The 119,797-nt window shown below is 33.8% G+C and overlaps 2 protein-coding genes across 6 annotated transcripts; one reads left to right on the top strand and one right to left on the bottom strand.

The window, feature by feature from the left end:
* Positions 1-9,710: 9,710 nt before the first annotated feature.
* SRP54 (signal recognition particle 54) lies at positions 9,711-68,053 on the bottom strand. 5 transcript variants are annotated; one of them, XM_031952931.1, is made up of 17 exons: positions 67,586-67,834; positions 52,468-52,579; positions 46,392-46,483; positions 45,171-45,255; positions 40,413-40,517; positions 38,572-38,638; positions 38,433-38,490; positions 31,249-31,399; positions 30,328-30,476; positions 22,514-22,614; positions 22,106-22,192; positions 18,436-18,509; positions 18,076-18,184; positions 16,927-17,097; positions 16,118-16,213; positions 12,310-12,429; positions 9,711-10,507 (listed from the first exon to the last, which is right to left on the bottom strand). In XM_031952931.1, the coding sequence occupies exons 2-16, from the start codon at positions 52,543-52,545 to the stop codon at positions 12,338-12,340; spliced, it is 1,515 nt and encodes a 504-aa protein (XP_031808791.1). In that variant the 5' UTR covers positions 52,546-52,579; positions 67,586-67,834; the 3' UTR covers positions 9,711-10,507; positions 12,310-12,337. The 5 variants fall into 5 exon arrangements, with proteins under 5 accessions (XP_031808791.1, XP_031808787.1, XP_031808788.1 ...); XM_031952928.1 differs by lacking the exon at positions 9,711-10,507 and adding an exon at positions 67,912-68,000 and having other exon boundaries at positions 12,301-12,429; positions 67,586-67,672; XM_031952927.1 differs by lacking the exon at positions 9,711-10,507 and having other exon boundaries at positions 11,917-12,429.
* Positions 68,054-68,185: 132 nt separating this feature from the next.
* LOC100927648 lies at positions 68,186-112,213 on the top strand. Its single transcript, XM_003758921.4, has 8 exons — positions 68,186-68,373; positions 73,433-73,554; positions 76,281-76,419; positions 81,735-81,856; positions 84,010-84,120; positions 93,258-93,364; positions 109,950-110,040; positions 112,001-112,213. The coding sequence occupies exons 1-8, from the start codon at positions 68,277-68,279 to the stop codon at positions 112,115-112,117; spliced, it is 906 nt and encodes a 301-aa protein (XP_003758969.1). The 5' UTR covers positions 68,186-68,276; the 3' UTR covers positions 112,118-112,213.
* The last annotated feature ends 7,584 nt before the right edge of the window (positions 112,214-119,797 follow it).

The raw sequence follows: 119,797 nt of genomic DNA, 5'->3' as shown, positions 1-119,797 counted from the left end.
CACAAAAGAATTATAAAAAATACAATAAACATGCTTTACAGAAATACAGACCTAAATAATTGGAGAAATATCTATTTATTGGTTGGAAAGAGGCTTTTATATTGTGACTACTGACTACTTGTTCTGATAATAGAAATTTGCTATAAAAGAAAAAAAAAAAAGCAGGGACATGATTATAATAGAATCAAACTGGTTCTTTTGGTTTAAGCCAAAAGGAACATAGTGTTGTTAGGAGGACCCAGGTTCAAATACTACCTCTGACACTTAATAGAGCTTTGATCTAAAGTAAATTACTTAACTTCTATGGAACTCTGTCGCTTCACTCATAAAATAGAGGCTTATATTCTTAACTCTATTTGATTTCAGGTAAACCTGATAACCAATCATGTAATAACAATTCCACCATAGCCAGACTCAGGAATAATCAGGTTGGGAAACACTCCTGGTAAAAGGAACACAATGAGGAAACTGGACCAGAAGAATCCCACCTAAAGCTTAGGCAAAAAGTTGTTTTTCCAGATTTTGTCCAGATATAATTTAGTATCACATCCTTTTGAATAGCTTGTGACATTTCTCTTGAATGGGAGGTTACTAACTTGATGACCCATCAGATAATCATACCTGAATTCAAAACTCAAAACAATATCAGTTACAGTCCTAATCACTGATTAAGACTAGTAAAGTAGAAAAGCACCCCAAATGGGACAGTGAGAAACATAATCTTGAATCTTTGTAATTAGAAGTTTATTACTAGTTCTTCACTCCCTAATGCAGATGGTATGTTTACACCCTCAAATGTGCTGTCCTGAAAAACCTAAGACCTTGACAACTTGATAAACTTAAATACCACTTATTGCTGTCTGGGAATGACACCTTTACAATGATAACTTTTTGCCTGCTGTTTAGAATAGAAATTCCTTTATTATGACAACTGTATCAAGAAACATTTTGATGTCTCTTCTTTCTATAAATATGTGGCCCTGAGACTACTCATTTGCTGACTCCCCTGTTCTGGTGGGGTTCAGTCGCTAGCTAGCAATAAACACTCTTAAATTTTCATTATTTTGGCTGCCTGGGTACTTCATTTGGAGGCCCCAGCAAGATAGTCTTTGGCTCTGTTTCGACAGCCAGTCCCTTCCCTGGAGGGTGAAGGGGGTTACCGTCTCTAGAGGGTGGCCACTGAGAGACGTTCCTCAGCCTCAGACCTCGGTAATCCACTTTTGCAGACCGGAAGAGGAGCCATAAATTTGACTCAATTGGCTTTGAGCATTCTGGGAACCAGTTTAATTCTGGGTGAGTACTCAAGGATAGTAGGTAGCTACATTGGACACAGCAATAGTAATGCCTACCAGCCTCCACAGAACGCTGTCGGAGTGCCCTGGCTGGTTGGTTGTCTGTTGTGTTCTGGAATTGTTTGTATACTGTCTCTTTGTGTTTAAGGGTACTTGTGTCTATCTGGCTCTGTGTGCCTTTTTTTTTCTGAGTGCCTTTTTGCAGTATCTGGTTTTCTGAGCATTCTCTGTAAAGGCAGAAAAATTCACCAAACTGAGGCTCGGAAGCCTAAATACTTCATTTGGATTCTGGGAGGGAAGACTCTTGTGCTATAACAACTTCCCTTGAGGCTATTCTAAGGTTTCTAAATAGCCCCTAGTCTGTATGTTAAATGTTTTGTTTAATGTTGTAATTGTGCCCCTATGTCTGAGTGACTTTTGTTCTGTGTCTGTTGTGTTGATTTAAAGAGCTCTGTTAAGTTTTAAGAACAATGGTTAAGAAATTTGGCAATTGATTATTTCCATGTTGCAACTATGCTTGATATAAAAAATTTTTTGTGTGATTTTAAACTTTTTAACCGTTGTACTAATTTGTAAGTAAAAGAACAACAACAACAAAAAAAAACTCGACTATTTTAAACTGGTGGGGAAGTTTTCCCTGAAAACTCAGGTTTTCAAAACTTGCTAGAGAGGAGTAATGGCAATAAAACCTTATCTGCTTAATGCCACCTAGGAAAAAGAAGTTTATGCTAGTCCCCTTGAAACACTCAGGCAGAAGGAAGAAAAACTTAAAAAAAAAAAAAAACTATTTGGTTTGCTTCTGAAACATTGGGTAATTGGTTAACATTATGGGTTATGTTTGTTGGACATGTGGGTTTTATAGTTATTTAGCTATTTACTGTATTGTGAATCTTAAAACTTCTAAAGGGAAAAGGAAAGAATGATGATGATTTATGAAAAATTGATTTGTAGGAACAGTTTTAAGTTTGAAGGGTTTTAGGAGTGATGAAAGAGAAGAGGTGGGGGTAAGAGAAACGGGAGAGGATCTTTTGTCTTCAAAGGTAAAGAATCAATTCACTCCCCCACTCCCTCCACTGCTTCTGCTACTTTAGCAATGGAGCATCTAGTAGGAGGGTTGTTAAAATGTGTTAATAATATGTAGCTGAGGGAAAGAGAAGAGTTAAGTAGGAAGAGAAAATACTTTGCTGTTTCCAATCTGGTTATACGTAATCATTATATCCTAAATACTTAGGCAAATGAGTGTTTAGCCTGGTCATCTATCTGTTTCTAGACATTTGTGTCTGAAGATGTTCAGGTTTTTAAAGGTTTCTAAATGATGAGAGGACAATTAACAGTGGTCTGTGAAACCTAACTGCTGTTTTTATTGGGACTACAGCTGACAGCCATTTGGCTGTCCTGTGAGACAAGCATGTTTCTTTACATGGGCAGCAGCTGGCTAGTCTATTTTGGCCTCCCCACATCTTGCAGCAGTCCTTGTGGTCAGTCTTTCTATCTCAGACTGTTTTTGCCCCTTATCAGTATGAAGCAATTTTTGATTGAGATGCTTTGCCTCCTGCCCCTGATAGACTGATATGGGGAATTGGAAAATGGTTGCTGAATGACTGTTAAACCCTGAATGGGTTTAACATTTATTACTGTATGTTGAGATTAGGATAGAAATTGTTAAAATTGCGTAACTCCTGCTGTAATGTTTGAATGATTTTTGGGAAACCCTACTGTGATATGCATAGGAATTCACTCTTGGGATTTATATGTGGGATAGTTGTTTGACATTTACTTTTTTTTTTTTTTTTTTTGGATGATTCCATTTGCCTGAGAGAAAAAGGGAGGGAAAAAGAGATAGGAAATTGGGGAAAGAAGAAGAATGGGAACCCCTAGTTTCCTGTTCACTTTGCCCTAGGTAGTTCTGCCCACCCCCATCTCACTAGTTCAGATTGAATTAGAAGTCCTTTAAGCAGTCCTTTTTCGTTTTTACTCCTTGCTTAAACCTACTGGAATGCGACTGCTGGTTATGCTTTAACTTTAAAACCCCTTATTCTGTTGGAGTTGCCTTGGCAGACTCAGTGTTTGCCACTTCCTTTTTTGAAACAACGAGAAATCAGGCACCTTGGGACTTGGCAGTCTCCAGCCCTGTAACCCCAGCTTCTTAACGTATCTCAGCCTTCTCAAAGGACGTTTCAGGCCTCAAAAGTTCAGAGTTTGCCTGCCTTAATGGTGTAACTGTGCATACTCTCATCGCTCTGCTCAGAAATTTGTATCCTGGGTGGGGATAGGTGGAGCTACTCCAGGCCTCATCCTTCTCCCCTGGAGTGGGTTGCCCCTCTGAATGGCAGCAGGACTGTCTTGAGCCCTGCTACTCCCTATACAAGCAGAGGCTGAGTTAAAAGCACAAATGACTGCAGATTACCTATCACAGTGAACTGTCTATCTCAAACTGGATTCTTTGGCTGAGATGGTGCTCCATCTGTCATGCTGCAACAGGGAGCCTTTGTACTACTGTACAAGCTCTATACAACTCTGGGGTTGTCAGGGAGAGACTTGCCCTTGCCGTATATGTCCTTGCATTTTTCTACTTCTATTTTGGTTTATTTGCCTCAAATAGGGTTGGTCAACATTATGGTTCTGGGACCTTCCAGGTATCTGGGGGAAGGTAATTCAATGATTTGAACTGTTGTGCCACAATTCCCTAAATGGCCCCACCTCAGTTTGCCTGAATTCTTCTGCCTCAGTTCCCCTGTTTGCAAACCCTCCTCCTGTTCATTAGGACTGATATAACTTAGGGCTAGTTACTTGTAAAGGTGACAACTCCAGATAAGGGAGAGTTCAACGAAACCTATGGGCAACCAACCCTCCTACGGACCTCAAGATCTTCCTGGCCCAGCTGATGGCCAGGCTGGCAACACCCTTCAGAAGGATGTGTGATTCTTCCAAAAGCCTTGAACTAACCTTTTGTTTCAAAACTGCATTCTCTAACTCACTTGGGGAGGCTCCCTTATAATGACCTGTTTTGCCAATTTCTTTTTCTTGCTTGGAATGGAATCCCCGAGACCGCTGCCTGCCGATGCCTGACCTGTGCCAAGGTGAACCCTGCCCATCCCCCAATATGTCTGCTCTGCGTCCCCAAGGACTCACACCTGGCAAAAAAGGAAGTCGACATGGAAATCTGGGTTCAAGGACATCATTTTCTTTTGCTTTTTGTTGACACCTTTTCAGGTTGGACCAAAGCCTTTCCTGTAAAATCAAATCTGCCAAGAAACTTGTGACTGAAATTATCTACAGTTCGGACTCCCTTTCTCCCTTGGATCTGACAATGGCCGGGCTTTTTTGTTTCTAATGTTGTTTAGTCCCTGGCACAGGCCCTGGGGTTCAAGTGGTGCCTGCCCTGTGCCTATGGACCACAGAGTTCAGGTCACATAGAAGGCATGAACAGGACACTTAAGGAGCACATTTCTAAGCCCCAGTTGGGAACTGTTTGAAACCTGGTAGGAGCATATTTGGTGCTCCACCCCCATTCTTCCCTGCATGGGGCAGGACAGCTCTTATGTTATTAATGATTCCCTTTTTAAGTCCCTACAGGCCTCCAGGACAGTTTGGCAGTAGTCAGAGCTCTGTATCGAGCCTTTGCCCACCCTCTCCCGCCACAGCCTACTGGACTGGACTTCCAATCAGGTTATTGGATCCTGACCAGAAAATTTCTTCATGGCTCTGCATTAGAACCATGCTGGACCAGCCCTCACCAAGTCATCTCTCCAATCCCTCAGCAGTCAAGAGTGGCCCACCGTAAGGCTTGGATCCATCATTCACATGTGAAGCCTTGCCCCGCTCCCAATGAGCCTGCAGGAACTGACTCAGGAAGATGTTGTTTTCATATCTTATTCCCTTTTATGACCTGATCCTCCTGCTTCCCCCATCCTCCTGGGGAAGCCCAGCCACTATTCTCCCCATAGATATGTGTGAACCTTAATAAGAACTACTGGGGGGAGGTGGAGGCCCAAAATGAGACTTATGGGAAGCCATGGTTCTATTTGGTCCTATGCCATCTCTTGGGAAGGAGCTGGGGTATCAGGTTTATGCAGCAGGAAGAGATTTGGGAGCCCTGCTCACAATCCAAAAGAGCCTCCTGAGGGAACACATCCCCATAGGCCCTAATGCAGTTATTAATCCCCTTCATTTACCCCTGAGACCAACCATGACATCTCATCTGGAGGGGAAAACCACGACAGCCTCCACTTCCTGGAGAACTGCTGTCTCCCTATAAGATCTTTATGTCAGCCCTTGATGGGATACATCTGCTGATAAACCTGACCAGCTCTACCCTTACCATAAGCTGTTGGCTCTGCCTGGACCGGCCCCCCCTACTTTGTGGGCATAGGCACCACCTGGGGGCAGAGCCCCACTCCATCCAGAATCTTTCACTCTGGGCCAAGAACCTGCCCCCAGAGTGCACGAAGAGGTGTAGGGTGAGGCACGGTGTATCAAATTGGAAGGTTATAATATGGAGTGCTCCCCATACAAAAAGCACTGTGGTTCCGAGGGTCCCCCATACAAAAATACCGTAAACTCCCTAATATGGACCCCAACAGGATCCTATCTTTGCATGGACCATGGGATTAACCCCTTGTATCAGTGCATTCGCTTTGGCCTTGGAAGAATCCCCCAACCTTTGTTTACTTGTGTACATGCTCCCTCAGGTCTCTCTGCATTCTGAAGAAAGGGCCGAAGGACATTTTGGTCTGTTAGATAGGGCAAGGAGGGCTGCTCCTACTCTTGTGCCTCTTCTAGTGGGACTAGAAATAGCAGGCTCCATGACTGTGGGGACCACTGCCCTAATCCATGGTGACAGCCAGCTGTTAGCCCTGGGTTCCCAGGTATACCAGGATTTAAAGGACCGGGAAAATTGAATATCCTTCTTGGAGAACTCCCTAAACTCCTTGGCAGAGGTGGTCCTACAGAATCACCAGCGCCTAGATTTACTCTATCTTAAGCAAGGAGGAGTACGTATGGCCCCTGGGGTTAGACAGAGGATCAGGGCCCAGAGAAGGCTCAACACCAATGAATGTCTTGGTCCCAGTCACTTTTCAATTGCTCCCCCTGGGTAATCTCTCGTGACCTCCCTGATAGACCCCCTTATACTATTTCTGCTGGATCTACTGATTGTCCCTTGTTTGATTGTTTAACCACATATATCAAGAAGAGGATCCAGGCAGTTGTTTGTTGCCAGGGTCACTTACTCTCCTTTGGCCTCTGATGAGTCCAGTCTCAAGAAAATAGTGAAGTGGAAAAGCACCCCAAATGGGACTGTGAGAAACATAATCTTGAATCTTTGTAGTTAGAAGTTTATTTAAAAAAAAAAAAAAAAAGTTTATTACTAGTTCTTTACTCCCTAATGCAGATGGTATTTTTACACCCCTATGTACTGTCCTGAAAAACCTAACACCTTGACAGACAACTTAGAAATACTGTTTATTGCTGTCTGGGAATGACACCCTTAGAGTGATAACTTTTTGCCTCCTGTTTAGAATAGAAATTCCTTTATTATGACAAATGTATCAAGAAACATTTTGATGTCTCTCTCTTCTTTCTATAAATATGTGGCCCTGAGACCACTCATTCGCTGATTCCCCTGTTCTGGTAGGCTTTAGTCGCTAGCTAGCAATAAATGTTCTTAAATTTTCATTATTTTGGCTGCCCTATGTTTTATCTCGCCTGGGTACTTCACCAGATATAGCATTTTTTATTCTTATGGAATTGCAAAAAGCAATAAAAAGTTACCAGGACTCAAACTAAGAGATTTACTTACACTTAACACCTTTCACTTGTTTTTTCTTTTCCTCTTCTCCTTGAGTTTAAAAACTCATCCTGGTGTAAAAACCAATAATTAGAAAGCATTTCTATATAATTACTAACTTGTAGATTCTCAGTAAACCCATTTCTTACTTTAGAAACCATGTAATCCTAATAAACTCTTCTCCTAGGGCCGATGACTTTGCCCACACTGAAAAAAAAGAAAGCTAGTAAGCTTACAAATAATTGAGGCAAATCTACAGGGACTCCAAAAGAGCTGTCTCTGCCTACCTGATCTTCTCTATCCTTACGACACCTGTGGCCTCTGCTTTCTGACATCCATCCACCCCTATTTTGTGAGGGGTGAGGGAGAGGGCAGATATAGACCAACCCTGATATATATCCTCATACATCAAGGAGGATTGCTCTGAATAAACAGCTATTACAAAAATGAATAGAAGTCTCCTATAATTTATAATTGTTTCCAATTTTAACAGACACATCAATTTAAAGTTACATTAAAATTAACCAGTACTTAACTTTATTTTGTAAGACTCCCTAAGTTCTAACTAGATTATCTAATCAAACAACTGCTTTTTGGTTGTTTTTGATTTATACAATTTGCACAGATCAGGTTTTCTTCCTGACAGTTCCAGCCAGCATCAGAGACAGGGACTGCAATTGCCTGCTAATTTGGGAGGTCTCAGCCAATTTGTCTTCAAATTTCTGGGCAAGGTCTCAAATTCTTTTTTCAAGATGTAAAAATGGTGTTATAATTAAGAGAACCATTGCTTCCTTAATCACTGATTTAGCTTTACTTCAGTCAAATTGAGAAATGTCAAAGACCTTACTTTAAAAAGGCCAAGGTTTCCCATTGCATCCAGAGCTATCTCCAGTTATTCTGATCTATTTATTGCCACTGGACCCCAGTGGCTTCAGAGGATCAAGTAAGGCCAGTGACTGTGCACAGCCCTGCCTCTCTTAAATCTAATTCACTTGCATTTTATTGCATGTTATCATCTCCCTGATGTTACGGTCCTCTGTGAGAAGGAAGGACAAATAAAAATTCAAATCATAAACTGGAAGAGCAAAGAAGAAATTACCTTTTATCTATAGAAAGGGAAATAATTGGTGACTAAACAATAGAAACACATAAGAAAAACAATTCTGATCATACACAATTTTAAAGTTTTTGAATACCTTCAATGTTCATAGAGAAGATGTGTTAGTATTCAGAAAATTAACTAGCCCACAGCCATGCAAGTTATGTTTAAGAAGCATGACTAGACCTTGTATTCTTGATCCCAGTGTTGTCCCTCTACTTTCCTATGCTGTGTCTCTTTATTATTTCATTATAATTTTCAGTTTTCAAAAATGCTCTGATTTTCAAAAACGGGAAAAGAACATAATCTTTGAAAAGTCTAGAAAAAAAATTACAATAATGTAACAAGTTTCACAGCATAATGTTTAAATCAACAGCTGTGATTTGGCTCCAATTTTCACCAAAAAACCCAATATCAATTAGTCATCATCACATATAATAAGATTTTTACTGACAATATATTACTGACAGAATTTCTGTATAATATCAGATTTAACTCATTAATTTCTTTCCAGGAAAAAACTAGAAATATCAGTACTATGTTTAATTCTGATTTTTGGCCCAATTAGAAACTTTTAAATTAAGCAGGTTGAAAGCTAAGGAATAAAATATTTTAAAGATACTAAAGATAAAGATTTTAAAGTCAAAAGAAAATTTACTTAAATATTTACAAAGTACTTAATAATTTTATAGCACTTTCTACTTTCAAATGGCATTTATAGAAGTCAGATTAGATATTTGTAGAAGTCAGATTAACATTGGTTAAAAAATAAAAATAAAAGCCTCTCAAAGGAACATCAGAGACTTTTGCATTAATGAGACTTTTGAAATTAATTCCCAAACTTTCAATTAATTTCCCAACCTTTTCTGGTCCCTATACCTGTACCTATATGAATATAGTATCTATACCTATATGAATATAGTGGGTGCTTTCTTATACTTTTATTCAACATGGAAGGAAATGTATTTAGACATTAGCATGAGAAATATTTTTAAAAGATTTTCATAAAAAGAAACTTTTATTGAATACATATTTCAGTAGCATAAAGTTGTCAATGTTTATAAGAACAGCCTAATTGGTGAAATGCTTATTTCTTGTCAATCAAAATTTTTATTCTCTGTGGAGACACATATAGAAACATCACTTTCAGCCTCCAATTTGTTTCTTGCTTTAGAACTTACTGAGTATGAGAACTCTGGGAGATGACTAAAAACCATTACATTGAATTCCCAATCCCTATATTTATGCACACCTGCATTTTTGATTTCCTTCACAAGCTAATTGTACAATATTTCAGAGTCTGATTCTTTTTCTACAGCAAAATAACGTTTTGGTCAGGTATACTTATTGTGTATCTAATTTATATTTGAATATATTTAACATCTACTGGTCATCCTGCCATCTAGGGAGGGGGGGGGGGTAAGAGGTGAAAAATTGGAACAAGAGGTTTGGCAATTGTTAATGCTGTAAAGTTACCCATGTTTATATCCTGTAAATAAAAGGCTATTAAATTTAAATTTAAAAAAAAAAAAAAAAAAAAAAAGAACTTAGTGAGTATGGGGCTGAGAATTCTACTTCACAGATATTAATGGTTTAGGAAGAATGGGATATACTTGTCCAAAAATGTTGCAGTTTCACTAAATGAAAATTAATTTGGGGTTCAGTTATTCTCTTATTGGATTATTGTTCTTAATACAAAAAGGAATTCAAATCCCAAAACTCATTCATTTAGTTTGTCAGAATTATACTCATTGCTACAATTGTCTCTTTTCAAATTTTTCAGAGATAATGTAAGGCTTCCTTTATCAGTTCACCCATTTACTGTACTTTCTTCAATCTATAAATTTTTCTTCACTAACAATACTACATTTGGAATATTACAATACAATAATATAGTTTTATTGAAATCCCATCTCTAACATAGTGTTATGTGATCTCAGGCATATGACAAACTCTCTTCAGACTATAATTTGCAGAGAATGTACCAACATGGGCAAATTTTCTTATCTAGGAATACTTTTGCCAAGGAAATCACAGGTTTGGTTTCTTGCCCATACCTCTCTCTCCTTGATAATTTTCATATACCCCATGGAGGGATGGGTAACTCAGATGAGGAACACTTGTCTATCCAGTTCAACTCTGTCATTTTACAAAAATTATGAAAAACAAGGCCCATAAGTTATATAAAAACTTCACAGAAATGCATATAAGAAAGGACACACCTTAAATGCATTTTCTTGAACTAGTTCCTTTCAACTTATTGTTGATCCTCAGTACATGCATTCTCTTCTTAAAAATACATTTAACATATATTGGATTACTTGTCACCTAGGAGAAGGGGTGGGGGGAAAAGAAGGAAAAAATTTTGAACACAAGGTTTTTCAAGGGTAAATAATGAAAATTATGCATATATTTTGAAAATAAAAAGCTTAGGAACAGGTAGGTGGTACAGTGGATAGAGTCCAGCCCTGGACTCAGACATTTAACATTTTCTAACTGTGTGACCCTGGTCAAGTCACTTAATCCCAACTATCTCAGCAAAAGAAAAAAGAAAGAAAAAAAGAAAATTAAAAGCTTAAAAAAATAAAAATTAAAAAAAAATACATTATAAAGGGTAGACTAACTTTTGAAAGAAATTTAATCTTTACTGATACTACAAAAGATGAATTAGCCAAAAATGTATTTCCTTCCTATTCAATAACAAATTGAGTCTTTGTTGAGGCTTATTAGCTTGTCCTAGTTTGTAGATCACTAACAAATGTAACATATGTTCAAGGTCTCCATGCTATCAATAATAAATAAGTAGAAAATAATTATAGTGATATAAAGTAAAAATTTTTAAATTTTTAAAAAGTATTTTAAGAATGAATTGTATTTTTAAAATATACAGAAGAGAACAGAGGAAAGTTTAGAAAAGGACACAGACAAGCAGTATACTTTTGGGATATTTTAATATATATACCTACAAGAAAAATTAAGCTGTATGTAAGAGATTCATGGTTTCATATACAATCCTCTTTCTGTTCTTTATAAATGGAAATCTTCATGTTAAGTTCATGATAATTTAAAAAAAAATAATTAATAGCCAAGGCAGCTAAGGAATTTGTCTTCATAACTGAATAAACCTCAACTGCCATGCAGGAATTCTACTATGGTTACCAAAGAACCAGTCAACTAACTGTATTGAATTCTGATCAATATTTTGGGTATATATGTACATTTTCAACTTGACATTTTATAAAGATTTCTACACTGTAAAAGTATGTGTTTTAGTTATTTATCAACAGCTTTTTTTTAGTTATTGTAGTTTAAAAAAGAAACTATGGTTTAAAGCTTAAAAGTTAGAAAAACAACCTAGTTGTTTTTTGGTACTATCTTCTATCTAATCTGATAACTGCTCATCTAGTCATCTTTAAAAAAAATTTTTTTTACATCAGAGCTGGCCCTAAAAAGTTAACACAGCAAACATTTATGTATATTTCTTTACAGTTTCATAAAAATCAACACCTCATTCACACTGTGAAGCAATTAACCAGATACAGCTCTGATTTTCTCTGGTAAAATATCTTAATAATACTGTATTACATGCAACTTTTAGAAATTTATGGTTAAGGCACTAACCGTATTTTCCACAAAAAAAACTGTACTTTTGAGGAATGGTATTAGCTCTACATTTGCCTTTCTTCATCCTTTTTGAAAATTATTATTTTAAACTACAAAGAAAATTAACAAACCCCTTTGATTATAACCACTTTAAAGTTTATTTACAGGATTTTTTTGTGACATCATGTAACAACTGACTTAGACAGTTTACAAATATAATGGTTACCTTTTGAGACAAATAATTAAAAACTAAGTACTAAATTTTACATCATGATTTGTTCCACTTAACAAGTGAAATTTGAGACAGAAATTAATGAGATCTGTTCTCTTAAGCAAAAATATGTGATTTCCAGAAAACCCCAGAAACTCAGAAGTCTGAAAAGAAGTCTGAAGAGATCAAACTCCCAAATATCCCTCAAACCCCTCAAAAAAAGTAGGGGAAAGAAAAGAGAAGGGAGAATATATCTCTTTGGCCTTACAAAAAGGAGAGGGAGGAAAAAATCTGAAATCTCAGCAAAGAGTATTACCAACTGAGCTTATATTAAGGAATCTTCTTTACATATTATTGAATCCCATCATGCCTTTCATATTTCCAGCAGCTCCTTGTTGAAACTGCCTCATCATTGACTGCAGTCCTGCCATACCTCCTAAAAACAAAGAGAAAGAGATCAGTAAAGACAAGCTGAAACAGAAACCAGAGCAAGTACTTTTTGTTTTGTTTTGTTTTTTGTTTTACGCTGAGGCAATTGGAATTAAGTGACTTGTCCAGAGTTGCGGGCCTGTGTGCACGCACATTCCTCCCCCGCCACATATACAGAGTTAAGTATCTGAGACCACATTTGAACTCAGGTTCTCCTAATTTCAGGGCTGATGCTCTATCCACAGCGCCACCTAGCTGCCCCTAGAGCCAGTACTTTTAAGTTAAATACTTAAGGAATATATAAAGGGAACAAATGCTAGTTTTTCATAAATGCACATTTTAAATAAAAAATTATACTTATAACTATCTGTAGATATTTGTGAAAAGTCAAGTCATGTAATTAAATGATGATTTAAAAATTTGGGCATACAGTAAAGCATAGAAATATAACACTGAAAAGTTGTCTGGTATACAAAAATATATTTATTTTGCTCTGCTAGGAATTCATTTATTAGCAATTATTTAGGTACTTAAGAAATTCTTAGAATAAGAAGGGGGTCCTTTTGAAGATGCAGAATTTAAAGTTTCTTCCTCTGTCTCACTTCTCCTAAACTAAATCTTTATTCTCATAACCTTTACTCCTTTCACTGATTCTACTTCATCAATTGTGCCCTGGTTTTGCTTCTTTTATATATTGTCCTCTATCCTTGAATCTCTTGTCTACCAATATCATCACCAACAAGACATAAAGCATTTATTTAATGCCCACTATGTGCCATGCACTGACTTAAGTACGGGAGATACAAAGAACAGCCAAAAACAATTTCTGTTCTCAAAACACTTATAGTAAGTATTAAAGGTTCTAATTCTCTGTTCACGAATTCGAAACCTCATATTTGAGAACAAATTCTTTATTATTTTCAACCTCTAACTTATAACACTTAAGCCTGTTTTTCACCCTCACCACAATCTCTACACTTCCCTCACCTGAAAGTTCTTTCACAAGCCATAAACCTTCTACTGCTCTCTTTCATGTCTATCTTCCCCATAAAATAATTTCAAATTAATATTATACTCTATCTCTTGTCCCATTACTCTATTACTAATCATGCCTTGCCAACCCCAATCTTCAATTATTCCCATTAGTCACTGCCTTAATTTATATTTGTGTGTTACTGAACAAAACTAGAGGAAATCACAAAACAGCATATAGTATATATATATATATGTATGTTCCCAAAGGCATCTCAAAGCTAAAAATCCAAAACAGAATTCCTCCACTAAATCTATGCTATCTCAAATTACCCTATTTTTATTGAGGATAATGATTATTACAAATTCATATTACATAATCTCAACTGGGCCCTCACTTTAGCAAGGAAATCTTTTGATATATTCCTAATAAATTTGCTTTTCTACTCACCACAGAAGTTATTCAAAACTCTTTTTATTCATTCTCAAATTTCCTATGGCACCCTTGGTCCCAATCCATCCCATCTTCATCAGTAAATTTATTGGATCCTTCCTTTCTGACTACTTTGAATATATCTCCTTCATCCTTAAGAAATCCTTATCATTTGATCCTACCATCCATACTGACCATCATTTATGTATCTCTTCTCTCCATCATAGCTAAACTCTTCAAAAAAGTCTTCTGCACTCACTGCCTCCACTCCCTATCCTTTCACTGGCTTCTAATCTTTCTTGCTCAGTCACTATCTTAATGTGGACCTCATTACCTCTCCCCTGAATTACAGTAACAGATTGCTTTCCTTTCAGTCTTTCTTCCTTCCAAGCCATGCTCTATATGGTTGCCAAAATAATCTTCTTAAGGCACATGTCAGACTACGTTACTTTATTCAAAAACCTTTTCTCAACTGTCTCAAGGATAAAACACAAAACACCTTTCAATTTGGCATTTAAAGGCATAGACAAGTCTAATCCTAACCTAAACCTAACCTAAGACTGATTTATGTCTTGTTTTTTCAACCACAGACAACTCTTGAGAATTCCTCTCACACTCCTCTAACTCTCACAAACCTATTTTTAAAAAACAAACAAAACCAATATTATGACTAAATTTGAATAAACAGAATACACAGTTACCCACTTTACTATGGAAAGGAGGGATGGTTACTTTTGTCTTCTGGAACCAAATAATAAGTACAATAATTAAGTATAAATGTCTATTTTTAATTATAATAGCCATTGTATATATTATTCTACTGGTTCTACTTTCTTTGCTCTATATCAATTCATGCAAATCTTTCTAGACTTCTGAATTCCTTATATGCAACATTTCTCAGAGTATATTATTCCAAAATATTTATGAACCACAATTGAATCAATCATCCTCAATCAATGGACATCTATTTTCTTTCATAGCTTTGCTTCTATAAAAGAATGCTTGGTATTATATTTTGGAATATAAAGGATCTGCTTCACTTTGTGACTTCTTTGATGTATATACCCAGTAACAGGAATTGCTAGGTCAGAAGATTTGAACAGTGTTTTTTCCATATAGTTCTAATTTGTTTTCCAGAATGGCTTCAACAATAAACAATATATTAATCTCATAGCAGTTGCTGGAATTACTTTTCATTACTCTCCTTCATTGTATTCTACCATTAGTTAAAATAGACTACCTGATAGTTTATAAAATCATCATTCCATCTACCACTTCCCATGCCTAGAATGCACTACTTCCTCACGTCTAAAAGAATTCTAGCTGCCTTCAAAACATAAATAACACTTCATATACAATGTCTTAATACTTAACCTTCAATTATTAGGATTCTTTCCCTCTTGAAATAACTTGGTATTACTTTGTACATACTTTATATTTATTAATTTGTATTTCTCCTTACTAAAAATCTAGAAGACAGTAAATGAGATAGAAAGATGAAGCTTTCTCAAAAAGTCTGAGACTAGGTTTGGGTCACGTGATTCCTATTCCCAGAGCAGGAAGATCAGGCCTTCCGTCCCAGGTTGCAGGAAGTTACATGATCTCAAGGCCTAGAGATCTCTAAAGGTCAGATCCTAAGTCAGTGACTGGAAGTTTTAGGAAGTGACATGATCCACAAGAAGCAGACAACATTAGTGACCATTGGTCAATGATTGTTACTTCCTTTTAGTCTATCCAATGAAAAGGCTTGGGTCTTTTGCTATTTCACCAGCTAATACTTCCTGCTGAGCAGGTCTACTAGTACATGTTAGGAGCTTATCCCTGCAGGGACTAAATAAATGATTTCTCTTTTTACATGAAGATGTCTCTAGTTAATTTGGGAAGCGAGGTTTTGCACCTATCCCACACAACAGGAATTGTTTTAACTTTTGACTTTTTATCTCTACCATTTGGCAAAGTATTTTGCACATAGTAGCTACTTAATTAATATGCATTAAGTTGAATAATGTATTTTGGCCATCTCCCAATTTTTCAGATTAGGAAGTTGAATTCATAAGAGGTTAATGCCCATTATAAAACTGGGTAGTAGCAGAATCTTGGTAAGAAATAAAGCCTTCTTAAAAAAAAAAAAAAAAAAAAAGTCTTCTAATTAAAATTTAGCATTCTTTCTACTTACCAAATGCCACTTTTCTGATTAGTGAAGTTCTATTAGTTTAAAAATGTATAGTTCAAAATGTGTCACCAATATCAACACTTTTAACTTCATATTGGAAACAGACTTAAAAATTACCCATATGATGAAGAACTCTGGGATCCATCATTTTAGCCATTTGTTGGTTCAATTTCGCCATCTGGGACTGGCTTACATTTTTTGACATGTCACCTCCTTAAAAACAGTACAAATATTAAGTGTCTGTTAGTATGTTCTATTTCTTTTTAGGTTAGACAAATTTAGAATTCATGTATATTATGATTCTAAATAATTTCTAATAACTTTTTGCTTGACTGCTTCAGTTAGTATTCCAATTTTTATACTGTTGATCTTAATTCTGTCCTCAGAGGGACAAAAATATACAGTAGTGGTCCTCCTGTAAATGAACTGGTGTCATTCTAAAAAAATTAATACTAACAAAACTGAGTATCTGCTTCACTACAAAAATTTAGGAGAGGAAAACAATAGGAAGAAAGAAAGAAAAAAGGAAGGGGATTTAAGAGGAAGACAAAGCAAGCAAGATGATCATGGAAAGAACATTTGTATATGAGAGAGATATGTGTCAACTTTTAAATTTCTGAAAATGTATGTAAAATGGTTTTGTTTGTTTTCATGAATAAAGATACTCTTTTCATCCATCACGATTTTTTAAAATAACAAATTAATTTCATAACTGCTTCCCATTAACTCGAACTGGAAATCAGACTGTCCTCATAAATTACAATATGTACTCTTGGATTTCTAATGAATATAACTAAAAACTTAATTTTTCCATGTTCAAGGCCCACTCCTGAATTTTAACTTTTAATTTTCTTTCCCTTTTCTACACTGCTTCTTTAAACTGATGATTAAAAATTTTTTTAAATTAATTATGTTATTTTTCTTACCTTTGAAAAGTCCTTTGATACCACCCATTTTTTTCACCATCTGGGCAAACTTAGTATATTGTGTCAAAAGCTCCTGAACATCTCTTGTTGAAACACCTGATCCTCTTGCTACTCTTTGGATTCTTCCTGGTTGCTTACTGAAAACCTTTGCACCATCAGTACTGTCAAGTTCTACAGAAGAGAGTCAAATCATTCCACTATATTTCCATATGTATAAACATGTCATCCAGAAAGGTTATATTTTTCTGAATATATATTCTGAATATATATATTTCTGAAAATGTTAAAATTATCTTTCTAAATGGCATTACTTGCCCTACCCCATAATTTATTTCTTATTCATTTATTTTGTCTACATAGCCAAAAGGAAAGAGGCAGGTCTTATTATATATTATATATGACTAGAGTGATACTAATCAAGTCATTACTATTAAAATAGCATTTATCATGATGCTATAAGTATATGCATGCTAAAAAAATCAGAACCATCTCTCAACTATCTGCCTCTGTTTTGATTACTCTGTAATTCTTAGAAAGAGCCTAAGGAAAATGTTAAATCTTATCTTTTTTTCAGCTATTGAATCAACAACGATTTTATTAAGCACATACAACACACAAGGTATTATACTAAGCATTAGGAACATAAAGGAAGAATCTTGCTCTCAAAGATCTTATATCCTAATGGGGAAAGCCACATGTAAATAAACAGGCACCTACAAGATACATGAAGAGTAGATGGTAATCTCAGAAGGAAAGGCTCTAGTTCTTGAGGCAATCGGGTAAAGCATCTGGAAGAAGGTGCAATTTAAGCCTAGTGTTGAAGGAAGTCAAAGATTCTAAGAGATGGAGGTGGGGAGGGAAAGCATTCTAGATATGGAGGACAGTCAGTGCAAAGACATAGACAGAGGAGATGAAGTATAATGGGAATGGGATAGCAACTATCCTAGTATGACTGAATTATACTGTGGAAGAAAACTGTAAAGACAGAAGGGGACAAGCTGTGAAAAGCTTCAAATGCCAATGAAAACATTTCATACTGACCTGAGAGATGAGGCAACAACTAGAGTCTATTCAATAATAGGGATGATGCTGTCAGACCTATAATTTCTCAAAGTGAAAATGTGTACTGTCTATAAATAACTATCTTACCTTGATCATTCATACTGTCCATTATTGTCATTAGTTTTTTTAGCCTTGCCATTGACTCTTGTTCATTGCCTTTGCTCATAAAATCTGTGCCAAAACCAGGAATCATACCCTAAAATCAAAATAACAATTTCTTTATTCTCATGTGACATAAAACAGAATATAACATTTAAACATACTAAAAATATATTAATATTACCACATTTGTCTAGCTAAGGATGTTAGCTTTTATTTTGATTTTAAAATAAAATGTCTAACATCCTCTTACAGCTGTCAAAAGTAGTTACAACAAAGAAGAACAGAATTTAAAATGTTTCCACAGATCTCAAATACACCAAGGTAAATAATTTTAAGATAACTAACCAATATTTGACTGAATGGGCCCATTTTCATGATGTTTTGGAATTGTTCATACATATCTCTCAAAGTAAACTGACCTGAAATAAAATAAAAACAAGTCAGATCTAACAGAAATATTTGATAAAAAAATCTAAACCATAAATATGGATTCTTCTTAAGGAGAACTCAAGCTCAGAACGATGCATCCGTTTGAATAATATTAGACACTTATGTGCAAGGCACTGTATTAGATGCCATAGGAAATATAACAATGAGAAAAAGTTTTCTACATTATATAAGCCTACAGGAGATGAAGTAAATAAAAAACTATGTGACAAATAAAACTATGCCATGGGAGAAGATGACACCATGATGATCAAAGGAGGTATTATATGAGAGAAGCAGAGTAGAATGGCACCTTGGCCTGTGGGAATCTTGAAATAACAGAAATGAAAGACACCAAAAAATCAGAAGGAAGAGGGCCAGCCCATGTATTTTGTTTTCTCCACTGACCGAAATGAGCAAGCACCAGGCATGAAAAATTTCATCTAAGGAGCAAAGAAACCAACTGCTTACTAGACTATCCTACTCCAACCCTTGACAAATTCCCTCACTTGTCCAGCATACCCTGAAATCCTTTTAACAGGATAGACTTTCTTTCCATAAACAAACATAAAAGAACTTATAAGCTAGCTTCATTTATTGCTTCCTAACTATGAACAAAAAGAAGATATGCAAAAATCATTTCATATCCTACTGTAGCCAGGCCTAGCTATACCTTAGCAGAATTTCTGGTTAGAAAGGATTCAAGATTATTTATTATGTGAGATGTATCAAGTATACAAGTACATTTTTGGAAACATCCCTTTTTTTGTTGTTATTGTTATTGAGGCAATTTGGAGTTAAGTGACTTGCCCAGGGTCACACAGCTAGGACGTAAAAGTGTCTGAGGCCACATTTGAATTTAGGTCCTCCTGACTTCAGGGCTGATGCTCTATCCACTGAGCCACCTAGCTGCTCCTAGATTTTTGATAGATAAATATCATGACAGTACCATTTAAGGTAGAGAAGAGAAAAAGAACAAAAACAGAGGCATTAAATGTCCAAGGATAATGACTAAACCAGTTTGGCCAATGATAAAAAGTTCATATAAGAATAAGGCTATGTGGCTGGAAAAAGAAGTAGAGACCTGACTACCAGATTATTTTACAGACCACCCAAATATTAAAAAAAACTGTTAGGTAAGAAAGAAATATGGTCAACAACCTCTTTTGGAATGATTCATGTGACAGGGACACAGAAAAAAGTGAAATGGAGCAGATGCTGTTGCAAGGGTATCCCATGAAGGACTAAGAGTCTAAAAGAAATAACCAAATATGAAGCCAAAGCTTTATGGCTGGGGGTAATCTGAAGAAGAGAAGGACTAATGAGAGAAATAAGGTAATCAAGAAGAACAGGCTTTAAGAAGGGGAAACAAGAAGTTCAATCTTAGACAATACATTCCATTTGGGATGGCCGTATGTCTTCCAAATGAAAATATTGACTGGAAATTGGAAGCTGTAGCTCAAGGTTGGAGAAAAAAAATTCTACAATACATATATACAAAAACTAGAAACTTAGGGGAAATAATGAAAAAGAGAAGGCATGAAAGGGAAAGACAATACAATGATTCAAATTATTTTATAAAACAATCATCAAAACTAGAACTGATTAAAGAATAGAAAAGCAGATCAGTAGAACAGTTTTAGTTTTTTCATTTTTAAAAAATAGACACAATCAAGTGCAGTACTCTAGTTTGAAACATAAACTATTTCCGTACTCTAGTTTAAAAACCTTGAAACATCAACTATTTCCTTATTGAGCAATACCTGCTAGAAAAAGTGAAAAGTAATTTAGTTTAAAAAAAAAAAAGGTTTAAACTATCTTATAATAAATGTCACAATAAGATCCAAAAAGAATAACTGATACAAAATAGTCTTATCATTAAAAAATAGAGGAAAACAAGTGGTAGGTAATATCTTTAACAACTATGACAACAGGGAAAATTCTTATCAAACAAGGGATAAAAGTAATCATAAAACCTCAAATGATAATTTGATTAAATAAAATGGAAAAGCTTTTGCACAAACAAAATTAATACATCTACAATAAGAAAGTGTTAAGGAACATGCCTAAGTGAAGGGGCAGGTCAATTCTCCAAGAGCCTCCGCAGCTGTGAATCATAACATCTGAAGGAGCTGCAAAGCAGCCTTTACTGATACAGGTATTGCTTGTGGACTGGGAATGAAATAAATTGGAGGCAGAGGGAAGAAAAGAGGTCAGACAACACAACTGCCTCTTAGTAGAGAGGGCAGAGTACAGCAACTGCTTTTCAGTCTCCTAGAATGATGATAACATCATTCTCTCACACTAAGAGATCCATTCTACAGGTTTGAGTTAGACCACCACCAGCCACTGGTAGGTGGCTCCCGTATCACAACAATAAAGGCAATATTTGATTCAATTGGCAGTTTCCTTTATTATTGAAGAAAGTATCTCCAGTGTATCTTTCAGTGTATCTCATCTGGTAGGCAAAATCCACTGGAAAATGACACAAATATATAATACCAAGAGTCAATAAATAAGTGGCCAAAAGATGAGAACAGTTCTGAAAAGATGATATGCAAACCACTAACAACCCTATGAAATATTACACTAACTTGTTAATCAGAAAAATTCACATTAAAACAACTCTCATGTCATATCACATACCCCTCAAATTGGCAAAGATCTCAAAAGATGGAAACTGTGATGGAAAAGCTGGGGAAAGGCAAAGATACTACTATACTATTGGTGGAAATGCGAAACAATCCAACCATCCTGGAAAACAATTTGAAATTATGTGAAAAAAATGATTAAACAGTAAATATCCTGTGATCCAAAGATCCCACTGCTATGATCACATCACAAAAGAAGTTCAATACAAAATAGAAAAGTCTTATATTAATCCACATGTGCTCTAATAAAGGAACACTTTTTACAGTAGACAAAAAAATAGCAAAAAAACAAACGGTTCATATTGGGAAATGGCCTGACATATAATAGAATATTATTGATTCACATGTAAGAAATAAAGAATTTAAGTAACTCACAGAAACATGGGAAAACATATGTGAACTGATTCAAAATAAATAATGTATCAGAAAAAATGTATTCAATGATTATAATGAGGTGAAGAACCAAAACAATGAAGTCAAATGTCATGGAAGATGAGGAAATAAAAACACTATTGTACTTTCATTGTAGAAGTCAAAATACATGTGGAATGTCTTACATATTGTCAAACTCAATACCACTGCTGATTGGTTTTACTTAATTGGGGACAGGAAGAAACTAACTGGGAATGGCTATTATAAAAACAAAAGACATTAACAAAACTTTTAAAAAGAGGGAGAAAAATACTTAGTTATTTTAAGAAATTCAAGGGAAAATTAAACTTTATACTTTTATCTTGAGGAAAATCAATTGCAAATAATTTTTTTAGTTGCAGGAAGAAAAACAATTTATAATTCCAAACTGCCAAAAATTTAAGAATACAAATAACTATAAAAAACCATAAAATGTTATTTAATATTAATTTTTCTTAATAGTAAATGGTTCAGTGAAACATTCAATAATCTAGCTAAATGTCAAACTAATTTTGAAACCAGCATACCATGTTTCAGCTTTTCTATAAGTGCTTCATTGTCATCCAACTTCAATTCATTGACTTTATCTATTAGTCCTTCGATATCACCCATACCTAGAAAAACCAAAAACTGCATTTAATTCAGTAAGACCATGTTTATTTATTTTCCATAGCATAGAAAGCATTTTTTTCTACTAACAAAAGGACTTTAAACCTTCAAAATGCTTTCATATCACACTTTATTATGATAATGTTGAGAAGTAGCTCAAGTGGCTATTATTACTCTTTCTTTTATAGAAAAAATAACCAAAGCAAAGAAATTAAACAACTTGTTTGAGATCACATATTTAAGTTGGAATGAGAACCCAGGCCTCCTAACTTCCAGTTATATGCTATTTCCATTTTGCTAGCACCCCTTTCCCTCATTGATCATACCAAGAAGTTTGCTGATGAAAGGCTGTGTTTTAAAAGGTTCAAAGTCATCTATATGTTCACCAGTCCCAATGAAAATTATTGGACTTTTTGTGGCAGCAACTCTGCAAAGAAATACAAAACATAAAAACAACTTCAAATAAGGGAAAGAGTTATCAGAAATAAACAGTAATCTCTACTATACTTCTCCCCCTAAAACAAGAAAACAGTTTATTTATAAATTAAGATGTATTTTTTAAAAAGTACATGCCTGGATAAACCATCATTTATATTCTAGCTCAAATATTTCAGTATTTTGACTGAAGGAAAATGTAGTCCAGGTAGAATGCAGATTTCACCTAACATGTAAAAAATAGTGTTCTCCTGAAGACTACAGAAAATTGGAACAGGCCACTTCAAATCAATATTCCAACTAGAAGACTGAGGATGCTCCCATATATAAAGTGTGTAGTCTATATGTCAATCACATCTCAAAATACTAGATAAATAGCATAGCGAAATCTTGTAAAAACCTAGTCAATTATAAAAACTCAATTTTAGTCCAAATAACAAGTTAAAAGTTAATTATGTTCTCATCAATAAGGGAATAAAAATTCTTTTATTTATGAAGATCATATTTTAGTACCTATCAAACCTTCCTATTTTCTGCAAAAATCTAATCATCATAACTATCATGTTCATTTAATAAAACATGTGGATTACTAAATATTAACTAAGAGTAGCAAACTAATACAACATGTTGATGAACTTTTAATATACTTAATAGAATACTATCTTTTCTTGGTTATTAAAAAGAGAGTTTAAGAAATTTATGAGGAATAATGTTGGAGCCCAGAGGGCCTGGGCAAGAAGTTTGTACTGACACAGGGCTCAGGGATCATGGGCCCAGGCAGGAAATCTGTGCTGGCTTGGAGATAAGGAAGTATTACATTGTACTTCCCATGACAAACATGAGGCCCGGAACTTGCAAAGGTTGCTGACAATAACTCAGGTCAAAGAGCAAGTCACAGTGACCCAAAAACAAAAAGAAGTGCTTTGTCATCAGGATGTGAGTATTGAGACTTTCCTGACTCAGCCATGTCAGTATAAGCTTACTTCCTTGAGGTTGATGTGGAAAGGGGGATATAAGGAGGAACCAAAGACTGTAAAGGAGGCAGAAGGTGGCAGAGGAAGGCAGAGGAAAGAGCTTCTAAGAAAGAGCATCTTGATTTCATCTCTTCTGGCTTGTGACTCTCTTTGGTGAACACAGCTGGCTTGTGTACATAGGCACACTGAAGCTCGAGAAAAGATGAGACCCAGCTGCCCACAGGTATAGCACCTGGTAAGTGGTACCCGAACAGGGACACACAGGTTAGGCCACATACGTGAGGGCAGGAAAGGACCGGGACCCTGCAGGAAGTGCAGGAAGGAAGAGAGTTTCTCGCTGAGTTGCTAGGCAAGAAGATGGGGGAACTCAATACCCTTGATCAAGCCAGAGGAAAATGAGATATGGGCTAAGCAATAATATAAAGCCATTAAGAAACAAGGATTCACTTTGCCTCTAAAAGATATAAGGGCATTTATTGTTAAAATTTATGTTGTATCCCCATGGCTCACTGACTCAGGATTAGATAAGGCAAAATGGAAAGTTATAGGAAAACAAATGACTAGCTATGAAAAAGACACCCCTGGGTTGTTGGAAGATAAGGATTGTATAATATTTAGCCTGGTCAGAGCTGCATTTGAAGGGGCTAGCCATCCACAATGCAGCTTTGCCACAAAGAGCCAAATTGAAAGTAAATAAACCTTAGTGAAACAGCTTTGGAAGAAAATGAGGAACTCTGGCACACCCCTCTCCAAGCCAGCGCACTCTCTTATCGACAGCTATATCCTGACTTAAAAACAGAAATCTCTCCTGAAAAAAGAATCCATAGCAGATGGAAAAGGAGAAAAAAGGTCACCCCAGCCGTCTCACTTTAACCACAGCTGCAAAAATAGAAGTTCCTACTGAAAGGAAAAATTGGGACTAGAAAAAGCGATAGAACAAGCTCATGAGAGAGGGGAGGATGTGGAAGGATAGAGAATTTATTTGGTTATAGAAACACAAGATCCACAAGCCTTGGGTGGAGTACACAGGGAACATACAGCCATTCCTTGGAAACATATCAAGGATCTGAAAACAGCAGTAGCACAATGTGGCCCCACTGTTCCCTTTGTTTTAGCTTAGATAGAACAATTGTCCCTGATGTTTATTCTTTTTGCCCTAATGATTGGAAAACGCTCGCTCATGCTTGTCTCTCACCCAGTCAAGCAGTTGTGTGGCACACTGAGTTTGCAAAACAGGCTAAACAGGAAGCAATGAGAGAGGGGAATGGAGCACAGAAAGTTTTTGCTGCATTATCAGGGACAGGTCAATATGAAACTACAGCTGCACAACTGCAGTACTTGCCTGCCGAATATACATTAGTGGCTGATTGTGCCAGAAGGACATGGGCTAAATTAGTAGAAAAGGGTGATAGAAAAAATATGGATCAAGTTAAACAGAACGCAAAAGAACCTTTTTCTGATTTTGTTGCCTGCATGCAGGAGTCTGTGGCCGGATGCATGGGACCTGTAGAAGGTGCAGGAAAAAGTGCTAATACTAACCATGATTGTAAAAAGGCTATGATTGGCTTACCCATGAATGCAGGAATAGAAGATAGGATGAATAGGTGTGAAAAATTAGGATCTGATGTATATCAAGCTGAATTGCTTGCTGGGGCCATTCACACCAATAAGAGGAAAGAAAAAAAATGCTATGGGTGTGATCAGCCCAGACATATCAAGCAGGACTGCAAACCAAAGCGTCCTTTAGTCACATGTTTTAAATATGGCAAAAGTGAATATTTTGCCAAACAATGCAGAACTAATAAAAAACAGGGAAACAGGGTGAGGCACCCCTCACGGGTCCCTTACTAGACACAAATGAAACACAAGTCACAGATCTACCCCACTCAGACATTAGAAGAAGAATATAAAGTATTGATGAACCAAAAAACATCACTAAACCCATATACAGCATAGGGAAATATTGAGTACCCCATTAGCTACAATGGAAGTCCTTATAAATCCTCTCCCTTGGTCAGTACTTATCCTGTATCAGGCAGATTATGTCCCGGGCATAGTCCATCCTTGCATACTTTCTGCAAGCACTTCATCCATAGTATTTACCAACTCCCCATGATGAGCTTGCTTATATAGATAATAATGACTCTTTTGCACAAGCTATCCCGTTATCCCCTGATCCTGATCAAATTGTCATAGCACTCAGCCGAACTATAGAATTAGGAAAACCTTTTGCTTCAGTACTCTTGAATGGATGCCTTTTCAAGGGTCTTTTAGATACCAGGGCAGATCGGATGATGATTTCTGCTTCTCACTGGCCCCAAGAATGGCCCTTAGAACAAGCAATCACTCATGTGTATGGTATGGAAGGACGAGAGAGTGTTATGCAGGCAAAGGAATGGGTAAAATGGAAGATTGATGGGAAGAGTGGACGATTAAAACCTTTAGTTATTCAGGGGCTTACTGTGAACTAACTTATGGGGAAGAGACATAATGAAACATTTAAATTTGAGACTCACAAATTAAAGTTTTTAGTAGGGGCCACTGTAAAATTGGGGAGCATATGCCCTCCTTTAACATGGAAAACCATTATACCTGTATGGAGGAAGCAGAGTCCCCTTACTCCTGAGAAGCTCCTCGCTTTATATGAACTAGTCAAAGAACAATTAGCTTGTGGTCACATTGACTTTTTCCCCTTGGAACTCCCCTGTGTTTGTCATCAAAAAGAAATCAGGGAAATGGAGAATGTTAACTGATTTAAGAAGGTTAAATGCTAAACTTGAGCCTATGAGTGCCTTGCAACCAGGCCTCCCATCACCAAATGCTATCCCTCAAGGGTATGTGATATGGATAGTAGATATTCAAGATTGTTTCTTTCGTATTCCCCTTCATGAATAAGATAAGGAAAAATTTTCTTTTTCAGTGCCACAGGTTAATAATAAAGCCCCCATGTTAGGATATCAATGGAGAGTCCTCCCACAAGGCATGGCTAACAGTCTCACATAACGCCAATGGTATGTTTCACAGGCCTTACAAGGTCCCAAAACAAGTGGCCAGATACATACATTTGCCACTATATGGATGACATTTTGATAGCTCACCCTTCCCAAGCTACTTTAAAAGAAATTATCAAAGTCATTATAATAGAGTTACAGGAATCAGGTTTTGCAAATAGCACCAAATAAAGTAGCACCCTCCTCTATCATATCTGGGGGGGGTTTATGCTAAGTGATATAAAAATAACCCAACCACTCTTGGCAATCCAATGGAAAAAAACTACTACTTTAAATGAGTTTCAGAAATTAGTAAGTTCCATCCAATGGATCAGAGGTCATACCCCTATCCCTGCTATATTAATGAAACAAACCTCTCTATGAAATACAGAAAGGGGACTCTTCTCTGACATCTCCTCGAGTATGGACAACTGAAGCAAAAAGGGCTGTCCAACCAATCAATATACTGAGTAGATCAGAGAGCACATATAGCTATTGCTTGGATAAAGAATGAAACACCATTTGTTGCTATACATGAAGGACTCAGAATTCTTGAATGGGTATATGGAACTAGAACATCTCAGATTATTGTCCCCTACTTACAAAAGGCAGGCAAAGTACTTGATGCAGCTAAAAGAACACCTATGGTGTTTGGCCACCTGCCTATTGCTTATATAGAATTAGCAAAAGAAGAAACAGACGAGTAAGCTCAACAGAACTTCACATGGGCCACCCTTACTCAGTGAATACAGTTAGCACAAGGTACCTCCCCACTACTAATTAAAACTGTAAAGGAAAATTGGGCAGTGACCCCTAGAAAATTAGTACAACAGCAACCAGTCCAAGGGCCTAACATGTTCACAGATGCAACTAAAACACACAGAGCAGCCATAGTCCATGGTGAGTCTAAAGTCACCATCCTAGATACCCCCGATGGCTAGTACTCAGAAAAATGAGCTTTATGTTATAGTTCATGCTTTTTCACTATATCCCCAGGCTATTAATGTTATCTCTGATAGTGCCTATGCTATTCAAGCTATGCAAAAATTAGAAAATGCTATCATTTTAGCCTATCCACTATTGGTACATTACTGTTACAGGCTCAACAAACCCTCTCTGCCCACACAGATCCGGTTTACTTCTTACATGTCCAATCTCATATGGATGGCCTTGGATCCCTATTTGATTGGGGAGAAGCTAGCTGATGCTGATGCTTTCCCTTCCATCCTGTTTTATTCACCACATGAACAAGCTAAATCGGTTCACTCTTCATTACATCTTTCTGCTCACTTTCAACACCGCTTATATGGAATCACTAAAGAACAGGCTAGACAAATAGTTAAGCAGTGTCTATGCTGCGTTCCCTTTACACCTTTTCCAGTTCAGGTGTGAACCCTCGAGGATCTGCACCAAATGAAATATGGCAAATGGATGTTAAACATCTTAATGGCAGCAACAATCATGTTTGCATTGACACGTATTCAAAATTTTTGATGGCCACTATACAGGGCAATGAACAAGTTCGCCATGTTAAGAATCATCTATATCATTGTTTTTTCCATCACTGGTACTCCCTTAGAAATTAAAATTGATAATGGTCCAGCCTACACTTCCCAAGTATTGCAAGAATGCATGAAGGAGATTGACATTGCCCATGTTACTGGCATTCCCTATAATCCCATTGGACAGGCCATTGTGGAATGTGCTAACCGCACTTTGAAAGCGATTCTCGCAAAAACAAGAAAGGGGAAGAGGGAAAGTGATACAAGGCTATTTAGACAGAGCCTTATACACATATGATTTTCTCTAGTTACCACCTCTTGATGACTTGTCTCCAGCAATGAGACATTTTGTTTTACTTAAACATATCCTAAATATGCCAACAGGTATGAATACAAGTGACCTCAATAAACTGTACTGGGTCATGTATAAAAATCCCAAAGGAGTATGGACAGGTCCATATAAGGTACTTATGTGGGGTCCAGGTTTCCTTTATACCTCTAGAGAAACGGAAGATCAGTGGGGGCCAAACACACACAACGAGTGGTGGAAAATAAGAAAGAGGAGAAGGTGCGGACAGCGAGGATGAGGCAACTACAGGATGCAGAGACAATGCTCCAGAGATTGCTGATGAGCCTGACCTTGCTCCCCACAGCAAGGAGTGATCAGCACTGGATATTACTTTATAACCCTCCCTGGACTGAATTGGTTGACTGGGGTGAAAAGATATCAGAATATTAGGGAACTCACTTACTGAAGTTGGGGACCAGGTAGATGCTGTCAGTTTCATGTTAATAGGCAAGGTGTTATTATAGATTCATCCATGTTTGTATTACTCCCTGGAAGTTTAATCATACTAGTACCCCTTGGGGAAAAGTCAGAAATGCTCTATTTGGTATTTTAAATCTCTCTCTTAGTGTACAAATTGGTTATCTGCACCGATTTGCAGGCCAAATACATCAGGCCGTGTGCAAGATGATTTAATTCCTGATAAAACGAGCAATGATATTTTTGAGTATTTTCATGATAATCCCCTGGGTCATCAGGTACAAAATGTTTATCTATATCTTAACATGTTTTATTCTACTACTTTTGATTATATGCCTGGCACTTGTATTGATAAAGGCATTTATATCAATGATTAAAAGTGTGCTCCATGCCATGTATACCTCACTTCCTCATCACCTGTTCCCCCAAGACCTATGAACGTTCCATGCCAAACAAGAAAGGGGAGATGTTGGGGCCCAGAGGGCCTGAACAAGAAATTTGTGCTAACACAGGGCTCAAGGAGTCATGGGCCCAGGCAAGAAATCTGTGCTGGCTCAGAGATAGGGAGAATTACGTTGTAGTTCCCCTGACAAACATGAGACCCAGAACTTGCAAAGGTTGCTGACAATACCTCAGGTCAAAGAGCAAGTCACAGTGACCCAAAAACATGCTTGTCCCAAGAAGTGCTCTGTCATCAGGATGTGAGCTCCGTGACTTTTCTGACTCAGACACATCAGCATAAGGTTCCTTGTCAGGGTCTCTGATCTTTCCTGAATCACCCATGTCAGCATAAGCTTACATCCTTGAAGTTAGTGTGTAAAGGGGGATATAAGGAAGGACACCAAAGATTGTAAAGGAGGCAGAAAGTGGCAGAGGAAAGAGCCTCTAAGAAAGAGCATCTGATTTCATCTCTTCTGGCTTGTGACTCTCTTTGATGAACAAGGCTGGCTCGTGTCTAGAGGAGCACTGAAGCACAAGAGGAGGTAAGCCCCAGCTACCCACAGATGTAGCACCTGGCAGAATAATATCCTTAAAACACAAATGTTCTCTTTGAAAAATAAATGCTGAAGTGACAAAAAATTACAAGTTGTTATTATTCAATTATTATGTTACAATTATTCAAATTAATAGTTTTATTTCATTTAAACTATGGCAATATCATTTTAGTAAGTAAAGCCATTAAGTAAAATGTCAAATGAAGCCTTAATTATGGCTTCCCAAGTTTATATATGTTTTGATTTTAATTATCCCTTAACAGCATATAAACTAATTTTTTAGAAAGAGTGAATACGAAAAGTGATGGGAAAGGAGAGAGGAAAACAAAAAGGAAATCTTGCCTGATTTAAGGCCTAATTTGGGGGAGGAAACAAAAATATAAATAATCAGACAAATATCATTTTAAAAACATTTTAAAATATCAACATTATAAAATTATAAATAACCTTAGTATTAATTAGTATTTCCAATACTTACGCACTAAGTGCACCACCACCTTTTGCATGGCCATCGAGTTTTGTCACAATAACAGAGGCTACATCTACTTTATCTTTGAAAGCTTTAGCTTGTGCTTCACAAGCTTGACCAATGGAGGCATCCATTACATAAACAATGTTATCAGGTTGCTAGAATATTTGAATGGAAAAATTGCAAATTTTATTAATCCTTTTTAAAAACAATTTATTAAAAAAATAATCTTTAGCTGAAACAATAAAAATAAAAACATACGAAATGCCACAAAGATATCCATATGATCAATATGTGATCACCTATGACATATTATTCCCTATAGTTATCACAAGATAAAAATATAACTATGTTCAGATAATGGTTCTGGGCTCCCATTAGTTATCAAACCAAAATAAAGACTGCAGTGAGATAGTGCCAATTTCATGATATTGACTTATACTATATATGAAAAATAATTCCACAAAGTTTATTGAAGCAAATGGACTATGTCCATCCTTACTTTCTTAATCATAATTTACATGTAAAGATCTGTTTTGAAAATTTTACTGATAGGTAAATTTCTCTAATTATATTTAAATGATTTACAAGTTACAAAACTAAGCATCAAACTCAAATAGTCAACCACTTAAGACAAAAAGTATTTAGGTTATGTCTTGATTTCTCCATATGTATGTAGAAATAAAAATACTATGAAGATAAGAAATAATCACAAAAATCATATACATTTCAAAATTATGTATTTGACAGAGAATATGAATGAATGCAAGGATAAAGCTTTACCAAATAGTAAAAGTATGTGTATTTAAAAAAAATTTATCTGAATTAATTTCTATTGAAAACCAGATATAAAAAATACTAGGCATTATCATAATTACTACCATACCATGCCACAACAATAAATTAAACAATTTAAAGAAAAGGACTTACTATAGCATTAGCTACTTGAAGCATTTCTTCAAACAAAGAATCTTCTTGTTTATGACGACCACTTGTATCAACAATAATAATTTCAAAATTCTCATTTTTGAATTTTTCCACACCTTCAGAGGCAATGATCACAGGGTCCATTTCTGTATAGCTATTTAATAGGAACAAGTACCAAAACAGATAAAAATCACTTTGAAATAATAAACTTAGAAAAATTTACCTTGTAAATCATACCGTATAAGCTTCAATTCTAGATGAATCTACTAATTATAGAATTCTCTTTGAAAGAAATATGATCTAATTTTTAAAAATTTTGCAAAATGTTCAATTTTATTTTTCAGTTTCTGAAATCCTCTTATTACAACATTAATTCTGCTCCAAGAAAGCAAGAAAAACAAAATTCCTTACAAATATGTATATTCAAACAAAACAAACTGTAGCATTAGCCATGTCTAAAAAAGGAACAAAGAAAAAAAAAAGCCTCAGTATGCACTTTGAATCTATCACCTCTCTATCTAGAAGTAGGTAACCTGTTTCATCAAAAGGATTTAATAAATGCTTGATATATGTAACTGCCTGTATGCATATACACACACATACACACGAATAAGCTAATATTTATAAAGCACTTTGAAAATCTTAGTGTTATATATTTTTATGTGTATATGAATAGATAGATGTATATATGTGTATGCTTCTTAAAGGATTTTTAGGCTTCTCTAATACTTTGATGGGATCAGTGATCCCCTCCAATAGAAAAAACCCTAAAACACATTTTATCCATACTTTCTCATTCTGTTCTGTTCATATCCTGTCATAAATCAAAGAGGCTTCACCTAATATACAAAGTGCTTTTCTTTAGATTTTTTGACATTGATAGGAAATTAGTGGAATAAGAGAACTGCCTACTAATCATATCTGGCATTGCTACATGAATATACTTTTCTGGTCATACATTCTTTTAATGATATCCTTTATTTAAATTCTCCTCCAATATTCTTTAGTGATTATATACTGTGATCTCCTCACATTAACCATGCTAATATCTGTTGACCTTCTGATGACCTTCATTTTTAATTTTTTAGAGACTGTACTATTGCACCATTTAGAAGATTATTGGTATTAAATCTAGTGAAGTTAAAGGAGAAGCCTGAATCATTTAAAACAATGAGAATCCAGTCCTTTTCTCCCGCTGTTAAATTCAACTCAGTTTGTTGTTTATCCAGTGTCTAAGAAATAATGAAGGCCACCTCTAACAGGCTACCTAACTGCATGTCAATACAGACAATAGGTGTTTGTCTAGCTCTTGCTTTTTCTTATGTAGTTAGGCTGAACTCTTTTGAACAAGCAAAGGTGATAATGTGGAGGTCTAGAGGTTAATGCAATCAAAATAACATAAAAATAATTGCTAACATTTTTATAATGCCTACTATGTGTTTGGAAATGTGCCAAATGTTTTACAATTATTATCTCCTTTGAGTCTCACAACAACCCTGCAAGGTAAGTACTATTATTATTTCCACTTTACATAGAAATTCAAGACATAGATTAAGTGATTTGCCTGGAATCATAAAACTAGTTAAGTATCTGAAGCTCAATTTGAATTTAGTTTCCTAATTCTGGTCTCTGTATTCAATTCACTGAGGCACTTTCTAAAGAAGCATTTTCAAGAATGTACCATCTAGATATATTTAGAGAATTCTAGGGAATCAACTACAAACAATTCACAATTTTAGCAGAGCGACAGGATACAAAATAAATGCACATAGCATCATCAGCATTATTATATCATCAACATTGTTATATATTATCAACAAAATCCAACAGCAAGATATACAAAGAGTAATTCCATTTAAAATAACTGTTGATAATATAAAACATTTGGGAGTCTACCTGCTAAGATAAAGTCAGGAACTGTATGAACATAACTACAAAACATTTTCCACACAAATAAAGTCAGATCTAATCAGTTGGAAAAAATGAAGCGCCAAGCTACCTAAATTGATCTACTTTATCAAACTCCCAAAAAATTATTTTACTGAGCTAGAAAAAATAATAACAAAGTTCATATGAAAGAACAAAAGGTCAAGAATTTCAAGGGAATTAATGAAAAAAATGCAAATGCAAATGAAAGTGGTCTAGCTGTGCCAGATCTCAAACTATATTTCAAAGTAGCAGTCATCAAAACAATTTGGTTTTGGCTAAAAACCAGTGAGGTCAATCAGTGGAATAGGTTAGATTCACAGGACAAAATAGTCAATGACTATAGTAATCTAATGTCTAACAAACCCAAAGATCCCTGGCTTTTGGGATAACACTGTGTAACAAGATAAGGTCAAAATGGGTTCATGATCTAGACATAAAGAATGATATTATAAACAAATTAGGAGAACATAGGATAGTCTACCTCTCAGATCTGTGGAGAAGGAAGGAATTTGTGGCCAAAGAAGAACTAGAGTAAATAATCTAACACAAAATAGATAATTTTTATTAAAATTTAAAAAAATATTAAATTAAAAAAAATATTAAAATTTAAGTTAAAAAGTTTTTGTACCAACAAAACCAATACAGACAAAATTAGAAGGGAAGCAATAAACTGGGAAAATATTTTCACATTCAAAGGTTCTGATAAAGGCCTCATTTCGAAAATATATAGAGAATTGACTCAAATTTATAAGAATTCAAAACATTCTCCAATTGATAAATGGCCAAAGGATATGAACAGACAATTTTCAGATGAAGACATTAAAAGTATTTCTAGTCATATGAAAAGGTACTCTAAATCACTACTGATCAGAGAAATGCAAATTAAGACAACTCTGAGGTACCACTACACACCTCTCAGATTGGCTGATAGGGAAAGATAATGATGAATGTTGGGATGAGTGGGATGTGGGAAAACTGGGACCCTAATACATTGTTAGTGGAGTTGTGAACTGATCTAACCATTCTGGAGAACAATTTGAAACTATGCCCAAAGGGCTATCAAACTGCATAATCTTTGATACAGCAGTATTTCTACTGGGTTTATATCCCAAAGAGATCTTAGAGGAGGGAAAGGGACCCACATGTGCAAAAATGTTTGTGGCAGCGCTTTTTGTAGTGGCAAGAAACTGGAAACTGAGTGGATTCCTAACAGCTGGAGAATGGCTGAATAAGTTATGATATATAAGTATTATGGAATATTATTGTTCTGTAAGAAATGATCAGCAAGATAATTTCAGAAAGGCCTGGAGAGACTTATATGAACTGATGCTAAATGAAATTATTAGAACCAGGAGATCATTGTACATGGCAAATAAGAAAACTATACAATGATCAATTCTGATGGACTTGACTCTTTTCAAGAATGAGATGATTTCAGCCAGTTCAAATGATCTTGTGATGAAGACAGCTATCTTCACCCAGAGAGAGGACTGTTGTTAAGGACCATGCTTGAGTGAAAGGGCAAGTCAATTCTCTGAGAACCTCTGTAGCTGTGGATTATAACACTTGAGGGAGTTGCGGGACAGCCTTTACTGACACAGGTGTTGCCTGTGTACTGGGAATGAAATATATTGGAGGCAAAGGGAAGAGGAGAGAGGTCAGACAATGCAACTGCTTCTTGGTCGAGAGGTCAGAGAACAGCAACTGTCTCTCAGTTTGCTTGTATCATCATCATCTGCTCACAAGAAGAGATAACAATTCCAGGTACTGGTGTCTGGATTCTGGAAACCACAAGAGCAGCAGATAACAGACTGTGGAAACTGAGTGTAGATCACAAGCCTTTTCACTCTTTCTGTTGTTGTCTGCTTGCATGTTATTTTCTTTCTCATTTTTTTTGTTTTTTATTTGATTTTTCTTGTGCAATAATATAACTGTATAAATATGTATGCATATATTAGGTTTAACATATATTTTTACCATGCTTAACATATATTGCTTTACTTGCCATCTAGGGGAAGGATTGGGGAAGTGGGGGAAAATTGGAACACAAGTTTTGCAAGGGCTAATGTTGAAAAATTATTCATGCCTATGTTTTGAAAATAAATAGCTTAAAAAAAAAAGAATGCACCACCTAGAAAATTACTCCTGCTATTCAAATTTTGTGCTTGGATAGAATCTGTGATGTAAAACAAAGACAAGTACGAATGTCTCCCTCTTTTTTTTTTTTTTTTTATTATAGCTTTTTAATTAGAAGACAAATGCATGGATAATTTTTCAGCATTGATCCTTGCAAAACCTTCTGTTCCAACTTTTCCCCTCCTTGCCCCCACCCCCTCCTCTAGATGACAGGTAGATCCATACATGTTAAATTTGTTAAAGTATATGTTAATCTAATGGTCATTCTGCCATCTGGGGGAGAGGGTGAGGGGGTAAGAGGTGGAAAATTGGAACAAGAGGTTTGGCAATTGTTAATGCTGTAAAGTTACCCATACATATAACCTGTAAATAAAAAGCTATTAAAAAAAATAAAATAAAGTATATGTTAAATGTAACATATGTATACATAATTATAGTTATCTTGCTGCACAAGAAAAATCGGATTTAGAAATAAGGTAAAATTAACCTGAGAAGGAAAGCAAAAATGCAAGCAGAATGTCTCCCTCTTTTGCATCTTCCTAGATATCAATAATCAGAGGTATACAAAAACAAAGTTCTCATTGTTACATTTTTTAAGGATCTGTTATGATTCTGACCCATGCATAGGATAGCAGTCTTTAAGAATAGATTTTGCTCTATCAAACCCAAAAAATTTTTTATGCTCAACAAAACAAACAATGGGATCATGTATTCTATTTACCTTTCAATCAATTATGACATGATGGAAGTAGTGGGCTGTTATAAAATATTCTCTGCAAAAAGTTTTTTTGTTCCTTTTTCATACATTCATCAAGGAAATCTATGATATACATGTAATTATCCTTTGTAGAGATGGGAAAGTAGACATGTAAGTCAAAGCAATTTATATTTTCCTAACTATTTTCCTTTCTGGTAAAAATAAGGAATGTGATTTTTCTCACCAGATGTTTGCACCTGCCTTTCTGACATCTTGAAAACCAATTCGTGAATACTTGGTCTGGTCTTGCTGTTCTATCTAATTTTTTTTTTAAAGTATCATTTCCATTTCCTTGTACAATACATTGGAGGTTGTAAAAATCTAAATAAGTTTGAATATGTATACATATATGTATATACATAAAAATACAAACACACACATATATATATACACATAACACACACACACAAATCTAAAGGAAAAAACACAAAGTAATGGGGGTGGGTTGGGAAAAGATAGTAGTAACTGGGAAAATCAAGAAGCATCATATGAGGAACTGAATTTTGAAGGAAACAGGAGAGTCTACCAGGTGGAAGATGAGAGGGAATAATACATAGTGCTAAAGTTAAAGAACACATCCTTCCTTCCAAGTAACAACTGATAAATGATCTTGTGAAATATTCTTTGTAATGTGATTTATTGGAAACAAAAACAAATTACATACATACATATTTGCATTAAAACAAAATTAAAAGTTTCACTTCCACAGACTTACTTCCGGAGTAAACTAAGCCATCTATAATGAAAGCTTATCCCTCACATGGGAAATTGTTAATGTTCCTATTATAACTACATATACACACATTATAATGTTTTTTGTTTACTCATTCAGGAAAAATTAGTTATATGAGTTAAATAAATGTTGTGCAGAATATCAAAGAACAAAATCAAGATCTCAACTCTTTTTAAGTTTATAATTTAGATATGGATACAACACATGAAATGTTTCATAGAATTCATTCCTTCAAACAACAATGTTTTAAAATACAAGCAAATACATGAGATCACACATCACAGCTTTAGATATGGAAAATCAATTAGAGATCCATGAAATTGAAGCTTATTAGGTTAAGTATTCATCCAGACTCAAACCTACAGTAAATCATAGAACCAGAATTTGAAGGCAGTTCCCTAACTCAAATTCAGCACACTTTGTACTATACTACATTAACTTATTGTGATTAAACAATACAAACTGTATATAGTATTATGATACTATCTTTCTCTCTCTCTCTCCCTCCCTTTCTCCTTTCCCTCTCCCTCTTATTTTGGCTGAGGCAACTGGGGTCACATAGATAGGAAATGTTAAGTGTCAGAGATCAAATTTGAACTCAGGTCCTCCTGACTTCAGGGCTGGTGCTCTATCCATTGCGCCACCTAGTTGTCCCTATGATACTATCTCTTAAAGGAGTTTATGGAATGGTTAAACAGATTAACTCAACCAATATAATATCAACAGAGAAGCACCACATGAATAGCTGATATAAGTAGGTTTGTTTATGGTAATGTAAGGGTTTATGATAATAAATCAGGATAGTACTCATTGCCACCAGAAAGTTTAGGACACTTAAAGAGACAGTCAATGATCAATGTAGATAATGGAGAGTATTATTAGAAAATGTTCAAGATATCACTGCAGATACAAAAATTTTGCACCTGCCAAATATTTATCAGTAAGACATGATCTGGTCGTTAGAATGGTGGCTTTCATGGACTTATAAATGACAATTCAATGAACAGAACTGCTATCCACAATTAAACATAAACATGACCCATAGAAATTTAAGAATATCATTTTTAATAAATTCATTATACCAAATATGCAAAATCTCCCAAACCAGAGGTAATTAGAAGCTTTCAAGACCTAACAGAAAAGATCAAAATCAAGTAGAAGCAGGATGACAGGAATGTCACCCCTCCTGAACCATTGCTACTAAGGTTATAGCAAGGATGAGCTTTAAAATCTAATATTTTACTTAAGTACAAAAAACTATTTTATCAATATGCAGGAGTTCAGAGAACATTAAAATATAAATATAAACAGAACAATAAAATAATATTTGTAAAATAACAACTTGGCCCAGCATCATTTCTATATGAATTCCACTTGAACAAAAATGAACAAAATGAAGAACCAAAAACACTACTATCACTAAAATAAAGGAGTAATAATTAGATAACCTTGTTTTAAGACCTAAGTCGATTCTTAAAGAAAGTAGAAAAAAAATTAGGAAAATATTTTAGGAAGAAAAAATATGAGCAAAAGCTTAACTAAAATGTATACACAATAACTCAAAAGGTTGTTGAGGAGGGACAGCTTTATAAGTAGGAAAAAGTAAACAAAAAAACAAAACCAGAAACATACCTTCCATAGAATGGAATTCTTGCTTTGGTAGCATTCTGTTTTAGCTGGTCAAAAGCTCCTATGAGATAAAGAATTAATGAATTTTTTGAAATATGTATACATAACTTATAAAAATTAAATTGAAATGGTGACACATTACCTGCTCTGAATGTGTCTGCACATATCAAACAAGTCTTCCAACCTTTTCTCTGGTAATAATAGGCTAACTGTCAAAAGGAGAGTCAAAACATGTAACTACAATCAACTAATTTTGAATGTTTAAGAATTTTTTATATTACATTTTATTGTAATAAATTATTTTTACAGTAAAGTAAAATTAGTTTAAGGAAACTATATTTCCTTACTAAGAATTAATCTTTTTGATTAATGATTTATGAATACAAGTCATCTCCTAAATAGGTTTCTCTATCTATTTATATATTATTATCTTACAGGTAGCTTGGGTAGAACAGTGGATAAAGCAAAAGACTTGGAGTCAAGGAAGGATACTAAAGTTTAAATTTTGCCTCAGACATGTGCCAACTGTGTGACTGTGGGCAAGTCGCTTAATGTCTGCCTGCTTTAGTAAAATAAGGATAATAGCAGCACCTACCTCTCAAGAATTGTTGTGAGGATCAAATCAATTGACATATATAAAGTATTTTGCAAAGCTTATTAAGTGCTAGATATTATTACTAATATCAGTATTTTGAATGATGTAAAATGATGTTAGGACTATACATATATGACTTCCAGATATCATGGTCTTGTTTTTTATTTATAATAGTAAAGACTTACTTTTCAGGCATAAAAGAGATCTGGTGATAAAGTTAAGGATTGCTACATACTATAAAGAGCTAAAAAATACTATATGCATAAGCAGACTGAGAATAATTGGAGTGTTACAAGGATTTCAAAGGTCTTTAGATATAAAGAGAAATCTTTACACCCACTCAAAACAATGGTAAAAGGATAAACCATCTTTTTATATTAAAAGTTGGCATATGGATAGTGCTTTATTGTTTGCAAAAACCTTAACATATATAACCTCATTTGAATTTTCTTAATAATGCAATAATGTAGGTACTATAATAATACAGAATATTAGAGTTAATAAGGACAACATTTATATAGTATATTTTGAAGGCTGAAATGCACTTTCCACATATTATCATATTCCAACCTCACAACAATCCTGGGAGGTAGGTACAATTATTACTCCTATTTCACAAATGAAGAAATTGAGGCAGGCAGACATTGAGTGACACACACTCCCAGAGACACACAGCTAATAAATATCTGAAGTCACATTTGAATTCAGATTTTCATGACTCTAGCTCTAGCATTGTCCCCACTGCATCATATAGTTGCCTCCGAGAATTATAATTCCATATTTATAAGTGCTTCAGTTTTATAAATATTTTCTTCAACCACCCTGTGAGTTAGATGTGAATAGTATATCCCTATTTTATAGCTATATTAACATATACTCAAAGAAGTCAAGTGACTTGTACTATGATCATATTGCATTTTGATGGCAACTTTCCGCCTTTTAGATGGCCTGCTCATTGGATAACAGACACAGAAAATTAACATTAAATCTTTCTAACTTGGTAGTATCTTCTAAACCTTGGGTTTTACTGACAATGCCTTCAAGAAACCACACCAAAATGAGGCTTCAAAGTAGGAGTAATATCAAAACTATCCATAATACCTATGATTGAGCAACGGTAATTTAAATTATTACTCTCCATGCCAACTTTCAAATGTTATTTAAAACAAAAACAAATCATAGAAAAATAATTAAATTTATCACAACCTATAAAGCAAATTATCTTTAAAAATGATGAAATTATTATCCTTTATTGTACAAGGTAGGGAAACATGAAGACAAAAGTCAAATAGATGAATTTGTAAAAATATAAGTTAATAGGCTTTATAAAAGACCATTTTAAAAACATCTTTCTAGATGGCCTTTTAAAAATATTTGATATAATTTACCTTGGAACATGTTGTGGTTTTACCACTACCCTGCAACCCAACAAACATAATAACATTCGGTTTCCCTTTGGTGGGTGTCCAGGCTTTAACTCCAGGGTCTACAAGCTGCATAAAGAAAATAAGATTAGCACACACTGAAATTAAAAGATTATAAAATAAGCAAATATGTTACAAATAAGCTTATATATCCTTTATTTATTAATTTTTGCTGAGTTAATTAGCTTTGAGCTCTTCAAAAGAACTTACTAGTTGACTCAACAGAATTATTTCAGTTAGCAAAAAAGTACATAATCACTCTTTTGCTACTCAAGATTCTAATTTTCTTATTTCTTTCCGGAGTAAACTAAGCCATCTATAATGAAAGCTTATCCCTCACATGGGAAATTGTTAGTGTTCCACTTCATATTTATATAGTTTTCATAAATGTTTTCAAAACTTTGTCATAATTATCCAAAATTTAAAAAATATCTTTTATATTTAGTCAATCAATAATTAAGTACTTACTATGAGCTAGACGATATTTTAGTGGGTGGTAATTCAAGTAAAACAAAACAATTCCTATTTGCAAAGAACTTATATTCTAACAGGGGAGACAAGTATATATATCTCTCTACATATACACATACATACACACACACACACACACACATATAATTACATAAATGGCAATTATAAAATGAAGTACAAATACATACAAAATTAAAGTTAAAGACAAAGTAGTCTGTAAGGATACTAATAGCTGAGACATTCAGGAAAGACATCAGGAAAGGTGAGGTTTGAAATGCAACTTAAAAGAAGGGATTCTATGAGTTCACCTTAGATATGAGGAGCAGCCAGTGGGGAAAAAAAAAATCACAGAAATGGGAAAGAAACCTTCTTGTGTGAAGAACTAAGAAAAAGCCAGTTTGGTTGGATGGAAAAGTATGGAAGAAGAAATAATCTTCAATTAGACTAAAAAGATGGGCTAGGACTATACTGTGTAGGACTACAAAAACTAAATGGAGGAATTTACATATAATTCTAGAGATAACAGGGAACTCCTAGAATTGACTGAATAGGAGAACCACATGGCCAAATCCGCACTTAAGGAAAATTATTTTGGCAAAAGTGTGAAGCATGAATGAAAGTGCTAAGAGAATTAAGGAAGTAAGAGCAATTAGGAAGCTGTTGTAATAATCTAAGTAAAAGCTGATAAAGCCTGAAGTGAGACAGTAGCTATGTGAAGGGAGAGAAAGGATCATATGTGAAACATGGTTTGAAAACAGATGAGGCAGAATTCCAGTACCGACTGGATAAAAAGAGTAAAGGAAAGGGAGAAGTCTGTTATGTTGCTGAGATTACAAACAAGGGAGGACAGAAGATTAGTGGTATCCTTGCCAGAAACAGAAAAGTTTGATAGAAGATGAGTGGTTTGAGGGGAAGAATTAACTTTCTTTTACATTTTCTGGGTTTGAGATATATTTGGAACATGCCTGCAATGTCCAAGAAATAGCTGGTAATGTGGGACTGGAAATCCACAAAGACTTCAGACCAAATGAAAAAATAAACAAAAAGGTGAAAATACTATGCTTTGATCCACATTCGGTCTCCATAGTTCTGTGATTGGCATTTTTCATCCCAAGTCTATTGGAATGTGACAGCTAGTTGTGTAGTAGATAGAGCATTAGTCCTGGGTTCAGGAGGACCCTAAGTTCAAATTTGACCTCAGACACTTAACATGTACTACTGTGCGACCCTGGGCAAGTCACTTAACCCTAATTGTCTCAGCCAAAAAAAAAAAAAAAAGAAAGAAAGAAAGAAAGAAAAAGAAAGAGAAAGAAAGAAAGAAAGAAAGAAAGAAAGAAAGAAAGAAAGAAAGAAAGAAAGAAAAAAGTGAGAAAGTAAGATCCAAACAACTTAGAAAATAAATTATATTCCAAAAATGTGCTTTTAAGTTAACTGCTTGGAATTAAAAATCGTTTTCTCAAAGAAACACTATAGATGGTGATTAGAAACATGAGGGTTAAGAAAAGACAAGAAAGAAAGAAGAAAGTATGAAAGAAAGAAAAAGTGAGAAAGTAAGATCCAAACAACTTAGAAAATAAATTATATTCCAAAGATCTTAACTGTTTAAGTTAAGTGTTTAAGTTAACTGCTTGGAATTAAAAATGCGTTTTCTCAAAGAAACATTATGGATGGTGATTAGAAACATGAGGGCTAAGAAAAGACATTCTATATTATGGAATATTACTGTTCTGTAAGAAATGACCAACAGGATGATTTCAGAAAGGCCTGGAGAGACTTACATGAACTGATGCTGAGTGAAATGAGCAGGACCAGGAGATCATTATATACTTCAACAACAATACTATATGATGACCAGTTCTGATGGACCAGGCCATCCTCAGCAACGAGATCAACCAAATCATTTCTAATGGAGCAGTAATGAACTGAACCAGCTAGGCCCAGAAAAAGAACTCTGGGAGATGACTAAAAACCATTACATTGAATTCCCAATCCCTATATTTATGCACACATGCATTTTTGATTTCCTTCACAAGCTAATTGTACAATATTTCAGAGTCTGATTCTTTTTGTACAGCAAAATAACGCTTTTGGTCATGTATACTTATTGTGTATCTAATTTATATTTTAATATATTTAATATCTACTGGTCATCCTGCCATCTAGGGAGGGGTGGGGGTAAGAGGTAAAAAATTAGAACAAGAGGTTTGGCAATTGTTAATGCTGTAAAGTTACCCATGCATATATCCTGTAAATAAAAGGCTATTAAATTTAAAAAAAAAAAAAAAAAAAAAAAAGACATTCTAGTATGAATAAAAAAAAAATTCATTTAATTCATGATACCTGTGAACTACAGTATTAGCCTGAGTTCTAAAACCTGAAATTAGGAATCAACAAGTGGGAGAGAAAAGGGTAAAGAGACAAGTGGTAAAAGAAAAGGACAAAGAGAAGAATTTCTACCTCTTTTGGATGAGGCAGAAGGTCAATCTTTTTTTTTTTGGGGAAGGAGGGGAGTGCTGAGGCAATTGGGTTTAAGTGACTTGTCGAGAGTCATACAGCCAGAAAGTGTTAAGTGTCTGAGGTCAGATTTGAACTCAGGTCCTCCTGACTTCAGGGCTGATGCTTTACTTTGTCACCTAGTCACTCCAGAAGGTCAATCTTAGGCAAAATTTAGAAATAGGTAGTTTGTCTTTGATATTCTTTAAATCAGTATATTTAACCAGCTCTCTTCCATATTCTTTTTTCTCCTAGGTTTTCCAGGGTGATTAACTTACTCAGACCCGATCATAGATCTTCTAAGTCTGCCCCACTCATCTCTAAAATTTCACCACTATGAATATCAAGTATTACACTGGTAACTATTTTCCCCCTAAAACTCTCATTACTTTGTATAGCTAATTTCAGGTGAGTGGTAAAAGGGAAGCAAGCTAACTTTCAGTGGCAATCTTATTACTTCCAGGATCAAATATAAAATCCTGTTGTCCTTTCACCACCTGGCTCCTTCTTACCATTCCAGTCTTTAATTTTACACTATACTAGGCTCCAGATACATTGGGTTCTTTATTATTCCTTCCACACAACATGTTATCTATTGAATCTATGTTTTTTTCAATGGCTAGTCTCAATTCCCATAATGCTCTTCCTCCTATTTTGCCAACTTTTGACTTCCTTCAAGTTTCAACAATAATCTCATCTGCCAAAACTTTTCCGATCTTTGTCAATTCCAGTCTCTTCATTTTGAAATTGCCAAAAATATATACCACAAATATTTCATATGTGCATAGTTGTCTACATATTATCTCCTCCATAGAATGTTAAAGACAGATTTTTTTTTTTGCTTTTCTTTGTATCACATTTAGTACAATGTAGTATGTAGTAAGCAATTAATAATAATTTGTTTTTGTAATTTAACCAATATTTATTTATATGTATATAGCTCTCCAGGTATTTACAAATGAATTCCTATTTGATAGAATTTTTTCAGTTTAGCAAAATGATAAATTTCACGAAGTGCAAAGAAAAATCTCTTCATACAAGGAGACTAGAGGAAAGGAATCAGCTTCCTTCAAACTGCCTTTGGTTTTCTTTTCTTCCTCTACTTCTAAAGACAATGATTATTTTAAAACTTCAAGTTCTTTCATAACAGCTCCCACGGAATACCACAATCAATTTGCAAGAACAGATAAATCTGGGAAGTTTGTAGAACACAATTTCACTAATTTAGATTTCAATGTCAAAATCTGACAGTGGTTGGGATGAAATTTCAGCTTAGTGAAAAAAAAAAAAGGCCTTTGGTAAATTAAACAATTATAACTAAAATGGAAAAAGGATAGTTACTTACTTTTGAAAACCTATTTCTAAACATTTTAGAAATTTTAGAAACAAAAAATCATCAAATGCCCTCTTATTCTAAATATACAAAAGGCAATAAATATGGAATTTTCCTAATATTTTATAATTCAATTATACTCCACATCAATCTGAATTAGTGAGGCTTTAATGAAAACAATTTGTCTTTAAAGACAACTTCAAGACTATTTCTTTTCTAAAATGTTAAGAAATATGTAGAATCTCAAAGATCTATATTTCAAAATATTCAATGGTTAAAATGGCCTTTTTAAAGAGTGATCCTTTTAAAGTTTTGATGAAATGTCCTAAGTAAATATTTACACTAAATAAATATTGTTCCTACTTATAATAGTAGACCCTTTAAGCTTTGCAGAGAATTACAGTATATATTGAGTATAGTTTTACCTTCACAAGTTCCTTAAATACAGCATGCTGAATCATTTTTCTTTTGTTTAGACCAGATGCCATTTCTTCAAGATCAATAGCAGACCTGCACAACAGTGGTTTTTGAGGTTTTTTAATAAAAGAAAAAATAGCAGTTAAGCCATTCCCATTATCCCCAAAATGTATTCCCACCAACTAATGTCAGTGTATTTGAAAGAATACTTTAAAAATATATGGAAAATTCAGTCTTTTGTATGTGTAGTTTTCAATCTCAATACTGGATAATTTACAAGGAATAAGTACTATTACAGAAAATGGACCTATTATTTAATTGCTGTAACTATTAAAGATAATAATTACCTGCCTGAAGGATGCTGGACTATGATTTCTTAAAATCCCTTCCTGCTATATATATAACTCTATATATGAATAGACATCAAAAAGTTTTATTAAAAGTTATTAGAAGAAAATGATGTGCCAACTATTTTTTAAACTTTCTAAATCAAAAAAGTTAAAATATCAGTTCTGAGCTCATTACAATCACTTCTAATATGCAAAAGAGCCCTGGAAACTTGTGTCTTCAAAGTTTTCCAAATGGAAAAATACTTAAGATGAAAGTAAAGACAAATAATAATGACCTGAATATGAAGTGGAACAGAGAAATTTTGATTAAGGTACAATGATTATGTTCTATCTGCTTTGCCATAGCCAGATCTACTTTTTAGGGAAATATTACAATTATTATGACCAGATGGCTTACTTTATTTTTTTTTCTTCAACATCATGGGGTAAGGAAAGGGAGAGGAACGTTATAGGCTGCTAGACTCAACACTCTTCACTATAGAATTTGCTTATCTGGATGTTTTACGTTACTTGGAAAACATTACACTCAAATTTCTACTAAAATTCTCAAAAGTTGCTTAGTGACAAGAAAATTCCATTAAAAAAGTTTTTTACCATTTACACCTGTAGAATGATAATCTATAGCTTGTTCTTTGAATTAAAAAAAATTAAAATTTATACAGGGCATATATGCATTATCAATCTAAGCTTTACAACAACCTTGTGAAATAGGAAGCATGGGTATTTTTTTTTTTATTTGACCATCATTATGGAGATATACTATGTAACAGAAATTGAACAAAAAAATTCCTCCTTCTAAATCTCTTTTTGCAAATGATTACTTTCTGTAATTTCTAGGTAATTATTGTTTTACCTGACTTTTTATTGACTTTAACTTACTTGACATTTTCTCGGAGCTGCTTTACCAGCTTAATGTTAACATCAGCTTCCAATAAGGCTGTGCAGACTTCTTTGAGCATAGCATTTAAAACCTAAAATATGAAATTTGCTATTAGAAACCACCAGTTTTCATTTTAATCCTAACCATAAAAACAAAGGTCACAAAATCATTTTTATAAACTAAGTTTTCAGTTTATAAAAGTGAGGCATTATCCTATTTTGTTACAAAGTATAGAAAAATGACAGAATAGACATCTCAGGATTATTTTAAATTTTTTGATACATTTTAGCAAGACCAAACACCATAACAATACTCCCCTTCATCCCAAAACAAAGCACATTTATCAATTTTTTAATCAGTTAAAGAACAATATATCTTTTAACTCTGACAGTGTTAGAAACATTGTACAAACAACTTAAAAGTATTTTGCTGCTTTTCAATGTGAATTTTGCATTGTCATAGTCATTATACATATTGTTTCAGCTGTTTGTTTTATTTTGCTTTATATATATAAATAATCTTTGCAAACTTCTTTGAATTCTTTATATTTCCCCCCTTCACAAAATAAGTTTCCATTACAACTATAAACCATAATTTAAGCTATTCTCCTGCCTCAACCATAAATTCTTCCTAATCCTCCCCCCCCAACACCATGCACATACTTTAAAAAAGTAATTATTTATTCATAAATATCACTACAATGAAAATTTTTGTTTCTGCCATCAATAACTTCTCTGAGGTATAGTCTTAAAAACAGGATTTCTGGACTAAAGGGCATGAACAATTTGGTGATTTTTTTTTTTTTTTTTGCACAGTTTCAAATTTCTTTTATAGAATGATGTAGTGTCCAGACTAGCTTTCTGGAGGATCTCTGGATGTGCCTTGGTCTTAGGTGGAGAAGTGATAAAGGCAGGAGAGCCACCGTGAGGATGGTCAAGGATGGAGTCTGGAGTCTTCTTTATGTATGTGTCTGAGTCTAAGATCAAGCTTGAGCACACACACTCACTCTAGTGTGCTTATTTCAAGTCCTCTCAGCCCATAAATACCTTAATATAATTACATTACTACAGCACACTGAGCATGTGACAACTGTAGAACCATGATAACATACTAAGTACTAAGTATATATGAACCAAAGAACCATTATCTCATCAATCATACTGAATAAACACCCTGCTGTATCTTTGCTTCAAATATAATTTTCTCAGAGTTCCCCACTATTTGCAGTCCTCTATAGAATGACTGTGCTCATCCAAAGCACATCCAAAATTGTCTTTCTTTTCACAGCCCCCTTCCAATAATGAATTTTCTTATCTCTTACAATCATCTTTCCTAGCTTCATGATTATGACATGATAAGGGACTAAAATTTACACTTCTCTGTTAGTAATTCTAAATATTTTTTTATTTAAACATGTGATTATTGAAAAGTTTGCATTTCTTTTCTACAAAACTGCTCAAATGCTTTAACCTCTTCTCTAAAGGTTTTGTTTAGATGTCATTAGTAAAAAGTGTCTCCCCCCCCCCCCAGTCTATATTATTTTCTTCTAATTTAGTTGCAGTGGCAAAGTCTTTTTAGTTTTGAATAATCAAGATTGTCTGTTTTATCTTTTATATTTTTTTTTCTATTCTAACTTGTGTATCTAAAATGATGAAAAATATCTTTGTAAGTTCTTTTAAAAAATATATTTAGGGTAGGTAAGTGGTCCATTGGGTATAACACCAGCCCTGAAGACAGGAGGACCGGAGTTTAATTCTGGTCTCAGACACTTAATACTTCCTAGCTGTGTGACCCTGGGCAAGTCTCTTAACCCCAATTGCCTCAGTCAAAAAATTAAAATTAAAAAAAAGATTGTTTATCCATTCAGAATTTAGTATGGTTAAGAAGAGATCAAAATCTATTTTTCCTTCTTTTGGGGGAGAGGCAACTGGGCTTAAGTAACTTGTCCAGGTTCATTCAGCTAGATTTGGCTGAATTTAAATTCAGATGCTACTGACTCTAGAGGTGGACCTCTATCCTCTGTGTCACCTAGTTGCTCTCTAAATTAATTTTCCACCAGATTGCTGTCCAATTTTTCTAACAGTTCTAATCAAATAATGAATCCCTTTCCTAGCTATCTTCTTGGTTTATAAAAGAGAGAAAAGCACCTACATGTGCAAAAAATGTTTGTAACACTTCTTTTTGTACTGGTCAAGGAACTAGAAATCGAGTGGATCCCTATTAGTTAAGGAATGACTGAATAAGTGATGGTATATGAATGTAATGGAATATCATTGTTCCATAAAAAATGATGAACAGGCTGATTTCAAGAACAAGGAAAGACTTATACGAACTAATGCTGAGTGGAGTGAGAAGAACCAGGAGAACGTTGTACACAGTAACAACAAGATTGTGTGATGATCAACTGTTGCCTTGGCTCTTTTCAACAGTGTGGTGATTCAAGGCAATTCTAATAGACTTCTAATAGATTCTCATTCAGAGGGAAAACTACGCAAACTGAATGTAGATCAAAATATAGTATTTTCACCTTTTGTTATTGTTGTTTTATTTTCCTTTCTCATGATCTAATTTTTCTTGTACAAACTCTAAGATACCACTACACACCTGTCAGATTGGCTAAGATGACAGGAAAAAATAATGATGATTGTTGGAGGGGATGCGGGAAAACTGGGACATTGATGCATTGTTGGTGGAGTTGTGAACGAATCCAACCATTTTGGAGAGTAGTTTGGAACTATGCTCAAAAAGTTATCAAACTGTGCATACCCTTTGATCCAGCAGTGTTACTACTGGGATTATATCCCAAAGAGATTATAAAGAAGGGATGTGCACGAATGTTTGTGGCAGCCCTTTTTGTAGTGGCTAAAAACTGGAAACTGAATGGATGTCCATTGGTTGGAGAATGGCTGAATAAATTGTGGTATGTGAATATTATGGAATATTACTGTTCTGTAAGAAATGACCAACAGGATGATTTCAGAAAGGCCTGGAGAGACTTACATGAACTGATGCTGAGTGAAATGAGCAGGATCAGGAGATCATTATATACTTCAACAACAATACTATATGATGACCAGTTCTGATGGACCAGGCCATCCTCAGCAACGAGATCAACCAAATCATTTCCAATGGAACAGTAATGAACTGAACCAGCTATGCCCAGAAAAAGAACTCTGGAGATGACTAAAAACCATTACATTGAATTCCCAATCCCTATATTTATGCACACATGCATTTTTGATTTCCTTCACAAGCTAATTGTACAATATTTCAGAGTCTGATTCTTTTTGTACAGCAAAATAACGTTTTGGTCATGTATACTTATTGTGTATCTAATTTATATTTTAATGGATTTAACATCTACTGGTCATCCTGTCATCTGGGGGGGGTGGGGGTAAGAGGTAAAAAATTGGAACAAGAGGTTTGGCAATTGTTAATGCTGTAAAGTTACCCATGCATATTTCCTGTAAATAAAAGGCTATTATATAAAAATAAATAAATAAATAAATGAAATTTTTCTTGTACAACATGATAAATATGGAAACACACCTAAAAGAATTGCACATATTTAACATATATCAGATTGCTTACTGTCTTGGGGGGGAGAGACAAAGTTTTGCAAAAATGAATTTTGAAAACTATCTTTACATGTTTTTAAAAAATAAAATACTATTGAAAAATATGAAAAAGTCTAAAAAACATGTACAATGTGCTACAATGGTAGGCTTTCCGCCTACACAAAATGATGAACTGTATTTTCTCAATGCTCTTCTAAGTCATGACTGATCTATATAATTTTGCTACATTCACTTTGGATTTTTGTGTGTCTGGTTGTTTTCATTTACATTGTTGAAGTCATTGTCCGTGGCAGAATACAAGGCCTGAAGTGAAGAAAAATGATCTCGAGTTGAAATCTGGCTTCTTTGCCAATAAACTCTCTATTCCTTTCTCCCCTCCCCCAAATAGATAAATGAAATAACAAACATAGGGTGTCATATGGGAGTCAACTACATAACTGCTTCTTTGTAACATTAATACTTTAATGCTTATTTTTGGGAAGGAGGGGAAATAATCAGCTATTTTTGGGGGGGGGAATAAAAGTTTGTAGTAAATTTTCCCACACATAAAAAAAATTTATAAGATTTAGAACTTCTAAAAACAGAAAATAAATGAAAAAACAATTTCTCAGAACAAATTACTTGACTTTAGAGGAAAATGTTAATACTGAATGTCTCAGTATAACTATTTAAGAAAATTTGTCCATAAACACATATCAATGACCCACAATTCAGAAAAATTATAAAATTAAACAATGCGCTAAATATTTATACAAATTAACAATATGCAATATTCCTTTAGATTAATATTTTCAAATCCTTTTATAAGCAATATAAAAATAATGCATACAACATGGTAAGGCATTAACTAGCCTTTAACTAAATTAGCTGTATTTCCATTTTACACCTAAGAGAAATTAGCACCTTATGTAGGAAGTTACCTAATATGAAATAAGTTTAATTTCTCATGTCTAATATGTTTGATTTCTTAAGAATGAATAAAGAAGAAGATCCAAATTAGAGAATGAAAAACTTATATTTTTAAGACTAACAAGGTCTTTTTATTCTAGTACAACAATAAATTACACTCATTTTTAGCTAAGCGTATTCTCTGAAGGTCTATGAAGCTCTATTCATATTCACAAAGAAAAGGCTTTGTGGAAAAAGCCCTGCCCTTCTATTACAGGAGTTCTCTTTTGGTCCATTTAAAAAAGAATCTGTGTATCCTAGACAAGGTTTGGAAGTTATGTTTCTTGTATGTTATTATTCATGATGGGGTTTACTATTTTATGCCTGCCAAAAAAAAAAAAAAAAAAAAAAAAAACCTATGTGTCATAAAGAATAGAACTTTCTGGTATAAAAATTTGTGTATTTCAAAGGGTAATACTAAAAATACTGTTCAGTATACCTTAGACAGCCTATCTTTAGTGCCCAGGCTTTGCTATCTATCAATCATGAACAATTTGTACTACGAGAGGAAAACAGAGAAGCTGACCATTTAATAATTATGATATTATTTCCTATAAAGTATTCTTCTGGTATCAATTTTCCTTGTAGTGCACACAAAGAAAACAAAGTTTTATAGGGTAAGACAGGCTAAATACTATTAGTTTCATATATTATCTGCCAATATATCCACAGGAAGGAAAAATTAGGAAGATATTTTTTTTATTTGTACTCAATTCTAAAAGTTAAAATAGTTAGAATAATTATGTCTTGAGCAAAAACAACATATTAAACTCTGTAGAATCAATTCATGATGCAAAATTTAAACATACTAGAAAAATGTAATGAATTTCATTTTCTAATAGCAAACTGTAGAATGTAGTTAAGGCAGAATGTCAACAAAACAATTTACTTGCTTGAATAGAGTACATATGTAAAGAATAATTTGTGAAAATGTTAATTATTCTTCCCTTCTCTAAATATTAGTTGTGGATAGTCTTAATATTCCAAAAGCTGGAAGAAAATGCTATAATGAATAGCCTAAACCTAAAAATAAAGAAATTCAGAGAGTTCATCTTCTAAAAATCCCAAAAATATGAAATGCAGTGCCATCATCTATCATTAACAGTAGGAAAAGGGCGAAATGAGATGACAAGTGAGATTAAAGTGAGATTAAGAAAGTGAGATTAAAAATAAGCTGACAAAATAATCTTACATGTTATACTTGACTTTTGCTTGACAAGTAAATCTCATAAAAATAAAGATGAGCATAAGTTAAACAAGGGTTACTACTCGTTTCATCTTAGAAGAACAAGAGGTCAGAGAGGTCAAACACAGGGCCCACAGGCTGAATGTGGCCCACAACACTCTCAAGTGCCTTTGAATTCAGATTAAAAAGTTATTGGGAAGGAACTTAAATAAATACACATTCAGTACAAGACAGATAATGTTAATATGTGGTTTTCTAACTCACTTTCTGGTCCACGGGGATCCTTTTTTGATTTAGTGGCCCCTATTTCTATTTGAGTTTAATCCCCACTTTATAAATTTTGTTTCATAATGAATATCTTACCTCTTCATTGATAATGGTGGCATTGCTCAATGATCGTAGTGCTGAGGTTATTTTTCTTCCAAGATCTGCTAACACCATCTTGACAATTTAATATAACCTTAAAAAATGATATCTAAAAACAAATAAGCAAACAAAAACAGAAGACATGAAAAAGAAAAACTCAAAGTAGGAGTATTACAAAACAATTTTAATTTGGATTTTCTAGCTAGTTTCTAATAATTACACAAACTGGGATTGGATGAGACTGATTTCATCAGTAAGCAAGATATGATTTTTAGAAAGGCAGTTTGGTGCAGTGAAAATACAGGGCTGGACTTGGAGTTAGGAAGTCCTGAGTCTACATACCACCTCAGACCTTATAAGCTATGCAACCCCAGGCAAGTTATTTAACCTCTTCTGGACCTTTATTTCTTCATCTGAAAAATAAGGGAACAGGACTAGATGGTAATTAAAAGTACAATTTCTAGCTCTAAATCTATGTTTCTATAATTTTGAAGAGACCACTTTAGGAAGGAAAAAAAACCCAATATGCATTAAATTAATAGTTCCAAATCAAGACTCTCTGTTATACTTTGCAAAAAAAAAAATATACTAAAAATAGGTTCTGGAACAGAAGACATACTGATCCTTTCTTATCAAGAAAGTATTTATTCTAGATTTATTCTAGATTTTTACATGCCACTGTTGGAAAAGTCACTATAAAAAGAAAAAGATCACCATCCAAAAACTTTATCCTTCATAATAATTTTACAATAAATGCCTTGTTAGCTCATATTCTTTCTGTTACTTCACTCACCATATTACCAATTCTTTATTAATTTAGCATATGTGGCAAGATCTAAAGTTCCTGATCTCATAATGAAGTTACATATACCAAGAAAGGCCTTTCATTTATTTTTTTCCCCAAAGGATAGAATTTACATTTTGCTTTTATTTTATTTATAGTCAAATCTTATTTGGATACACAGTTGATCTACTATATTCAATCTTTTTTTTTTTTTAAATAGAAAAATAATAAGCTATAATTTAGAGTTCATAGGATATACAACCAGTTTATGTCATTAATGACTGAAGTAATTTCCTTATTGGCTTCAGAAAATTCACATACTGTTAGTCTGTATATTTGTAGAAATGAAATGTAAGCTTGCATTTATTTCTCTTTGCATTTTGAAACAACATCCTGAGATACTGACACTTATCTACTCCTAGGAATATCACATCTGGGTACAATTCAAAGTGATTGAGATAGAAGTTTGTTCATTTTGCCTAAACCATATCGAATAGATGAGAAGCAAAGAACTATCAATTTTTCTCCAGTCTTTCAAATCTAATCAAAATCTTCCTTGCTCTCTTTTTCATCATTTTTGCAACTGTTGGAGTTTTGTGGGTCTAGGAGATTGAGAGTGGGGGAAGAACAATCAAGAGTCCAACTGGATACTTCTAGCAATTAAAATCAAAGAAATACTGAGAGCTTTACTTTACAGTTTTTAGGTGAACTGCTCCCACTCCCCACCCCCTGGCTCCAGGCTAGCCATTTCTTCATTTCCCATAAGGCTACTCTACTCTGGAAGCCATCAACCCTTTCCACAAACCTATCCACCAAACTTCACTTCCTTTTTCATACCCACCCTTTTCAAATTCCTTTTGTGTTGTCTGAAGAACAAGAATTATTTTTTTTCCCCATATACATGTATTTGAGAACTTATCACAGTACTAGTTATATATTAAATGTGCTTAATAGGTTTTTAGTAAATGTTTATTGACTGAATAACTGGTCAAGAAAATAATCATCCTGTACTTGATATCTACTGTTTTCTCCTATTTATCTCAATGAATGATGCATCTTTTGTCAATTTTAAATTTTTATAATTTTCATCTGCAGTTCCTTCCTCCTCATATCCCTGACAACTCACTGATATAGTATCTACTGCATTTTCCTATATTGCACCAGAAAAACCAAGTGCTGAAATGATGATGATGACATATACACACACACTCACATATGACATATTTATTACTAGGTATACATGTATATACATATGTGTACATACATCACTACAAGATTTTAATATTACTATAGTATACCATTACTATACTATAAAAATTTAGTAATAAATTATCTTGTATAATATTTATAATTACATATATAATTTTACTTTGAAATACAAATTTTCATTCTACTCTACATAAACAAAAAAAAAGTACTCTGAAAACTGGCACACCTTGGTCTTCAAGCTATTTTTAAATTCCAGTCTTTCAAGATTAATGGTAATTTTTCTAACACACATTTAAATGCTCAAGTTTTTTACCTCGTTCTTCAGAAATTCTTCCAACACACACACACATGCACACACAAACATACCCTAAAGCAGAAAGTTACCTCATGGGCCCAGCATGACACCCTCTAGCACCTTCCTTGACTCTTGTTAATTTTCTTTACCCAAAGTCTTCCTGTTTTTGTTTTTGTTTTTATGTTTCCAGTGGATGCTTGTTCTCCCAAGTCCCAGGTATGTCATTAGTTAACTAAAATTCTAGACAAATCAAATTTTCTGGGCTTAAATTATAAAACAGAGATTACTGTAACATCGATGAAGGCTAATTATCAGAATTTTTAAAAGATTTTAAAATATCATCATTTTAAAGATAAATATACTGAGACTTCACAAGATTAACTGATATGTTCAAAAGTCACACAGGTAGTTAAAATGGCAGAACTGGTTCTATAACTTCAAATCTAATTCCTCTATAAAATATTCTTCTATATCCCCCCCTTACTTTCTTGTAAATGCAATTTAAGTGTTGTGAATGACATGAAGAAAATTTAAAACAATCTCTAATAATGAAGACAAAAGAGATTAAGTCATAAAATATTAATTTTAGGTCTGAGTTTAAAAGCATCTACTTACTGTGAAGTTATAATACATTCATGTTAACAATTTGAAAGAGTGGCTACTTCACAGGAAATGAGTGAAACATTATTACTTGTCCAACTCTATTACTAAATTATTATTATGTAACTACTCAGCTTGCAAGTAAATAATAGAGATAGATTTCTTCTCTAGTGATCTTGTCACAACAATGTTTGTGACACCACAATTAGTTGTCTTAGAAATAATGTCATAAACAGATCGTTCGATATATTCTAAAGGTGTTAAATCATCCAGGTGACCTTTCTTTTTAATCAGTCAGTGTCTTATTTTGACAAATGCAATGGTTTCAATTGCTATTGATACATGAATGTCTACCTATAGAAGTGATACTATGATGAATCAAATCTATATTATTATTGTGGTTATTCCTATTGTTATTATTACTTATTATACACTATAAATATAAGTGAAACTCCTCTTGGGGAGACTCCTTTCCTCATCAATTCTTGCTAAGATTACTACAAGACACTCCAAGTTTGGTCTCTTCCCTAGTATAGACGGTAGTCAAAGTGATTTACTAATAATCAAATCTAACCATTTCACTTCTATACTTAATTTCACTATAGGATAAAAAAAAATTCTGTGTAGTTTTTTAAGCCCTTTCTGACCTGGATATAACATGATACTGCTCCAGCTTACTATAAAATCTAGCCTAAGTGGCCTTCTCTGTTCCTCAAAACAAGATTTATCATCTCCCATTTATTTCTTTTCATATTCATAGTCTCATAGCTAGAATACATATTCCCTCCTCTCCTCCACATCAGAGAATCCCATTCCTCCTTTAACTTAAATAGCTCATGCACCATTGTGCTCCTATATCTAACCTTTTACTTATTTCATTCCAACTGCTACTACTCTCTTTTGAAAAGATCACCTTTTGAAAAGAAGAATTATATGAACTGATGTAAGTGAAGTAAGTGGAATCAAGAGAACAATTTATACAATAACAGCAACTCTGTAAAGACAAATTTTGAAACTATTTTGATCAGTGCAATGGGTCAACTACCATTTTAAAGAAACATGACAAGAGAGGTCAAGATAAAAGATGAAACATATTTTTGAACATGCCCAATGTTGAGATGTGTTTTGCTTGATGGCATATCTGTTAGAAGGATTTTGTGTAGAAGGTTGTGAAAAACAGAGAGGGGTCAGACAGAGAAGAGTATAGGAGGGACAGTAATATCTAAAGAGACAGGAAAAATAGATTAGGACAAGATTAAGATCTTCAAAAGAATTTTTAAAAAACATTTCTATTTTATCTTAGAGACATAAGGATCTATTGGAGTTCATTAAATGTAAGAGTTACACAGTCTGTTGCTTAGAAAAATCAAATGTAGCTGTGTAATGGATAGCTTGGAATAGAGGGGGAAAAAGGGTAAGGAAATCAATTTGGGAGACTGTTCTAATAATCTAGGTGAGAAGTGATGAGGGTTGGTACTAGAGCGGTGGCTGTGTTATTATTAGACAAAAGGGGAAAGAAAAAGGAGTCAGATGAGAGATATGTTGTAGAGGTAGAGAAGGTAAAGTTTGGATCCATTACAAATTCATCATTTCATCAAATCTAATCCCTATTGGATCATGAAAGTTGTATGGCATCTTTTTGTTCTTTCCAAATTGGCTTAGTATTTATTGCCTTCCTTCCAAGTGGTTGTCCCAAGCCATTTCCTTAATTATCTCCTCCCTCTTTCTCAGGAGAGGACTCCCTATTCTACAAAGAGAAGAGGTGACTGGTAGTAAGCTCCTTTTTCCTATTTATCTAAAAACATCTTGGTTATCATCTCCTTAATTTTTTCTTTGCATCTTTAAAAGTCCTACTTCTCTTTAAAGAGGTGAAACCTTCTACTTGTGTCTTTAATATCTATTCCAGGAACTAACCTCTTTTGTCATTCCCACTTCATCTCATCTTCCATCTTTCTTTATATTTAGTTTACAAACAGGGACCCTCATCCTTAAAAAAATAACAAAAAATTTTAATTTAAGATTGTCATCTCCTGAAGTTATCTCTATATCCTCCCTCTTTCCTTTGACAATCAAACTTTTAGCAAAAGCCATGTTAAAACTTATTGCTTTCAATTTCTTCAACATCCACTGACACCTAGCTTCCCAAACCACACTTAAATGAAATTATTCTCTCCAAAGTTACCAAGCTTTATGCCCAATAAAGCAAAGGTCCTTGAAGGTGAGCAGTGTCTACATCCCCAGCATTTACCCCACAGTCAATGCTTTAAAAGATATTTACTAAGTAGTGGCTCTGGAGTCAAAGAAGGTGGATTCAAATTCCATTGTAATTTTTACTATATAAACTTGGGTGAAAAATTTAACCAACCTTGGAACTCTAACTTCCTCATCTGTAAAATGAAGGACTTCAATAAAAAGTGTTCAAATTAAAGAGACTAAAATCTTTGGCACCAAGATTCTATTGACACTAAAAATCCCTCATGTGCTAAATTTGAAAAGATTTTTCTTAGAATTAATTTTGCTTAAAGTTGAAGGTTACAAAATAAATCCACAGAGATCATCAGCATTTTTATATATTACCAAAAAAGTCCAGCAGCAAGAGATTAAAAGAGAAATTCCATTTAAAATAACTATTGATAACATAATAACTATAAATAATTATACGAATCTACCTACCTGCCAAGCCAAAGTCAGGAACTGTATGAACATAACTACAAAACACTTTCCACACAAATAAAGTCAGAATTAATCAATGGGAAAAATATCAAGTGCTCATGGGTAGGCCAAGCAAATATAATAAAAACAATACTACCTAAATTAATCTACTTATCCAGTGTCATACCAATAAAACTCTCAAGAAATTATTTTACAGATCTAGAAAAAATAATACCAAAGTTCATCTGGAAGAACAAAAGGCCAAGAATTTCAAGGGAATTAATGAAAAAAAATACAAATGAAGCTGTAGCAAACCTAAAATTATATTATAAATCAGCATTTATCAAAATCATTTGGTATTGGCTAAGAAAGAGAATAGTCCCTCAGTGGAATGGATTAGGTTCACAGGACAAAATAGTCAATGACTATAATAATCTAGTGTTTGACAAACCCAAAGACCCCAACTTGTGGGATAAGAACTCACTATTTGACAAAAACTATTGGAAAAATTGGAAACTAGTATGACAGAAACTAGGCAGTGACCCACACCAAACACTGTATACCAAGATAAGATTAAAATGGGTTCATTATTTAGACATAAAGAGTGGTATTAATAAGCAAATTAGAAGAACAAAAGATAATCTACCTCTCAGATCTGTGGAGAAGGAAGGAATTTGTGGCCAAAGATGAACTGGAGTTCATTATTGAACACAAAAAAGATGATTTTTAGTATATTAAGTTGAAAGGTTTTTGTACAAACAAAATCAATGCAGACAAGATTAGAAGGGAAGCAATAAATAGGGGAAAAAATTTTACATTCAAGGGTTCTGATAAAGGCCTCATTTTTAAAACAGATAAGAGAACTGACTCAAATTTATAAGAATTTAAGCCATTCTCCAACTAATAAATGTTAAAAGGATATGAACAGGCAATTTTCAGATGAAGAAATTTAAACCATTTCTAGTCACATGAAAAGATGCTGTTAAATCACTATCAGCAAATTAAGACAACTCTGAAATTGTCACCTCTCAGATTAGCTAAGATGACAGGAAAAGATAATGATGAATGTTGTAGGGGATGTGGGAAAATTGGGACACTTAATACATTGTTAGTGGAGTTGTGAACTGATCCAATCATTCTGGAGAGCAATTTGGAATTATATCCAAAGGGCAATCAATTTGCATACCCTTTGATTTAGCTTTTCAACTGTTTCAACTGGGCTTATATCCCAAAGAGATCTTAAAGGAGGGAAAGGGACCCACATGTGCAAAAATGGTTGGCAGCCCTCTTTGGAGTGATAAGAAACTGGAAAATGAGTTAAAAAAACTCAGTTGGAGAGTGGCTGAATAAGTTATGGTATATGAATGCTGTGGAATACTATTGTTCTGTAAGAAATGATCAGCAGGATGATTTTAGAGAGGCCTGGAAAAACTTACATGATCTGATGCTGAGTAAAATGATCAAATTATACAATGATCAATTCTGATGGATGGGGCTCTCTTCAACCATAAGATGATTCAGGCCAGTTCAAATGATCTTGTGATGAAGAGAGCCATCTACATTCAGAGAGAGGGCTGTGGGAACTGATGTGGATCACAACATAGCATTTTCATTCTGTTTGTTGTTGCTTGATTCCATTGTTTTCTTATTTTTTATCTGATTTTTCTCGTACAGAAAGATAAATGTATAAATATGTATACATATATTGGATTTAACATATATTTTTAACATATATTGGATTACTTGCCATCTAGGGGAGAGGATAAAAGAGGAGGAAAATTTGGAACACAAGGTTTTGCAAGGGTCAATGTTGAAAAATTATTCATTTACATGTTTTGAAAATAAAAAGCTTTAATAAAAAAATTTTTAAAAAGAATTTTGCTTACACTCTCTGTAGCTTTTAATACTATATCCTACTGGATACTTTTTTCTCCTTTGAGTTTTGTGTCACTGCTCTCTCCTAGCTATATTATATATCGGTAAAATCAGAGATTCTTATTCTGGGGCCTGTGTGTGTGTGTGTGTGTGTGTGTGTGTGTGTGTGTGTATATATATATATATATTTTTTTTTTTAATGTTGAAAATTATCTTTATGTGTAATTGGAAAAAAATAAAATACTGGTAAGTTAAAAAAGAAAAAAAAAACTTCATAAGGCCTCCCACCAGAGATGCCAGTCTTTCCTGGCCACCCCACACACCATACTTAAAAGGAAGAATAAACCACAGGGTTATAGCAATAGCAAACAATGAGATAACAACTGTAAACAAACACATATCAACAGATGGAAAAGGATCTTTTAGATCACATAAACTTCAAAGGGATTTAGTGATTTGCCCACAGTCACAGAGGTAAAGGTAAAATCCAAATCCAAATCCAAATCCAGGCTTTTCTTTTTCAAATTCAATGCTTTATCTCTCTGTGGCTCTTTCTCTCTCTGTTTTTCTGTCTCTGCCTCTCTGTCTCTCTATCTATCTCTCTGTGTCTTTATCTCTTTCCCCCCTGTTTCTTCCTTCCTCTCGTATTTTTTTCTTTCTCTTCTCTTTTCTTTTTTTCTTTAATTATGGCTTTTTATTGACAGAACATATGCATGGGTAATTTTTACAACATTGTCCCTTGAATCACTTCTGTTCCAACTTTTCCCTTCCCTCCTTCCACTCCCTTCCCTAGATGGCAGGCAGTCTTATACATGTTAAACATGTTAAAGTATATTCTAGATATAATATATGTATGCAGATCTGTACAGTTCTCTTGTTGCACAAGAAAAATTGGATTCAGAAAGTAAAAATAATCTGGGAGGAAAAACAAAAATGCAAGTAGTCCACATTCATTTCCCAATGTTCCTTCTCTGGGTGTAGCTGAGTCTGTCCATCATTGATCAATTGGAACTGAATTAGATCTTCTCTTTGTTGAAGATGTCCACTTCTATAAGAATACATATTCCATACAGTATTGTTGTTGAAGTATATAATGATCTCCTGGTTCTGCTCATTTCACTTAGCATCAGTTCATATAAGTCTCTCGAAGCCTCTCTATATTCATCCTGCTGGCCATTTCTTACAGAACAATAATATTCCATAACATTCATATACCACAATTTACCCAACCATTCTCCAATTGATGAACATCCATTCATTTTCCAGTTTCTAGCCACTACAAAAAGGGCTGTCACAAATATTTTGGCACATAGAGGTCCCTTTCCTTTCTTTAATATCTCTTTGGGATATAAGCCCTGTAGTAATACTTCTAGATCAAAAGGTATGCACAGTTTGATAACTTTTTGAGCATAATTCCAAATTGCACTCCAGAATAGCTGGATCCATTCACAAATCCACCAACAATGCATTAGTGTCCCAGTTTTCCCGCATCCCCTCCTACATTCGTCACTATTTTTTCCTGTCATCTTAGCCAATCTGACAGGTGTGTAGTGGTATCTCAAAGTTGTCTTCATTTGCATTTTTCTGATCAGTAATGATTTGGAACACCTTTTCATATGAGTAGAAATAGTTTCAATTTCATCATCTGAAAATTGTCTGTTCATATCCTTTGACTATTTATCAATTGGAGAATGGCTTGATTTCTTATAAATCATTTCTTATAAATATAAGTCAATTCTCTATATATTTTGGAAATGAGGCCTTTATCAGAGCCTTTAATTGTAAAAAATGTTTTTCCCAGTTTATTGCTTCCCTTCTAATCTTGTTTGCCTTAGTTTTGTTTGTATAAAAGCTTTTTAATTGGATATAATCAAAATTTTCTATTTTGTGATCAATAATGATCTCTATTTCTTCTTTGGTCACTAATTCCTTCCTCCTCCACAAGTCTCAGAGGTAAACTATCCTATGTTCCTCTAATTTATTTATAATCTTGTTCTTTATGCCTGGATCATGAACCCATTTTAATCTTATCTTGGTGTACGGTGTTAAGTGTGGGTCTATGCCTAGTTTCTGCCATACTAATTTCCAGTTTTCCCAGCAGTTTTTGTCAAACAGTGAATACTCATCCCACAAGTTGGGATCTTTAGGTCTGTCAAACACTAGATTGCTACAGTTATTAACTATTTTGTCCTGTGAACCTAACCTATTCCACTGATCAACTACTCTATTTCTTAGCCAATACCAAATGGTTTTGGTGACTGCTGCTTTATACTATAGTTTTAGATCAGGTATAGCTAGGTTACCTTCATTTGATTTTCTTTTTTCATTACTTCCCATGAAATTCTTGACTTTTTGTTCTTCCATATGAATTTTGTTGTTATTTTTTATAGGTCATTAAAATAGTTTCTTAGGAGTCTCATTGGTATAGCACTAAAAAAATAGATTAGTTTAGGTAGTATTGTCATCTTTATTATATTCGCTCGGCCTATCCAAGAGCATTTAATATTTTTCTAATTATTTAAATATGACTTTATATTTGTGGAAAGACTTTTGTTATTTTGCTCATATAATTCCTGATTTTCCTTTGGTAGACAGATTCCCAAAAAAATTTATGCTATAGACAGTCATTTTGAATGGAATTTCTCTTTCTATCTCTTGCTGTTGGATTTTGTAGGTGATGTGTAAAAATGCTGAAGATTTATGTGGATTTATTTTGTATCCTGCAACTTTGCTAAAGTTGTGAATTATTTCTAACAGCTTTTTAGTAGAATCTCTGGGATTCTCTTAAGTATACCATCATATCAATGACCAATTCTGATGAACTTGGCCATCCTCAGCAATGAGATCAACCAAATCAGTTCCAATGGAGCAGTAATGAACTGAACCAGCTATGGCCAGTGAAAGAATTCTGGGAGATGACTAAAAACCATTACATTGAATTCCCAATCCCTATATTTTTGCCCACCTGCATTTTTGATTTCCTTCACAGGCTAATTGTGCAATATTTCAGAGTCCGACTCTTTTTGTACAGCAAAATAACGGTTTGGTCATGTATACTTATTGTGTATCTAATTTATATTTTAATATATTTAATATCTACTGGTCATCCTGCCATCTGGGGAGGGGGGGGAAGCAGGGGAAAAATTGGAACAAGAGGTTTGGCAATCGTTAATGCTGTAAAGTTACCCATACATATTACCTGTAAATAAAAGGCTATTAAATAAAAAAAAAAGTATACCATCATATCATCTGCAAAGAGTGATAATTTGGTTTCCTCATTCTCTACTCTAATTCCTTTAATCTCTTTCTCAACTCTTACTGCCAAAACTAGCGTTCTAATACAATACTGAATAGTAATGGTGATAGTGGGCAAGTTTTACTCCTGATCTTACTGGGAATGGTTCCAGTTTATTGGGGCCTGTATTTTTTTTTTTTTTAATTTTAGTTTAACATTTTAAAACCTGTATTTCAATGTAATTAGTTGCTTTGTAATCCAATGTATTTTATTTTAAAACATCACTTTGGTATACCCCAAAGAAACCAATGGAAAAAAGATCTAGCACACACACACACACAAGAATTTATAGCAGTTTTTTTTGCGTGTGTTAGCAAAGAACTGGAAACTGAGAAGATATCCACCAACTGGGGAAATGGCTAAACAAGTTGTAGTATATGGATGAGTATTACTGTAATGAAAAGACTGAGGGAGAGTAAAATGAGCAAAATCTGGAGAACATTGTACACAATAACAGCAATATTGTAATGATGATTAAATGTGAAAGACTTATTTTAATCAATAGTCAAGACAATTTGAAAGGACTCATGATGAAAAATTCTATCTCCCCTCTCCCCCTAGTCAGAGCCAAAGACTGGTGAATTGAGTGCAGATTAAAGCACACTTTATTCACTTTCTATTCATTTCTAGCTTTTTAAAATTTATTTGCAATATGGCTAATATGGCAAAATTTTTTGGATAACCTCACGTATATAAATGATATCATACTGCATGCTTTCTGAAAAGTTGGGTGAAAGGGAGATTAATTTGAAATTCAAAATTTTAAAAACATTTTTATAAATGACACTAATAAAATTTTTTTCAAATTACTCTGAGACTTCTGTCCATAAACTTTACCAGACTGCCAAAGGAGCCTGTGATATAAATTTAAAAAAAAAAAAAATTGTAGATGGTGTCTAGGTTGAAAATATATTATTATTTTCCGATAAAAACAAGTTCTTTCTCAAAATTTAGAAGTTGGGTTAAAAGTTAGAAGAGACTTTAGCAATAATTTAGTCAATGTCCACTTATTTTTCCTGTATCAAAAAATCTACCAATTCCTCAAGCCACTCTCCTATTATTACAGTCAAACTCTTATTTAAAAAGTGGCTATAGTTATTACCATTTCTATGTTCATGACATGCTAGTACTTAATCTCTGCTCTTTCTTTATTCACATTTAAATTCTGGCCTAGCTTATTATAATCAGGAAAGAGAAGACCAATAGAAACAAATGTTATTTATATTTACTGAACAAGGGCCAATAAAAGACTAAGTGGGGCTTGACCTGGGACCTATTGTTGACTAATCAAAGAGAGCCAAAGTGGTTTGGGTTTAAGGAAAGATCCTCAAGAAAAAAAATTAACCTTTCTATGCTCCATGAGCTCATCAGTTTCTGTGAGTTCAACAACTACCTCAATGGAAATGATTTCCAAATTATATAGTCAAAGTTATACTTTAATATATTTAACATCTACTGGTCATCCTGCCATTTAGGGAGGGTGGGGGGTAAGAGGTGAAAAATTGGAACAAGAGGTTTGGCAGTTGTTAATGCTGTAAAGTTACCCATGTATATATCCTGTAAATAAAAGGCTATTAAATTAAAAAAAAAAAAAAAAAATTATATAGTCAGTCACATTGCACCAAAGGCCTTCTGGACAGCTTCATCCAGGTGGCCTACAGACATATAATTTGAAAACAGAATTCCTTTCCTCACATATTTCTCTCTCCTATTAATTTCCTCATTTTTCTCATAGGCACAACCATGTGCTAAACCTAAGATTTTTCAATTCTTTATAATCATTCACCCCAACAATTGCCAAGTCTTGTCAATTCTCCAAATCAATCAATGTACTAAATCTATTATGTGCCAAACATTGGCTTAGTCCCTGAAGGCTGCAATGACAAATTTTATTTATTTATTTTTTTTTATTTACAAAACATATGCATGGGTAACTTTTCAACATTTACCCTTGCAAAACCTTATGTTCAAACTTTCCTCCTCCTTCCCCTCACCCCCTCCCCTAGATGGCAGGTAGTCCCATACATGTTAAATATGCTAAAGTATATGTTAAATACAATATATGTATACATATTTATAGTTATCTAGATATAGTTATCTAGCTGCACAAGAAAAATCGGATCTAGAAAGAAAGTTAAAAAAACCTGAGAAGGAAAACAAAAATGCAAGCAAACAATAACAGAAAGAATAGAAATGCTATGTTGTGGTCCACACTCATTCAATGACAAATTTTAAAAAGAAAAAGAATCATTCCTGCCCTCAAGAACAAAGGTTCTTGTATCAAGAGAGAACAAAGGTTTGTATCAAGAGAGACGATTTATACATAGATATATACATTAAATGAACACAGGTTAATTAGGAGATGTCACTAGCTGTCTAGCTGTTGGATGAATAAAAAATCATGGAGCTTGAGTTGAGTTTTGAAGAATTCTGAGGATTATATGTTTTGCACATGTCTCTTCTCTCCTTACATGGCCTGGGTAGCCATGTGAGGAAAGTACCTCTTTCCTAGACTGTGGCAACAGTGCCTAACTCCAGCTAACTTCTTTTCTAAGAAAACCTGTCCTCTCCAAAGTTGTCAAATTTGATATTTTTAAACTATCAGTCTGAATATAACATGCCATATTAAAGAATATTTAGTGGCTCAATGGTACTAAATTATAGTCACCAATCATTTTATTTTACATACTTCATAAGACTTCCCTAAATAAGAAATACTACTGAAAAAATTGAAAGCAATTCAGCAGAATCTAGGTGTAAACGCTTTATATACTTTGTACCATAATAATCCTAAAGTAGATATATGATCTAAATATTAAAGAGCACTTCAGGAAAAAAAAATGAGAAAAATAAATAGGTAACTACCTTTATCAGCTCTAGCTAGAGGGAGAATTCTATTAAAGGGACAAGAGTAATCATAAAAGATGAATTGGTTTATTTCAAATGCATAAAATTTAAAGTTCTTGAAAAAAACAAAATTGACATAATCAGGTTAAGAAGTGGTCAACTGGGGATATATAATCTTTGAATCAATCATCTTTGGTAAAGATGAAGCAAAGTGAAGCAGCCAAAACCAGGAAAATATACACAGGGACCACAATAAGAAATCAATCAAAGCTGAATGTTGTGAAAAATAATGACCAAGCTTTGTAAAGGTGAGAAATTATGGGTTTTCCTATATATGTCAGATTTTTATGTTTTTTAAAAAAATTGATTGTTATAAAAGCCATACAAAAGTCATCTGGCTTTCTGGGGGAAAAAAAGGAAGGGATTATATTGAGAAGTGTATGTGACTAAAACAAACAATCTCATCTTTCTTAAATTATTTCATAAAAATTCTCCTTATATTCCATATAAACTATCCAACATGCTGCTCACCATATCCATCTCCTGTCTCTATGACTTCGCAAAGATTGTCCCTTATGGCTACAATGATCTCCCTTTTCATCTCTACCTGTGGGAATTTCTATCTATCTTAAATGCTCCTACAAGAGGTCTTTCCCAAAGTAGTGTTTCCTAATTTCCCCAAGGTACAGGAATTTCTACCTACTGAATGTGAGCAATTAAAAAAGAAATGAGGACCTTTTTTTTTTTTTTTTTTTTGTCCTAGTACCCTCGGGGCCTAGCCCTAGAGGGTCCTTAATAAATACTTATTGAAAGTCTAAGTGACTGTAATCTCCTTTGAGTAATTGTGAAGGAATGAATTTATTAAGCATTTACTATGTGCCCAACAACACAGGAGGGGAAGACATGACAAGGAAAGGGAGTTTGGGGTTTTGTTCTGGGGAGCTGAGAGAAAAGTAATTAGCATTAGCAGGCAGAAGGGGAGCTAGCCAAGGTGCATGGCTAGATGGAATGTGAAGCTGAAGTAGGTCTGAAGCCTACTTTTTTGTGAAGAAAAAAACAACGTATTGCTCTATGATTACACCCAGAATCCATGGGATTCCGAGTCTTTAGCTGCCTAAACGAAAACCCTTTTTAATAAAGTCCCTTTCCTTATATTTATCAATGTCAGTTCCCCTCCTTTTGACAGTGCCTATGTCATTCTCATATTAGGCTTTTCTTTCCCCTGAAAGTTACTATAATATGTGTAGAAATATAAATATTTTTCTTTTCAATAAACCTTTATACTTCTCCCCTCACTTTCTGGTACTGCAAACTCCTTTCGGGCAATGTTGCAGTTTCCATCTTTCTCTAGTCAATCCCCAACACGAGTACCAGATATGTAGTGGATGCTTAATTGTGCTTGTTGGTCGAGTGACTGATTGATGCTAAACTTCCAACTTCCGTACTTCCATCCTCCATAGGGTCTCTATTCAAGCCCAAACTAGTGAATTCCGCGGACCCTTCCGTTTCCCCAGGTCTCCCTTCAATGGACAGAGGATCGAAGAGAAAGGACACTGACCTGGACCGGCAGAGTGAACGCCACGAACGCCACAGCCTCCGAAAACGCCCCACTCCGCCAGGGAAGAGATTCGGTCAGAGGAATTGACTGAAACGGGACAACGAGCACCCGACTTCCGGAAGCAAATAGGGGAACAAGACCCTCCGCCCTTCCAACTAGAACCCACACAGGTGGGACCAGCTGGAACCCCAACAACCACCACGGAACCTTCCGGCTGACGATGAAACGTCATCAGTCCCCGTAACCCTACTTCCGTCAGAGAATTTACTTCCGCTGCTGGGGCAACCCAGGCTGCAAAAGTCATCAAAGAGAGCAGGGATGTTTACCTTACGTGGGGGGAACTGGGTAGTTTCCTGGATTCTAAGGATGGTGGTGGTCTTTTTCTGAATAAATGGAAGGCCAGCAAGGAGTTCACCGGATATCAGAAGGCGACGAAGATGCAAAACCTCGAAGCCTCCTGAAATAAATAAAAGTAAAAAAGGATGGGCTGAGGCCTTCTAGAGCTAATTCGTTGGCACTCGGGTGACCAAAGCCTAGTGTACAAGTCACGGGGCGGGGTTCCGGCAGGGGTGACGGGGAGCGACGTCCTCCAGACCACGCCTCCTTCCGCTGCATTTCTTAGCCACGCACGCTGTCTTCCGACTCAGTTACTGTCTCAGACTTGAACGAGTTTTCCCCGCGGGGCCTTGAGATGGATTTGAGTTCTGCTCAGCGCTCAGTCTTGGAGCTTCTCGGAGCCGTATCTTCTGAGGACCTTCCTGCGCTTCTAGACTGGATGCGCACAACGCGTAAGAGGACACATTTGAGTAGTTGGAGGCCGGGCCTGTTACTGTAATACTTTTTGAGGAACCCCACTTAAAGCGCGCCGGGTTAGCGCTAGGTGGCGCACTCCGGGTTAGCGCTGGGTGGCGCACTCCGGGTTAGCGCTGGGTGGCGCACTCCGGGTTAGCGCTGGGTGGCGCACTCCGGACACTACTCCTCTTCCTCGGTGCTGGGAGATAGGCTGTCCTGGCTGTGGCCGGCCAATAGCTGGAGGTCCGAGCCCGACCTCTGGAAAAGTATCCGGATTCAGTATATAGTTTTTTCTCATTTAACCTCGAATGACTTCCTCAAGTTCTTTGTGCTCCCACAATTTTTTTTCTTTACAATTTAAATTGTGCAAACACTATGCCATCCAAAAAGGGAATGTTTATTCAGTAGTCTAATTGAATGTAGAAATTAGGTCAGTATACAACTAGGTAAATCGTTAATATAAGTGAGACCGAAAAAGTTGTCTGTGAACTGATAAAACTGGTTGGAACCCCTTTATGTACGGTATTTCAATTATGCTTATGAAAAACCTGCACCGTGTATTCTTTATCCTCATTAAATGACTTACCCGGGTTCACAAACTAGTAAAGCGGGGGAGTGTTGGTGCAGGATTATGAAGAGTGAGTTGAACAGAGAGTTTAGTAAATAGCATGACTGGGTTTTCTTTAAAAGTGATGGGGGTACATTGAATTCCCAGTCCCTATATTTATGCCCACCTGCATTTTTGATTTCCTTCACAAGCTAATTGTACAATATTTCAGAGTCTGATTCTTTTTGTACAGCAAAATAACGGTTTGGTCATGTATACTTATTGTGTATCTAATTTATATTTTAATATATTTAACATCTACTGGTCATCCTGCCATCTAGGGGAGGGGGGGGGGCTAAGAGGTGAAAAATTGGAACAAGAGGTTTGGCAATTGTTAATGCTGTAAAGTTACCCATGTATATATCCTGTAAATAAAAGGCTATTAAATAAAAATAAATAAATAAATAAAATAAAAGTGATGGGGGTAAAGGAAGACTTATCAGCTAGCTTCAATGTGAAGGTTTTAGAAATTGATTGGTTGGTGGGGAGGGGAGAGGTAGAGAAAAGCAATGAATCGAAAATGACTCTAAGATTGGGTCCAAGATTGAAGTGATCTTATTCCTTTTTTTTTTTTTAACTTTTTTTTGTTATAATAACTTTTTATTGACAGAACCCATGCCAGGATAATTTTTTATAACATTATCCCTTGCACTCACCTCTGTTCTGATTTTTCCCTCCCACCCTCCACTCCCTCCCACCCTCCACCCTCCCTAGATGGCAAGCAGTCCTATATATGTTGAATATGTCCTAGTATATCCTAGATACAATATATGTGTGCAGAACTAAACAGTTTTCTTGCTGCGCAGGGAGAATTGGATTCAGAAGATAAAAAATAACCTGGGAAGAAAAACAAAAATGCAAACAGTTTACATTCATTTCCCAGTGTTCTTTCTTTGGGTGTAGCTGCTTCTGCCCATCACTGATCAATTGAAACTGAGTTAGATCTTCTCTTTGTCAAAGAAATCCACTTCCATCAGATTACATCTTTATACAGTAGCATTGTTGAAGTATATAATGATCTCCTGGTTCTGCTCATTTCACTTAGCATCAGTTCATGTAAGTCTCTCCAGGCCTCTCTGTATTCATCCTGCTGGTCATTTCTTACAGAACAATAATATTCCATAACATTCATATACCACAATTTACCCAACCATTCTCCAATTGATGGGTATCTATTCATTTTCCAGTTTCTAGTCACTACAAACAGGGCTGCCACAAACATTTTGGCACATACAGGTCCCTTTCCCTTCTTTAGTTTCTCCTTGGGGTATAAGCCCAGTAATAGCACTTCTGGATCAAAGGGTATGCACAGTTTGATAACTTTCTGGGCATAATTCCAGATTGCTCTCCAGAATGGTTGGATTCGTTCACAACTCCACCAATAATGCATCAATGTCCCAGTTTTCCCACATCCCCTCCAACATTCATCATTATTTTTTCCTGTCATCTTAGCCAATCTGACAGGTGTGTAGTGTTATCTCAGAGTTGTCTTAATTTGCATTTCTCTGATTAATAATGATTTGGAACACTCATATGAGTGGTAATAGTTTCAATTTCATCATCTGAAAATTGGAAGTGACCTTATTCCTTACCAAGGCTAATCCTTCTCCTTTTTCAAGCAATCCTATTCCAACCCATTTTCTAACAGATTCCCCTTTCTGTCATCCCCACTCTTTCACTTTTCTCTTACTTTTTCCCCCATATACTTTTAACTGTAAACAATGTTGGCCCAGAAGTAGAAGAGAGGAAACAATTCCCTTCTTTTTTTCCCTTTTTATTATTACTTTTTCCTGTAAAAAAATTTACTTTTTTTCAAAATTTTGAGTTCCAAAATCTCTTCCCCCCCCTCTCCCTCTTCCCATTGATGAGACAAGCAATTTGACATAGGTTTATACATGTCTTGCATTTATTTTCAATTTCTCCCAGTCTACTGGCTCATTTTTTTTTACTACCTACAAACATGCCTACATCTCCCCCATCTTCAGAAAACCTCCTCATTTCATCCTTCTGTTCCTCTTAATTCTTGTCTCTTTTGCCGTATAGCTAAACTTCTTGAAAAGGTTGTCTACAATAGGTCCCTCTACTTTTCTCTTACTCTTAACCACGGACAATCAGGTCAAAAATGTTTTCTACAAAGTTATTAATTATCTCTTAGTTGCTGAATCCAAATATTCTTTTCTCAATTTTTATTCTCCTTGATCTCTACACAGCTTTTGACACTGTTGATCACTCTCACCTAAGTGTTCAGGACATTTTCTCTTACATCTCCTCCTACCTATCTGACTGCTTCTTCTTGGTGTCCTTTGCTTGAACCTCTTGTAGGACAAACTCTCTAACTGTAGAGGTTCTATCTTAGATCCTCTTCAAGCTCTTTACTACTTTACCTGGTGACCTCTGTCACCTGTCTAGCTCTATCAATATGCTAATGATTCTCAAATACAGGTGTATTTCTTACCCCAGTCTCTGCTGACCTCCAATTTTGTATCTTCAACTGCCTGTCAGACATCTGCAACTGTATGCCCAGTAGGGATCTTAAATTTAATATTTCCAAAATTCATTACTTTTCTTCCTGAATCCTCACTTCTTTTTCTCTTTCCACTCCAAGTCTTCCCTGTTACAACAGAGGTAAGGTACATACACTGATGAATTACCAGTGTGTCAAAAATTAAGCTATATGTTAACCTTTTAAAAGTAATCTCCCCTCCCTTCCTATCTTGCCCCAATTTAGAATAACTTTTATATGCAAATTGTCACTCTTAGTGTAGGCTTAGTAGGGACCCAGATGACTGGAGGGAACAGTGAGTCTGGTGACTTTGGACAGCGGTCCCTCAAGTCCAATTCCTTTGATTTTTATAGCATCAGCCTCCCTGATGGCTTGGTTCTCAGAGAGAAAGGACAAACAAAAATGAAAAAAACAGAGAGATTATATTCTGCCCAGTGTCACATAGTTACTAAATGTCTTTAAGTGGAATTTGATCTTAACTTCCTACAAGACCATAAACTACAAGAACATAACTTGAGCCTCCCTTCTTTTACAATTTGTGCCAACTAGTTATCTTATTGTTTAGTCTATGAAACTCTTTAGTGAGTTAAGGATGACCCAAAGTAGATAATTTGATAGCATCTTTAGCCTACCATAAAGCTGTATTAAAATACTGTATTAAAGAGAAAAATAATTTTCACTGACTAGGAGTAGATTTCTTAATGTTTATTCCTATTTGGGTTATTTTGCTCTTCTGTTTTAGCTAGAACTATTTGACTATAGGAGAACTTGTTTACAGTAGATAAGTATATATTTATCTGCATTTGGCTAGACAACATTTGGGGAGAAGCCCATCCCATTGGCTTAGAGTTTCCCATGTCAAATATTAAACTGATATAATTGGGCTCTGAAAATATGCAGACTGAGCTGTGGACCTCATTGGGGCTCACTACTAATCCCTGAAATAAATGTTCTGGACATCTTTTTCTCTATGCCATTAATAGCATTAAAGAATAAGGCACTAACAAGATAACTACAAATATGTATACATATATTGTATTTAACATATACTTTAATATATTTAACATGTATGGAACAACCTGCCATCTAAGGGAGGGGGTGGAGGGAAGGAGGGGAAAAATTGAAACAGAAGTTTTTGCAAGGGTCAATGTTGAAAAATTACTCATACATATATTTTGTATACAAAGCTATATTATTATTATAATATATATATATATATATTATATAAATATATTTATATATAATTTATATATATATAAATATATATAAATTATATATAAATATATAAAGCTATATTATTATTATAGTTGGAATGCTGGAAGCCATTGTTAACTGGTTGATGAGACTTGAATTCTTGTGTATCTTTTCTCAAATATTTTCATTATGTCCTTCAAACCTGTAGTTGTGTATGCCAAATAGTTCCTCTCTTTTGAACTCAGAAGAACTTAGTCTTCTGAATTGATTGGGAGTTCTCAACTATTTAGCAGTTCTGTCTTATGGTACTCTAATCTCTAATACCTAAATCCAATGGGTCATATCACCTGTCCATGAGTTTTATTCCCTTTCTATCTAATAGGAATCTTATTCTTGCCAGAAAAAAAATAATGAAGATATATCCAGAATATCAAAATGCATATGGTACTTTGATGTTTTAATTTAATTGGCTGAATTAGTATGTGTGATGGGGCCAAAGGAATTATGTGTAAGTTTTATGTTTTTTAAGTACTAAAGTAATTTGAAATTTTTGTAAAAGGATTTTAAAATGGCCTTTCCTTTTAATACTTTGTTGAAAACTTAGAATGAAAAAAATCTCTAGGTGTTATTATATTTAGATGAAAGATAAAGATGAAAAAGATAAAAAAGATTTAGATGAAAGATAAAGATTGATAGCCATTAATCCAATTATGTCTACAAATTAAAAGTGATATTTCTGCTTCTTTTTTAGGAGATTTTGATGAATTCATTCACAATAATAATGATATTATATTGAAAAACATTGCAGAAGATCTTCGGAATTGCTTACCCCTAGAAACCATGCTTCCCTCGGAGCAAATAGCCATTCAAAAAGTAACTTTTTATTTTATTTCAATTTCTACTTAGGGATTCTAGGCAAATTTAAAGTGATGGAATTGGTTAAATGGTAGTTATATGCTTGAAAGTATTGTGTGTTTTCTATTTTCTTTCTTTCTTTCTTTCTTTCTTTCTTTCTTTCTTTCTTTCTTTCTTTCTTTCTTTCTTTCTTTCTTTCTTTCTTTCTTTCTTTTTGCTGAGGTAATTTGGGTTAAGTGACTTGCTCAGGATCACACACCTAGGCAGTGTTAAGTGTCTGAGGCCAGATTTGAACAAAAATCCTCCTGACTCAGGGCTGATTTTCTGTGCCACCTAGCTGCCCCTTTGTGTTTTCTATTTTCATAGCCCACTTCTTCTAGCTATAAATTTAGAATTTTTTCTGCTGTACCACTGCATTTTTTGGTATCAGTAAATTTTTATTGAGTATTGTCTTACTGTTGTCACAATTTATCTTTCATCCATAGTGCCCTAATAGCTCCCTAAAAACACATTCTTTCTTTGATCTATTTCTTTCTACCCAGCCTTTTAAAGTTACTCATCATTTCAGTGTCATTTTCCTAAAACTGTCATGACTCGATCTATTGCTAATTTTGTTCTACACTCTTACTGTGATTTTGTTGTCTTCACTAAAGTTCTGATTTTCCCTCCTTTCTCATAATTCCATGACATCATTTATCACTATTTTTCCTTTGCTCCACCCTAAAGAAAAAGGCTGAAGAGCCCTTTTCCTCTCCAAGGCTAGGCCTTCAACAGGTACCTGTGATTCCTTAATCATCCCTTTGGTTACTAATCTTCATTTATCGTCTTTCTCTTGAGTTCTTTCACTGTTGCATATAAACTTGTCCAAGTTTCCTCCAGCCTTAAAAAGCCTTACTAGATGTTACCATCCCTGCTAGCTATCATCCTGTATCTCTTGTTCCTTTTTCTGCCAGACTTCTTGAAAAAAACCTTCCTCACCTGATGCCATATTTGCTGTCTGCTCACTCTCTCCTAAATCCTCTGTAGTCTGGCTTCTAACCTCATGATTCAACTAAAATTCCTTTCATCTTTTATCAGTGTTCTTTTAATTATCAACTCTAATGGCTGCTCTTCAGTCCTCATCTGCAACAATTGTTATTTTTAACTAAGTCTAAGAAGTAATAATCAACAGATCCTTCTGTTATTTGAATATATGTAGTTTACAAAGCACTTTTCTCATAATAGCCCTATGAAGTAGATAGTAAAAGTATTATTCCAATTTTATCAGTGATAAAAATATGAGACTTAAGAGAGTTTAAGTGACTTGCCTGTGCTCTTATAGCTAACAACTGTCAGAACCAAGATTTAAACTTAGTATTAATAACATTATAATGCATATATTCCTTATTCCTTGCCCTTCAGGGATACAGCTTTATTTTCCTAATTGTCTTAAATTGGTTAACAGGTTTTGTCATGTTTCCTGTACACAATATTTGTCAAAAAGATCATCAATCACTTTGTGGCTTAAAATGTGTTGACAGAACCATAAATTCAGGTTTCTATATTCAAGATTCTAGGCCATTTGGTTGAGGGGCAATGACAGGTATTTAGTCACTGCTAGAGTTTTGACATAGAAGGAGAATGGCTGCCAATGAAAATAAACCACAAGTTGGAAATCAGAGTTATAGCATATCTTTCTTCAGATTTATTGGCAGGGAGTAATCGTGTATGGAAAGCTAGAGGGAAATGAAATTGTATTGAAAAAAGCAGATAGCAAGGAGAGGTGGTCTCATCCCACATTAAAATTTATCCTCAATGACACTGAAGCTTGTGGACCTGGAATAGGAGTCAGATCTGAAAGTACAAATGCAATGAGATATGCTTAGTACTTTTTATTACCTCTCTGCCATTTTTTAATATGTCAACTACAAAACTCTTACCTGTCAGTCACTAAACATTGTACCTGCTATGTACTGGGCATTGTACTAAGTACTTGGGGAATACAAAAAGAGGCAAAAGGCAAGTCTTTTTCTCAAGGAGCTCATAATCTAATTCGGGAGGCAACAAACAAGCAAATATATAATGAGGATAATTAGGAAATTTTTAGGAGCTTAAAGGCACTAACCAGTTATTTTATACACTTTATATATTTATTCAGATCAGATCTTTGAAGAAGTCAAACTAGTAGATAACTTTTTAATATAGAATGAAAGCATTTGATAGTACTATTTTTGATATTAAATTTATATCATTAATTTTACTAGCCTTTAATCTTATACATTAAATATGAGATGAAGAAAATACTTTTCTGCTGTATCAGTTACCCAGTATTGAAAAAGAACATATGAAAGACAAACTAGTTTAATAATTGATGAAATTTACTTTTAAGGAAACAAATATTTATTAATCAGTTACCTACTATGTACCAGGCATTGTACTAAGCATGTTACAGTTGTCCTATTTAGTAGATGAGGCAGGATTTGAACTTAGATTTTCCTCATTCTAGGCAAAACACTTTACAATGCCACCTACCTATCCCTATACTTTAACGTGTTACTAATAAAGAAATTAAAATTTGTTAAATTTTTGTTACATGAAGAAGTAAAAAGTTACTTAGTAATATTTTTTGCTACATTTGGAAAAGAAGATGGTAAAAGAAAATAGATGTAAACATGAATAAATAGAACTTAAATTTTAAGAATTAAATTCTCTTATTTTACAATTAAAATATATTTCTTTGTACTTTGTTTTTCTGACCTCTCCAGATAAAGCAGCACCCGGAACCTGTAATTCACATTGATGCATTTCTTTATGATGATGACTTTATTGATTACTTATGTGATAATGGAAAAATGAGTAGAAACTACTGCATGGTTTGTGGGTCACACCAGACTACACCTTTAGGTAAGTAGACACTGAAGTATACCAAGTTTATCATTGTAATGTATGTTCATTTTTCTGATATTCTATGTGTGTGTGTATCTCTCTCTGTGTTTGTATGTATTACTGGGTATGTTCACCTGATCCATTTTATGTTTATTTTTTAAAATAAAATAATTGAGCTTCATAACATAAAGATTTCAATTTCAAGGATTGCTTAAGTTGAATTCAAAACCAAGGGAAATGGGTAGGGATACAGTGAAAGCCATCTGTTCTTCATTTTCTCTTCCTTGATGTAAATAGCAAAAGAAAAAAATGGGGAAAGGAGAAAGAGTTAAGGAACAAAGATGAAAAGAGAATTAACAGCTTGAATAAATAAAGGGTACAAAACCTTACTGAAAAAAAATTTGAAAATTAGAATTGACAATAAATAATCTGAAAAAATTAGAAGAAAATGCAAAATACTATGATATGATCTATTGGAAAATAGATCAAGGAGAAATAATTTAAGAATCATTCAGGGACCTGAAAGCCATGAACAAAAAGTTCTGTTCAGCTAGTTTAGAACCAGGGAGCACATTAGAAATTCTCATTCCCATTAATCTATACACCTTATTCACACACTGTCCATCCCATCTTACTCTATTCCACTTTTCCCCTCCCTTCTTATTTATATCTCTTTCCCACTAAATCTGTATACTTTCTCCCACTGCTTTAAATCTATACACACTTCTATTCCACCTTATCCTATTTTCTTCCTTTCCCTTTTGTTTCTTTATAGATTTTGGAGAATGGTATACCTTTCATGGTGTGTGTGTGTGTGTGTGTATGTGTGTGTGTGTGTGTGTGTGTATTCCCTATTTAATCCATTCCTGATGTGAGTGGATTTTCAAAACTACTAGTCTTCCTTCCCATCTAATGCTTCTGTGTTGGTTCTTCCTGTATACTTCATTATTAAAGCATAAATACTAAAGCATAAAAATTAAAGTATATTAATAATAAATATTAAAGCATAAAATTCATCTGAAGGAACAAAATATCAAGAATTCAAGGAAAACGGAAACAAAATTTGAGAATGATTGAGGCTTAGCAATACTAGATCTCAAACTATACCACACATCTCTGAGTATCAAGACAGTTTGGTAGTTAGGTAAATAATACTTTGATTAGTGGAACAGATAAGATACACACTATCCTGAAATAACAGACATAGTAGCCTTCTGATAGATCCCAAAATCTGACCTGTTGGGAAAGAATTCACTGTTCAACAATATTGGAAAATCGTACATGTACCAAGATAAACTCCAATGGAAATAAAAGATAATGTGTAAATTAGAGAAACATGAAAGAAATTACCACTAAGGTCTAGAGATAAGGGAAGAATTAATGACCAAATGAGATAAAAGATTCCTAGAAGAATATAAAAAATGTACATAAAAAATGGTGAGTTTTGTTTACATCAAATTAAAAAGGTTTTATACAAAAGCAATGCTGCTTTAAAAAAAAAAAAGCAATGCGGCTAAAAGAAATAGAAGAGAAGCAGAAAAAAGACCCCTTCCCCAAGAGCAAGGGCTTTAAGTCAATTTCCAGATGAAGAAATTTAAGTTGTTGATAGCCATACTTTAAAAAAAATGCATTAACTCACTAATAAGTAAAAAAAATACAATATAAAATAGATGAAGTACTAACCCACGTGTGTAATTAGCAGAATTGACCAAAATAAAAAATTACAAAATGCTACAGGGGCAGTGGAAAAAGCGGACATTAAAGCTGTGCTGATGGAACTGTAAACTGGTATGACCATTCTGGAAAGCAGTTTGGAACTATGTCCAAAAACCTATTAAATGCATAACCTTTAATTAATAACACTATTATTTGTTCTGTACCTCAAAGAGATCAGAGTGTGAAAAAAAAAATAGACATAAATGGACAACAAAGGTAGAAGAAGCTATTTGTGGTGGGAAAAAAAAAGCGGGAAAAAGTTTGGGAATGGAGAAAAAATTATAAAATACTTAGGAACGGAGTAGTAATGAACTGAATCAGCTATACCCAGTGAAAGAACTCTGGGAGATGACTAAGAACCATTACAATGAATTCCCAATCCCTATATTTTTGCCCGCCTGCATTTTTGATTTCCTTCACAGGCTAATTGTACAGTATTTCAGAGTCCGATTCTTTTTGTACAGCAAAATAATGGTTTGGACATGTATACTTATTTTGTATTTAATTTATACTTAACATATTTAACATGTTTTGGTCATCCTGCCATCTAGGGGGAGGGTGTGGGGGGAAGCAGGGGAAAAATTGGAACAAAAGGTTTGGCAATTGTCAATGCTGTAAAATTACCCATGCATATAACTTGTAAATAAAAAGCTATTTAAAAATAAATAAATAAAGGACTCAGGGAAAGCAAAAAAGTAAAAAATAAAATACTTAGGAATTCTGAGCAATACAATGATGAAACATGCTATCCTTTTCCAGATGGAGAGCTGATAAATTCAGAATATAGACTATGTAGACTGAAGCATATTTTTTCCTTTTTTTTTTTTTTTGACAGTGGATGAAACCACTCGTTTTGTACGACTATATATAACATATTTTGTTTTTCTTTACCTTCTCAATAGAGCAGAAAAGGGAAAAGGGAGTAGGAAGAAAGAAAATTAAGTAAGAAAAGAAAATGGGATTAAAAAAAAAAACAAAGAAAAAGGAAAGTTGTCTTAAAAATGAAACTTGTTACTGTAGTGTTATGAGCAAAGTTGTTATATATTAAGTACTGATATGTTCAAACTATGATTCTTACCTAATAAGCAGAATTACATAGGGCTTCTGCTTTGTTTAGTTCACTGACAGCACCTACCTCATTGATTTATATTATATTAACTTCACAATAGATGAGAGATTTATTTTTTTATGACAGTTATCCCTGAAAAATTCTGTGTAAATTGTTTTTTTTCCTTATGAATTAAATTTAAATTTACATATAAGAATTTCAGAACTAACAATTTCTAATTATTTGATTGAGAGATACCTCTCCCATTTGATTGTAAACACATTTTGAACAGTAGCTCAGTCATTTTTCAATATTGTCCAACTCTCTGTGACTCCATTTGGAGTTTTCTTGGTAAAGATACTGGAATGGTTTGCCATTTCCTTCTGCAGCTCATTTTACAGATGAGGAACTGAGGCAAACAAGATTACATGACTTGCTTAGGATCACGCAACGGCAGTAAGTATCTAAGGCTGGATTTGAACTCAGCAAGATGAGTTTTCCTGATTCTAAGCCCAATGTTCTATCTATTTTGAGCAGGGATTGTTTAGTTTTTTGTATATAAATCAGTGCCTAACACATATTGAAGTTTGGGGGTTGAGAAGGGAAGGAGATTTTCTTTTTTTTTTCTTTTTATATTTCATTTTTCCAAGAACATGCAAAGATAATTTTCAACATTCGCCTTCCTAAGACTTACATAGGGAAGCTTGATAAATGCTTATTGAATGATTGATTGGTAGTTCCCAAGATTAGCTATTAGTATTTTTCTTTTCTGGCAAATTAATTAGCTAAACAAGAACTATAATATTGTAGGTAACTGCTGCTTTATAAATTCTTTTATATGTCTAATAATATTTTTATAATATAATTACCATCACCTTAATTTCTGTTTTATAAGTTCATGTTTTTATATTGAATTTTCTTAAAGAAGGGCAAACCTTTAATTAGTTTTTAGTGTCACATATCTATTGTATAAAGGGAAATGATGTTTAAGTGCATTATATTAAGCTATTCATTACTTTGAAGTACTAAATGGGAACAGGATTAAAAAATTTTTGGAACTAGGATCTGAAAATGATTTGGTATTTATGTCTGTGTATAAAATGTCATTGATTTTTACTAAATTGAACATTCTTAGGACTCTTTTACATGATAGGACCATGGTACCTTAGATTTAGAGCTGGAAGAAAACTTGAGAAGTCTAGTTGAGTTTTATTTTAACAAAGGGAAACTGAAATAGAATTTGATGGTGAAAAAGGTTGGGATAAGACCAAGATTTTGAACCTAGTTTCAGTTTCAGCTTCTGCTTTCTGAATTCTAATTCATCATCCATGTTTCTGTCTTTCCATTGAACTATTTTGAAAAATCCAAAACTACTTTCTTCTCCCAAGACTTGAGAAGGAATAGAGCACTTCAGAATGATAAACCAAAACAGACTTTTTGCTGTCTTGTTAGAATTTCAGTATTTAGAATCACTGAATATGGACATGAATTGTCATTCAAAAAATATATTTAGTTAAAGAGGATCAGAATAAGCTCAGAAATAATCATATGGCATTTTCTTTTGAAGAAAGAATAATATTAATGATGATGATAGTTTTATGTAGTGCTTATTATGTGCCAGGCACTCTACTATGCACCTTATGATTCTTGGTTCATCTGGTCCTCACAACTGTCCTGGAAAGTAGGTGTTATTATTACCCCCTTCATATAATTGAGGAAACAGAAATTAAGTGACTTGCCTCAGGTCACACAATTAAGTTTCTGAGACTGACTTTGAACTAGAAGTTTTCCCAACTCCAGGCCCAGTGCTTTAATCATGCCACTTAGCTTTTTTTTTTTTTTTTTTATTTAATAGCCTTTTATTTACAGGATATATACATGAGTAACTTTACAGCATTAACAATTGCCAAACCTCTTGTTCCAATTTTTCACCTCTTACCCCCCCACCCCCTCCCCTAAATGCATGCCACTTAGCTTTTGGGGAAAAAACGGATTTCAGGTCAGGAAAAATCTGAGTTCCCTACTTAGTTCTGTGACCACGGGCACTTCCTAAGCTTTACTTTCTCATTTGTGAAATGGGAAGAATAGGGGCAGCTAGATAATATAGTGGGTAGAGTGCTAGCCCTGAAATCGGAAAGACCTGAGTTCAGATCCGGCCTCAAATATTTAACACTTACTAGCTGTATGATCCTGGACAAGTCACTTAACCCCAATTACCTCGTTTCCCTCCCCCCCAAAAAAATAAAATAAAATGGGAAGAATAAGACCTCACAAGATTTGTTGATGAAAATGAGATGATTATAATTAGTGCATTTTGTAAGCTTTATAGTGCTATAGAGATGTCAGCTATTGATATTATTCCTTCCCCGACAAAGTTTTGGTACTGAAAGTAAAGTGTGAAGTTAGCTTGTTTTTTTCCTTAATAGTTTTCATTTGTAGATATATAATAGATTTTAAAATATGCTTTATAAATATAAAAGAGCTATCAATGGAATACCTTCTTATATGTGAGTAAATACTTTTCATTAATGCAAAGCTTTTTTTTTTTTATTGTGTTCTAATTCTTCAGGATTTATTTCTCATTCCTTCTCCCCTTTGGAATTGAAGTTCATTTATCAACATGTGCTCCCAGATCTGTCTGGAAAGGTCTTGGTTGATGTTGGTTCCAGACTTGGCCCAGTCCTTTTTGCGGTAAAGTCTAGTACAAGAACTTCTTCAGTGTTTGTAATATGCACCTTTTATGATTAACTTTGCCTTTATCCAAGGAAATAGATAAATTTAATTTCTTAGATTAACAATACACTGAATTGAACCAGTGATCAAATCTAAAGTGTCATAGAAAGGTGGGTTCTAAGATCTTATATAATAATAATAATAATGAGTTCCATCTTTCTAAGACTAGTTTTTATGATCTTTCATAAAATCCTAAATCTTGAGATGGGAAGCACCTCAGAGACCATATAGTCTAACACCTTCATTTTACATTGAGGAAAATGAGGCCTAGTGAAGTTAAGTAATTTAACGTCTTGCAGATAGAAAATATCATTTAGTCCTACAAATTATAATATTATAAATGGTGTAAAAGCATTAAATGTAACTTATACTGCATAGTTAATCTTTTGTTGATTATTAATTTCTGTGCTATCTTTTTTTTTTTCTTATTTTGGCTAATTTGCACTGAACATCAGTCAAAAAAGTTTTGCCCTAAGAAGTTTGGTTGTGAAGCTTCTGGTTGTACTTGGCTTCCTAAATAGTCATTTACCATCACTTTTAAAATTCATTACTTTAAGAACAATTTTAAAAGTTTTACCAGCTAATTGAAATGACACTTTTGTTTCTTACAACCATATTTGTTTAAACATATGAACAGTAGATTCAGATGTGTCAGTTTATTCAGATATCTTTAGAAGAATGAATATTTGCTATGTCATACAAGTTGACTTTGTAATGCTGGATGTATTTTTAATCTTAAGTCTTCTAATTGTTAGCATATGAGAGCTTCAAGAAAAAATAATAACCTCTCCAAAATAATGGTTTAAAGTTTGTGAATTTCTTATTTTGGGGAGAAGGGAGGGCTTGTGGTGTGATGGACATCTGTATTTTGGACTTCCTACAGCTATAAGGATCAAATGAAGTAATGTTTGTAAAATCCTATATAAATGCTAGCTATTATTTGATTTAGGTCAGCAGCTATAATTTCTTAACCTGTCTTAAATTTTTCATACCTTTTCCCATCCTTCTCACTACTTACTCTTTCCAATCCACACAACTTTTTCGTTAACACTAGCACTTTTGGATTATTTTAATGGGGTAATTCTCAGCTATTTATATTCCCTATGTCTTCTTGATAGAGCTTTCTTTAATTCCTGGTTGAGAATTCCTGATTTATTAAATAAGACCTAGGGAGTTACCTAAAAAACAGATATTAAATTGCCATTATAAGATCATAGCTAGTAAATGCCAGAAGATTCCAATTCTAGCTTTCTATCATCCCAGACTTATTATTTATTATTATATAGATTAATGGCAATAAATTTCCTTTTGTGTCACATAAACTTCTAGGTCTTTTGTTGTTTTTATTCAGTTGTGTCTCAGTTTTCATAACCTTGAGGACTAACTGTTGATGGGGTTTTCTTGGCAAAGAAAAAGATCATTTTAGTTGTTATATTTAATGTATAGATTAAAACATATAGTCATTAATTATTTTTATCTAGATAGACCACTTTGTGACTGATGTCCAGCAAATTGCCAAATCTTAGGCTTAATTCTCTTAAGTCTCTCACTGCTGCTCTACTCAGCCACCTTTCCCTACAATTAGTGTGTGTCAGTTTGATTAGCAACAAACTAATATTAATAGTTGAGATCAGGATCAGGACTGGTAAAATTCCTGAGTAGAACCATTCCCTTTACAATGAAGATCAACATCTTTTCTATCATTTACAGCCTTAGTGTCCTCTAAGGTGTCAAAGATTACATAATATAGGTCAAGATCAGAGGCAAGACTTGAACCCAGAATTTTCTGACTGAGTCCAGCTCCCTAAACCACTGTGCTGTGGGAAGAGTTATATAACAAAATGTAATTAGAATAGTAAATTTTTGCAAAGAAAAGTCACTTCAAAATCATAATACATTTCAAAGCAAAATATAATTTTGCTTTTATTATTTGACATTTAGGGTGATCTATATGTATATCAGTTTTCTAGGTTTTATTCATTATGTTATTTTTGGTAGTTTTTTCCTCATTTTAGATAAATTTTCCTTTTTCTTTAAAGATAATGCCTTTTCTTCTGAAGCTAGCAAAAGTTAATTTATTATCATAATATTTAAATTTCCTTTTATTTTAGGGTTATCTTTATAGTTCAGCATTGCAGCTACATGGAGTGGAAATGAATCAAGATTTTTGCCAGCTGCAAGAAATGATCATTGCAAAATACAAGTTCACTGATAGGATAAAGGTACTCATTGTTATTTTTAGTCAATAAGCATTTATTAATCTCCGAAAGTCTTTGCTCTCAAGGATCTTACGTTCTGTAGGACACAGAATATACACATGATTTGAATGGGAATATTTAAATTAAGTGTATATAAAAGATTAAAATACAAGATAATTTGATGGGGATGGGGCATTATCAACTGAGTTTCCATTTGAAGTGAGCTTTGAAGGAAACAGAATTCTAAGAGACAGAGATAAGGAATGTATTCTCAGCATGGGGAACTATATTCTATGCAAAGGTAGATAAATAAGAGTTTGACAATCAAGTGTATGAAAAAGAAAGGTCTTTGTCTGGCTGAACCAAAGAAGATATGGACCAGGGGGAAGGGAAGAGAACAAGGATTTATAACTACTATGTTGGCTTTGTGCTAAATTCTTTACAAATAATCATTTGATTCTTAATTCTGGGAGATAGTTCAAATCCAGCCTCATTTTATAGTTGAGGAAACTGAGGCAGATACAGTTTAACTGACTTGCCTGTGGTCATACAGTAAGTGTCTTGAGGCCAGATTTGAATTCAGATCTTTTTGACTCCTGGCTCATGATTCTACTGCATCATCTAGCTGCCATCAAATGTAATATGTAGTAAAAATGGAAAGGTAGATTGGAACCAATTTTTGAAGAGCCTTGAATTTGAGCCATTGGAATATATTAAGCAGGGAAGTGTTAGGTCTACAAATAATTTAGGAATATTTTTTGGCAGCTTTATGGGGAATGGATTAGACTTGAGGTAGAGAGGTTATTGAGTTAGTTCATCATGCTTACATGGTTGTGTGAGTGGAGAGATGAAGCTAGATGAGAAAGCTGCCTTCGAAGAAACCTGAACAAACCACTATATAGCAACTGGAAGAATATTTTAAAAATATATATTTTTAAGAAGAATCTTTGAGTTTAAAGAAAAAAGTTTTTTCTTTGAGTTTATTTTATATTTTGAGCATGATTTTTTGGGGGGAAGCATAATTCCAATTAAATATTTATTTTCCAAGTTGTGTCTTAAAATAATCATATACAATTTATCCTTTTTAACAGTTGATTATTGCCTATAATAAATACTTTGTATATATGAAGGATTAGAACGAATAAAGGGCTTCTGATGTTACCACTCAACTGAAGCTGTTTTTTCCTGACAACTTGAAAAAAAAAATAGTTAATTGGAATTGTTCTCACAAAAAAAAAAAATCATGATCAAAATGTAAAATAAAGATTCTTCTTAAAATATTTTTTTAGTTGCTATGTAGTGCCATGTTATCGTCTGAATCTTAAAATTTCAAAAAAAATAATCTTAGAATTATCATGAAAAATTTGTATTAGATTAATATCTCATTGTTTTAGGCAGTAGGCTACAGTGAAAAGAATTCTGAATTTAGAATCAGAGAAATTAGTTCAAATTCTTGGCTTTGCATGTGTTGCCTTGGGAAACTAACTCTTTTTAAAGAAAGGCCTCTTTGGCTTGATTTCTTATTTGGAAAATGAGGTGGTTGGAACAGATGACATGTAAGACTCTTTCCAGCTCTAATCTGTAATCCATTTTACCTGTTGCACCAAATAGAAGCAACTTAAGATAGAAAGATGACTTTAAAAGTTAGAAAGAGCTTGGTTCAAGTTCTACTTCTAATATATACTGACTATATATAACCTAGCTAGAAATTGCAAAACGGAGATTTAACTACCTTAGTTGAGTAGTCTCTTCAGTTTCATTCCAGTAAAATCAGTCAAAAAATAAAGTATGTTGGAGTAGCTAGATGGGGCAGTAGATAAAGCACCAGCTGTGGAATCAGAAGTATCTGAGTTCAAATCCAGCCTTAGACACTTAATACTTTCTAGCTATGTGTGATCCTAGGCAAGTCACTTAACCCCAGTTGCCTCATACACATACACACAAAATATAACCAGATGTGAAAGTATTTTTAATTTGCTTACCAAATTTCCCCCTTATGTTTATTTTTCTTCCTCTCTCTCCTTCCCTCCTTTTTTTCCTTTCTTTCCTTTCTTCCTTACTTTCTTCTTGCTTCCTTTACTACTTCCTTCCCTACCTCTCTTATACTTTCCCTTTTAGTCATCAATAGTTCTTAGCCTGCATGAACCTCTGCAGGCTTTGTAAGAGCTATTTTAAAAAGGTGAATTGTGATTTAGAATATTATAGCAATAACTTCTTTTCACTTTTATAATAAAAGTACACATATTAAAAAAAAGGAAAGATATTTTGCATTTAAATATGACAATTGGTTACTACTTTAAAAAGACTATTTCTATGGAAAGAAGTAGGGGACTGTTCAAAAAATAGAAAAGTAGATCAGTGGAACAAATTAGGCAAGATGTTCTAAAAGAAAATAAATATAGTGCTCCAGCCAGGAATACAAATTACAGAGAGAAGAATTTCATGTTACAGTGGCAAAATTGGAATGCATTTTGGCAGAAAATAGTTTAAGAAAGATTTCAGTAGGTAAAGGTGAGGAGAACATATATTCCTGGTATGAGGGATAATCAGGGCAAAGGGATTGGATTTCCATGGGAATGGAAAATGGACTATAATATATAAGAAATAGCAAGTAAACTAGTAGGGAGCATCTAGGTGGCCTGACATCAAAAAGACTTCAGTTTAAATCTAACTGTTAAATATTACCTATGTGACCTTGGAAACAAATTACTTAACCTCTTTGTCTCAGTTTCCTCATTTGTAAAATGAGGATAAATAATAGCTGTTGTCTCCTAAGGTGGTTGTAAGGATCAGATAAGGAAAAAAATTATAAAGTACTTAGCACAGTGCTATATAAATGTTAATTGCTGCTTCCTTTTCCTGTTTGACCTCCTTTTCCACTTCCTCTTCTTCCTATTATTCTTCTTCCTTCTTCTTCTTCTTCTATATTATTATTATTACTACTAGACTGTAAAGTCTATGAAAGAGAGTAAAGTGAGTAAGATAAATGGAAAAGTTAAAAAGAGATCATGTTATAAAGCTTTAATTGCCAAGCAGTTTTTATATTTAATTCTAGTGATTATAGAAAGCTGCTGGAGTTCAGTAAGTAAAAGGTGGCATGCTTAGACCTGCACTTGATAGCTATGTGGAAGATGGGCTAGAGTGGGGCAAGAGTTGAGGCAGGGTGATCTATCCATACCAAGAGATCCAGGTGAAAAGTGATAAGAACATGAGCTCATGTGGAGAGAAGACAACTATAAGAGATGTTGTAGAAGTAGAAATAATGAGATTTGGAAAATCATTGGTTATGTGGGATGAACAAGGACAAGGAATAGAGGAGGCATATACATCAAGTTTCTAGGCCTAGATGACTAAGAAAATTGGGATGTTCTCAAAAATAATAGGGGAGTTTGGAAGAAGTGTGGACTTCAGGGGGAAAATAATGAATTCTTTTGGACTTGTTGAATTTGAGATGACTGTTGGTCACCCTGTTTGAAATATTTATTAGATAGTTGGTATTGAAGGGCTAGAGCTTAGTAAAGAGATTAGGACTAGATATATAGAAATAGAAGTCATTTGTATAGAAATAATAAATGAATTCATGGGAAATGAATGACTCTTGTCACCCAGTAGAGAGTATAGCCAGCAGTGTCACATGCAGCAGAAAAGTATAGAAAGATGAGGATTTAGAAGAAGCCATTAGGTAAGATGGTAGGATGCAGAATAGTTTGGATCCTTCACAAATATCCCAGTGGGATTTAGAAATATACCAGTTTGGGAAAAAGAAAAAAAATCACCTCTAGATTCCTCAACCAAATCAAAACCCCCAGTGAAAGACCCTAAACATCTCAAAACCCAGGAATAATTAAACTAGAGTAGAGAGATAGTAGAACAGATGGGGCAAAATTTTATGACTGGACCTAGTTGGCTTCAAGTGAGGCATTGCCTATCATTCTTTCCCTGAAATACATGCCAAAGAGATCAATGTCAGAACTTTCCGGGTAGGTCCAGCATGTGACCAAAGCCCAGCTGCCAGAGTGAAGTCCTAAGCAAAATCCAATCAAAGTATATACTGATCCCATTGATGGGATCCTAATGCATGAATAGTTCCTGAATCCCACAATAGTTTGTGGAAAGATCCCAGGCAGACCTTGCTCCACTCCAGTGGCAAGCTCTAACTTACTTTATTTAAGACTAAAACAGCTCCTGACCATTCAATTTAGATGTGGAACTTGATCCAAATGTAGACCACTCACTGTAGCTACCAAAGTGGATAAAATGAACAAGTCCAAGAAAATTCCTTAGTTTGAAAGATGCCCAGGAATAAATCCCAAGGAAAATAGCAACCCCACAGCAATTCTGGGTAAAGTGTGAGAAAAAAGTGTCTTTGCCACAAGGACTTCAAGTGTACCTGGAAATGAAGAAATAACACAGAATGGAAAAGTTAGGGAATGGCAAGGAAAACTGATACCCCTGAGAACAAATGGTGGAAAACTTTGAAGAACTTCAAAAGAAAAATTCATTTGAAGAATGCCCTGATAATGAAAATAGACCAGATAGAAAACAGTGACTCATTATAACAAGAAATTCTAAAAACAAAACCAAGAAATTTTAAAAACAGAAAATGTAAAAACTATAGTTAATATCAAATATAGAGTATAGAGGGATAATTTAAGAATTATTTGAAAACTATGATCATATAAAAGCCTGGATAACTATATTATGAAATTATAAATGAAACTCTTCCAGCTTTCTTAGAACCAGAGGGCAAAGTAAAAACAGAATCTGTGGGTCATCTCTAGAAAGAAACCTCCAAAAGAAAACTGTGGGGCAGCCAGGTGGCACTGAATAGATTGTGAGGCCTGAAATCTAGAAGACTCATCTTTCTTAGTTTAAATTTGGCTTTAGATACTTACTAGTTATGGGATCCTAAGCAAGTTACTTAACCTTATTTGCTTGGTTCCTTATTTGTTAAATGACCTGAAGAAGGAAATGACAATATATTTGTCCAGAAAACTTCAAATAAAAAGTAAGACAAAAGGAGGCAGGACCAGGATGGTGGAGTGAAGGCAGGAACTCACCTGAGCTCTTCCCCATAACCCTTCAAATAGCAAATAACAACTTTAAACAAATTTTAGAACATCAGAGCCCACAAAAAGACAGAATGGAACAGCTTTCCAGTCAACGGTGGCTTAGATCAACACTAAGGGTCTGTTACATCAGAATGAGTTGAGCATAATAGCCTAAAGAAACCAAGAACAGATGGTGAAGCCCCTAAATAAGGCAGCAACAGAGATCTCCAGACCTCTCAGTCCACAGACACCAAGGATGACTTGGCAGGAAAGGTTTGGTGCACTAGAGAATGAGGGGAGCCCTAGAAAACCAGAATTGGGCTTTGAGAGCCACCAAATCATCAGGAATAGTGCTGCAGAACCAGCTACCATGGTAGCAATTACAACTGTTGCAGAGACAACAGCAGTAATAATGGTGGCTTCTAGAGATCTAAGCTTACAGGTATGGGAACCAGAATAACTGGTCAGAGGGAGGTGACAGGGGCCTGCTTCTTTACTAGCACTGTGGTAGGACTCAGTTGCTGTGCCATACTCAGATCTGGGTAACAGTGCTGGTTCCTTAGTACAACTCTCTAAAAGAATCTCTTAGAAAGGATGCAGAAAACCCCAAAAGTGTGGAATTTAAAGTATCTACCTAGAAATGGCCCTATTTTAGCAAAGAGTTAAAAGCCAAATAATAGGCGGGAAAAATGAGCAAAGAACAGAAAAAGATTCTGACCATATAAAAATGACTATGGTGACAAGGAAGATCAAAAACATATTCATATGATGATAACAAAGTCAAAGATCCTAAGTAAAAATTGGTCTCAGGCCATGGAAGAGGTCAAAAGGGATTTTGAAAATCAAGTCAGAAAGGTAGAAGAAAAATTGGGAAGAGAAATGAGAGTGATGCAAAAGGAAATACAAAAAGCTGATGAGAAAAAATGCCTTAAAAAGCAAAATATATCAAATAGCTAAGGAGATATGGTCAATGAAGAAAATCCATAAAAATTAGAAATGAGCAAATAGAAGCTAATGATTTTATGAAAAACAATAAAACAACCCAAACAAATGAAAAGCTAGAAAACAGTGTGAAATATCTCATTGGAAAAACAACTGATCTGGAAAATATATCCAGCAGAGATAATCAAAAATAAGAGACTCGACAGTATCTTTTAAGTAATTATCAAGGAAAACTGTCCTGATATTCTAGAATCACAGGGTAAAATTGAAAGAATCTGATCACCTTCTGAAAGAAATCTCAAGATTAAAAACTCTCAGGAACATGATAGCCAAATTTTAAAACTCCCAGGTCAAGGAGAAAAATTGCAAGTATCCAGAAAGAAACTACAGTCTTTCTGTATAGTGGAACTACAGTCAGAATAACACAAGATTTAGCAATTTCTTTGTTAAAAGATTGGAAGGCTTGGAATATGATATTCCAGAGAATAGTGGAGGTAGAATTACAACCAAAAATCACCTACCCAACAAAAATTAGTATAATCCTTCAAGGGGAAAAAGATGGATATTCAGTGAAAGAGAGGACTTTCAAGCATTTGTAAATTTCAATCTCTGGAAAAGTCCAGAGCTAAATAGAAAATTTGATTTTCAATACAGGAGAAGCATAAGAAAGTAATCAGGAAAGGGATGTCATAAGGCACTTAATAAGGTATATCTGTTTACATTCCTACATGGGAGGAGGATATTTGTAACTCATAAGAATTTTCTCATGTTAACAGAGGGCATTGGTGTGAGTTGAATATGAAGGGATAATATCTTTAAAAAAAAATTAAAGAGAGAGAGGAATGTACTGGGAGAAAGGAAAGGTAGAGATGGAATTGGGGTTAGTTATTTGTCGTAAAAGAGGCAAGAAAAAGCTTTTACAATGGAGAGGAAGGTGGGGAGTGAGTGAACCTTACTTTAATCAGAGTTGAATCAAAGAGCTAACTAACTCTAACATATATGCTTAATATGGGTATAGAAATCTGTCTTATTGTGCTTTCCTACACAGTAGGAGGGAAGGGAATATGAGAAGGAGTGAGAGTGATAGAAGCGAGAACTTATTATGGGAAGGATGTGTCAGAAGCAAAACAATTTTGAGGAGGAATAGGATAAAAGAAATGGGGAAATAGAATAAATGGGGGATAAATAGAATTGGAAATTGAGGGGAATGGCTGAATAAATTGTGGTATGTGATTATGATGGATTGTTATTCTCTAAGAAATGATGAGCTAAGAATTAGAAAAAACCTGGAAAGTCCTCCTTGAGCTCAAAGAGAAATATACTGTGTACATAGTAATAGCAAACTTGTAGAATGATCAGCTGTGAAAGATTGCTTTTTTCAGCAACACAATGATCCAAGACTACTCTAAAGGATTTAAGATTAAAAATGCTATCCATGGTCAGAGAAAAAATTGATTGTGCTTAAATATAAACTGAAGCATGCATTTTTTAAAATTTTATTTTCTTGAGGGTTTTTTTGGGGGGATGGGGTTAGGGAGAAATCTATGTCTTCTTTTGCAACATGACTTTTATGGAAATATTTTACATAACTTCACATGTGTCTTTTCAGTGGAGGGGAGTGGAAGGGAGAGAATCTGGAACTCAAGAGTTTTAAAGACTTTTTTTTTTTTTAATTGCTTTATATGTAACTGGGGACAATAAAATTATTATAGTAAAATATGAAAAAAAAAAACCAGAGTCCAACACAACTAAAAAAAAAAATGAAAATTTTCAGGAATATTAAAGTCACAATTCAGAACTTCTAAGTTAAAGAAAAAATGCTCCAAGCAGCCAAAAAGAAGTACAGGTATAAATCAAAAAGCCAAAATAAAGATCACACAAGATTTAGCAAGTGCCATTAAAAATGAAACACTGTGGATAATAAGGATACTTATCATATCTACTTAATAATATCTAAATCGTTAAAAGAAAATTATATCAAATGAAGATAAGGATTATTAAAACTCTAATAGTGTATGTATGAAAGAAGCTCATGTTCCCATTTTCAAATCTAGACAAATCTTACCAAAATAGAAACAAAATAGAATAGAACTTTAGAAAAATTTGAGATAACAGATAATCTGGCAATAAATTGAATTGGAATAGAACACATAGTAAGTAGGTACGTGATAAATGCTACATCATTCAAGCTTGGAAAGAATATTATTAAAATGATAAAGTCACTAAATTGTTGTCTTATCTTATTTGTGGGGCATACTTAATATTTCAGTCTCTAGATTATAATCTTTCACCTTTTATAGTTATTTAAATATTTCTTGATTGATTGATTCTAAGTACTCTCTGTAGAGAGGCAGATTTTAGAATCTACTCCTCTTGTCCATGTCCTTTCATAAATCCTTAACAAGGTATCCTTTCAATCTGTTTCTTCCTCTGTTTTCTAAACAAAAAGAGGGCACTAAGTGGGCTGTCTATCTGCTACCTTCTTGCCTTTATCTTAACAGGTCCTCTTCACTTTTTAGCCATATTTTTTTATTGATCTGTCTGAGCCATTTTGTCCTAGTATATTATTGATGAGATGATATGATACAACCTGTTTGTGTTGATCATATGAGACAGTGCTTCTTTTAAGTGACCCACTTAAAAGTTTTGATTTTTTTTTTCTGTAGACTGAAATTCCATCATCCATGCCTGTCTATCCTATGGGACTGTGTCCATGTCATACCATAATTCCCCACAAGGGGAGTCATCAACATGCTGGAGACTTTCCTCTAGCTCTTTTTTAAATTGTGGGGGATAATTGAATGCAAGCCATCTATTAAACCTCACTCTTGTGAGTTTTTTTCTCCAAGTATACATTCCTTTGCCCTCCTGCACATTTCCTCCTTTGTAATGTGCTAAATGAATATTATTAATGAAAGTCATAACTAATTGAATATGTTTATACATATGCAAATGAAATAAGTTATTTTGTCAAATTCCTATCAGTTAAATTGACAATATTTTATAGCTTCTTTAAATTTAATTTTCCCACTTATATTAAAGTCACTGTACATTTCGATTGAATGCAGTTCCCTCAATCCACCAAACAAATGCCTGTTGCTATTCCAGTTATTATCTTGTTTATTGGCTGACTTTTTGTTTCTTACATGAACTTAATCTGATCTTCAGGTGCATCATGCAAATATATGTACTCAAGCCTCACTTCTTCAAAATGCTGATGTTGTTATAATGAACAATGTCTTTGAATATTTTCTTGACAGATCAGAACAGGCCAGGTATGCTATATATTCAAAATATCTACATTCTGCATTTCTCTTGCCCCATTACTTTCTTTTAAAGGTAGTTTGAATTGTGATTATATCTTCATTAGTAGAATTATGTGCTATGTGAAAACATTTTATCTATATATAACTTTTAATGTTACATCTAAAATAAGCTAAATCAGATATGATGTTTGAAAGAGGTAATATGGTTCTGTGATCTGAATGTATTACTTTTATTTCTATGAACAGTCTAATTCCCAGTGGGATCTCACCGCCATGTTTTCATGTCTGTTTTTTCTGATTATGATAAATAGATAATACACATAAATATAAAAGACCTTGTTAAATCTATAAAAATATAAATTATTCCCCAGTTTATAAATAGTCAAAGATTATGAACAGGCAGTTTTCTGATGAAGAAATCAACAACTTATAGTCATGAAAAAAATGTTTTAAATCATTATTGGTTAAGGAAATGCAAATTAAAACAACCTTAAGATATAATTTTACACTTATAAGATTGACTAAAATGATTCAAGGGATAAGTGTCAAATATTGGATAAGATATGGAAAAATTGGGACACTATTTCACTATAGGTAGAGCTGTGAATTGATCCAATCTTTGAGAGAGCAATCTGGAATTATGCCCAAAGAGTTAAACTACTTGACCCAGCAATATCATTACTAGGTCTGTTTCCAAAAATGATAAAGGGGAAAAATTAAAGGACCTTCAGATTTTATAATAAATCCCTTTGTGGTAACAAATAGGTAGAAATTGCAGGAATACTCATCAGTTGGAGAATAGCTTCACAAATTGTGTTTATCATAACAATGGAATATTATAAAAATGTGTGATAAAAAATGATGGGCTTAGTGATCTTAGAAAAACATGGGTAGACATGTATAAAATAATGAAAGATGAAATCATTTTACATATGTACATATTTGTATCTAATGATAGCTATCTCTAGGGTGGGGACAGAAGGGTAGAGGGAAGCTAAAAGGAAGAAAAGGTTATTAGGTTTTCTGGAAAAAGAAAACTTTAAACATACTGCTTTTAGACACAAAGTTTGAGGTACTAGTAATAATAGCAAGACTGAAATTTAAAACAAAGATCTGGGCAAGATCTATGGATTTTAGAATTATCTATAGAAGTAAGACCATGCATGGATGCAAATGACAAAGAAGAGGGGGAAAAATAACCAAGGATAGAACTTTGAGAAAAGTTCATCTTATCAAGAAAAAAGACAAGGAAGAATGGTTAGAGAAAAACCCAACGAGTGCCATTTTTCAAAACCAAGAAAAAGTAAACTATGTATAAGGAGGTGGTAAATCAGTACCAAATACTTTTTCTTACAGTTATGTATAAATAAAATATATACAGGATAAATTAGGCTAGTCTCAAAGGGAAGGCACTAAAAATAAAGGGAAGGAAAATTGAGGATGGCTTCTTTTAGATGGTAGGGCTTTAACTAAGATTTGAAGAAGGCCTAGAAGCCAGGAATGGAGAGGTGAATTGGGAGAGAATTATAGACCTAGGCAACAATCAATAAAAATTCAGAGTCCAAAGATTCTTATTCAAGCTACAAGGATGCCAGGGTTACTGAAATACAGAGTGCATGGAGGGGATGGGCTTAAAAAATAAGACTGGAAAGGTAGGAAGACCAGAATTAGAAGGAGTTTAAATGCCAAACAGGCCTTTATATTTTATCTTATACATAATAGCCATTAAGAGTATACTGAGCAGTAGGGGGTGATACAATCAGACATATTTTAAGAAGACCACTTTCACAGTTAAGTGTAGTTTGGACCACAATGAGAACAAGGGATGATTTATTTAACAAGTTTCACTTATAACAAGTACTCAATACGATTCAAGATTTAAATCAAGGCCTCAGAATTTAATACAAACAGCAGTACCAGATCCTAAAGTATCCATATTACATCTCAAAATTGTCTTCATTAACTAACAAAACAAAACAGAAAAAAATCTTAAACATACATGCCTTACTGAATGGACTAGAATAGACACGCCAGATGTTTTACTTTTACATCACAGACACACTTGTATTTGTTTTACTAAAAAGCATATCTTCTAACATGCATGAGAGAAGGATTATTGACATTATCAAAAACTTCAGAGGAGTCAAGAATTAGAATTTAGAAAAGGCAATTAAAGATGAGGTCAGAAACCAAACTGTAAAGAATTATGAGAGTAAGTACTCTCATAAGAGTGAAGAAGATAGATTTACCTATTATATTTGGCCTTTTCAAATTTAGTAACCAAAAAGAGGATAAATATTATATCTAAAAGAAATGATCAGATCAAGCAAATAATTTTTGAACATGAAGTAACCAAAGCAGGTAGTAGACAGTAGCAATTAAAGATTAATGAGAGATTTCTCTTTCTATTTCTTGCTATTGGATTTTGTTACTAATGTATAAAAATGCTGATGACTTAAGTAGATTTATTTTGTATCCTGCAACTTTGCTAAAGTTATGGATTATTTCTAATAGTTTTTAACGTGAGTCTCTAGGGTTCTTTAAGTGTATCATCCTATCATCTGCAAAGAGTGATAATTTGGTTTCCTCATTACCTGCGCTAATCCTTTAATCTCTTTTTATTCTCTTATTGCCAAAGCTAGCATTTCTAATACAGTATTGAATAGTAATAGTGGTAGTGGGCAACCTGTTTCATCCCTGATTTTATTGGGAATGGTTCCAGTTTATTACCATTACATATGATGCTTGCTGATGGATTTAAATAGATGGTACTATTTTAAGAAAAAGTCCATTTATTTCTATATTCTCTAGTGTTTTTAATAGGAATGGGTGTTGGATTTTATCAGATGCCTTTTCTGTATATGTTGAGATAATCATATGTTTTTTGTTAATTGGGTTATTGATATAGTCAGTTATGCTAATGGTTTTCCTAATATTGAACCATTAAATTCCTGGTACAAATCCTACTTGGTCATGGTGTATTATCCTGGGAATGATTTTCTGTAATCTCTTAGCTAATATTTTATTTAAGATTTTCGCATCAACATTCATTAAGGAGATTGGTCTATAATTTTCTTTCTGTTTTTGTCCTACCTGGTTTAGGTATCAGTACCATGTCTATGTCATAAGGAATTTGGTTGGAGTCCTTCATTCCCTATTTTTTCAAATAGTTTATATAGTATTGGAATTAATTGTTCTTCAAATGTTTGGTGGAATTCACGTTATAAATCCATCTGGTCCTGGGGATTTTTTCTTAAGGGAGTTGATTAATAGCTTGTTGTATTTCTTTTTCTAAAATGGGACAAATTTAAATAATTTATTTCTTCTTCTCTTAATCTGAGCAACCTATATTTTTGAAATTATTCCTCCATTTCACTTAGGTTATCAAATTTATTGGCATAAAGTTGGTCAAAGTAACTCCTAATAATTGCACCAATTTTTCTTTGGTGGAAAGTTCTCCCTTCTCATTTTTGAAAACTCATTTTTGAGACTACCGATTTGATTTTCCTCTCCTTTTTCTAATCAAATTAACTAACGGTTTATCTATTTTGTTGGTTTTTTTCATAAAACTTTTAGTTTTATTTAATATTAATTCAACAGTTTTTTTACTTTAACTTTTACTAATCTCTCCTTTTTAGAATTTCAAGTTTGGTATTTGATTGGGGGTATTTAATTTGCAATTGGGCAATTAAATTTTTTTTGTTCATTGCATTCTTTTTCCATTTTTTCCATTTCTTCTTGCAATAATCTCATTTCATTTCCCCATTCCAATTAAAATAACAGTCAGTAGTATAACATATTTGGGAATCTATCTACTAAGGGAATGTCAGGAACTACATAACCAAAATTACAAAACACAAGTTTCATATCACACAAGTCAGATCTAAACAATTTGAAAAATATCAATTTTTTGATATCAAAAATGTCAGTTTTTGGACAGATTGAGAAAATATAATAAAGATGACAATACCACCCAAACTAATTTCTTTATTTAGTGCTATATCCATCATACTCCCAAGAAACTATTTTACTGACCTAGGAAAAATAACAAAATTCATCTGGAAGAATAAAAGGTCAACAGTTTCAAGGGCAATAATGAAAAGAAAAACAAATGAAGGTGGCCTAGCTGTACCATATCTAAAAATGTATTATAAAGCAGTGATCATCAAAACCATTTGGTACTAGCTAAGAAACAGAGTAGTTGATCAGTGAAATAGGTTAGGTTCACAGGACAAAACAACCAATGACTATGGTTATCTAGTGTTTGACAAACCCAAAGACCCCAGCTTTTGGGATAAGAACTCACTATTTGACAAAAACTGCTGGGAAAATTGGAAACTAGTATGGCAGGAAGTAGACATTGACCCACACCTAACACTATATACCAAGATAAGGTTGAGGTGGATTCATGATGATATAAACAAATTAGAAAAACATAGGATAGTTAATCTCTCAGATCTGTGGAGGAAGAAAGAATTTGTGACAAAAGAAGAACTACAGATCATTATTGATCACAAAATAGAAAATTTTGATTATATTAAGTTAAAACGTTTTTGGACAAACAAAACTAATGCAGACAAGATTAGAAGGGAAGCAATAAACTGAAAAAACATTTTTACATTCAAAAGTTCTGATAAAGGCCTTATTTCTTTTTTTTTTTTTTTACATGACCAAACCGTTATTTTGCTGTACAAAAAGAATCAGACTCTGAAATATTGTACAATTAGCTTGTGAAGGAAATCAAAAATGTAGGTGGGCATAAATATAGGGATTGGGAATTCAATGTAATGGTTTTAGTCATCTCCCAGAGTTCTTTCTCTGAGCTAGCTGTTCAGTTCATTACTGCTCCATTGGAAATGATTTGGTTGATCTCATTGCTGAGGATGGCCAGGTCCATCAGAACTGGTCATCATATAGTATTGTTGTTGAAGTATATAATGATCTCCTGGTCCTGCTCATTTCACTCAGCATCAGTTCGTGTAAGTCTCTCCAGGCCTTTCTGAAATCATCCTGTTGGTTATTTTTTTTTTTTAATTTAATAGTCTTTTATTTACAGGTTATATTTATGGGTAACTTTACAGCATTAACAATTGCCAAACCTCTTGTTCCAATTTTTCACCTCTTACCCCCACCCCCCCCAGATGGCAGGATGACCAGTAGATGTTAAATATATTAAAATATAAATTAGATACACAATAAGTATACATGACAAACCGTTATTTTGCTGTACAAAAGAATCAGACTCTGAAATATTGTACAATTAGCTTGTGAAGGAAATAAAAAATGCAGGTGGACATAAATATAGGGATTGGGAATTCAATGTAATGGTTTTTAGTCATCACCCAGAGTTCTTTCTCTGGGCGTAGCTGGTTCAGTTCATTACTGCTCCATTGGAAATGATTTGGTTGATCTCATTGCTGAGGATGGCCAGGTCCATCAGAACTGGTCATCATATAGTATTGTTGTTGAAGTATATAATGATCTCCTGGTCCTGCTCATTTCACTGAGCATCAGTTCTTGTAAGTCTCTCCAGGCCTTTCTGAAATCATCCTGTTGGTCATTTCTTACAGAACAATAATATTCCATAATATTTATATACCACAATTTATTCAGCCATTCTCCAACTGATGGCATTCACTCAGTTTCCAGTTTCTACACTACAAGAGGGCTGCCACAAACATTCGTGCATACAGGTCCCTTTCCTTCTTTATGATCTCTTTGGGATATAAGCCCAGTAGTAACACTTGGATCAAGAGTACAGTTTGATAACTTTTTTGAGCATAGTTCCAAATTACTCTCCACAATGGTTGGATTCATTTAAATCCACTCAACAATGCATCAATGTCCCAGTTTTCCCATCCCTCCAACAATCATCATTATTTTTTCCTGTCATCTTAGCCAAGTCTGACAGGTGTGTAGTGGTATCTTAGAGTTGTCTTAATTTGCATTTCTCTGATTAATACATGACTTGGAGCATCTTTTCATATGACTAGAAATAGTTTCAATTTCTTCATCTGAGAATTGTCTGTTCATATCCTTTGACCATTTTTCAATTGGAGAATGGCTTGATTTTTTATAAATTAGAGTTAATTCTCTATATATTTTGGAAATGATTTCTAAAACATATAGAGAATTAACTCAGATTTATAAGAAGTCAAGCCATTCTCCAAATGATAAATGGTCAAAGGATATGAACAATTTGAAGATGAAGAAATTGAAACTATTTCTAGTCATATGAAAAGGTGCTCCAAATGACTATTGATAGAGAAATGCAAATTAAGAGAACTCTGAGATGCCACTACACACCTGTCAAATTGGCTAACATGAGAGGAAAAGATAATGACCAATATTGGAGGGGATGTGGGAAAGGTGGGACACTGATACATTATTGGTGCAACTGTGAATGGATCCAACCATTCTGGAGAGCAATTTGGAACTATGCTCAAAAAGTTATCAAACTGTACATACCTTTGACCCTGCAATGTTTCTATTGGGCTTATATCCCAAAGAGATCTTAAAGGAGGGAAAGGGACCCACATGTGAAAAAATGTTTGTGGCAGCCCTTTTTGTAGTGGTTAGAAAATGGAAACTGAATGGATGCTCATCAATTGGAGAATGACTGAATAAATTATGGTATATGAATACCATATATACATATATGAATGTATGCAATATTATTGTTCTGTAAGAAGCGACCAACAGGATGATTTCAGAGAGGCTTGGAGAGACTTACAAGAACTGATGCTGAGTGAAATGAGCAGAACCAGAAGATCATTATACACGGCAACAAGACGACTATAAAATGATCAATTCTGATGGATGTGACTCTCTTCAACAATGACATGATTCAAACTAGTTCCAGTTGTTCAGTGATGAAAAGAGGTACATACCTAGAGAGAGGCCTGTAGGAAATGAATGTGGACCACAACAAAGCAGGGCCTCCCACTTTGCTTTCCGTGGCTCAGTTGGAGGTCTCATAGCTGTTCTAGTGATCTATCCTTCTGAACTAGGATACAGAAACACTGCTGTGTTTTGGCTCAGAATTTCCCACTAAATTCCCTACACAGGGCCTCTCTACTACCCATGCTGCGCTTGTGCAAAGTCATGTTATTCCCTGCCCAGTTAAAACAAATTTTTCATGAAGTCCTTCCAAGATATCTTAAGCTGGAAAATTTTTATACTCCAAATGTTCTTGGATTCTGTCATTCCTAAATCTTTTTAGAGATTTAATATAATATTGATTCTGAGGGAAGCCAGGAAAAGTTCAGACAATATCTTATCTTCTCTTTACTATCTTGCCTCCACTCAGCAATGTTTTTTTTAATTCAACAATAGCTTTTTATTTTCAAAATATATGTAAAGATAGTTCTCAACATTCACTCTGGCAAAATCTTGTGTTCCAACTCTCCTCACCCCTACTCTGGCCCCTACAGAGCAAGTAATCCAATATATATAAACATGTGTAATTCTTCTTCTATACATATTTCCACATTTATCATACCACACAAAAAAAATCAGATCAAAAAGGAAAAAAAAATGACAAAACAAAAAGCAAGCAAACAACAAAAAAAGTTAAAAAGAGTATGTTGTGATCCATTTTCAATCCCCACAGTCTTCTTTCTGGCTGCAGATGGCTCTCCCTCTCACAATTCTATTAGAATTGACCTGAATCATTTTATTGTTGAAAAGAGTCATGTCCTGAACTGATGCTAAGTGAAATGAGTAGGACCAGGGGATCATTATATACTTCAATAACAATACTATATGATGATCAATTCTGATGGACGTGGCCCTCTTCAACAATGAGATGAACCAAATCAGTTCCAATAGAGCAGTAATGAATTGAACCAGCTACACCCAGCGAAAGAACTCTGGGAAATGAGTATGAATTACTACATACAATTCCCAATCCCTCTATTTTTGTCCGCCTGCATTTTTGATTTCCTTCACAGGTTAATGATACACTATTTCAAAATCTGATTCTTTTTGTACAGCAAAATAACTGTAGGGACATGTATACATATATTGTATTTAACATATTCTTTAACATATATAACATGTATTGGTCAATCTGCCATCTGGGGGAAGAGATAGGCGGAAGGAGGGAAAAATTGTAACAAAAGGTTTTGCAATTGTCAATGCTGAAAAATTACCCATGCATATATCTTGTAAATAAAAAGCTGTAATAAAAAAAAGAAAAGAGCCATGTCCATCAGAATTAATCATTACATAATCAAGAATATGAATTCATATTGCATAACTTATTCAGCTGTTTTCCAATTGATGGGCAATCACTCAGTTTCCAGTTACTTGCCTTTACAAAAAGAACTGCTATAAACATTTTTGCACAGGTGGGTCCTTTTCCCTTTTTTTTAATCATCTCTTTTGGAAACAAACCCAATGGAAACACTGCTAGATCAAAGGATGTGCACCAATTTGATTGCCCTTTGGCTTCCAGAATGGTTGGAGAAGCTCCACCAATAATGTATTAGGGTCCTAGTTTTCCCATGTCCCCTCCAACATTTATCGTTATTTTTTCCTGTCATATTAGCCAATCTGGGAGGTATAGTGATTATACCTCATAGTTGTCTTAATTTGCATTTCTCTGATCATTAGTGATTTATAATACTTATTTCATATGAGTAGATATGATTTTAATTTCTTCATCTGAAGAAATTTGTTCATATCCTTTGATCATTTATCAGTTGGAGAATGGATTGTATTTTTATAAATTTGAGTCACTTCTCTACATATTTTGGAACTGAGGCCTTTATCAGAACCTTTGGATATAAAATGTTTTCCTAGTTTTCTGTTTCCCTTCTAATCTTGTCTGTATTAGTTTTGTTTGTACAAACATTTTTTAATTAGTATAATCAGAATTATCCATTTTCCATTTCATAATGCTCTCTAGTTTTTCTTTGGCCATAAATTCCTTCCTTCTCTGTAAATCTGAGAAATAATTTGTTTTATGTCTAAATCATGAGCCAATTTTGACCTTATCTTGATATAAGTTGTTGGCTGTTGATCAATGCCAAGTTTCTGTCATAGTATTTTCTAATTTTTCCAGCAATTTTTGTCACATAGTGAGTTCTTATCCCACAAGCTGGACTCTTTGGGTTTATCAAACATTAAATAACTGTAGTCATTGACTGTTGTGTCTTGTGAACCTAATCTATTTCACTGATCAATTACTTTGTTTTTTAGTCAATACTAAATGTTTTTGGTAACTCCTGCTTTATTATAGAATTTTAGGTCTGTCTACTGTTATTTTAAATGGAGTTTCTCTTTGTATCTCTTGCTGCTAGCTTTGTTAGTAATATATAGAAATGCTGATGATTTATGTGGATGTATTTTGTATCCTGCAAGCTTGCTAAAGTTAATCATTTCTAATAGCTTTTTAGTTTATTTTCTGAGATTCCTCAAATATACCATCATATCCCCTGCAAAGAGTAATAATTTTGTTTCCTCATAACCTACTCTCATTCCTTTCATTTCTTTTTCTTCTCTTATTGCTAAAGCTAACATTTCTAATACAGTATTGAATAGTAATGGTAATAGTAGACAGCCTTGTTTCACGAACCCTGATCTTATTGTAAATGCTTCTAGTTTATCCCCAATTACATATGATGCTTGATAATAGTTTTAGATCCTACTAATCATTTTAGGAAAACTCCATTTATTCCTTTGCTCTCTTTCTCATGTTTTTAATAGAAATGAATGTTGGATTTTATCAAATGCTTTTTTTGTATCTATTGAGATTGAGATAATCATATAATTTTGTTTAGTTTGGTTATTGATATAATCAATTATGCTAATAGTTTTCCTAATATTGAACCAACCCTGCATTCTGATATAAATCCTAGTTGGTCATGGTGTATTATCCTGGTGATAAATTACTATTATCTCTTTGCTAATATTTTATTTTAAGATTTTTGGATTAGTATTCTTTTTTTTTAATTATAGTTTTTTATTTTCAAAACATGATCATGGATAATTTTGGACATTGACTTCTATAAAAACCTGTGTTCCAATTTTTTCCTCTCCCTTTTCCTCCCTTCCCCCATTAGCAAGTGATCAAATAATATGCCGCACAAGAAAAATCAGATTGGATTAATATTCTTTAGGGAAATTAGTCTATAATTTTCTTTCTCTTTTTTTGACAGTGTTTGGTTTTGGTATCAACACCATATCTGTGTCATAAAAGGAATTTGGTAGGACTCCTTCTTTCCCTACTTTTTTAATAGTTTGCATAGAATTGGAGTTAATGTTCTTTAAATGTTTAGTAGAATTCACATGTAAATCCATGTGGTCCTGGAGATTTTTTCTTAGGGAATTGATTAATAGCTTGTTATATCCCTTTTCTTTTTTTTCTTTTCCTTTTTTTTTTTTTTTTTTTTTTTTTTTTTTTTTTTTGGTATTTTTCTAAAATGGGACTATTTAAATAATTTATTTCATCTTCTGTTAATCTGGGCAATCTATTTTTATAGGTATTTCTCATTTCCGTTAGATTATCAATTTTATTAGCATAAAATTGGGCAAAATAACTCCTAATTATTGCCCTAACTTCCTCTTCATTGGTGGAAATTTTACCCTTTTCATTTTTTTGATACTAACAATTTGGTTTTCTTTCCTTTTTCTAATAAAATTAACTAAAGATTTATCTGTTTTGTTAATTTTTTTCATAAAACCAATTCAGCTTTATTAGTTCAATAGTTGCTTTGCTTTAAACTTTATTAATCTCCCCTTTTATTTTCAGAATTTCAATTTTGGTATTTAATTAGGGAATTTTAATTTATTTTTTTTTTAAAGTTTTTTAAGTTACCTGCCCAACTCATTGATCTTCTCTTTCTCTGTTTTACTGAAGTAAGCATCTAAGATAAAAAATTTCCACTAATAACTACTTTGGGTGCATCCCATAAATTTTGGCATGTTGTCTCATTTTTGTCATTCTTTTAAAAGAAATTATTGATTTTTCTATGATTTGTTATTTCACTCACTCATTCTTTAGGATTAGATTAGTTAGTTTCCAATTAATTTTTGGTCTTTTTTTTCATGTAATTTTTATTGTATCATGATCTGAAAATGATGCATTTAGCATTTCTGTCTTTCTGCATTTGATTTTCAGTTTTTTATGTCAATTTTTATATAGGTTCCATGTGTAACTGAGGAAAAAGAGTATATTCCTTTCTGTATTCATTGTTTTCTCCAAAAGTCTTACCTCTTCAACTTCTTTCTTGTTTATTTGGTGGTTCAATTTATCTAGTTCTGGTAGAGTGATGTTGAGATACTCCATCAGTGTAGTTTTGCTGTCTGTTTTCTTCTTGCCACTCTCTTAACTTTTCCTCTAGGAATTCAGATGCTATATCACTTTGTGCAATTATGTTTAATATTGATATTACTGTTAGCAAATTATAGTTTCCTTCCTTATCTCTTTTAATTAAATCTATTTTTTCCTTTTTTTACTTCAGCTGAAGTATAACAGATTCTGCTCCAGCCTTTTACCTTTACCCTTTATGTATCACTCTGCTTTAATGTGTTTCTGGTAAACAACATAATTTAGGATTTTGGGATTTAATCCAGTCTTATATGCACTTCTTTTTTATGATAGAGTTCATCCCATTCACATTCATAGTTAAAATACTATTTTCTGCCATCTTATTTTCCCAAAGTTACACTTTTTTTCCTTTCCCCCTTTTGCTTCTGACTACCACCTCCCTCAATCTGCCCTATTCTTTTACAGTCTCTCCCCTTTTCTTATCCTTTTCCCTTTTACTTCTATCCTCCCTTTTATTAGCCTCCTCCTTTAATTTCCCCTTTTTCCTCTTCCCTAAAGGATGAGACAAGTTTCTATATCAAACTAAATATATCTGATATTCTCTCCTTGAGCCAAATCTAATGAGGTTAAGGTTCATATAATGCTCATCCCCCTCCTTTTTTTCCCCTTCAACTGTAATAGATCTTTTTTGCCTTTAATATTATATAATTTACTCCATTTTACTTCCCCTTTCCTCTTTTTCCAGTGCAATACCTCTTCCACCCCTAGTTTCTTTTTCATATTATCATAATAAAGTCAAATTATACCTATCCCCTCTAAGTATACCTCTAACAAAGATATAGTTCTCAAGAGTTAAACATCATCTTCTGTTACAGGGATGTAAACATTTGGACCTTTAAAAAACATAGGTTGTTCCCCCCACACACACACCTTTTCCCTTTTTTTGCTTCTCTTGAGTTCTTTATGTGAAAATAAGTTTTTCTGTTCAGCTGTTTTTTTTTCATCAAAAATAATCGAAAATCCCCCATTTTATTGAATGTCCATCTTTTCCCCTGGAAGATAATGCTTTATTTTAATGGGTAGTTGATTCTTGACTTCAGTCCAAGCTTCTTTGGCTTCCAAAATATCATATTCCAGGCCCTTTGGTCCTTTAAAATGAAAACTGGGAGGACCTGGGTAATCCTGATGGTGGTTCCTTGATATTTGAATTGTTTCTTTCTAGCTGCTTACAATATTTTCTCCTTGATCTGATAATTCTGGAATTTAGCTACAATATTCCTTGAAGTTTTCATTTTGGAGTATTTCAATGGCTATTTTACCCCCAGGTTCTAGGACATCAAGGCAGTTTTCCCTGAGGGTTTCTTGAAAGATGCTATCTAGGCTATTTATTTTTCCCCTGAGACAATTGGGGTTAAGTGAGTTGTCCAGAGTCACACAGCTAGGAAGTGTTCTGAGACCAGATGTGAACTGAGGTCCTCCTGAGTTCAGGGCTAGTGCTTTAACCACTGTACCACTTAGCTGCTCCCTAGGATTTTATTTTCATTGTGGTTTTTAGGTAATCCACTAATTCTAAAGATTGTCTCTCTTGGATCTATTTTCCAGGTCAGTTGTTTTTCCAATGAAGTATTTTACATTGTCTTCTTTTTTCATTTTTTGGTTTTGTTTAACTGATTCTTGATTTCTCATTGAGTCATTCACTTCCGTTTGTTCAATTCTAATTTTTTTGTGAATTATTTTCTTCAGTTAATTTGTTACCTCCTTTTTAATTTGGCCAGTTGAGCTTTTAAATGAATTGTTTTGTTCATTGGATTTTTTCCCCCCATTTTACCAATTCTGTTATTTAGGGAGTTGTTCTCTGTTTCCATTTCATGAATTCTGTTTTTCAAAGAGTTGTGTTCTTTTTTCCATTCTTCAAATCTATTTCTTGAGGAATGATTTTCTTCAGACAATTTGTTTCCTTTTCCAAAGCTCTCATTTCCTTTTCCCATTTTTCTTTTAACTCTGTTTTTTAGATCCTTTTTGAATTCTTCCAAGAGAGCCTTTTGAAGTGGAGAACAACTCATATCATCCTTTGAGTCTTCATCTCAAGACCTTTTGCTTTAATGTCCTCAGAGTTTGAGGTCTGTTCTTCCTTGTCTCCATAATAGCTATCTATGGTCAGTTCTTTTTGCTTTTTTGTTCATTTTTAAAGATTGAGGTCTGCTCTTAAGGCACAGGAGAAATTGCCCTTCCAGATGGTCCTTTCTCTGTAGGTGACACAAGCTTCACGCTGCCCTAGGTCAGTGCTGCTGGCTTTATTCCCATGCTGGGGATGTAGCCAAGTTCCACTTGTTATTCTGGGGTTAGGGGGCTCACTTTTTGCCATCTGTAATTGTGTTGGACATCTCACAGCTAGTCTGCTGACATTGGCTTTGGAACCAGTATAGAGTATCCAATGCTACTATAATTTTGGCTAAGAGCCCCTCTCCCCCTAGATTCCCCAGTGGAGAGTCCTCTCTTCCCTATGCCTTTCCTGTCCTGAGCCTGTGCTGAGCCTTGTCCCACCTTCCCTAATCAAGAGAAACCTTTCTTGAAGTTCTTCCAAAATATCTTCTGCTGGGATGATTTCAGAAAGGCCTGGAAAGACTGATGCTGAGTGAAATAAGGAGGACCAGGAGATCATTATCAATATTATATGATGATCAATTCTGATGGACGTGGCTCTCTTCAACAATGAGATGAACCAAATTAGTTCCAATTGTTCAGTAATGAATAAAACCAGCTACACCCAGCGAAAGAACTCTGGGAAATGAGTGTGAACCACTACATAGCATTTCTAATCCCTCTATTTTTGTTCACCTACATTTTTTATTTCCTTCACAGATTAATTGTACATTATTTCAAAGTCTGATTCTTCTTGTGAAGCAAAATAACTGTATGGATATATATATACACATATATTGTATTTAACATACTGTAACATATTTAACATGTATTGGTCTATCTGCCATCTAGGGGAGGGGTGGAGGGAAGGAAGGGAAAATTGGAACAAAAGGTTTTGTAATTGTCAATCTTGAAAAATTACCGCATATATCTTGTAAATTAAAAGCTATAATAAAAAAAAAATCTTCTGCTGGAAATTTGTTATTCTCCAAATATTTGTGCATTCTGTTACTCCAAAACCTGTGCAGAGGCTTGATCTAGTGTGGATTCTAAGGAAAGGCAGAAAGTTCTCAAAGACCTGTCTGGGCCCTGCTATCTTGGCTCTGCCTCTCCCTGCAAATGTTCTTAGAAAGCCTTATTTTACTTCCATTTTCTTTCCCAAGAAGAGTGACCTTTATATTGGTTATCATAGATTGTTTACTAAGGAAATAGTAAAACAATATTTAGTTGCCCTTGATAAATAAAGGCATCTTAACCAATGAAAATCAAATTTTAATATGTAAGGAGTAGGCAGGTGGGATTTCTGTGCCTCTCAATATTATTTAATTTCTTTTTTCAAGTAACAAAGTGTTTTTAATCTTATTCTCATTTCTTCCCACCCTCATTAAATAACTTTTAAAAAATTACCAAATCTCTTAATACATATTTACCTAATCTGGTAAAAACAATTCCCCATGTTGACCTTCTCTACATATTATGTCTCTTTCTGCTTTTTAAGCTCATCATTTCTCTTTCAGAAGGTCAACAGCATATTTCATCTTCAGTCCCATGTTCTAAAGTCTTTCAAAGTTGTTTTAATGCTGATACTATATAAAATGGTTCTCCTGGTTCTATTCACATCAGTTCATAAACATCTAACTCCCTCTAAAATTGTTCGTTTTTGAATACTTATTGTGCTATAAGAAATGAACAAGATGATCTCAGAAAAACTGAGAAGACTTATATAAACTTGTGCAAAGTAGCATGAACAGAAGTAGGGGAACATTCTACATAATAATAGCAACATTATATGATGACCAACTATGCGTGATTTCCTAGCACCATGATCCAAGATATTTTTGAAGGTCTTATGATGAAAAATGCTATCCCTCTCCAAAGAACTGATAGATGTTCTTTATGTATTAAGATAGATCTTAATGAAGAGTGAAGCATGTTTTTTCTTTGCTTTTTTTTTTTTTAAAGGAGGAAGGGAGTCTGTTTTCTTTCACAGTATAACCAACATAAAAATATTTTGTATGATTGCACATGTATAACCGATATCACATTGCTTGCCTTATCAGTGAGGGAGGAGGAGAGAAAAAGAGAGAATTTGGAACTCAAAATTTTTGAAAAGTGAATGTTTTTATATGTAATTGGGGCATAATAAAATATGAAATTATTTTTTTAAAAAAGAAATCATCTATTTCATTATGGCATTCATACTACACACAGTATTCCTAAATTCTTAATATAATTTAAAGCTTTGAGACACCCTTGTATAGTAGATCAGAAAACCACATGCACAAAACCACAAATTTTCATTATGTATAGATTGCTTTCCTTTTTAAATACGTAATAAATTCACCTCGTGAGAGCTGTCCTGCATATCTGTAATTCTCTCTGGTCTTTTATTCTTTTCTGTGTATTTTTAAATCACTACAATGATAATTCTTTCCTTTTCTTTTTTTTTCCTTTGTTTTTTGGGGGAGGGAAGAAAGACATGGAAAGGAAATCCTGTTTCTCTCTCCCCCATTGAGGGGAGGGGGAACTGGAGAATAAAATTGCTACATAATCAGTCAAAACAAATGCCTTCATTGGCAGTATCCAAAAATGTATGTCTGGAATCCGTCACCTCTCTGTAAGGAGTTGTGTAATCATGTTTATCATTACATCTCTGAAATTAAGGTTAATTATTGCATTGATCATAATTCATAAATCTTGCAAAGTTGTTCTTTTTTTACTGTAGCCTGCTTGGGGGACTTAGGGATGAAATGGAAGAAAAAAAAAAAGGATAAAGTAAAAAGCACATAGCAGAGAAGAAAAAAATAACCTACAAAGTAGCAAAGATGAACAGTTATGAACATAATGTTTAACTATTATGTATGCTTTCTTGAAATGAGAATTAATTCTTACATATTTTGCCTCCTCCCTGATTCTGCTGGGCACATGACATTGTTTTTTTCCTTTTTCTGTCTTTTTCTACTTTGTTTTTTTTCATGAAGCAAATAATACTATAATAAAGCAAAAATGTGTTTGTTTTTGAAAGAATTTAAAGAATATAATGTTATTATAAAGTAGCTTGTCTTGCTCCCTACATTTTCTGGTTTTGTTTTTTTTTATTTTGTGTTATAATAGTGTTTTCCAGTCATCACTAATCACTGTTTGTTTTATAGGAAAAAAAATTTTTATGTTTTTCAGAGCCTGGGAATATATCAGTCATAATGTGAAGAAAAAAGGAACCTTATTAGTAACAGTCCCGAGTCTTAAAGAATCTCTCTCAAATCTACAGGTTTGTCAACAATTTTTTTTTAACATAATTGCTCATTTTTTATATAATATTTCACAATTCTATTTATGATCAGTATGATCATGGTGACAGATCAGCATAACCTTGTGATTAAAGCATTGCCTTGAGGTTGATATGAATTCCCCACTCCCACCCTCATAAAAATTTCTCCACCTAGGTTTTTAGGTTTTCATTGATAGAATTTAAAGATATAGTAAATGAGACAAAATTTTTCAATGCATACAAATCATAATTTCGCATAGCATCACATAAGTTTTGGGTTTACTTAAGTGTAAGGCAAACTCAATCCTTGAATCCTACTTTTCATGTAGCCAGTTTTAAATTTTACATAAACATTTAGCTTCTTTCTGCCTCAGTTGTACTATGTATAAAATAAGAATTATATTTAACAATAGATTCAACACATATTTATGACATATAGTTTAATTAATATTTCAGAGACCTTTGAGATCCTCAGATGAAAGGCATTTTTGCAGCCTGTTATAGAGAATTATCATTATCATTTGCTTTAGCTGTATCATCATCATGCATTGCTGGTTTTTAAATATCTAATTTTTACATTGAAATTTACACTGAATTCATTAGTTATTTGAAACTTAGCCACTTAATAATATATAACTCTTTATGTTAAAGTCCATGCTTATTATTTTTAAAAAATTATTTAGTGTCATTTTGGTGTAGAGCAGAGATGTCAAGTGAAAGGAACAAAACTTCTGAGTTTTTTAATCCGAGAACCAGATTAAAGTGTAATTGGGAAATGTTTAATAAAACAATAAAAATACAATAAATTATAGATATGTTCATTTGTGGTTTTCTAAATAACAGTATGGCCCACAAAGATGGGTTTTTGAGTTTGAGTTTGATGCCTTTGAGTATTTGATAGTGCTAGCTGGTGACCCTGAGCAAATCATTTAACATTTCAGTGACTCAGAAAGCTATTATAAATTTCAGAGAAGATATAGATCGTTAGCATTAGAGCGAGTTCCTTAATGTAAACTCCTTATACAGATGAAATCAAAATGTCAGGTTAAAATAAAAAAAATTTGGTGATATCACTTATTAGAATAATGACTTCCATCAGAAGTTCATAAACTTGAGTTTACCACCCCCACTTCTCCCTATCTTTAGAAATGACTTAGCAACATAAACTATACACAATTCTGTTTCTTTGCTACTTTGAACAGTTCATTTCAAAAAGAAGACACTGCCACTAAGTGATTTTGAAAAAATAATAAACACAGATCATATAACATAAGGAGATTTTAGATTATTAAGTGACAGTAGCTAATGTGACTTCAGTGTTTGCATTTCAATGTAAAAATTAGATAGTAAATATTAATCTAATATTAGATATTAAATTCCCTCTGCAGTGGTATTTGAATATTAATTAAACAATTAAACAGTTCAATTCAAAAAGAATATTTTTAGTCTCTACTTTGTACAAGATGCTAAGCTGTCACTGTAAGAACAAAAAAAAAAATTCCTGCCTTCAAGGTGCTTACATTCTATTAAGGGTATATAATATCTACAAAAATAAATAATAAAAATATTTTCAAAGTCAGAGTACTAAAAACTTGGAAACTCAAAAAAGTCCTCATAGGGCAGATGACTCCTAATCTGTTGTGCACGGGCGCGCGCGCACACACACACACACACACACACTTAAAGCATTCAAATTTGGTTGTTTTTATTTTTTTATTCTTTGTTCTGATTGCATGACAGTATTAAAATTAATCATTAATTTAAGCTCATTTCTAACAAATATTTTAATCAAAATAAATATAAAAGCTCCTTCTAGATATTAATTTTTATGTGATTCTGATTGATAATGTAATCTTTTCTCATTTTCTCTATTATAAGTTTTTAAAATTTCTAGGAACAAGTTTCCTCTCTTTTCCTCACAATATTTTTATTTATACAGCTTTGTCTTTGTTATTTTCAGGTGGCTATACCTCTGAATGAGTGGGTTGAAGAAGTACAGTTGAACTATGATGTATATACAGAAAAAGACATTGATAGAGAAGCACTTGAACAAATTCATTTGTATAAGATCCTTTAGAATTAAGATTGATTTACTGTTTTATTTTTTTAATGTGTGACAATAAAAATATGTATTAGTAAATTGACTTGCTTTAATGTGGCAATCTCTTTAGCAGCTAATTCTATAGACAAAGTTAAATTTTTAGAAAATGACCATTCTAAACTCAAATTCCACAATTTTGTAACACCTAGAAATGACATAAGAGGATATCTCAAAAAGTCTTAGTGCAGGTTAAATTTATTTAATTTTCAGTATCCCTGATTGACTGCATTTTTGAGATACAGGGAGCTTATTAAGTTTTTATTAAAATACTTTTAACAGTTCAAATTTGATCACAGACACTTTACACTTTCTAGCTGTATAACCCTGGACAAGTCACTTAACCCCAATTGCAGCAAAAAAGACCCCAAAAACCACTTTTAACAGGCAGCCAGGTGGCACAATGGATAGAGCACCAGCCCTGAAGTCAGGATGACCTGTGTTCAAATTTGGCCTCAGATATTTAATACTTCCTAGTTGTATAACCCTGGGCAAAGTCACTTAACCCCAATTCCCTCAGGTCAACAAAAAAAAAACACTTAATAAATGCATCTCATTTATAGCTAAGTCCTAGTCACTGCTATTAATAATGAAACCTGTGAAGTTGTCACCTTCAGAGTCATAGATCCACCAACAATGCACTAGCATCCTTATTTTCCCATGGTTTAACATCTTTCCCAATTTATAAGGATGAGATAAAGCTTCAGTTTTGTTTTGATTTGCTTTTATCATATTAGTGATTTGGATTATTTTTTTCATATGGTTTCCACTTTTTCAATCTTATGTAATGAAAGTTATCTATTTTATCTTTAGAAATTGCATCTCTTGTTTGATTAAGAATGCACCTCTTTACCCAAAGTTGTTAGGTATACATTCTGCTTCTCTTCTGATTTTTAGTAATATCACCAGATTTTTAAGTCCTCCACATATTTTTTAAATATGTTCTATAATATACCTTTTACACTGATACCAAAAATATGAAAAAATGTTCATGCTCTAAATATCGGGAAAGTACTTAAAGTAACTGAAATATCACTTTTTTTTAAATACTCAACTGAATCTTATGATCTCATTTGAGTATTTCTCTAAAGATAGGAATCTGTAAACATTTTTTTAAAAGCACCTTCTATGTGCCAGGCACTGTCATTTTATGCACAGACAAAAATGACAAACAGTTCTTTCCACCAAGGAATTTATATTCTATAGAGGAAGATAATGTGTATATAAATAGATGTAATGAGGGTGAGACTGGCCAATTAGGACCCAGACCTTAAAGCCTAGGTGGAATTTTATTTACTGAATTGGGGCTTTGTGCAAGAACCAGGATTACCAACCCTGCTATACTTTTAGGCAAACTGGTCACCCCTACTTGATTTGATCCTAAGTTCCTGTGCTGACCTTTACTTTTTAGAATTAGATTCCCTCTGGATCTTTGGGTTTCAGAATACTACATTTTCAAGACTCTTTCTCTATAGTTCTCCACTACTTTACTCTCCTGTCAGGACCTTACTTTATATCTCTCTGTTGGAACTTTGCCACTATTCTATTCATGCATAGCAAAGGCTGACTTCCTAATGCCTATAATAAATCTCTTTTACCAATCTAGGTTTCTGGGTTCGTAAATTCCTTTATGTAGGATCTCTGTGCCATCAGAAGCGGGGGTTCCCAAAACTCCCTACCCATGTGCCAAATCCCAAGGGGGTATAGGGAAGCCAAACCTCTCCATTTGGTTCCCTGAACCCCAAACCCCAAACCTACTACTAGACCTTATCATTTAACTCCAGGAATCCTAATCTCATCATTTGGTTCCCTGATCACCCCAAATCTAGACCTCATCAATATGAGACACTAACTTTGTGACCATGATCAAAGCATTATACCTCTTAAGCTTCCTCAACTGTAAAATGGGAATCATAATAGCACCTTCCTCCTAGGGTTGTGAGACTCAGTTATGTAAAGTGTCAAGTAATAAAGGGTTTTCTTCATCCCTCTTATAATCTGCCTCTCTTAGCCACTGAGTGTAATAGTTCTTATAGACAAGGAGCACTGAACTGAACATTTTCATGATATCAGATCAAAGATCAGGATTGTGGCCTAGAGCTAACCAACTACTGTAGCTACAACCAGGTCTAAGTCTTCAGTTATGTTGTCCAGATCCAAACCAAACTCAGAGGCTTTGCTGAGCTCAAACCAAGAAATTATGTTTAGATGCCTATGCCTAGATAATGCCACTTAACAGTACACTGAAACAATTTCCTTGCCTGAATTCTCTTTGAGATCCCTGAAAAATGCAGCCCAGATAATACAAATTGGGGCCAAATAAGATCCTATCATTCTTTTCAGAAGTGTGTCATAACCCAAAATTCCAAATTCAGGAATTAAGGTGGAATAATTATACAAAAAAGACATCCACAAAAACACTGAAGACAAACTCAAGAGCATAACTCCACAACATAAACAAATTGCCTCAGAAAAATGGACAGATTGGCCACAGAGTCAACTAGAATTCCTGGAAGAAATCAAACAGATTAAAAAAATATAAATAAAATGAGAAATTTAGCAAAAATAATTAGAAAAGAAGTGATTGATAGTGTGAAGGATTATGTGGTTTCTCATAGAATTAACTAAGGTAGATTGAACCTATACCCCAAATTTAGTTTATGAAAGTCTGATGGGTTTGAGAAAATGAAATAGAATGCTCATATTAGCTCAAGTAAACAGTTGTAAACCTTGTAAAACTGACCACTATAAATCCATAAACTTAGGAAAACACACCTGCAAACAATTGTAAACCTTGTAATGTAATGCTGGAGAAACTAAGTAAAACAGAAATTAGAGTATTTAATAATTTATTAAATAGAAGATTTATTGGAACCAAATGGATCCATGCGTTTGGTCCCAGGGCTGAATAAGACTATAGTCTCAAAGAATCCATCAGCGAATGTCAAATACAAGATTGTTTTATAGGATAACAAGAACTATGACATAATGGGGGAGGTACTAGAGAGGCTCCTGATATTCTAATGACCTCTAAAATGGATAAAGACCTTTATCCCATTAAACATTAAGAGGGAATAAGTATAGCCTAAGTCTAACATATAAAACCTTTATCCTATCAAACATTAAGAGGGAATGGTTATAACTTGAGGCAGAGTAACTAAATAGGACAATTACATTAAAAGAGAACTGTGGCACAACAGAAAAACTGACCACTATAAAATTTAGGTCAACCATATGGGCCTGACTAGAATTTAGCAAACTTGTGTACTTCCAAGTATTAAGCAAGATAGTGAGAATTAATCAGATAAGGGGAGGGGAGTGTCATAGATTCTTATGATTTATGACTATATAATCCCTTTAACTTCTGTGAAAATGGACCTCTCTTTACTGGAGAATTGAGTGAACTGTCTGCTTCTTGTGAGATTCTAATAAAACATCAGTTCTTCACTTTAAGAAATCTCTGAGTAGTCATTTTGAGTTAGGACCACACAATAGTGCTGAGAGGAAGACTTGAAAGAATTACCTGCTTAGTACAATAGGTACAAAATCTTACCCATGTAATAGGCTTCCTGAAAAATTAGAATGGACAAACAGAAATTGGTAACTCAAATTCTCAATCATGTGACCAACAAGATATAGAGCATTTTCTCCAATCACAAATTCATAACTTGCTAGAGTTAAAGTAATTGCAGTTTTTTTCTTCCAGCCAAGATAACACAACAGATAACAAAGTTTAATAAGGTAGCAGCTAATGAATTAATGTCAGAGAAGGCTAATCCCTAATGTCTAATGTGCTCACTCATTACTTCTGCCCCCAGTCCTTATGTTCTTGTAGGGCAATTCAACTTAAACCATAGGCTTGTGCTCTGAAATCCACTTATCAGTTTCCTTATTGCTGTACAGTTACAGCCAATACCCTCTGTCTCTGCCTTCTACTCTACCCCACCCCTTACCCCAAACAAAGCTACTTTATCGTGCTTTAGCATGCTGCTTTATAACCACTCAGCTAGAAAATCAATAGGGGATTCATAAGAATGTATTAAATTGTACCAACTCTAGAGAACTGGTTATTAATTTTTCAATGTGAGTATTTATACCTTTAAAAATGCTAAAATATTATTTATCAAGATTGTCTACATTTAAATAAAGGAAAGGGGAAAATGTTGATAAAGTAAATTGAACTTGGAAGATTGTTGTGCATACTCTTTTTCCTCCTGCAGATCTGGTTGTTAAAAAATTACCAGCACATCCTTGTAAACATTGTAGAGTGTCAATATGTGTATGGAGCTGTAGCAGGCCTGAAGGAAAAGAAAATGGAATCTAGCTGGGATCACTTCTATTTCTCCAGAAATCACTTTGAATAGGCAAGTGCATGGCACATAGTGGTCACTTAAATTCTCATTCCCTTACTCCCCTTCCAATGAAAAATACAGAGACTAAAAAGACTATATAGGTATAAGGACCATGAATCAAAAAATAAAATTTTAGATAGGAAAGAGAATTAAGGTCAAGAAATTCTTTTTAGGAAAAAATTTATTTTTTAATTAACAAAAGTGAAAGAGGAAAAGATTGGATCAGAAAACAAAATACTGCAATCCAATTCTTAAAGGAAATATACTAAAAAGGAAAGACATACAGTATTAAAATGTGAGACTGTAATAAATTTGCTATGCATCAAGTGAATCCAAAAAGCAAGAGTCGCATCAAGTTAATCCAAAAAGCGAGAGTTGAAATCAAGTTGTAAGACAATGTAAAAACAAACATTCAGAACATAAAAATAAATAATGAAATTACATTATACTGAGTGGAAGCTTAGATATCAAACTAAAATCAATATTAAGCTTACTTATTCCAAAATACCTACATTTTAAATTCAAAAAGGAAAAATTAACTGAATTACAAGATGTAGACAATAAAAGAATATTTTGTGTTTTTGGACAAATCTAAAAGAATGATAAATAAAAGGACAATATAAAGCTAAAAAATTGCTGGAGAAAGTAGAGTTAAAATATTTATGAAATCTTCCAAATGGGATTTCTAAATTATATGATTCCCTTAACCATATAATACTTTTGTAAAAATCTACCATACATTGTTGTCATTCATTCATATATGACTTTTCATGACCCCATTTAAGATTTTCTTGGAAAAGATACTGTATTAGTTTGCTATTTCCTTCTCAAGTTCATTTCACAAATGAAGAAACTAAGGTAAACAGCATTAAGTAATGTGCCCAAGGTCACACAGTAAAGGTGTAAATCCAGATTTGAACTCAGGATGATAAGTATTCTTGACTCTAGGCCTGACATTTTATTCATGGCACTACCTAGCTGCCCAAGCATAGATTAAGTCACAGATATTTCAGATAAATGTAAAAAAGTAGAAATAGTCAGTACATCCTTTATAGACCTTAACACAACAAAAATAATAATCAGTTAGGAAGAACAAATGAAGAAAAAACTCAAATGGAGATTGTGTATAAAATCTTAAAACAATTAATTCCAAGAACAATTTGTGTCCAAAGAAGAAATCAAAGAAATAATGACTATGTAAAAGAAAACGTTAATGATAAAATAACATACCAAAATTTCTGAGATGTAACTAAAACAGCTTTCAGAGGAAAAAATCATATTCTTAAAAATTACATTGGCAAAACAAAAATGTAGCAGATAATTGAATTTGCATTTTAAGAAATTAAAAATACAACAATAAACAAACCCTAAAACATTTAAGGAATGTGCCCAAGGCCAACTGTCTCTTTATTTCTCACCAAGCTATACTCCAGATTACACTATTCACATACACAAGCACACACATATAGCTTTGTCCTTTTTTAAGTGTTATCTAATTTCTCCATTTAGAATGTTTTGTCTAATACTTGTTAACTGAACTGGACCAAAATAATCACAAAAGATGAAGAAATTGGAAATTAAATTAACCTTTATTTAATTAAACTGGAAACCAAAAATATTACAAAAATTAAAAAAAAAAACCTAAAAGCTTAATCTTTGAAAAATCCAAACCAACTTACTTAAATCCAGAAAGATAATAGGAAATTATAAAAAAAGATGATTAAAAAATCAGATCAGCAAAATAGAAAATGAAATTACAATAAAACCAGAAGAAAAAGAAAAGGAAGTATCAGTACCTACTCCGTAGAGTAATATGCCAATTGAGACTTTAAAAGAAAGTACCTTAAAAAAATGTAAAATGTAACAGAAGACCAAAAAGATTCTAAATCAACTATAAAAGAAAAAATTTCTAGTTCTGATAAATTTAAAGAATTTTATCAAGCTAATAAAGAAAAATTAATATTAATATTATGCACATTTTTCTCAAAAATTGAGAAAAAAGTACTCTATTAGACTTCTATGTGACAAATACATTCCTAATATCTAAGTTGTTCAGTGATTTTTAGTAGTGACTGACTCTTTGTAATGTCATGGGGGATTTTCTGGGCAAAGACACTGGAGTGGTCTTTTCATTGTACAGATGAAGAAACTGAGGCAAATAGGATTAAATGAGTTATCCAGACTCATACAGTTAAATGTCTAAGGTCATATTTAAATTCATGAAGATGAATCGTCTATATTACAAGGCAAATGCTCTGTCTTTTGCACTGCCTACCTATCCTAATATATAAACTAGGAGTTGATAAAACAAAAGAATACTAAAGACACCATAACTAAAGACATCTGTTCAAAATTCTTAAACAAAATACTGTTGAGAAGGTGGAACCAAAATAGTAGAGTAAAAGTAGGAACTTTCCCAGCCTCTCCCCCAAACCATTCTAAATTCCTTTAAATAATGACTCTAAAATTTTTTAGAGCAACAGAATATCCAAAAGGATGGAATAGAACATTTTTTTAGCTGAAGACAACTTAGATCAGCAGGAAAGGTCTGTGGAAGCAGAGTGGGATCCCAGTGAAAAAAGTACCAGTTCAGCCTGGGGCCAGCCCTACCCCCAGCCCCATGCCAGTAAAATAGGAACTATTCTACTATAGAAGTCTGTAGACCTTTGAATCAAATGTCAGTACTGATGATTTCTAGATCTCTCTGTCCAGAGACACCAAAGATTTCTTGGAAGGTCAGCAGAAAAGGTCTGCGAAACTAGGGTGGGAGCCCAGTGTATCTCAGAGCAGACCATACCAGCACAGCCCCAGCCCTGGCCTCAGCCCCAGGGCCAACTAAGGCAGGACTCTATTGCTTTAGCACACTAGATCTTATAGCCACAGTGGTTTGGGGACATTATTAACAATTCCAGGACAGAAAAGTGAGCTTGTGGTCAGATCCTTAGAAAGATCTCTGAAAATAGCTTGAGACAGTGCACCCTCCACTCTGGACACAGAGCCCTACTTTAACAAAGAGGTTAAAGCCAAAGTAATAGGAATGAAAAATGAATTAACAACAAAAAAAATTTCTGACTATAGAAAAGTTATTATGTTCACAAGGAAGATCAACACACCCTCAGAAATTATTATAAAGTTAAAGTTCCTCCATCCAAAACCTTCAAGATAAATAAGAATTGGGTTCAGGCCATGGAAAAATTCAAAATGAATTTTGAAAATCAAATAACATAGAAGAAAAATTAGGAAAAGAATTGAGAGTGGTGCAAAGAGAAATACAAAAAGTTAATGAGAAGAACGCCTTGAAAAGCAA

Source organism: Sarcophilus harrisii, chromosome 2 (assembly GCF_902635505.1).
Source record: "Sarcophilus harrisii chromosome 2, mSarHar1.11, whole genome shotgun sequence".
Taxonomy (NCBI): domain Eukaryota; kingdom Metazoa; phylum Chordata; class Mammalia; order Dasyuromorphia; family Dasyuridae; genus Sarcophilus; species Sarcophilus harrisii.
This window is presented reverse-complemented; position numbering and strand designations above follow the sequence as displayed.

What these genes read in the sequence shown, in the direction of transcription:
- SRP54 (XM_031952929.1), bottom strand. Translation starts at nt 52,545, where the DNA reads ATGGTGTTAGCAGATCTTGGAAGAAAAATAACCTCAGCACTACGATCA. An exon ending in TTCAAGTAGCTAATGCTATA is followed by an intron (nt 30,477 to 31,248) that starts GTAAGTCCTTTT and finishes CAAATATTCTAG; the next exon opens with CAACCTGATAACATTGTTTA. An exon ending in GGACAGTATGAATGATCAAG is followed by an intron (nt 17,098 to 18,075) that starts GTAAGATAGTTA and finishes TCTCTTCTGTAG; the next exon opens with AACTTGACAGTACTGATGGT.
- LOC100927648 (XM_003758921.4), top strand. Translation starts at nt 68,277, where the DNA reads ATGGATTTGAGTTCTGCTCAGCGCTCAGTCTTGGAGCTTCTCGGAGCC. An exon ending in AGACTGGATGCGCACAACGC is followed by an intron (nt 68,374 to 73,432) that starts GTAAGAGGACAC and finishes CTTCTTTTTTAG; the next exon opens with GAGATTTTGATGAATTCATT. An exon ending in AATCTCTCTCAAATCTACAG is followed by an intron (nt 110,041 to 112,000) that starts GTTTGTCAACAA and finishes TGTTATTTTCAG; the next exon opens with GTGGCTATACCTCTGAATGA.